We start from the raw sequence: 144179 nt of genomic DNA on the forward strand, positions 1-144179 counted from the left end.
ACGGTATTTTCCAGTTCCAACCATGTTGCTGCATAAAAGCAGTAATTCTAAAACCTAAAATATGTATTTTATTTATTTACTTTCCTTTTGAGGTTATATCCAGCGATGCTCAGGGGTAAATCCTAGCTCTCCGCTCAAGAACTATTTCTATTGGTGCTTGGGGGCCATATGGGATGCCTGGGATTGAAGCTGGGCTGGCTGTGTGCAATGCAAATACCTACCCCTGTACTATGGCACCAACCCCCCCAATTCTTTTTATTCTAGGGTAAATAATGTGACTTTACATTTGATACACATCAAGGACAAGTGTCATTGCTGAAATGAACTCGATGGTTCAGCACTAGTGCTTTTGCTTTAGGAAAGGCACTTGCTTGGCACCAGGAAGAAAACTTGGATTCCATCCCAGCACCCCACATGGCCCCCAGAGTCCCAACAGCAATAATCCCTGAGCAAAGGTGACCCTCTCCTCACCTAAGTAAATAGAACAAGATAACAGAAAACTCATTGATCCTGGAGAGGAATCTGCTTCAGGTGAGATGTTTTCAAAGGTCTGTCTCGGCTGTATGGGATCCATCATTGCCTTCGCATGTGTATCCCACTAAGCTATCCCACTAAGCTCCACACTGAGCTAGTTCCAAACCCAGTCTCAGGCCCCTTTTATTTTCACCCTAAACTGGTGCTTCAATTTTCTGCAGAGAGAGTTATTTCCACTTACTGTGTCTGTTCTTTGGAAAAAAAATTACACATATATGTGACCTGCCGTCGGTCTATTTTGCTTGTTAATCTTGCTGAAACGTCAGGTCGTTGCCTGGAAAATCCACCCACGTGTAAGAATTGCAACCGAGTAGGGTAAATGTTAGAAACCAACCTGCAGGTCTAGAATTTTTTGACGAAAAGACTATCAGGCACAGCACAGTAATTGGAATCCTTCTCTGCTTTTCTTCGGGTAGCAAGAGCCCAGGTGGAATTCTTCTGGTCATGCACAAAGTGACAAACTATCGAGTGAGCAGTTATGCCTTCAGTCCCATGATGATGCCAAGACATGTGGGATGTCTTCTGTGGGTTACCAGTAGGAAGTGAGCGCCCATACTGCAAAGAAGCGCTCTCCTGGGACAAGCTACTCAGAGGCTGTTCTTCTCAGTCCATGGACACAAACTGCCCCAGGGGAGAAGCCCCTGGACTGTGGGAAAGGAGCACTGTTTATAGTGAGTCCAGTTATGTACAAGTTATGTACTCCACAAGATATGAAGACTGGAATAGAACCCAGGTTACCCAAGTGAAAGAAAGCTCTCACACTCTGGCTCTCCATACAGCCCCATGATGAAATAAAGGGTGCTGGGAGGATCCTTCCAGGATGGGAGATGCATGCTGAAAGTTAACTATAGACCGAACATGATTGCCACTCAATGCCTCATTTGCAAACCACAGTCCCCAAAAGGAGAGAGAGAACAAAAGGGAATGCCCTGCCACATAGGCAGGGTGGGATGAGGGAGGATGGGAAGGGGAGGGATTAACTGGGATAAGTGGTGGTGGAGGGAAGTACTCGATAATTGTATAACTGAAACCCAAGCACAAATATTTGTAAGTCTATAAGTGTACCTCATGGTAATTCACCAATTTAAAAATAAATAAATAAATACAAACAGAAACAAATAAAAACAAAGAAACGATCCTGGAGAGGGACAGAAACGCCCACAGCGCCATCTCGTGGTCTATCAGCAGAACTGCCGCGGCCCACCTTTCCCACGCTTTAGATTTCCAGCCCATTTCTTTGCTTCAGTGTTAGGTATAGGGTCATTATCAAGGAAGCCACTTGGGTCGCTGCAGTGGGAGCAGAGCGGTTAGTACTCTTGGCTTGCAGTCACAGGCCCCGGTTCTTTCTCCGCTCTCCATGCAGCACCACCATCATGCCGGATTCCTGAATGCAACATCAGGAGAACCTCTGCCGTTGCTGGATATGTGTCCCCCAAACTATGAACAAACCAAATACAACCAAAACAGCCCCTGTCCCTTATTGGGGGATTCCCTCACCCCATCGTGGGGGTTTCTGAGCTGTATCTTGCTGTATCCATGCTGCCTCTTCCTTGTAGTAGAGGTTTGGGCTCCCTCAGAATGTGGGGTGCTGGGGTGTGGGTTGCTCATAACAGGAAATATTTCTCAATGGCTTGGTCACAGACATAGCAAAGTGGCTTCAGAAGGTTTCTAGCTCAGTGAAGAGAACAAAAATGAAAATAAATGACTTTGCCTTGCACTTTCCACGTCAGTTCAATCCTCTGCACCCCTCGTGGTCCAGAGACAAAGCGGGAGCAATCAACTCAATCCTCAAGAAGATTCTTTCTTTGGTTCTCCATACAACCCCAACATCATGTCGGAGTGATTCCTGAGTGCAGAGCCAGGAGTAACCCTGACCATTGCTCGTGTTGGGCCTCCAAACCATGAACAAACAAAGTCAAACCAAAACAGCCTCAGTCCCGTGATGGCAGATTCTGGCACCCTAACTTGGTGGGTTCTGAGCTGTATCTTGCTGTATCCCTGACCCCTTTTCTTTGTAGAAGAGGGTTGGGGCATCCTCAGAAAGTGGGGTGATGGCACGTGGGGTTGACTATAACTGGAGACCTTTCCAAAGAGCTGGGCCACAGACAGAGCAAAGAGTGCTCATAACTTTTCTTGTTCGAAGTGAACAGAACAATGACAAAATAATTTCTCCCTGCTTGTACCCAACCAGTTTCAATCCCAAGTACTCAATGTTTCCCAGAACCCTGTGGGCACGCACCAAAACAGTCCCCCCCCCCCCAAAAAAAAGCCTCGGAGCCAGAGCTACAGTGTAGCTGGTAGGATGTTTGCGTTGCATAAAGCCAACTTGTGTCCAATCTCGGGCATCCCATATTGCCGCAGACTGGCTTGGTCGAAGACCACCAGGCTGAAGGGAGACCAGGCGAAGGTGCACAGGAAAGCAGGAGATTCGGCACGTTGGACAGACAGACACCAACACAAGAGAGGCTGAGTGCTGCTGCGGTTTATTGCATCCAGAGTTGTTCTTTTTATACAGTTACAGAAACAACGTGGCAAAGCACACATTAAATCAGACCATGGGTCATGTTCCCAAAACATCAAGGGGCACGTACACGTTCCGCTTTAAGATTAGGGCAGAAGATCCGCTTGTCCCAATAAAATATCTGGGTGAAATATTATGTTCCTTATAATTCCTTTATTGTCTACTTTTACTGACATTTAAGTTTTTACTTCCCTAAAAACGCCTACCCATAAACTAAAAAAATATCAGGACTTTACAAAAGCTAATATTAACTCTACTTTACTAGTGAGCATATAAAAATCAGGACTTTACAAAAACTATATTAACTCTACTAGCAAGCATATTTCCAAGGCCAAAAGTTAAATCAAAATATCTTATTACAAACTATATTATTAATCATCAAAATTAACTAACAGGCAGGCTCCTATTCCCACAGAATAGCAAGTGAAGACTGCATGTCAGAGGCGCCTAAAAAACAGAAAAAGGGGGCTACCGGAAGCATAGACCTGTGGGCCGCAAACCTCCCATTCCCAGGGACCCAGGCCCTTGCATGAGCCCCCTTGCAGCATGTTGCTACGTGGGCGACGCCGTAGCCGGCGTGGCAATTCCTCCCTTTTTATTTTTTAGACGCATGGCATACATGTCAACCCGAACCTTCTGCATAGAACGAAGCACGTTTCGGAAAAAAACAGGGAAGAATAAAAATAACTACTCCTACTACTAAAGCCAATAGGGCAAAAACAATAATATAATGAATCCAATCAAATGGATTGAGGGCCTTGATGCCTTTAGTCAGACCGAGGCCAGATCACTTAATTCAGATGTCTTATCATAAGCCTGGCTCATAGCTGCAATATCCCTCTGTATGCTCTCCAGGTCATGAGTAATAGATTGATCCTGCCAGACTCCCAGCAGGTGATGTTTAACCTTATTCCAATCAGAAGAAGTGTTATAAGGCAAAGGAATGACACAGATGGCCCTGAATTGTTCATGACAACGAGTATGCATCACTCTTTTAAGATTTTCAAGATCCTGACCAAGAGCCAGGACCACTTCTTCCAAAACATTAACCTTTGCTTCTAATTTCTTATCAATAATTACTTGTTCAAATAAGGCAAATGTAACATTCTTATTCAATTCATTAACAAAATGAGCAGTATGAATTTCCTCAACTAAAGCAGCTGTGGCAATAGCAAAGATGGTAATGATAGATATTAAGGCCGTAATGCCAAGAATCAAAGCGGTCACAAACCGTTTGGGTCGAATTAAAGCATGTAATTCCTTGAGGACCTGGATAGCAGAATTATCATACCAGGTCATGTTGGGCAAATGTACGGGCAGCATGACAAAAGATGGCCTCTGGACAATCAACATAATATCTTTATTAGCAGCATGGTTAGGAGAAACACAATTGGTTAATTCACAATTTCGACAGGCCACATGATAAGAATTGGAGCCAAAAGGAATAATATACATATCATCATGATTTGCCAATAATAAAGCATATGGATAGTATACACAACTTCTCACTGCCAGTACAGTATAAGAGGCCTGTCCAGGGCGTTTCTGAAGAATCATGTTATAGGAGGCTGTAAGGCGGAACAGATCGCGATGGACTTTTTGCCCGGCAGGAGTCTTAGCCACCCAAACGGGCTCCACATAGCCAGGCGAAAACCAAAGAGATAAAGGCTCATTGGTTGGAGAGGAGAGTACAAAACCATGATACTTGTTAGGATTATTTTGTAATTGCTGCCTAATACATGATCTATTATTAGTGGAGGAGGAATAATCCCAAATAGTAACATTAGAAATAGCAGTGGGAGTATACTGTACGGTGGTTGAGTCAAAACCGCAATCCAACCATTTGGGAAAAGGAGAAATGTTACTGTCCCAGAATTGATCAATATCCCGATATTTCTCTGCACATTTTTCCAGAGGCATATTTGGATCTGAGACAAAAACATCCTTAAGAGATGGCACACCACCCAATGTTGACATTTTTGTTTCCCACACCCAACGCTTGCCCTTATCGGGGGTTTCACCTTTCACTCTGCGAGGGGAATCAGTCAAGAAGGTACGATAGCTGACAATCATACAACCCTGAGCACCATAATTCCCCAAGGCAAAGCAAATGGGAAGAGAATCTGAGTGACCAGAAAAATCAGTCAATCTAGACACATGTTTTCTATCAGAAGAATCCTGAAGGCCTCCCATGAGCTCAGAATGATTAGTAAGTACTTTAAGGGAGGTTTTGTCAAGCCATCCCACAGGGTGTTACAATGGGGAACTGGGCACATAGGCCCAATAAGCAGTTGATGATGAACCCGCAGGGGGAGAAAGCAAGGCCTGTCCAGCTGACAGTAAGGACAGGAATGCCAGGAAAACACACTCAGCTGTTGGTTTAGGCATCTTCTTCCTCGCTAGGGCTTTGGCATGCTGCATCAGTCTCCGGAATTGCGTCCAAGTTGGCAGGTCCTGTGGCTGGAGCGACAGCCTTTCCATCTGCTTGACCAGGGACGCTGCCGTCTGCTTTTTCTTCCTTTTTTTTCTTGCGCCTGCGGTGCCGGCCTGACAAGGCGGTCCGGGAACCAGATGGGAGACTCGGCATCCTGAGGAAAAACACAAGCATAGCCTCGGCCTGAAGCCAGTAAAGGATCGGGCCCTTTGCATTGGCCCATAAGGAGGTCTTTCCATCGCACGTTTGCTTGTGCCATGGGGGGCATCTGCCAGTGCCTTTGAGCAGGAGTCTGCCCATCAGAGTCAGCATTCAGGTGATTGATCACAAAGAGGCCATGGCTCAAAAGATGATGTGGCGAGTGATACTGCTGTGCGTCTTGTTGACGCTGCAGTTGTATTTTTAACACTTGATGAGCTCGCTCAATAATAGCCTGCCCTTGAGGATTGTAAGGAATGCCAGTGGTATGTAAGATACCCCATCGCTGGAGAAAAGAGGCAAAGGACCTAGAGGTATAAGCAGGTCCATTATCTGTTTTGATATGTAATGGCCTTCCCATGATCATAAAGCATTGTAAGAGGTGTTGAATCACATCCTTCAAGGCCTCTCCTGTTCTTGCAGAGGCAAACATAAAATGAGAATAAGTATCAATAGTTACATGAACATACTTCATCCTTCCCAAAGAGGGGACATGGGTTACATCCATTTGCTAGAGGCTCAGAGGTCGTAGGCCTCGGGGGTTTACCCCCATTTTTGGCCCCCCTGAAGGAGGGGGACAATGAGCACATTCTTTGACAATTTGCCGTGCCTGCTCTCTCGTGATTTTAAACATGTGTCTTAAAGCATTGGCGTTTTGATGATGTAGCTCGTGGCTCTCCTGAGCCTCTGTCACTGACAGTATGTGGCTCCTAGTTAATAAATCAGCCATGTGATTGCCCTGAGAAAAAGCCCCGGGCAGCTTAGTATGGCCTCTAATATGTCCCACATAGATCCGGTTAGTCCGGTTTTGCAAGATGGCCTGTAAATGTTTAAGTAAGGGGAGAATTGTTGAAGGTCCTGAGAGCAAAGCAATTTCAATGTGTGGGAATAAATTAGCAACATATTTGGAATCAGTATAAAGATTCAAAGTTTGAGGAAAATGGGTTAAGGCAAGGTTCACTGCTTTAATCTCTGCTTGCTGAGCAGAGGTCTGCTCTCCGTGTTCTACAATGGGGTCTTGACCTTCAATATACACAGCAGAGGTGTCATTGGAGGAGCCATCTGTAAACACAACTATACCTCCTGCTAGCGGGAACAGAGAACATATTTTTGGAAAAATTAAATCAACTGACTTTATAAATTCTAGTAGAGGATCCTGGGGATAATGATATAGAATTTGTCCTATATAACCCATTACAGCCAATACCCAATCATCTGATTCCTTATATAACATTTCAACTTGATCTTTATTAAAAGGAGTAACAATTATGTGGGGCTCCTGCCCAAACAATTCCCTAGATCTGACTCTACCTTTATAGATTATTTGAGACACCATAAAGGGCAAAGAGACTACTGTCTTTTTCTGATGGTGAGGCAAGTGCAGTCATTCCAGGATACCTTGCTGCCACAGGCAGGCAGTTGGAGAGTAAGGTGTGGTGAACACGAGCAAGTACCATGGTTGATTATAATCTAACTGTTTAACCTTAGCCTTTTCCAATGCCTGTTCCACCAGCTGAATGCCTTTCAAAGCAGCAGGTGTTAATTCCCTTTTTGGGTGACTGTCCCCCTTTAAGATGTCATACAGGGGATCCAAGTCTCCTGTGGTAATATGTAAATAATTTCTAATCCAGTAAATATTACCCAACAACTTCTGAAAATCATTTAGGGTTTTTAATTTATCAGTTTTTTTGGAGGCCATTTGAGGGACAATAAAGTCATTATGGAACCACTGTCCGAGATATCCTATGGGCTTGTCACATTGGACTTTATCAGGAGCAATGACTAGCCCTTGAGCCGTTAATTGTTCAGTGGTATCATGCAGAAGTTGCCGAGCCATATGCTCCTTTGGATGAGCTAGCAAAATATCATCCATATAATGGATGATATAGGCCTCAGGATATTGCTGTCGAATTGGAGAAAGAGCCATATCAACATATTTTTGACATAGGGAAGGGCTATTTTTCATTCCTTGCGGCAAAACCTTCCATTGATAACGTCTGTAAGGGCGCTTTTAATTGGTTGAGGGGATACTAAAAGCAAATCTTTGACAATCCTGGGGCTGTAACTTAATAGTAAAAAAGCAATCCTGCAAATTGATAACAATAATTTTCCAATTTTTAGGAACGGCAACCGGTGATGGCAACCCAGGTTGCAAAGCCCCCATATCCTCCATAGTTACATTAATGGCTCTTAAATCCTGCAACAGTCTCCATTTTCCTGATTTCTTCTTTATTACAAATACAGGGGTATTCCAAGGGCTATTAGATTCCTCTATATGTCCTTTATCTAATTGTTCCTGCACTAATATTTCTAAAGCCTGTAATTTTTCATCAGGTAGGGGCCACTGACTCACCCACACAGGCTGATCATTCTTCCAAATAATAGGATCTGCAAAGATGTTAACTTCAGTGGTCCCTATAAAAAAACTTTGTACTTGTTCTGACTCATGTTCTTTAGCAGTCAGGACACAGCCTAGTGCCTTTAGCAGATCTCGCCCCCACAACGTAAAGGGTAGAGAGGCAATAACATAAGGCTGGATAGTCCCTTCTTTCCCATCTGCCCTCCAGGTTAAAATGGAGGAACTTACTGTGGCTCCCATGACAGCTCCAACTCCCATAAGGGTGGCTCCGGTAGTGTGCACGGGCCATGAAGGAGGCCAGTCCCTACCGGCTATGCAGGTCTTATCAGCGCCAGTATCGAGCACTCCTCTAATCGGCTTTCCATTAATGTAAATAACTTTGAATGGTGCGAAATCCATCTCTTTAACCCAGGCAGCGACGTCGGCTGGAACCTCAGTCGCAACAGCTACGTCTGTGGACCCGAACTGTCCCGAGCCTCTGCTTCCTGTAAGAACAGGTGTCGGCAAGGGAATATAGGGCAGTACTAACAGCTGCACAATTCTCTGGCCTTTATGCAGCTGTACAGTTTCTTTCAAAGGTTTTACCATTACTTTTATGTCTGATTCAGTATCTGAATCAATCACCCCGGGCACAATTTCCAGATGTTTATTAATGTTGGAGCTTCTGCCAATGACAAGCCCCATGGTGCCGGGGGGCAGTTTGCCCTTGGTACCTGTTAGAATTACTGTAATGCCATCCCATTTAGATAATATAATATCAACAGGACAGGCCAAGTCCAGACCAGCACTCCCGGGTGTTCCTCTGGGTAGGGAGTGGATTGTAGGAGCATCTGTTTTTAACGGAGCCGCCTTTTCGGCCGCTCCGTTCCCCTCTTTTTGTGTTGGGCTAAGGGGACGCCCCTCATCTAGTTTTTTGACTGTTCCTTATTTTTATTCCCTGTCAGTAGCACTCCATCCTTGGTAAATTTAGACCTACATTCATTCTTCCAATGTCTGCCTTTCCTACATTTAGGACACAGACCGGGCGGGCTAGAGCCCCCGTCCTTCTTCTCTGTACATTCTCTCTGCATATGCCCCTGTTTTAGGGGAGCAGAGGGCCCCACTGGACCCTCATCTGGTGCTACTTCTGCATAAATAAGGGAAGAGGCTGTTTTCTCCTCTAGACCTTCTAAATCAGACGTTTGTGTTAGTAACTCCTTAATTTGTAACCATAATGGATAAGAACAAGGAGGCAGTTTCTCTTCTCCCTCCTCCTTGCCATACCTATACAGAGCTTTACCCACTTTCCGCCATTCAGACAGCGTTAGACTACCATCTCCTGGGAACCAAGGACAAAGATGCTTGACCACACGCAAAAATTCTGACAGAGCTGAATCAGTAACTTTTAAACCTTTTTCTAATAACATGTGCCGCACGACAGCTACAAAGAGATTGTCGTCTATTGACATCTGTACACCCATGATTACTTGATTACCTGATTACCTGCACTTAACCGGTGAGCCTTTACCAGCAGATCCGCGGAATCCTGGCAGGAGCCGATCCCTGCTTTGGGGAGAGAAAAGAAAGAAAGAGGGGGGATTACCTGTCCTTCCGGTCCCTGTTGGGGCGCCACCTGCCGCAGACTTGCTTAGTCGAAGACCACCAGACTGAGGGGAGACCAGGCGAAGGTGCACAGGAGAGCAGGAGATTCGGCTCGTTGGACAGACAGACACCAACACAAGAGAGGTTGAGTGCAGCTGCGGTTTATTGCATCCAGAGTTCTTCTTTTTATACAGTTACAGAAACAACGTGGCAAAGCACACATTACATCAGGCCATGGGTAATGTTTCCAAGACAACAGGGGGCACGTACACGTTCTGTTTTAAGATTAGGGCAAAAGATCCACTTGTTCCAATAAAATATGGGAGTGAAATATTATGTCCCTTATAATTCCTTTATTGTCTACTTTTACTGACATTAAGTTTTTATTTCCCTAAAAACGCCTACCCATAAACTAAAGAAAATATCAGGACTTTAGAGCTAATATTAACTCTACTTTACTAGCAGGCATGTAAAAATCAGAATTTTGCAAAAACTAATATTAACTCTACTAACAAGCATCTTTCCAAGGCCAAAAGTTAAATCAAGATATTTAACAAGCAGGCTCCTATTCCCACAGAATGGCAAGTGAAGACTGCATGTCAGAGGCGCCTAGAAAACAGTGAAAGGGGGCTGCCGGAGGCATAAACCCGTAGGTTACGAACCTTCCCTTCCCAGGGACCCAGGCCCTTGCCCGAGCCCCTTTGCAGCATGTTGCTACATGGGCGACGCCGTTACCAGCGTGGCACTGGAGAAAATCCTGTAGGTAAGGAATACAGGAAGGCCTTCCTGTTCCCTCAAACTTTAGTAAATATAAAAGTTATGCTGGATCAATCACTTCCATAATAAAAATGGCCGGCGTCAGAAAAGGGCCCTGAGATAAAACAATTTTAGTTTCAACAAGTGCGTGAGTTATGAATACAAAAGTACAGTAAGGAAAGAAGTAATCCTGTTATGTGTGAAAGCTTCCTGTGATACTAGTACCACAACTGAAAGGTACTTGCTGATTATCCCCTGCACCATGGTTATGACAATGTCCTGGCATGTGGACTTCTCAGTATGTTAACTGGTAAATAATGGTTCTTAGTGATAAAGCAAGGTGGAAGGATTTAAATAAGAAATAAATAGGTACAAACATTGCATTTTGCTGGGTACTATCAAGACTCACCATGGTTTCATTCTTTGCTGTGACTCTGACTTGGCTCAGAGGTCCTGGTTTTCAGAGGATAATGGCAGAGATCAAGCAGGATGCTGTGGTGAGCCCTTTTGAGGTTGGATAGACAGCCAAACCTCCATTCTTCAGGCCCTTCTGTGTTCTATTCTGGTCGTCACATCCCGCTGTGCTGTCCATAATTTGTGTCCAGGTCAGCCACATGCAAGGAAGCACATCACTCACTGTAGTATATCTGCACTCATTGTATTCAGCTTTCCATTGGATTTACACAAACATTGAGGGTAAATGTTTTGAGACTTACACTTTGGAAGCAGTAAAATCCTAACAATGTGTTATACACCAAAATGGGACCATATAGAATCCAGATGATTGAACCTGGGTGAGCCGCGTTCAAGGCGAACGCCCTATCCACCGTGCTTTCGCTCCAGCCAACCAGCATTTACCTGCTCTTTCCTAGTTGTTCTCTGCGGAGCTAGTGTCTGGCCCTTTAAGGCTGCTTGCAGAAGCGGAAGTGACGTCATAGCAGGGGATTTCCGTGTTTGCTGCAAGCTGCTGGATCTGGCAACCGTGTGTTACCCAGGTGAAGGGAGAAGAGGCTGAACGGCGTCAGAGGGGTCTGTTAAAGCCGGTTTCGTGGCAGGTCACTAGCGGCCTCCTGTGAGCGCCGGGCCCTGCGCCTCCAGGTGTCTGCACTGAGGGGCGGGGCTAAGCCAGCCCTAAGGACACTTTTAAGCTCCTTTTTCCAACCGATATCCAGGTGGTTCCTGAGCCTGCCAGGGTTTGGTGGCAGACGCGGAGCTTTGGTGAGTGCAGTGGGGGTTGTGCCGGGGCGCAGGGGTCGCAGGTTTGTGTGTGTGGTTCTTGGGATCCACTGCAGCTCCGCCGGTGCGCGGTGGTGGGTGGGTGCGGGGCTGAGCGCGGGGGCTGCAGAGCATCGGTGCTGGGCCGTCCCAGCACGGGACTGCTCTGGGCCCTGTCCTGGACGCTTTGGCCCGGACCTCCGTGCTGCAAAACCTGCAGATTCACTTAGACGACCTGAGAGATAGCACAGCGGTTACGGCGTTTGCTTTGCACCTGGCCCACACAAAATCGACCTCCGTGCTCGACCAGGACGGGTGCCTGAGCGCAGAGTCAATTTCCTCATCCATATAGCAGGTGCTGCCTCCAAAAGTATAAAAGGACTGTTCATTTTTCAGTGGGAGGGGGGCAGCGCCCTAATGGCAAATGACACTGTAGCCCTCCATTACTATTCATTAGTAGCCTTGATTTCCAGACCATCCCTTGGGCGAGGTTCTTGGGGTGGTTGCGGTTTGCAAATGAAAATTTACAACCTATTTTTGGTTGAATTTTGGGCAGATATGTGGAATTACTTTGGGAGCAGCACTCTGGAATTCGTTTTTTTTTTAAGTTCTATAGGGGTCATATGAGATGCTGAATATCAATCAGGATCAACATGGGAAGCGCCCATCCCAGGTTACTGTCTCTGACTCCACATTGTTGTTTTTTCTAACGGAGAATTTCTGTATCCTAAAATCAACTTGAAAATTGCACCCGACTCTTCCTCTCTCCCTGATCAGGCAAAACTCGGTATTACACTGAGTACTGAGAGTTGAGTTCAAATAATGTCTGGGCATGTGCTGCATGCATTTGGTCGCCATGATTGGTCTCCCCACCCTGGCCGGTGAAGGGTGACAGAGGATCGAAGAAGGAAACAGGGGCCAGGCTGTTGGTGATATGCTAGATATTAACCCAAAGTGTTTTAGGCTTCATCTGTGAATTGCCCCTTTTCCTCCTCCCAGAGAAGCTTATCATGTCCTTGCTACCACCCCTAATTTAGTTAAAGATTACCTTAAACATTTCCTTTGTATTTTCCCTTGTGTTGTCTCAGTTTCCCAGGTCAGTCTTGTTTATTTATAAACCATAACTTTCTGGTAATTCTTAAGTTTGTATTTGTACTGCTTTGTAGTTTATTTGTACCTGATTTTCTATTTTCCCAATAGATTATTTATAATTTTACTTACTATACAGAATGTTCTTTGGTTAAACAGAGTAAGACCATCAATGCTATGCTCCTAATATTTGGGAGTTGATTGACTCTGAAGTCTTCTACTCCAGGGCATAATAGCTTGGTGATCATTACTTGACTCGGGCTTCAGTTGCTGTAGTTCCTAACAGCCCAACAGGGACGTTCTGCCGTGGGACTTGGATGGACCTGGGGAAAGTGGCAAAACTACCCCAGCTTCAAAATGGAACATTCTAGAAAGCAAGTGCGCATGGTCTTGATGAAACTGTTACAACGTTAGAGACAGGATCCCCATGGGAAAATACAAGGTGAACTGGCCTGAAGACTTAGTCAGGGATTTACAGTAAAAGCCTTGCTTGCTCTCAGAGCCCAGAGAAGTAAGTGTTAAAAGCCTTATTTGCTCTGTGTTCTGGAGAGATAGCACAGCGGGTACGGTGTTTGCCTTGCACACGGCCAACCTGGGTTCGATTCCCAGCATCCCATATGGTCCCCTGAGCAACACCAGGAGTAACTCCTGAGTACAGAGCCAGGAGTAACCCATTGTATCACTGCGTGTGACCCCAAAAAGCAAAAAAAAACCCTTATTTTCTGTCAAAGCCCAGAGAACTAAGTGTTGGGATCTTTGCCTCTTACTGTGTTTATCCAAACAACTACAAGTGTTGATAACTTATACAACTAGAGGAAAAGATAAAAGCAATATAGATTTCCCTGGGAGACAGAGTGAATCTCTCCATGAGAATTTCCTCTTCCAAATGTTTATCTGCGTAAATGATCAGTCACTCCTATGTTATGGTGTTTAACTGTCCTTTTTGATGCCAGAGTATCTCACAGCTATCCTGGGTGCATCCAGTCTCTTGCTTTTAGGGTGCTAAGAACAAAGGGCAGCTGCGGCTTAATCTCATAAACATGAAATGCCCAAGAGTATATAGTATCTGCAGTCAATTAACTCTGAAGTTACAAAAGCATAATATTGCCTTCCTTTGTCTATACAAAGCTGAGGGATGGGGGTATGGCCATCCCAATCCTCCTAGCACAATCCTCCCAACCTGGGACTGCACTGGTCCTTGTTCAGGAGCAAAGAAAGGATATTTGTCTAAAGTAAACTGTAGAGGATATAAAGGAAAGAGAAAGTCAAAATTTCACTTCCAAATACAAAATCCAGAGATCTCTGAAGAATCTGACTTTACAATTCACATGTTGTGGTTATGGGAAATGGGTGATTGACGTATAGTGGAAGCAGAACACAGGGAAGTTAAAGATGAATACTAAGGAAATGGGAGTGATTGGGATGGGTGTTACTCAGTAAGCCTCAGCTCCTTGTAGCAGAGGAGAAATGATGAACCAATGTTAAAGCTACATTGTTTAGAACTAGAATCCAGCCAGGGTAAAGGAGTTTTTTTAAGCAAGAAAGTTCTGGTTATCAGGAGTCAGGACCTTTGCTCAGGAATCCCACTGGGTGTGCTAGGAGCACATTTACTTATCGGGCCAGAGCCATAGTACAGTGGGTAAGGACTTAACCATCCAAGCAATCAACCCAGGTTCTATCCCCTGCATCCCATCTGGTCTGTCCCAGATTGATTCCTGCGTGTAGAGATAGGAGTAAGCCCGGAATCTGCTGGTTGTGGCCACGAAACAAGAATCACACAAAGTCACACTTATATATACACATATACATGCATGAACAATGGTGAGAGAACAATAGGGATTCAGGAGAACGTGTGAGTTTCTATAGCAGGGATAGATCAAAAGTAGGGAATTTTTTTCTTTTTTTAGATCACACCTGGAAATGCACAGGGATTATTACTGGCTCTGCACCCAGAAGTCACTCCTGGCAATGCTCAGGGGACCATATGGGATGCTGGAAATCAAACCCGGTTGGCCGCGTGCAAGGCAAAAGCCCTACCCGCTGTGCTATCTCTCCAGCGCCAAGAATAGGGGATTTTTAAGGACCAGAAATTTGACTCTTTTAATGTTTCACTTTCAAATTTGTCTTTGTACATCATTTTTACCCCCTTCAGTAGAATTTGCCTTTTTTCTTGTTATATTATTCACCACAGTCTACAGTGCTCAGTGTTTACTCTTGTCTCTGAGCTCAGGGATCATTTGACAAGAGTCAGGGTAACATTCTGTGTTTAGATATCATTGGTTTGATGTTGGTTCGATGCAGGATCAGGGGACTTCTCCTTACCCCCAGGCCCACAGTGTGTGACCGACAAGTCCAGCATTTGCCTCTCCATTCCTTTATTCGAGTCCATCCCCCTTGCAGCACAGATTCACCTGGGTGGCAAAAAGGTTCTCCGTGCCTAGACTCTGGCTCTTTTAGGTACCTAATGGAAACGGAAGTGATGTCATAAGTGATGTCATAAATGTCACGGTTCATTTTCCGTCCCTGACTCAGACACTGGGGCTGTTGCTCACTTGGCAAAGGACAAGTAAATTTGCGCCCCATCCTGGAAGGGGGTCTCTGAAGAAGGATTTAGTTGCAGGACTCGATCAACCTCCTGTGAACACCCCGCGCCTTCCCGTTTCCACACTGAGCTGAGGGGCCGAGCGAACTTGGGGGGCAGTTTTGCGCTGGTTTTTTACTTGTTCGCCAACATCCAGGTGGATCCTGAGGAGTGATGGAGGTTTTAGGGGGACACAGAACTTTGGGGGTGCAGTGGGGGCTATCTCAGGGTTCAGGAGTGACAGTTGTGAGTTCTTGATTCTGGGGTGCCTCTTTCGCCACTATCGTCTCCAGCTCTGGGATGGGGCAACAGTGGTGAATGCGAGAATCATTCGAGGGCTTGGCTATTCCAACCGTCCCAGCAGTCCAATGTTTGAACCATCGGCCCTAAGCTCGCTTCTGTAGAATCTCCAGATTTGAGGGGCAGAGCTTCAGCCCCTCCACCTATTGGCAGGAGACCTATTGCTGGTCATCTTCATTGTCTGCCGTGATTGCCGCGATCATGCGGGGTATGTGGGGGGGGAGGGGGCCTGCAGGTGGCTGAGGTTTGCCAATGAAAATGTATTTGGGGGCTATTTTTGGTTCTTTATATTTTAGGGGGGATAGAGAACACATACATGGAGATGCTCATGACTTACTCGAGTCTCTAAGCTCAGGTATTATCCCTGACGCTACTGGGGGTCACATGGGATGCTAAGGATTGATCGGTTCATCTAGTCAAGCACCCAGTTCACATTATTGCCTTCTAACCACAATACCACTGTATCTTTTTCTGGTTCATGAATTTCAGCTCCCTCACATCAAGCTGCAAAGCACCCCCAACCCTTCATCTCACCCTGAGCAGATGACACCTGCCATTGTGGTAAATACTGAGGTCCCCAGGACAGAGTGCCCAGGTGCATGTCCTTGTCTACCCTGCAAGAGAGTGTCGAAGGTTCGTTCACTCTAAGTCACATGGTGGAGCCACATTCCAGGCTACGGTACCCATGGGGCAGCACTGCTGCCAGCCTGCAGGGGGGGCGCTAGTATTCGGGAGCTCCTGGCCTGAGTGTCGGCCCCTGGAAGGTCCTACAGGGACTCTCCTGTGGGAGCCAGAGAGGAATCCGGGGATCAGAGAAGGCTGTCTTTTTCTCCCCTGTAGCCTGGGCCCAGTCTCCTCTCCTGAAGTGCAGCACAGATGCCAACAAAATTTGCATCCACAGTGGAGACAGGAGCTTTTGCCATTGTCTCCCAGAGGTGGAATTCTGAGGCTATGCCCGAGGATGTGGCTGGTCTGAGCTCAGAAGTGGGAGGAGGTGCTGCTCTCAGGTGCTTACTGTTCTTACTTCTCCAGATCTTTGCTCGGAGCCTCCTGCTGATCCTTAGAACAACAGTGACAGGAGAAGATGGTGACACGGCTTCTGATAAACCATCCCAAGGTAGGAGTAGACGGATAGAATGACATGAGGAAGTACGAGGTGTGCCCAGGCTTCCTGGGCAACCTGTTTTGAGTTTCATTTGGACGGATTCCAAGATGAGACTTCCGATCGGACCGTGCCATTCTGCTGTTTGAAGCTGCTTTTGTGTATGTTTGTTTTGTTTTAATTGGCTTTGGGGCTCAGCCAGTGGTGCATGAGGAGTACTCAAAGCTCAGTGCTCAATGCTCATTCCTGACAGGTCTAGGTGACAAATGGAATGCTGAAGGTCCAGCATGCTGCAGGTCATCTTGGGTTTTCTGTTTTATTTGGGGTGGCAGAGAGAGGATCATTCCTTGTGCTGCACTCTGGCATTGCCCCTGGCAGTGCCTGTGGGACCATATGGGATATTGGGTATCGCCAGTCCTATGTGCTGTCCCCGGAACAGCTGTCCTGTTACGCCAACCTGCTGCTTCGGTTTCTTTTGCATTGTTTTTGTCATCAACTGTCCTCTTGACTTTGTGCTCTGGATTCACAACTGATGGACCTGAGAGCACCCTGGGGTGTGCTGGCCCCGTTTGCTCCCTGGCAACTACAGTGACTTGGGCCCCCAGACTTGCTTTTCTCCTGTTTTGTCCTTCCTACTTTGGGAACACTACCTGTTAGGTCATATAGTCTTACGTTCACATAATCTTGTGTGTGGATTTCTGGGCATGCACCGATCCCAAGGAGAAAGAGCCAAGGACCTATGAGGCCAGTAGAGCTGTTTGGGTAAAGAAGCTTCTACCTTCTTTGAGCGGGATTTGGGGCGGTCCTGAGCAGTGAGTTCCTACAGGCACACATGCCATGCACTGCTCTGAGTAGTTGTCTATACGGACTGTCGAGTTCTCAATCCTAGTGGTCATGTGCTGTGGGGGAGCAGCGGTGAGCGTGCAGTGGTTTTTGCTACAATCAGCGATAGTCTTTTGGATCACACAAGTCTGTGTTCAAGTGATCCTCTCTACAGTGCTCACTGGACCAGTGGTGCTCGAATTGGCCCTGGGGTTACCAGAAAAGGCAGATACATCCAAGAAACTTCTGTATAACGTCCTCCCACTTTAGCAGATCCAGCTGCCTTATGTGATTTCTGGGGCCCGTCAGTCATGCGTGTGCATGGAGGCTGGTTCATTCGGAGCGGAGAGGCCCAGCGACAATATAGGACCCTGAGTTCTGGCCTCACAGTAGTGGCAATGAGGCTAAGATAGACTTTGATCCCCACCCTCTCCGTGTGCTGACTCAGGATGCAGTGACCTTCCATGACGTGGCTGTGAACTTCACCCCGGAGGAATGGTCATATCTGGAGGCCTTTCAGCGGAAGCTCTACAGGGATGTGATGCTGGAGACCTACCAGCATCTGCAGGCTGTCGGTGAGAGCAGTGTGGAACCAACGGTGTCTGAACAGACCGTGTGGGCTCCCTGGGGTTGGGAGTCAACTGTGTGTCCAATAGTAGCTCTGTGATGGGCTGGGATGTTGGTTAGCTGTGCGGTATCTGTTCCCTCCCTTTTTTTTTTTAAGGGTTCACCTGTGGATACTCAGGGCTTACTCTCAGCTTTCTCCTCAGGAATTACTCTTGTGGGGTCGCCAGATCCTATGGGGTGATTCATATCAACCCGTTTCGACTGTGTCCATGGGAAGAGCCCTATCTGCCCAGTTATCGCTCAGGTCCCTTTAAATAGTTCCATCCATTGGTGCATCAATTTACTTTGTGTACTACACGAACTTTTGTGTGTTTAATTGGTTTTGCTGTTGCCTTTGTTTGGGGGCACAGTCCACAGTTCTCCTGGCTCTGTGCTAAAGGATGACTCCTAAGAGTGCTCAGGCGCCATGGGGTACCATGGACTGAAACCTCTTGGCAACTTAAAATGTTGGTGCCTCACGCCCAGTACTTTTGCACCAGTTACTAAAGTCAGACGGTTTTTGCACTTTCTTTTCTCCTTAGAGATTAGTGATTATTCCTGCCTGTGTATTCAGGATCCACACCTGGCCTTGCTCCAAGACCATTTGGGCTGCCTGGGATCAAACCCACATGTGTGTGCCGTGCTTCTGTCCTATGTGCTGTACTCTCTATCTTCCACTACAGGGGATTTGATATCTCATCTCTCAACTCATTTGACGCTGCCCTATATCAGTGCTTGGATTTACTTCTAATGGTTCTTGTGAGACTTCAGCAGGACTTAAGGTTTGCTCCTGGACTCTGCACTCAGAGATCTCTCCTGGCTGGCATGAGGGACCCTAGGTGATATCGGGTATCACAACTGGGTTGGCCGTGAGAAACTCCTGCTGCTCTTTCTGGATATATTTTTCAGCTTAAAAAATAAGGGTCTCTGGCCACCCTTGGCCATTTCCAGATTTATTATGCACGTAGTTTTACTGAAATCCGTGACAATTTTATGAGGGGCTCAGGAAACTCCATATGTTGCTGGGCCTAGAGAGATAGTACACGGAGGAAAGTGATTTTCTTGCAAGCAGTGCATGTGGGTTAAATACCCGGCATGCCATGTCATCTCTGAGCTCCACAGGCAGTGATTTCTGAATAGAGAGTCAGGAATCACCACGGAGCATTGCCAGGGGAGACCCCAAACAAGACAAAAACCAACAACATACTGTGCTCATCAAACCCCTGTCGGCCATATACATGGCCATGTCTAGAGTATTTGTGGTATTTTCTTGGGTCTTACCTCTTGAATAACTAGAAATATGTGGCATTTTGGAAATGGACATTCTGTTCATGCCTTTCAGATATTTGCCCAGTTATATCAGGAAAACATGGGGATTTACCTGTCACCTTTTCCATGTCATTTATCCATGCCTCTGTCTCTGTCGGGGCAGGGCACTCTGGGAGGAAGCCCGCGGTGATCTCCTGGCTGGAAGGAGGAGCCCTGAGGTCGGGGAGGAGAGGCGTGTGTGCAGGTGAGTGTTTGAGGACCCTTCCTCGCTCAGGCCCTGTGCAGTGTATGGGTGCCCTGAGCGTGTATGAAACACGCTGCTGAGACCGGGGCCTTGGTCTCCTGCATCGTTGTGTCTGTGCCGCACTCACGCTGCTCTTCATTCCCCTGGACTATCAGTCACAGAATGATCCTGTAATGTGCTTCCATGGCTTTCGAATAAGTAAGACCATAACAGAGCTAGTTTGGCTCTTAATGATAGTACAGCAGCGAGTGCCTTGCAGTGCCTGAAGATGACCTGTTCAATAATTTGTTCAATATCCTTTTTCCCCAAACATTACCAGGTCTGCTCAAAAACAAAAACAAACCCTAGTGTAGAATTGCCAAGATCCTCACAGTTTTCCACTATTCAAATCTTTTCTTTAGTGTGGGGTCTTTGTACTTTGAGAACCACAGAGATGTACTCTTAAATACATGGCATCAATTTGCTACATTTTTGGACAAGTGCTTGACTTATGTTTTGTTCAGTTTTAGAACTGAAACCGCGACTTCAGGATTTGGCATTAGAGCACTTTGATTTGGGAATGGGGTCAGCAAGTACGAGTGAGTTGGTAAGATTCGCTAATTGAGAATAAATATTATTATGCCAGCAGGAGTGGACCAAGTATGTGATTGATAAAGTGGAGGGCTAGGAATGGCAGTGAGGAATTCCAAAGCCTGATGCTTGGAGTAGAGGACCCTTAGCTTTATTAGGTGCTGAAATCAACCATGTAGAAAAATACTGTGAGTTTTGATTTGCTTGACAGTGGTAGTTGTTTAGAAAGCTAATTTGTATGCCCAAGAGATGGTGCAGTGAGAAATATACTTGCTTTGCACAGGGATAGATGGTCCTTACCCAGCATGCCTTATAGATACCATAGACCCACAGAGCTGATCCTAGACACTGCATTGTGTGCCCCTCCACCCATAAAACCCCCAATAAATAGAAACTACAAAACAGAAAGAACAAAGAATGTCATTGATCCTGAAAGGCATCACTGTGGTGAGAGCTTTGCAATGGCCACGTGGTCTGTCTCAGCTGTGTGACGATGCAGCGTTGTCTTCACCCCTGCATCACAGGTTCCACACTAAGCTTTAACAAAACCCAAATTAGGTTGTATTTCATTTTCTGTTGAAATGGATGCGTCCGTTTTCTATAGAAAGAATTGTTTCCAGTTGTATTACTTCATTAATTTAAAGGGGGGAAGTCACAACATTTACTGACTCTGCATCCATCAATTTTGTGCGTCCAACTTACAGTAACATGATGTTATTCTATAGTAAGACAATACATATGTCGGTAATTGCATTTGTGTGGTGCATATGTGTGAAACCACATCTGAAGGGCTCAGTTTTTTGACAGAAAGACTCAGTGAATAAGTCAATAATTAGAATCCTCTGTTGTTCTACAGGAAAGCTGCCACCCCGAGTGGAATGTCTCTGATCCTGCACTGTATGACAATGTCTCCAGTGAGCAATCCTGCCCTCAGCCCCATGAGGACTCCGAGACAGGCGGGATGTCTTCTGAGGGTGATCAGAATGGTGAGAGCTACCTCACTCAGAAGAAGCCCTCTCCTGGAAAAAGTTCCTTGCAGTGTGTTATTCTCAGTTCACAGGCACAAAATCCCCCAGTGCAGAAGCTGCTAGGGAGAGGAGCACTGTTTATAGTGAGTCCCTCACAGCAACATACCCTCAACCACAGTCACCGTGTGCAGAACCCATCTACGTGTAAGGAATGCAGGGGAGCCCCCCCATGTTGTCAGCACTGTGGTGTTCCCTTAGAAAACCACAGTCGACAGAATCCCCAGAAAAGTCAGTCCAAAGGACAAAGTGTGAGTCAAGGGTTACTCCATCATGACCATATGATTATAAATTCAGGAGCGAAACCTGTTGCATGTGAAGCATGTGGGAAGGCCTTCGATCACTCATCACATCTTATTATGCATAGGAGAATTCATACAGGAGAGAAAACTCATGAATGTCAGACATGTGGGAAGACCTTTATTCACATGTCTAGTCTTAAGAGACATATGAAAACTCATAGTGGAGAGAAGCCTTATATATGTCAGGAGTGTGGTAATGCCTTTACTCAATCCTCAGGCCTCAGTATACATAGGAGAATTCACACTGGAGAGAAACCGTATAAATGTAAGGAGTATGGAAAGACCTTTACTCATTCCTCAGGCCTCAGTATACATAGGAGAATTCACACTGGAGAGAAACCGCATATATGTAAGGAATGTGGGAAGGCCTTTGTTACAGCCTCAAAACTTACTGTACATAGGAGAAGTCACACTGGAGAGAAACCGCATATATGTAAGGAATGTGGGAAGGCCTTTGTTACAGCCTCAAAACTTACTGTACATAGAAGAATTCACACTGGAGAGAAACCATATATATGTAAGGAATGTGGGAAGGCCTTTATTGAAGCCTCAAGCCTTAGTGTACATAGTAGAATTCACACTGGAGAGAAACCGTATATATGTAAGGAATGTGGGAAGGCCTTTGCTACAGCCTCAAGACTTAGTAAACATAGGAACATTCACACGGGAGTGAAACCATATATATGTAAGGAATGTGGAAAGGCCTTTGTTGTAGCCTCAAGGCTTAGTGTATATAGGGGAATTCACACTCGAGAGAAACTGTATATATGTAAGGAATGTGGGAAGGCCTTTGCTACAACCTCAAGACTTAGTAAACATAGGAACATTCACACTGGAGAAGGACCATATATATGTAAGGAGTGTAGAAAGGCCTTTGCTTGGGCCTCAACATTTAGTGAACATAGGAAAATTCACACTGGAGAGAAACCATGTATATGTAAGGAATGTGGGAAGGCCTTTGCTGTAGCCTCAAGACTTAGTGTACATAGGAGAATTCACACTGGTGAGAAACCGCATATATGTAAGGAATGTGGGAAGGCCTTTGCTGTAGCCTCAACTCTTAGGGAACATAGGAAAATTCACACTGGGGAGAAACCATATATATGTAAGGAATGTGGGAAGGCCTTTGCTAGAGCCTCAAAACTTACTGTACATAGGAGAATTCACACTGGAGAGAAACCATATATATGTACAGAATGTGAGAAGACCTTTGCTGGAGCATCAAGACTTACTACACATATGAAAATTCATCTCAGAGAGAAACCTCCTCAGTGTCACACATGTGGGAAGGAATTCACACGGTTCTCTTCCCTTACTCTACACATGAGAATTCATACTGGAGAGAAGCCTTAGACATGTCTGGAGTGTGGAAAGACCTTTACTCCATCTTAACAATTGACTGTACATAGGAGAATTCGTATAGTGGAGAGAAACCATATATATGTAACGAATGTGGGAAAGCCTTTGCTACAGCCTCAAATATTAGTATACATAGGAAAATTCACACTGGAGAGAAACTGTATATGTAAGGAATGTGGAAAGGCCTATATATGGCCTCAATACTTAATGTACATAGGAGAATAAACACTGGAGAGGAACCATATACTTGTAATAAATGTGGAAAGGCCTTATGAGAAGCCTCAGATTTAGTGTACATAGGAGCATTCGTGCCAGAGAAAAACCTTATATATGCGAGGAATGTGGGAAGCCCTTCTGCCATTCTGAATCCTTTCTAAGTAGAGGAAAATTCACAGTTGCGGGAAACCTTATCAGTGTCAGACTTGTGGGAAGGCCTTCATTTGGTGCTATTCTCTAACTCTTTATGTGAGAATTCATTCTGGAGACAAACTGCATATATGTCGGTAATGTGGGAAGGGCTTCATGTAACCCTCACACCTTAATAAACATAAAAGTTCATACTGAATGATTTTATCCCTTAATAACAGTCTCTAAGGACAGAACAGAACAAGTCAGTCAAGCAAGTTTCCTTTGGACACTATGGTCAAGGGTGTTAAAAAAGTGCAGTTAAGAGGGAAGTAAGCCTGCCTGTTTGGAACAGGCTTCTCCTCATGTCATTGAAAGGTACCTGCTGATTTTCACCTGGGCTGCACCTATGCCAGTGTTCTAGTGCTTGGAATTGCTTGTGTGTTAACTTGTAAATAATGGGTCCTGGTGATGAAAATAAGGAGGAAGATGACTGAATAAACAGGTACAGAAAAATTTCCCAGCTCAGAGCTGTCATGGCTCACTACTCTGTTATAGTTTGCTATGCTTCTGGCTTGGCCCAGAGGGGCTGGTTAGCGGGAGTTATGGCAGAAATCAACCAAGATGTAGCATTAAATACTTTGAAAATGGAAAAAGAGGAAAACCTCCATTCTTCAGTCTTTCCTGTGTTAGGTTTTGGCATGCTTGAGCCCCCTGGAAATCCCTGTTTGGGAACTTGAATGGCAGGTCACGCCAGCTTGTAGGGCACTTTCACACTTTTTTTACTTGTTCCGGACATCCAGGCTTTAGGGGATGTGGAGCTTTTAAGGGGTGCATTGGTAGCTGTTCTGTGACTCAGGTGTCATGGGTGAGGGTGCGTTATCCTGAGGTCCCGTGCAGCCACGATTGCATCCAGGTTCAAGATGGCACTGGAGGGTGGGAACATGGATTTCAGGCCTTGGTGTGAGGAGATTGAAGAGAGTGGGGGTCTTGACCATCTCATTCCTCCCTATTCGAGACTCTGCAGGACCCTGTTTAGAGCCTTTGGACTAGACATAACACTTATCATAACTCCAGATATGTTCACGGGCAGCCCACAAAGGAAAGGGACACTTTTGCGGTCAGTCATTTTCATTGGCTTCTGTGCTTGGGTTTGGAAAAGTGAGAGGTATTTGCCTCTGAAAATTTACTCTTTGGATTACTTTTTTTTTTTTGCTTTTCGGGTCACACCCAGCATTGCACATGGGGTTGCTCCTGGCTTATGCACTCAGGAATTACTCCTGGTAAAGCTCAGGGGTCCATATTGTTACTGGAATTGGAACCTGGGTTGGTCACGTGCAAGTCAAACACCCTACCCGCTCTGCTATCACTTCAGCTCCTCTTTGGATTAATTTTAATAGCTTTTTTGTTCAGAGGATTTGGAAGCGATTCTTTGATGCTCAAGGTTACTTCTGGTTCTGTAGCTCAGGAATTATTCTGTGGTGTTTCTGGGTTCCTATGGGATGGGCAGGTTTGACCTGGATCAGCAAGGCAGGCTAGAGCAAATGGACGAACAACAGGAGGGCCTTTACCTTTACCTTTACCTTTACCTTTACCTTTACCTTTACCTTTACTAGCAAGGCAAGCATCCTACTTGCTTTATAGTCAGTCCAACCACACCATTGGTGTTTTTTTCCATATATAGTATTTCTACTCTCAGCCTGTTGCTACCACCAGCAGGTCAATCTATGCTGTAAGGCGAGTGCATCAGCTTCCTGATGGCACCATCAGACTTCCAGATACTCCGAAATTGATGCTGTGCCTTTGGCCAGACAACAAAAACTTTGCGCAAAGTCTTCCAAGAAAGTAAACAGACAAAAGTTAGGTATGTGCGTGACACACCAACAAACCATTTCCGGGTCAGCTATATAATTGGAGGCAAGGTCTCTGCTTCCTGATCAAACTGCTTAAAGGCTATGATCTCAGAGACTCAGAGACAAATCTCGGAACCCAGAAGCTTTTTGCAGAGATGCTCCCGGTTCCCGCAATGAGCTACCAGTGACAGACCACCACAAGGGGGAAAGGGTGTGTATCTCCACCTGATCCCACTTGGTGGCTCGGTGGCCACCATCTTCCAGAGGCCATTGGACAGACAGGTTTAGGCCTGCAGTGACAAGACATGCAGGGCCTCATGGGATTGGGGTGGACTCTGCCCTTTCCTCCCCACCTCAATGTGACAGACCCCGAGTTGCTGCCCATGTACAAACTCTCTGGCTCTTGATCTCTTGGCCATGATCCCAGAGTCTCAGTAACAAATCTCGGAACCCAACGGCTTGCAGCAGAAATGTGTCTGGTTCCCACAGGAGGTTACTGAGGCTGGGTATTTCAGGTGGCAATAGGTTTCGTGCCTTACGGCTCAGTGGCCGCCATCTCTTATGGCTTCTGGACGATTAGGTTTGGGACTGCTTTGAGTAGACTTGCAGGGACTAACTGCATGGTGGTGAAGCCGGCCCTTTTCTCCCCACCCCAACAAAACCCCGAGTTGTCTGGCACCTATGATTGACCTCTGTGGCTCATGATCAAGGTGCCTAATGGCTATTATCCCAGAGATTCAGAGAAAAATCTCAAAACCCAGCGCTTTTTAGCAGAAATGTGTCTGGACCCTGCAGTAGGTTACTGTCCCCGGTCCACCCCAGGGGGAATTGGTCCTATCCCAACAAATGCTCCCACTTGGCGACTCGGTGGCGTCTATCCTCCAAAGGCCTTTGGAAAGTCAGGTTTGGACCCACCCTCAGGAAGATACGTGGGGCATCTCAGGATGGGGTGGAGCCGGCCAGTTCCTCCCAACCCCAACATGGGCGTATGTCATTCCCACGAACCGCCTCTCTGGCTCATGGTAAAGCTGTTTAATGGCCATATTCCCAGAGACTCAGGAACAAATCTTGGAACCCAGCAGGTTTTGGCATAAATCCCTGCAGATTTAGTTATTAAAATTTCAGAATTCCAAAATCATATGTTATTTATAACCAGGAATCGAAAAAGAATTATCTGCTGTTGCGTTTTTGCCAGATCTGAGTGCTGGGGTAAAATCCCAAATAATAATGGTGGGTCTCGTGTCAAAATATTGAATGTAATCAAAGTAGAGAGAAGAATGTGGAAATTATCTGCCCCAAAGGTAGGGGTAGGCTGTGAAATGGCGGTATATTTGGGTTTTTAGTGGTGGGAAATGGGCACAGTTAAGGGACTGGTGTTTCATTGTATGACCGAGAATTAAATGTGGAAGCTTCGTAATTGCTCTCCCATTTTTTCCCCATTTTCTCCCATTTATTTAGAAATGGCCAGAGCGATATTAGGGCAAGTAGGATGCTTGCCTTGCACGTGGCCAACCCAGGAGTCCTCCAATCCACAACCTCTTTGAGTTGCTCATTGGACATTGAGTATCCCCTTCTCATCCCTAGAACATGTGATGTGGAGGTGTGGCATGGGGTAGCGGTGTCTTCTCCCCGGAGCTGTTCATTTCGGATAGATACTGTGCTTTGCTTTCTTCACGTTGTTGTCATTCTTCCTTATCTCTCAGGTATGTCAAGTAATCCTTGTGTTCCCGGCTGTATAACTAGCTTGACTGTACACCTAAAGGGTCGGGTGCCCTTTCTGGACTCCGCTCAGTCAATGTGACACCATGCATATCTTTGCCTTTGGATCATTGCCATGGTTTTTTGAATATGGGAAGAAATTTAGTTTTGTTTTGGGGCCTGGGGATGCTCAGAAGTTATTCCTGGTGGTTCTCGTAAGTTGATTTTGACAGTGTTCAAGGATCAACCCCTGTCAGCCTCATGCAAGGCAAATGCCTACCTGCTGTACGCTTGTACCCACCAAAAATTGTTTTATTGTGTGTATGTTAAATTGTGACTGTGAGCCCATAATGAAACTAATTAGGACCAGAACAGCAATGCATCACGGAGGGTGCTCGCCTTACAGATGCCGCCTACCTTCGATGTCCACCATCCCCTATGGTATCCCCAGCATCGCTGGATCTGATTAAAAACAAAACCCAAAAGGTTTTTGGGTGATTGCCGAGCTCCTCCCAGCAACACTTCCCGCAGATTTTCCCTTTCTGTAGGCTTGCTTGGACTGTGAGAACTATGGAGATGTCCTCCACCTGTTTGGTCATTCGACTGCATTCCATTTAACATTGGACTAATTCTCATTGTACATTTTGTTTGATTTCAGAACTCAAATCACAGGTTCAGATTGTGGCATTACAGCAATTTCTTTAGAGAACAGGGGTATTGCATACAAGTGTGCTGTAAGATTCTCTTGTTGAAACTATTATGCCATTGCAGTGCTCAGTGGACCGAGCATGCGACTTGAAAGGTGGGGTCCGGCTCCATCCACACAACCACATCTATGGTCTCAGCATGACAGGAAAAACATCAGAGCCTAATACTGGGACTAGAGAGTCTTTAACCTCAGTGGGTGCTGAAATCTGGAACTGTATTTTATTGTATTGTTTTTTAAAGTTTTCATTAAAGTGCCAGTATTTTCGAAGTTATTGATATTTGTTTTAGGCGTACAATAACCGAACACCAGTCCCTGTATCAGCTTCCCTCCACCCGTGTTCCCGTATTCCCTCCCCACCCCAGTCCCCACTCTACCCCCGCCTGTCATCTGGACAAACACATGACTAGGTTTCATGATTACAGCTTAGATCTCTTGTTTTCAGTTATGTTGCATCTGTGTTTTGGGTAAATGGCTACACCCCTCACTCATGTCACTGGCATAAATGAATCCCTGATCCCTGTAAACGTCTGGTTCTCTTCCACCCCAAATTCCTTTCCTTCTTTGTTCATTTTCTCTCTAAACACTGGAATCAGGGGTGATTGAAGCAGCCCCTTTACAGTACATTTCCTCATCCAGTGTTCGGTATTCCACAGATGAGTGAACATTATCCTGTTTTTGTTTCTTTTTCTGGCTAACTTCACTCAAGACGGTATCTTCAAGTTCTAACCATGTTGCAGCATAAAAGCAGTAATTCTAAAACCTAAAAAAAATATATTCCTTGATACCCCTTTATTCATCAATTTATTGGAGTGGGTGCCAGTAACATCTCCATGCATGCCTGCTGCGTGCTAGTGTAGCCCAATGGCATCTGTTCATTCTAGGAACATGCAGATCCTCAAACCGATTATTCAGGGTCTTGACGAAGAAGTCTGACCATCTTGTAGGTGGGTGTCCACGCGATCTTTTGACGTCCCGTGGAATCCAATCAGTAATGGGTCTAGGCCAGTGGTTGTCTGTAAACCCCATTACGTGTCCAGTCCATCTGATTTTTGATGCCTTGGCAGATGAGAGAGCGTCCCTGATTCTTGACCGTTGGCAGAGATCAGAACTCCGGATTCTATCTCTCATTTGAGTGATGTGTGATATTCCAAGCATAGCTCTTTTGATTCCTCTTTGAGAAACCCGAGTAGCATTCTCATCCTGTTTTTGTTCTGAGTCATATGTTAATGCAGGAAGAACAGTGGAATTGAATAAATGTGCTCATACCCGGAGGTTCTTTGTCCTCTTAGTTATTTCTTCAACGCTCTTGAAGGCATTCCAAGCCGCTTTCTTCCTCCTGCACAACTCAGGTGCCAGGAAAGTCATCATGTTGATTTCACGAACTCGGTATATATAACTGTTGCATTTGGAGATGGTGGTTCCATTGAAAGCGAATGGAGCATCAGGAACGAGGCCGTTTCTCATAAACATTGTCTTCGTAAGATTCAGCTGTAGTCTGACCTTTCTACTCTCACGGTCGAAGTAGGTCAGCATTTGTGTTTCTTGGCTGATGTTTGGTGTTATTAGAATGATGTCATCAGCAAAGTGGAGGTCGTGTAGTTGCTGACCATCTATCTTCCCTGCCATTCCTTCCCATCCATCAGGATGGCGGAGGGCAGTCATCTTGGTCTTGTAGTTGGTGAAGGACAGCCGGGCATTACGAATGCTTTTCCCGGCTTCTGCCACATCTACAATCATTGCTGTTCTCCTGTCTTTGAGGTCATCCTTGATGTCTTCTCTGCATTGCTTTGCCAGCTCGGACGTTCACTTGTGGTTGCCTGAAGCATGTACCAAGCCACGTTGGCGAATAATTGCAACATTGTTCAAAAAAACACTGTTTTTTTCGTAGTTATCTCTCTCAGCCCCAAGAGTTCCAGCAGCAGGAATCCCTGAGCAATGCTGGTGTGACCCTCTCCCCACCTAAGTAAATAGAACAAGATAACAGAAAACTTCATTGATCCTCGCGAGCAATTTGCTTCATGTGAGATATTTTCAAAGGTCTGTCTTGGCTATGTGGGGATGCGTCATTGCCTTCGCACGTGTATCCCACTAAACTATCCCACTAAGCTCCACTCTAAGGTAGTACAAAACCCAGTCTCATTCCCCTTTTATTTTCCCTCTAAACTGGTGCTTCAATTTTCTGCAGAGGGAGTTATTTCCACTTACTGTGTCTGTTCTTTGGGTTGGAAAACAATTACACAGCTGTGTGACCTGCTATTGGTCTATTTTGCTTGTCCATCTTCCTGAAACGTCAGGTCGTTGCCTGGAAAATCCATCCACGTGTCAGAATTGCAACCGAGTCGGGTAAATGTTAGAAACCAACCTGCAGGTCTAGAATTTTTTTGATGAGAAGACTATCAGGCACAGCACTGTAATTGGAATCCTTCTCTGCTTTTCTTCGGGGAGCAAGAGCCCAGGTGGAATTCTTCTGGTCATGCACACTGTGACAACATCTAGAGCGAGCAGTTATGCCTTCAGCCCCATGAGGATGCCAAGACAGGTGGGATGTCTTCTGTTGGGTACCAGTAGGAAGTGAGCGTCTATGCTGCAAAGGAGCGCTCCCCTGGGACAAGCTACTCAGAGACTGTTCTGCTCAGTCCATGGACATAAACTGCCCCAGAGGAGAAGCCTCTGAACTGTGGGCGAGGAGCACTGTTTATAGTGAGTCCAGTTATGTACCAGTTATGTACTCCACAAGTCATGAAGTTTGGAATAGAACCCAGGTTACCCAAGTGAAAGAAAGCTCTCACACTCTTTGGCTCTCCATACAGCCTACGATCATGCTTGAGTGCTTCCTGAGTGCAGAGCCAGGAGAACCTCTGCGCCTTGCTGGATTTGTGGCCCCCAAACCATGAACAAACCAAATAAAACCAAAACAGCCTCAGCCCCTTATTGAAGGATTAGCTCACCCCAACGTGGGTGTTTCTGAGCTGTATCTTGCTGTATCCATGCTGCGTATTCCTTGTAGAAGAGGGTTGAGTACCCTCAGAACGAAGGGTGATGAGGTGTGGGTTGCCCATAGCAGGAAATATTTCTAAATGGTTTCGTCACAGACATAACAAAGTGGCTTCAGATGTTTTTTAGCTCAGAGTGTCACAGTCATTGTTCATCGATTTGCTCAAGTGGGTCCAATAACATTGTGACACTTGTTACTGTGTTTGGCATATTGAATGCATCACGGGTAGTTTGTCAGGCTCTGCCATGTGGGCAAGATACTCTTGTTAACTTGCCAAGATGGTGGAGGAATTGAACGCAGGTGGACATGTTGGCCGCATGCAAGGCAAAAGCCCTACCCGCTGTGCTATGGCTCCAGCCTTGCAGGTTTGCCTTGCTCTGTCCACGTCAGGGTTAATCCTCTGCACCCCTCTTGGTCGAGAGGCAAAGATGGAGCAGCCCACTCAACCCCCCAGGTGATTCAGCCATGTATCCCACAAGATCTGAAGGCGAGAATAGAATGCTGGTCACCCACGTGAGAGACTCGCACGCTCAAGGCTCTACGACCACTGCCCCTTTGAAGCTCCATGCTTCATCTTTAATTACCCCATACTTAACACAGAAGCAAACCTAAGGTTGGAAAATTCTTAGAGAAATGGGCCTGGAGAGGGACGGAATCGCTCACAGATCCATCTCATGGCGTTTCAGCATAACTTCCGTGGTCCAAATTTTTCCACGTTTAAGATTTTCAGCCCTTCTCTTTGCTTAAATGTTAAGTATGGGGTCATTAAGGATCGAGAACGCACCTAGGGCCACTGCAACGGGAGCAGAGCAGATAGGGCTTTTGCCTTGCATCCATAGGACCCGCGTATAGTCATAGATTCCTCCTATGGTTCTTTAGTCATGTCCATAGTGATTACTGAGTGCAGAGGCAGGAGAAGGCCCTGAGTATATCCGGGTGTGTCCACAACCATAAAGGAACAAACAAGGAAGAAAAGTAAAACACAGAGCTTCAGTTCCTTGATGGTGAATTCCATCACCCCGACTTGAGGGTGTCAGAACTGTATATTCTTCCATTCCCCACAACGGTGTAGAAGACAGAGTACCCTCATAATGTGGGGTGATGGGATGTAGGTTGCCCATAACAGGAAACATTCAAAGGGCTCGGTCACAGGCATCACAAGGTGCATTCAGAACCTTTCTTGTACAGAGAGAAAAGGACAATTAATGTGAGAAAATAACCTTGCCTTGCTCATTAAAGGCTCAGTTCAATTCTCTGCACCCATCCAGGTTTAGAGACAAAGCTAGGGCTACCCACTCGACCCCCAAGGCGATTTAGCTATCCACCCCAAAAAGATCTGAAGGCTGGAATCAAGCCCAGACTACTCAAGTGAAAGACAAGCCACCACAGGCTTTCCTTCCTCCTGCTGCACCTGTGAAAGAGGCTTGCTTGATCCTTTATTACACCATACTGAACACTGAAGCAAAGCCAAGGGTGGAAAATTCTTAGAGAAACGAGCACGTTTTGTTACTTTATGTTCCCCAGACGAAAGCGATCTTTCTATGTCTGTCCCTTTCTTTCAGAGTAACACCCAAGAATAGCCGAAACAAGTGCCAGGAGGTTTACTCCATCGCATCGAGGCCAGCCGCACACGCTATGGAAAAAGGCAGCTCAGATAGAGAAGGGAGCACCAAATAAAGGGTGCTGGGAGGATCCTCCCAGGATGGGAGATGCATGCTGAAAGTTAACTATAGACCGAACATGATTGCCACTCAATTCCTCATTTGCAAACCACAGCCCCCAAAAGGAGAGAGAGAACAAAAAGTAATGCACTGCCACAGAGGCAGGGTGGGATGGGGGGTATGGAAGGAGAGGGACTAACTTGGATCAGTGGTGGTGGAGGGACGGGTACTCGATAATTGTATAGCTGAAACCCAAGCACAAAAATTTGTAAGTCTACAACTGTACCTCATGGTGATTCACTAATATAAAAATGAATAACAAAGAAACGACCCCAGAGAGGGACAGAAACGCCCACAGCGCCATCTCGTGGTTTATCGCCAGAACTGCTGCAGCCCATCTTTGCCATGCTTTAGATTTCCAGCCCATTTCTTTCCTTCAATGTTAGGTCATTAAGGATCAAGCAAGCTGCTTGGGTCGCTGCAGCGGGAGCAGAGCGGTTAGTGCTCTTGGCTTGCAGTCACAGGCCCCAGTACTTTCTCTGGCTCTCCATACAGCCCCACCGTCATGCCGGAGTGATTCCTGAATGCAACATCAGGAGAACCGCTGCCGTTGCTGAATTTGTGTCCCCCAAACCATGAACAAACCTAATACAACCAAAACAGCCCAAGTCCATTATTGGGGGATTCCCTCACCCCATCGTGGGAGTTTCTGAACTGTATCTTGCTGTATCCTTGCTGCCTCTTCCTTGTAGTAGAGGTTTGGGCTCCCTCAGAATGTGGGGTGCTGGGGTGTGGGTTGCCCATAACAGGAAATATTTCTCAATGGCTTGGTCACAGACATAGCAAAGTGGCTTCAGCAGGTTTCTAGCTCAGTGAAGAGAACAAAAATGAAAATAAATGATTTTGCCTTGCACTTTCCACGTCAGTTCAATCCTCTGCACCCCTCATGATGCAGAGACAAAGCGGGAGCAACCCACTCGACCCCCAAGAAGATTCTTTCTTTGGCTCTCCATATAGCTACCATCATGTCGAAGTGATTCCTGAGTGCAGGCCAGGAGTAACCGTGAGCATTGCTGGTGTTGGGCCCCAAACCATGAACAAACCAAATCAAACCAAAACAGCCTCAGTCCCGTGATGGCAGATTCCCCCACCCTAACTTGGTGGGTTTTGAACTGTATCTTGCTGTATCCCTAACCCCCTTTCTTTGTAGAAGAGGGTTGGGGCATCCTCAGAACATGGGGTGATGGCACGTGTGGTTGGTTATAACTGGAAACCTTTCCAAAGAGCTGGGCCACTGACAGAGCAAAGAGGGCTCATAACTTTTCTTGTTCAGAGTGAACAGAACAACGACAAAATAATCTCACCCTGCTTGTAACCGACCAGGTTCAATCCCAGGTACTCAATGTTTCCCAGAACCCTGTGGGCACACACCAAAACATTATCCCCCACCCCCACCCCCAAAAAACCCTCGGAGCCAGAGCTACAGTGTAGCTGGTAGGATGTTTGTGTTGCATACAGCCAACTGGTGTCCAATCTTCGGCATCCCATATTGTCCCCCAAGTACCACCAGGAGTAATTTCTGAGTGCAGAGCCTGGAGTAACCCATGAGCGTTGCCGGATGTTACCCAAAAAGAAAAAAAATATCCTTGGCAGAAGTGATGCATTTAGATTTTCCAGGGAAGGAGATTGCCCAGTCTTAGGCCCATTATTACTGTGTTAATTAAAATTGTTCTTAACACACCCTAGTTTCTCTGATGGCTGTTACCTTCCCCCCAGACATCTGGAGATGCTGGAGTTGAATCTGGCCTCTGCCACCCTCCTCCACGGAGAACAGAAGACAAGGGCCTTGTCATGTGTGTAGGAACCTCAAAACTCAGGACGGAAGATGGAACGCTCAGCAATGCGGGGTGCTGTGATATGTGGACGTGGGTTCTGGCGACCTTTAGAACTGAGTTGGTTGGACACATCGTACTGCGGGAAGGCAAGCCTCTCCTAGGTCACCCTCTTCTCTCTCGGGTAACTGCCTGTGGATCACTGCTCACTGGGTATCCTTCCACACATAGAGTGAGTGGGGCGAGCCCCAGGCAGCAGGCACACCCGGACACAGATCCCAAGTTTATTCTCTGACCCATGTCCCAGTCAGACGCGGGCAGGGCTGGAAGATGCTGGCCTCTCTCATCCCCTCCAGCCCATTGCGGCTGTATGAGAGTTGAATCCACCAGAGGAGACTCCTCTTGGCACATGAACTCCTCGAGAATGAAGCAGCACCATTGAGGTCTGGGGTCATCCCCCAACCCCCACCCCACCCCACCTGGTCCATACCTCCTGATCTGATTATATGATTTGGGGGAGGGGGTCGGAAGCTGTGGGGGGGGCACATCCTTCTGGAGTTCAACTGTGGTTCCCACATTCGGGGACCCCCCACTTGCCCTGCTCCCGCAAATGTCTGGGAAACCCAATGAGCAGTCTCCCTGGAACAGATGGGAATCCAATCTAGGCTTTTACCAAGGTCAAAGTCCCATTGCTAAGGAAGTTGCCTAGGCAGGTTGGGAGTGGTGATGATCTTCTTTGAAATTCATTTCCTAGCCTTTTGTTTCTGCAGGAGCTTCTCTGGGTCTGTTGCTGGCCATAGGTGAGGATGTGATCAGGCCTTAGTTCCTATTTTCTGCAAAGTTGGGCTTCACAACTTCAGAGCTATTCCCAGGAAATTTACTGCCTTTGCCTTGGGAGGGGGGTCCTTCCCTATCTGCCTGCATACCTACATCAATTCCGTCCAAACCATTAGGAGGTGCTGGACTTTAGGATGTTAGGAGCCCTCAACACTGGCCCCAGAGGAGTGACTCCTGAGTGCAAAGGCAGGAATAAATAAGCCCTGAGCACTGCTGACTGTGTCTCCCTCCCCAAAGATGCAAATCCTAAGGCTCCCAGTGCTGAACAGGTAGCTGATTACTCCCTGTGGTACCAGGGGACCATGTGATAGTGGAGGTTATCCCAGAAAAACCATCTACAGGCAGAGAAAGCCTTGATCACAGAGATCACTGAAATCGCTCACAACTGTCATTTATAAACCTGATTCCCCTGACATAGCACTTTCTGTTCAATACATGAAACAAGTACTTTTTTGTAGCGGTGGGGGTAAGGCACAACAAGAAATGCCCAGGAGTTACTTCTGGCTCCACAGGCAGGATCACTCCAGGTGGGCCTGGTAGGGAAACAGATCATATCCAGTCATCCCCTGCAAGACAAACGCCCCGCAGTCCCTAAAATCTGAATTTCAATTTACCTTGAATGCATCATTCAATCTCCCCCAGGCCTTGGGTGCGATACAGAATTCCTCCATTATCTCTGCGGTCCTCAGGGCTTGCCATTTGACCATTTTTTTCATTTTTTGTGTCCCACCTTAATTATGCTCAGGGGATTCTCCTGAATATGCACTCAGGAATTACTCTGGAAGTGTGGTACATGGGGGATCCCATGGTAAACACTCTGCTTCAACATTTTGATGTCTTAAATATACACTCCTAGTTCATTATTTATGTTACAGTTCTCAAGTTCAAATTAAACTGGTGACTTCAGTACTATGAGGGAAAGGGAATTGCTGATGATTGCAATTCAGGAAAACACAAAGATCTTCCCATTCTGTACACTCTTAAGAATTCTTGCCACTGTGTATTTTCATATGCCTACTAAGGCCTGAGTTCCTGGTGAACCTGAATTAACCTACTGAGTTACCTTATATAAGTAAAAGTAAAAGGCCCTCCCGTTGTTCATCGATTTGCTCGAGTGGGCCCAGTAACATCTCCATTGGAGATTTTGTTGTTACTGTGTTTGGCATATTGAATACATCATGGGTGGCTTGCCAGGCTCTGCCGTGCGGGCGAGATACTCTCGGTAGCTTGTTGGGCTCTCTGAGAGGGGTGGAGGAATCGAACTCGGGTCGGCCATGTTGGCTGCGTGCAAGGCAAACGCCCTACCGCTGTGCTATCATAGTAATAGTAATGATTACTACTTCCTATGACAGTGTCCAACACTTGGACTTGATGTGTATGTTAACCTGTAAATATTGGGTCCTTTTTTTCTCCTTTTTTTGGGGGGTGGTCACACCCGGAGATGATCAGGGGTTATTCATGGCTTTGCACTCAGGAATCACTCCTGGCTGTGCTCGGGGGACCATATGAGATGCTGTGAATTGAACCTGGGTCGGCCACATGCAAGGAATACACCCTACCGGCTGTGCTATTGCTCTTTTCCCTGTAAATAATGGATCTTGCTGATGGAATCCAGGTGAAAACAGATTAAATAGGAACTAAGTAAATAGGTACAAAAACCACCCCTCGATCACAGTGATCACTGTCGCTCTTTTTGTCTTCTTTTATTTTTTTTGGTCAAACCCAGAGATGCACAAGGGTTACTCCTGGCTCTGCATTCAGGGACTACTCCTGGCTGATCTTGGGGGACCCTATGGAATGCTGGAAATCTAACCTGGGCTGACTGTGAGCAACGCAGACGTCCTACACGCTGTGCTATCACTCCAGGCCAGTGTTTTATTTTTTCTTGGACTCTGGTTTGAGGCAGAGACCCCGGTTGGCGGGATTTATGATAGAGATCAACCAGGATGTTGCAGTGAATCCTTTGGAATTAAAAAAGAGGCAAACCTCCACACTTCAGGCCTTCCTCTGTTATGTTATGAGGAGTCACACCTGATTTGCTTAGGCCGTACTCTTGGGTCTGAGCTCATCCATACCTGAGAGGGAGGACATAGGTGTCCTTATGGGAAGCAGGACTTTGAATCCCAATCAGTCTTGTGCAATCAAGTGTGTTCCTGCTGTATCAGCTCTGCACTCTTTGTATTCAGATTTTTATTAGATTTCACTTAACATTGAGGATAAATATTTCTGAAAAGTTTAGGATAATGGCCCTGTCATTATTCTGTAATAGGGTGGATTAGAGATAGTTGAAATGGACTTGACTGTGCACAGAAAGATTTCTGATGGTTCTATGAAAGGATGGAACAGGCCCCTTGATCAAAATATTTTACAAATGGTGGGAATCTGGCAGAATGCCCAAACAACCATCTCAGCAGGCAATAACATCAGCTGTGATGACTAACTATAAAGGGTGGTCACATTCCTGGATTTTACTCTTCTCATTTCAGTTATATTAGGAAATAAGATGACAAAACTTTGTGTTTGCAAGTCTAAAATCTCAACCCTACTAGCCACCAGAATGATTAAAACTCTTTTTGGTTTGTTCAAAAGACCAAGTCTACAAAATGATCTAGTACACTTTGGTGCCCATTAGCTCCTATGTACCTCCGTTCTTAGGGTAGGTCCATACATGGATTTATTTGCTGAAACATGTTTTCTGTAATTCATGGCATACTTGGCAGTTCTTAGGAGTTTGTGTTGTTTTGGATGCCAGGAATGGAACTTGGAAAAACCATGTTTAACACAAGCATTAAGTCACAGTACTAACCTCTTTCCCCATACTCTTGGTTGAAAACGTGTTTCTAGAGCTGCATCCTGGGGTTTCCTTGTAGGTTCTTATATAGTGTGTTTTCAAGGGGTAGATTTTTCACTGTACAGTGTTCTCTGACGTTCTATACAGCCTTTGCTTCTGTCCAGTGTCTCTCCAGCTCTCTGGTTTGCTGCTAGGCCAGTTCCTCTGCATCTTCAGGGCTGGCTTCAGAAACACTGCACCCATCTTGATTAATGACTTCCCAGAGAAACTCATTGTCCCAGGAGCCATTCACAATCTACTTGTCTATTTTACATTGAATCAACCTTGCTTTTGTTTTGTTGATGGATGTTTTGGGGTGCATTGGTTCTATGTTTGACCAGTACAGCACCAAGGGACTCCACCTTAACTTGCTGCCCTGAGCTCTGTGACCAGCCCCTCCAGCACTTGCCTCTCCTCTTTTTGATTCAAGCTCATCCCCCTTCCACTGATTCACCTGGGCTGCCATAATGGTCTGTCTGGACTTGGAACCTGGCATGTTAACTCTCCTTGGTGAAATGGATGATGTCACAGACGGGAGTCTTCCATGTGCACCTTTATTCCTACTGATGTCCAGTGGATCAGGCCTCCTCCAGGCACACGTTTAAAGGACAAGTGATACTTCAGTCGAAGGGGGGCACTGAAGGCCAATTAGTGGCAGAACACGAGTACCTCTCACCTCCAGTGCCTATAATGTGACCAACGAGATTGTGCCAGCTCTTGGGGCACTTTTGTGGTTGTTTTTTTACTCCCCCCATCCATATCCAGTGGGTTCCTGGGATATGCCTTGCTCCAGAGGCTTTAGGAGGATATGAGGCTTTGCTGGTTGCACTGGGGGGATTTAGCATGGCACAGGGGTCTCGAGTGTGAGTTCATTATCCTTGGGGCATCTTCACCTCCAGCTCTGTGATGGAGCAACATGGCCTTGGGTGGAGATCAACATGGGGGGCTGTGGGTCTTGAGGATGCCGCACATGCTGATGGCAGAAGTCTTGACCATCCCAAACTTCTCAACCAGGGGTTGTGCCGGGCCCTGTCCTGCAGCTTTCTGTGTAGACATGTGTATGTAAAACTGCGAGATCACTTTCAGCAGCCACTCATCAGCCCCCAATGGTGAGGGACCCTGTTGAAGCCAGTCTTTTTCATAGGCACCTGCCAGGAGGAATCCTGGGGGCCTGGTCCTAGCATGTGGCTGAGGGTTGTAAATGAATAAATAAATGAACATCGGGACTCAGAGAGATGGTCTTGCGGCTGTTTGCAAAGTATTTTTGTGAATTTTATTTGCTTCTTAAATACAAAGACTCTCTGCTTGACATGTTATTTGTTCAGCTCATCACTCTCCCATCTGTCCCAAACCTGGCGACTCCCAGATGTCTGGATCACCTGATCCTATCCCGGAAACGAGGAAAAATGAACCTTCCTGAGCAGGCAAGTACCTGGTCAGGAATATTCGAAGCCTGGCCCTTTAAGGCTCTGGGTGAACGTGCGGGTGACGTCACAAAAGCCGCGACTTTTATCCACTGGCCTTGGCGGTCTGTGCGGAAGTGCCTGCGGGTCTCGTGGTTGAGGAAGGTGAGGAGCGGGTGAGGGGGCACCCAGGGGAGGCAGGGGGGTCCCGGGCGGTCGGTTTCACCGTTGCCAGTCCTGGTGGTCGCTCTGAGCGCCAGAACCTCCGCGGGCTCCGCCTTGTGGGCGGCGGGGTCGCTCCGTGGCAGTGGCCCGGGGTGGCGGCCCCTCACCCAGGACGCACCGAGCGCTCCCGCCAAGAGGTTTATGAATTGATTTCGGGGGAAACAGGGTCGTTGATACTAAGGAGAATTTATTTAGAAAGATGTGTAAGGGGGGAACGCGGCCGCCCGGGTTCGATCCCGGCCCCCCACAGCGTCCCATCACGGCCTGGAGTGAGCCCAGAGCCCGGAGTAACCCCTTGGCAAAGTCCCCCAGACCCCCCCAAAGGGTGCGTGGGTAGAGGAAGCACGTGGTCGAGGAGAAAAACGAATTGGAAGCGCGAAGGTCGTTCTGAAAGTTCCAGAAACAAGGATAATAACTGAACAAACAAAAGTGAAAATAAAATTTTTAATTTTTTCATGTGTTTAGACTTTTTCCCGGTGGCGCCCAGGACTCCCTCCCTGGGGATTAGAGGACCCTTCGGGGTGTCGGGATGCGAGGCCAGCGCCCTCCCTGCTGACCCATCCCTCGGGCCCCTCACAAAGCAGAAAGTGCCAGAGCTAGAGGGAGCCTCAGGCTCCCCCAGATCTGATGGGGCGTGCCAGGGCAGCTCAGCGTTATCTTAATTTCGGGGGTCGACCAGCACCTGGTCAGTCACAGGGTGGGTGGATCATCCCAAGCAGTGTCCCCAGGACATCCCGTTCCTTGTCCCCTGTCATTCCTTAGTCGGATTGTGGATTAGGGCTAAAGCATGGGATTCCCTCATCAAAGGGACCTGGGTGCACATTTTTTTTTCCTCCTGGGGGTTGTTGAGCCCCACCTGGCAGTGTTCAGGGGTCACTCATGGGGTTGCTCAGGGTACCCCATATCTGGGTCAGCAGCATGAAGGAAAAAAACACCCTCCCCTCTGTCCTGTCGTTCTTGGGGGGTGGCGGGGCTGAATGGGGGGAGGGGCACGGCATATTCTTCATATGCTTGAGGCTCAAAAGCATTTGGCAGAGCCTTTGATTTTCACTGGTTCTTGTGCATTCAGTGGGTTCTGGGAGTTCAGGGAGGTGGGGAGCTTCTCTTTCCTTTTTATTTATTTATTTTGCATTTGGAGTCACACCCAGTGAGGCATTATGGTTACTCCTGGCTCTAATTTCAGCAAGCACTCCTAGTGGTGCTCGGAACCATAAGGGATGCCCAGAATTAAACCCAGGTTGGCCACCTTCAAAAGAAATGCTCATTTCTCTATGCTGTCACTCAGGCCTCAAGGTGTGGAGCTTTAAGCCAACTCAGGTTGCGGTCTGGAGGGGTGCTACAGGGTGGAGCAACAGTGGGTCTTGCAACCAAATATGCCGTCTTAGCAGGAAGTACCTTGGACACTTCCAGAGTGTGCCCTAAATCCTCTAATAATGCAATTTAGGATCACTATTGGTCACCACACATTTATGTGTTTAAATGAAATAATGATTCAGTCTGTAGGAAGTACAACTGCAAGACTCAGTTACTTCTCCTGCCTTTGCATTCAGTGATCACTCCTGGCTGGGCTCAGGGCACCGTAGGGGATGCCAGGATTCAAACTTGGCTTGGCCGAGTGCAAGACAAGCACCTCACCTGCTATACTGTGTCTCCAATCTCTTTACACAGAAATTTCTTTTTTTTTTATTTTTATGGTCACAGCCAGCGATGCTCAGGGTTTACTCAGGCTTTGGATTCAGGAGTCACTCCTGGATGTGCTGGGGGACAATATGGATTTCGGGAATCGAACCCGGGTTGGCCGCATGGAAGGCAAACTCCCTACTGCTGTACCATCGTTCTGGTCCCAGAAATGTCTTCATTACTTAATTTATTGTACTTTTTTTGGCCACAGCAGCACTCAGTGCTCAGGGGTTACTCTTGGTTCTCAGTTCATGTATCATTTTTAGCAGTGCTGGAGTGGGTGAGCCTATGTCCTGTTGCATATTGACCCCGGCTTAGCTGCTTGAAAGAAAAGCACCCTATAAACTTACTATCTTTGCTAACCCTATGTGATTATATTTCATCAGAAAAAAGAATTTCTGCCTCACCTGTCCAGATTCCAAGCATCTCCACTGTCCATCTCTGCAAGACCAGGGGTGTGCCCTGCTGTTGAAGTGAGTACTTGCAGAAAGGGGTTTTCCACGGATCAGCTGCAATAGGTTCTAAATGTCTCACTCTTAGTGGTGGTGCAGTAGTACAGCCAGGAGGGCATTTGTCTTTCTTGCGGTGACCAGAGTTATAACTGCCACAACATCACTAGGTGATACTGTCCCCTGAGAATCACTAGGTATGACCCCATCCCTCCCTCTCCAGAATTTGTCTTGACACATGAGCATTCTTTGAGCATCTTTTTGGGGTTGGAGTGTTTCTCTTGTCTTTCCCTCTCTCCCCCGCCCCCGCTCCATTTGCTACAAACTTGGAGATAAACAGAGACTCTCCCCCTCTTGTGTCTGTGTGTCTGAGATGCAGGGGGAGCCATGCCATGTCCCCCAAAGGTAAATCAGGTGCTCAGCCCTCTGAGCTTCTCTCCTTGAGTGTATCTCACTACTTGGGGAGCAGAGGAGGTGGGATTTGGGGCCACACCTGGTAGTACTTGAGGTCCCTGCCCTGCTTGGTGCTCAGGGGACTAGTGGACACTGGATACCAGGGAAGGCCCTCTGGGCTTCCAGGTGGCTGGCATCTGCTTCAGTCTGGTGTGCTCTCTCCTGTTATACCTTCATTGAGGGCTCTTGCATGTGAAATTTCTTGAGCCCTTTCAACAGATGGCTGTGAAGGGAAAATGAAGGAGTTGGAGGCTCTGGGCAAAATTATGGACTTTAAAATCTCGTTTGGGCTAAATTTAATTTTTCTTTTCTTTTTTTTTTCTTTTTTCTTTTTGGGACACGGCGGTAATGCACAGGTGTTATTTCTGGCTTGGCACTCAGGAATCACGCCTGGGAGTCATTGGGGAACTGTATGTGATGCTGGGGACCGAACATATGCCCTGCCAACTGTACTATCACTCTGGCTCCAAGTATAATTTTTCATCCTCTTTTTCTTTTATTAAATCACGTACCCATAGTAATAAAATCATAGTCTGAAAACCTGGCCTGTAAGCTCTGAGCATTTCTGCATGTGGTCCCAAAACAAAACAACAAACCCAGAGGACTGACTATTCAGAATATATTACTAGATTTCACACCTCTTCTGTTGGCAATTAACACTTCATTGCCTTTTTTGGGTAGAAGGTGGATTGGCTATGCAGGATTTTGCCAAACCCAGCAGTGCTCCGTGATCACTCCTTGGCAATTCAGATTGTGAAGTTAAGTCTTTTGCATTCATGACAAGTGCCCTCCCACTCACTGTCAGCTCTTCCGGGCCGCTGCAAACCTTTGAAATTGCAGCCTGTACTTCTGGCTTAGGTTTGCACCAGGAGGCCCCTGGTGCCAGCAACCCTGCCCTGACCTCTATCTACCAGCTGGGCCTCATCCCTGCCCCCTGCTTGTATCTTTCTCACAAGGTTCACATTATTTATATAGAATTTGAATTCCTGCAGTCAGAGATAGGCCAGGAATGCAGGACGGGTCCTTGGAAGCAATCTGCCATGGTACAGTCTCCTGTAAAACGCAGTATTTCCCAAGCACCACTCAAGTAATCTCAAACTTCTGCCACCTGTAGCAAAATCCAAACCTGCATTCTATAAAACTGGTTGGTGGAGGTTAACTTGTGAACAAATTACATATATAGATATTATATATAGATATACACACATACACACATATATTTGTGTGTGTGTATATATATATGTATCTATCTATCTATATATATATATATGGTCATACCCTCTGGTTGCTGCCAAAAGGTACCAAACGGTACTCAGTGTGGTGCCGGTGTATACAGGTCAGCCGTGTACAAGGCCAGTACCTTACCAAACTATAGTTCTGGCACCTAAATTTATTGATTTATTTTTGGTTGGCTACACCCAATGGAGATTAGAGTTTACCCCGGCTCTGTTCTCATTGATAATGCTAGGTTTGGGGACCCTGTGAGGTGATAGGGATTGAACCCTGGTCAGCTATGTGCCAGACAAGGAACTAGTGCTCTGTGCTATCTCTGTAGCCATCATAAAAATGGTTTTATGCTAAGTCAAGAAAGTTGTGTTCTTTTTTCTGATTAACTACACAATTCACTTTTTTTTTTTTTTGCTTTTTGGGTCACCCCGGTGATGCACAGCATTTATTCTTGGCTCATGCATTCAGGAATTACTCCTGGCGGTGCTTGGGGGACCATTTGGGATGCTGGGAATAAAACCTGTGTTGGTCGTGTCCAAGGTAAACACCCTACCCGCTGTGCTATCGCTCCAGCCCCCCCCCCCCCCCCAGTTCACTTTTTTGTGTTTTTGTTTTCGGATCACAGCCAGAAGTGCTCTGGGCTTTCTCCTGACTCTTCATTCAGGAGTCACTCGAGGTGGGCTTGGGTCACCCTATGAGAAGTGGGGCTTTTAACAGGATTTACATGTTAACAGATGTTCCCGGTCTCTCCTGGCGGCTCTCTCTCACTGTCCACATTTGGTGCTCTCGAGCCACTTCTCCACTCTGGACAGCTGTTGCTTTGGGCCGATGAAAGTAGAATGAGGACCAGGCTGGTTGCTCATTGGTTGCAGTTTATTCAGTCTTTTGTCTCTCCCAGCTCTATCCAACCCTCTCTCTAACTCGCTTTCCAGTGCTCTCTGTGACTCCTCTCCAATCTCCCCAGCCACTCTTATTCTCAGCTCTCAGCCTTCTCTCTAAGTCGGAACCGTGTCCTCTAACTCTATGTCTCTTCTTTTCTCACTGTATCATTATCATCCTGTTGTTCATCGATTGACTCAAGCAGGCCCCAGTAATGTCTCCTTTTTCCTATCCCTGAGATTTTAAGAAGTGCCACATTTGAGACTCTTTCAGGGTCAGGAGAAAGAGAACCGTGATTGTTACTGGTTTTTGGCATATTGAATACACCATGGGGAGTTTTCCAGACTCTGCGGTGTGGGCAGGATACTTCTGGTAGCCTGCCAGTTTTTCCAGAGTAAGAGTAGATAGTAAGATTTCGTGTGTCTGCGCACTTCCCAGAGCACGGTTTTATAGTCTTTGGGTCTTGGCCATTGATGGGATTACACGGCACCGGGGACAGTTGGTGGGTGTAACGCCTACATACTGGAAGATGGGAGATCTGGGTGGAGGATGCCCAGTCCCAGTACGAGCAGCTTGGAGATCTAAGCCCCAGGTCCTGCACACCTGGGTTCCTCTGCCGGTTCCTTCATGAGTGAGGCTCGTCCGAACTTTTGGAGAGTGGTCTTAAGCATAGCTGTGGCTCGAACCAGAGGTCTTCAGCTGCTAGGTCTCTGCTCGGGATGGGAAGGGAAACTGAACACACCTAGTAAGACAACCAGACGCAGAGTCAGGAGACTGGGCTGTTCTCTTCCAGGAGCAGGGTTTTATAGTCTCTGGGTCTTGGCCATTGATGGGATTACATGGCAACGGGGACAGTTGGTGTGTGTAGCACGTACATACGGGAAGATAGGGGATCAGGGTGGTAGAGGATCAATTCTTTTTTCAGTCTCCTTCATTCCCCCTGTCTCCCTGAAGCTGCTCTTTTTCTTCTCTCACCACGACCCCAATCCACGCCTCCCCACGGGAAGCACAATTAAAAATGGTTTTCCAGACTTCCCCATCACCTGCAGCCCACAAAGGAAAAGCAGCCCTTAAGGTGTGTTACTCCTCTCCTTAGAACAGCAACTTAATTGACATATTTCTTATTACTTCCTAATGAATACTATTCTGTGTGGACACAGTAATAGACACTTTTAGGCTTGTTGGTGACTCTCCTGGGGATTTCTCACCACAGATTATACTACAGTGCTCAGGCCAGAACAATCACTCCTAATTCCAGCAGCGTCCAAGTCTAGTTATTACTTTTTGATTCATGAAAGATTTTGTCCATGACCAGGCTCTTATAGATAAGCATTATGGTACTTTGGCCAGGACAATTTCGATGCCAGGGTAGCTAGCTCACCACTTGCCCTGGGTCCATCTAGTCTCTTATCGGACCCTTCTTTTGGGGATCGAGGAAGTAAGGGCAACTGAGGCTTCAGTCAAAAGAGCAGATGTCCAGGAGTTAATATTATCTGGAGACCATCAAATCTCAAGCTCAGGCTTGTCTTTGTAACTGTCTTCCTGTATCCATATAAAAAGCAGTTGCTCTGAAATAGCTACCCATGCAAAAGACATTAAGGAGAAGAGAAAGACAATCTTTCCAAGTCAAAGTCTTATCAGGAGACAAAGGTAATTGAAAGGTTATGGGCAATCAACAAACATAAGTTCTCACCTGCCAGGGAGCAAGGACAGACCACTATTATCCTACAATACCTGGTGATCCTCAGTGGTTTCTCCTGGCTCTGCACTCAGGTATTATATCTGATGGTGCTCCGGGAGACTCTACAGGATCCTGGGGATTGAACCTAGGTTGGCCATGTGAAAGCAATTCCCTACCCAGATCTACAGTTGCTCTGATCTCAATTGGAGAGTTTATATGCAGGTAACTGTGCACAGAATGTCGTTTGAAAGGATGGAAGGGGAGCCTTGATGAAATCTTTTATGAGTGGGATTATAGGTCAGGTCCCCAGCTCTCCACATCCCAGCAGACCTTTTCGTTTACCTGTGATTACTCACAAGGCTGCTCACATTCCTGGGTCCTACCCATTTCACTTTACTAACATAAGAGGTAAAAAAAGGAAACATTTATGATTGGATAGAGCAAAATTCCATCCATCTATTAGTCAGATGGTCCTCAGGGGACCCTTTGGAATTCTGGACATTGTACCAGATTGACTGCATGCAACACACTGTACTAGCCTGATACTCTCAGTTTGAAGTCATGTTTCTGAAACTGCCTCCTGGAGTTTTCTTTGTAGCTGAGAGTCCACTGCTTGCGTGTTGTCAAGCAGTAGAGCTTTGGCCGGACCTTGCTCTCTGATGTTCTTATCAGCCTTTGCTCCTGTTCCATGTCTCCAACTCTCTGGGTTTCTAATAGGCCAGTTCCTCTCTGAATCCCCAGGGTTCGCTTCGGAGTCACTGCTTTCATCCCCATCTCGATTTATTACTTCCCCAAGAAACTCATTGTCCCATACCGTACCAGCTACGTACCGGCAGAGCTTGATTTCTTTTGACATGAAAATTCTCATGGCATAGATCAATGATTGGAATCCTTGTCTGTTCTTCTACATGGGATCAGCCAGCCCTGGTGGAATGTCTCTTCCTGCACACTGTGATAAAGGCTCAAGTGAGCAATTTGGCCCTCGTCCCCACAGGGATGCCAAGATAGTTGGCGTGTCTTCTGAGGGTGATCAGAAGATCACTCTTCCCATGTCCTCAGCACCGTCACTTTCCCATAGAAGCCCATAATGGACAGAACCCCAAGAAATGTAAGCACTGAGGACAAACTTTTGAGTCCAGCATCACCCCGGTGGGACTATGTGAACATCCACACAGGAGAGAAACCGTTTAAGTATAAGGACTGGGGAAAGGCCTTCAATGGATCCTTATACATTATAAACAGGAGATTTCATACTGCAGAGTCCGTATGCATGTAAGGAATGTACTGTGGCCTTTCTCGGACTCATATTTCTTAGTATTCACAGAAAAAGTCACACTGGAAAGAAACCATTTGCATATATGGAGTGGAAAGTCTTTGCTTATTCCACAAGCCTTAGTACACAGAAAAACTCACACTTGAGAGATAACTAATACTTGTGAGCAGTGTAGGAAGGCCTTTGCTTCTTCCTGAAGTCTTAGTTTTCATGATTTCTGTTTCGTAGAAAACCCTTATATGTGAGGTAGGTGGAAAGACCTTTCATTTCTTCTCAGGTCTTTCTGAGCATAGGAAATTTCATATAGGATTGAAACACTATTTGTGTCACTACTGTGGGAGGATCTTTACCTACTATTCAAACTTTTGTGTCCATAAGAAAATGCACATTGCAGTGAATATATATATGCACACACACAAACACATATATATATATGTAAGGAGTGTGGCAAGGCCTTTGCTTATTTCACAATCCTTTTGTGACACTGAAATTTTCATACTGGGACAAACCTTATCTTTGTAAAGACTTTGGCAAAGCCTTCACTTCCCCCTAACTTTAAACATAGGAAAATTCATACTCGAAGAAAACATATGCAGTGGTGTGGGAAGATTTTTACTCAATCCTCAAGCTTTGCCGTACGAGAAAAATTTATCCTGGATTGAGGCCTTAAATATGAAAGGACTGCAAGAAGATTTTGATGCAATTGGAATAGCTTTATGAGCCTTGAAAATTCACTGTGGAGAGAGAACTCATAAGTGTAAGGAATGTGGAAAGGTGTTCAGTTTGTCTTCAGCCCTTACTGCGCATGTGAAAAGTTATTTTGTAGTGAAACCTTTCATCTGTCAGGAGTGTGGGAAGGACTATCCTGAATCCTAGGGCCTTATGCATAGGAGAATTCACACAGGAGAGAAGCTATAGATAAATATACATATGTATATATGTAAGAATATACATATATATATATATGTGTGTGTGTGTGTATGTGTGTGTGTAAGAACGTGGAAAGAGCATTATTCGCACCTGCGGCTTTAAAGAGAATCCTGGAGAAAATCCTGTAGGTAGGGAATATAGGAAGGCCTTCATGTTCCCTCAAGCTTTAGTAAATATGAAAGTTATGCTGGATCAATCACTTCCATAATAACAATGTCTGGCATCAGAACAGGGCCCTGAGGTAAAACAATTTTAGTTTCAACAAGTGGGTGGGAGATTGATACAAAAGCACAGTAAGGAAGGAAATAATCCTGTTATGTGTGAAAGCTTCCTGTGATAGTAGTACCACAACTGAAAGGTACTTGCTGATTATCCCCTGCATCATGGTTATGACAATGTCCTGGCATGTGGACTTCCCAGTATGTTAACTGGTAAATAATGGTTCTTAGTGATAAAGCAAGGTGGAAGGAATTAAATAAGAAGTAAATAGGTACTAACATTGCATTTTTCTGGGTACTGTCAAGACTCACCATGGTTTCATTCTTTGCTGTGACTCTGACTTGGCTTAGAGGCCCTGGTTTGCAGAGGATCATGGCAGAGATCAACCAGGATGCTGTGGTGAGCCCTTTTGACGTTGAATAGACAGCCAATCCTCCATTCTTCAGGCTCTTCTGTGTTATGTTCTGGGAGTCACATCCCGCTGTGCTGCCCATAATTTGTGTCCAGGTCAGGCACATTCAAGGAAGCACTTCACTCCCTGTAGCATATCTGCACTCATTGTATTCAGTTTTCCATTGGATTTACACAAATATTGAGGGTAAATGTGTTGAGACTCACACTTTGGAAGCAGTAAAATCCTAACAATCTATTATACACCAAAAAGGGACCACATAGAATCCAGATGATTGAACCTGGGTCAGCTGCGTAGCAGGCAAACACCCTGTCCACTGTGCTTTTGCTCCAGCCAAGGAGCCTTACAGATTTACTTGCAATTTCCTAGTTGTTCTCAGCGAAGCTCGTGTCTGGCCCTTTAATGCTGCTTGCACAAGCAGAAGTAACTTAACAGCAGGGCATTTATGTGTTTGCATGCCAGCCGCTGGATCCGGTGTCCATTTGTTACGCAGGTGAAGGGAGAAGAGGCTTTTCCACGTGGAAGGGGTCTGTGAAGGCCGGTTTCGTGGCAGGACACTAGTGGCCTCCTGTGAGCGCCCTGCCCCGCGCCTCCAGGTCTCTGCACTGAGGGGCGGGGCCAAGCCAGCTCTAAGGACACTTTTAAGCTCCATTTTCAACCAATAATCGGTGGTTCCTGCGGCGCGGCAGGGTTTGGTGGGGGACGTGGAGCTTTGGTGAGTGCAGTGGGGGCTGTGCCGGGGCACAGGGGTCGGGGGTGTGAGTGCATGGTTCTGGAGATCCCCTGCAGCTCCCCCGTGGGGCGGTGGAGGTTGGGCGCGGGGGCTGCAGAGTGAATGGGGCTGGGCCGGCCTGATCCTCCCAGCACGGGACTGCGCTGGGCCCTGTCTTGGATGCTTTGGCCGGGACCTCCCTGCTGCAAAACCTGCCGATTCTCTTAGAGGACCGGAGAGATAGCACAGAGGTTAGGGCGTTTGCTTTGCATCTGGCCCACCCAAGTTTAATCTCGGAGCTCCACCAGGAGGGGTGCCTGATCGCAGAGTCAAGTTTCTCATCCATATCGCCGGTGGTGCCTCCAAAACTATAAAAGAACTGTTCATTTTTGAGGGGCAGGGGGGCAGCTCCCTAATGGCAAATGACACTGTAGCCCTCGGTCCCTATTCATTAGTAGCTTTGATTTCCAGACCATCCCTTGGGCGTGGTTCTAGGGGTGGTTATGGTTTGCAAATGAAAATTTACTTTGGGGCTATTTTTGCTTGTATTTTGGGCACATATGTGGAATCTCAGGGCTTACTTCAGGAGGAGCACTCTGGAATTTTTTTAAGTTTTTTTTTTGGGGGGGTCATGTGAGATGCCGAATATCAATCGGGGTCAGCATGGGAAGCGCCCCTCCCAGCTTACTATCTCTGACACCACATTGTTTTTTTGTTTTTTTTTTGTAACGCAGAATGTCTGTATCCTAAAATAACTTGAAAATTGCACCTGACTATTCCTCTCTCCTTGATGAGGCAAACCTCGGTATTGCACTGAGTACTGAGAGTTGTGTTCAAATAATGTCTGGACATGCACTGCGTGCCTTTGGTGACTATGATTGTTCTCCCCACCCTGGCCAGTGAAGGGTGACAGAGAATCAAAGAAGGAAACAGGGGCCAGGCTCTTGGTGATCTGCTGGATATTAACCCAAAGTGTTTTAGGCTTTATCTCTGAATTGACCCTTTTCCTCCTCCCAGAGAAGCTTATCATGCCCTTGCTAACATCCCTAATTTAGTTCAAGTTTATCTTAAACATTTCCTTTGTATTTTCCCTCGTGTTTTCTCAGTTCCCCAGGTCAGTCTTGATTACTTATATACCGTAACTTTCTGGTAATTCTCAACTTTATATTTGTACTGCTTTGTAGTTGAAGTGCTATGTATTTGTACCTGCTTTCCTGTTTCCCCTATAGCTTTTTTACGTTTTTACTCTACAGCACTGTTCTTTGGTTAAACATAGAAAGACCATCAATGCTTATACTCCTAATATTTGGGAGTTGATTGACTCTCAAGTCATCTTCTCCAGGGCATAATTGCTTGGTAATTATTACTTGACCCGGGCTTCAGTTGCTGTACTTCCTAACACTCCAAAAGGGAGGTTCTGCCGTGGGACTTGGATGGACCCGGGGCAAGTGGGAAAACTACCCTGGCTTCAAAATGGAACTTTCTAGAAAGCACTATGCATGGCTTTGATGCAAACTGTTACAACATTAGAGACAGGACCCCCATGGGGAAGGACAAGCTGAAATGGCCTGAACACTTAGTCTGGGATTTACAGTAAAAGCCTTGTTTCTCTTAGAGCCCAGAGAAGTAAGTTTTATAAGCTTTATTTGCTCTGGGGGCTGGAGAGATAGCACAGTGGTTAGGGTGTTTGCCTTGCACGCGGCCAACCTGGGTTTGATTCCCAGCATCCCATATGGTCCCCTGAGCAACAACAGGAGTAACTCCTGAGTACAGAGACAGGAGTAACCCCTTGAATCACCGGGTGTGACCCAAAAAAGCCAAAAAAAAGCCTTATTTACTGTCAAAGCCCAGAGAACTAAGTGTTGGAATCTTTCTCTCTTACTGTGTTTATCCAAGCTAGAAGTGTTGATAACTTATACAACTAGAGGAAAAGATAAAAGCAATGTAGATGTCCCTGGGAGACAGAGTGTCTCCTTGGGTGAATGAGAATATCCTCTGCCAAATATCTGCGTAAATGATCAGTCACTCCTATGTTATTGTGCTTCCCTGTCCCTTTTCAATACCAGGGTAGCTCACAGCTCTCCTGGGTCCATCCACTCTCTTGCTTTTGGGGTGCTAAGAAGAAAAGGCAGTTGAGGCTTAAGTCTCATGAACATGACAAACCCAAAGACTATATACTATCTGCAGTCAATTAACTCTGAAGTTACAAAAGCATAATATTGCCTTCCTTTGTCTATACAAAGCTGAGGGCTGGGGACATGGCCATCCCAATCCTCCCAGCACAATCCTCACAACCTGGGACTGCACTAGTCCTTGTCCAGGAGTAAAAAGGGATATTTGTCTAAAGTAAACTGCAGAGGATATAAAGGAAAGAGAAAGTCAACATTTCACTTCCAAATACAAAATCCAGAGATCTGTGAAGAATCTCACTTTACAATTCACAGGTTGTGGTTCTGGGAAATGGGTGATTAACGCATAGGAGAAGCAGAGCTCAGGGAAGTTAAAGATGAATACTAAGGAAATGGGAGTGATTGGGATGGGTGTTACTCAGTAAGCCTAAGCTCCTTGTAACAGAGGAGAAATGATGAACCAATGTTAAACCTACATTGTTTAGAACTAGAATCCAACCAAGGTAAAGGGTTTTGTTTTTTTAAGCAAGAAAGTTCTGGTTTTCCAGGAGTCAGGACATTTGCTCAGGAATCCCACTGGGTGTGCTAGGAGCACATTTACTTAGGGCCGGAGCCATAGTACAGTGAGTAAGGACGTAACCATCCAAGCAGTCGAACCAGGTTCTATCCCCTGCATCCCATATGGTCTGTACCATAGTGATTCCTGCGTGTAGAGCTAGGAGTAAGACCTGAGTCTGCCGGTTGTGGCCCCGAAACAAAAATCACACAAAGTCACACTTATATATACACATATACATGCATGAACAATGGTGAAAGAACAATAGGGATTCAGGAGAAACTGTGAGTTTTTGTAGCAGGGATAGATAAAAAATAGGGGATTTTTTTTCTTTTTTGGATCATATCTGGCAATGAACAGGGATTACTCCTGGCTTTGCACTCAGGAGTTACTACTGGCAATGCTCAGGGGACCATATGGGATGCTGGGAATCAAACCTGGGTTGGTCGCATGCAAGGCAAACACACTACCCGCTGTGCTGTCTCTCCAGCCACAATAATAGGGGATTTTTAAGGACCAGAAATTTGACTCTTTTAGTGTTTCAATCTCGAATTTGTCTTTGTACATCATTTCCCCCCCCCCCCCCCGCGGTAGAATTTGCCTTTTTTCTTGTTATATTTTTCACCACAGCCTACAGTGCTCAGGGTTTACTCTTGTCTCTGAGCTCAGGGATCATTTGACAAGAGTTAGGGTAACATTTTGTGTTTAGATATCATTGGTTCGATGTTCGTTGACAATGCAGGATCAGGGGACTTCTCCTTACCCCCAGGCCCCCAGTGTGTGACCGACCTGTCCAGCATTTGCCTCTCCACTCCTTTATTCGAGTCCATCCCCCTTGCAGCACAGATTCACCTGGGTGGCAAAAAGGTTCTCAGTGCCTAGACTCTGGCTCTTTAAGGTACCTAATGGAAACGGAAGTGATGTCAGAAGTGATGTCATAAATGTCACGGTTCATTTTCCATCCCTGAGTCAGACACTGGGGCTGTTGCTCACTTGGCAAAGGACAAGTAAATTTGCGCCCCATCCTGGAAGGGGGTCTCTGAAGAAGGATTTAGTTGCAGGACTTGAGCAACCTCCTGTGTACACTCCGCGTCTTCCCGTTTCCACACTCTGAGCCGAGGGGCCGAGCCAACTTGGGGGCAATTTTGCGCTGGTTTTTCCCTTGTTCGCCAACATCCAGGTGGATCGTGAGGTGTGGTGGAGGTTTTGGGGGGAGGCAGAGCTTTGTGGGTGCAGTAGGGGCTGTCTCAGGGTTCAGGAGTGACAGTTGTGAGTTCGTGATTCTGGGGGGCCTCTTTGGCCATGATCCTCCGCAGCTCAGGATGGGGCAACAGTGGGTGAATGTGGGACTCAGCCAGGGGCTTGGCCGTCCCAACCCTCCCAGCACTCCTATGTTTGAACCATCAGCCCTACGCTCGCTTCTGTAGAATCTCCAGATTCGTTGGTCAGAGCTTCAGCCCCTCCACCTAATGGCAGGAGACCTGTTACTGGTCATTTTCATTGTTTGTCGTGAGAGCCCGGGTCAGGCTTGGGTTCGGGAACGGTACTTGCTGGTGGCTGCGATTGGCCAATGAAAATGTATTTGGGGGGCTATTTTTGGTTCTTTAGATTTGGGGGGGAGGACACATACACAGAGATGCTCATGACTTACTCGAGTCTCTAAGCTCAGGTATTATACCTGGCGCTACTGGGGTCCACATGGGATGTCAAGGATTGATCGGTTCATCTAGTCAACCACCGAACTCACATTATTGCGTTCTAACCACAATACTGGTATATCTTTTTGGTTCATGAATTTCAGCTCCCTAACATCAAGCTGCAAAGCACCCTGACTCCTCATTATCTCCCTGAGCAGACAATACCTGCATTTGTGGATAATACTGAGGTCCCCCGGACAGAGTGCCCAGGTGCATATCCTTGTCCACCTTGCAAGAGAGTGTCGAAGATTTGTCCACTCTAAGTCACATGGTGGAGCCACATTTCAGGCTACGGTTCCCACGGGGCAACCCTGCTGCCGGCCTATTTGGGCGCTCCTGGGCTTAGTGTCGGTCCCTGGCAGGGCCTATAGGGACTTTCCTGTGGAAGCCATAGAGGAATCCGGGGATCAGAGAAGGCTGTCTTTTCCTACCCTGTAACCTGGGCCCAGGCTCCTCTCCTGAAGTGCAGCACAGATGCCAACAAAGTTTGCATCCCCAGTGGAGACAGGAGCTTAGGCCATTGTCTCCCAGAGGTGGAATTGTGAGGATTTGCGGGAGAGTGTGGCTGGTCTGAGCTCAGGAGTGGGAGGAGGTGCTCCTCTCTGGTGCTCACTGTTCTGACTTTCCAGGTCTTTGCACGGAGCCTCCTGCTGATCTTTAGAACAACAGTTACAGGAGAAGATGGTGACGTGGCTTCTGATAAACCGTCCTCAGGTAGGAGTAGACAGATAGAATAACATGAGGTAGTACCAGGAGTGCCCAGGCTTCCTGGGCCACCTGTTTTGAGTTTCTTTTGGACGGATTCCAAGATGAGACTTCCGATCGGACCGTCCCGTTCTGCTGTTTGAAGCTGCTTTTGTGTATGTTTTTTTTTTTTTTGCTTTATTTGGCTTTGGGGCTGACCCAGTGGTGCATGAGGAGTACTCAAAGCTCAATGCTCAATGCTGATTCCTGACAGGTCTAGTTGACCAGTGGGTTGCTGGAGGTCCAAAGGTTTCATCTTGGGTTTTCTGTTTTATTTGGGGTGACAGAGCAAGAATTCTCGCTATCACTCCTTGCGCTGCACTCTGGCATTGCCCCTGGCAGTGCTTGTGGGAACATATGGGATGTTGGGGATCGCCAGTCCTACATGCTGTCCCGGGAACAGCTGTCATGTTACGCCAACCTGCTGCTTCGGTTTCTTTTGCATTGTTCTTGTCATGAGCTGTCCTCTTGACTCTGGGCTCTGTATTCAAAACTTACTGGCCTCAGAGCACCCTGGGGTGTGCTGGCCCCGTTTTCTCCCTGGCAACTACTGTGACTTGGGCCACGAGACTTGCTTTTCTCCTGTTTTGTCCTTACTACGTTGGAGAGACTACCTGCTCGGTCATATAGTCTTACGTTCACATAATCTTGTGTGTGGATTTCTGAGCATGCGCCAATCCCAAGGAGAAAGAGCCAAGGATCTCTGAGGCAAGTAGAGATGTTGGGGTCCAGAAACTTCTCTACCTTCTTTGAGCGGGATTTGGGGTGGTCCTGGGCAGTGAGTTCCTATGGGCACATATGCGATGCACTGCTCTGAGTAGTTGTCTATATGGACTGCCAAGTTCTCAACCCTACTGGTCATGAGCTCTGGGGGTGCAGCGTTGAGCGTGCAGTGATTTTTGCTACACTCAGAGATAGTCTTTTGGATCGTACAAGTCTGTGTTCAAGTGATCCTCTCTACAGTGCTCACTGCACCAGTGGTGCTCGAATTGCCCCTGGGGTTACCAGGAAAGTCAGACATATCCAAGAACCTTCTGTATAACGTCCTCCAACTTTAGCAGATCCAGGTGCTTTATGTGATTTCTGGGGACCGTCAACAATGCGTGTGCATGGAGGCTGGTTCATTCGGAGCAGAGAGGCCAGCGACAATATAGGACCCTGGGTCTTGGCATCACAGTAGTGGGAATGAGGCTAAGATAGACTCTGACTCCCACCCTCTCCGTGTGCTGACTCAGGGCGTCGTGACCTTCCAGGATGTGGATGTGAACTTCACCCCGGAGGAATGGTCATGCCTGGAGGCCTCTCGGCGGAAGCTCTACAGGGATGTGATGCTGGAGACCTACCAGAATCTGCAGGCTGTCGGTGAGAGCAATGTGGAGCCAACGGTGTCTGAACAGACCCGCGTGGTCTCCCTGGGTTTGGGAGGCAGCTGTGTTTACAACAGTATCTCTGTGACGGGCTGGGATGTTGGAAAGCCATGAGGTAATTGTTCCCTCCCTCGTTTTTTTTAGGGTTCACCTGTGGATACTCAGGCCTTACTCTCAGCCTTGTCCTCAGGAATTACTCTTGTGGGGTCACCAGATCCTATGGGGTGATTCATATCAACCCGTTCCGACTGTGTCCATGGGAAAATCCCTCTCTGCCCAGTTATCACCAGGTCCCTTTAAATAGTTCCATCCATTAGTGCATGAATTGATTTTGTGTACTACATGAACTTTTGTGTGTTTAATTGGTTATGCTGTTCCCTTTGTTTGGGGGCACATTCCAAAGTTCTCCTGGCTCTGTGCTAAAGGATGACTCCTAAGAGTGCTCTTGGGCCTTGGGTTACCATGGACTGAAACCTCTTGGCAACTTAAAATGTTGGTGCCTCACCCCCAGTACTTTTGCACCAGTCACTCAAGTCAGACGGTTTTTGCTTTTTCTTTTTTCCTTAGGGATTAGGGATTATTCCTGCCTGTGTATTCAGGATCCACACCTGGCCTTGCTCCAAGTCCATATGGGCTGCCTGGGATCAAACCCACATGTGTGTCCAGCGCTTCTGTCCTATGTACTGTACTCTCTCTCTCCCACCACTGGGGATTTGATATCTCGTCTCTCAACTCATTAGACGCTGCCGTATTTCAGTGCTTGGATTTACTTCTAATGGTTATTTTGAGATTTAAGCATGACTTAGGGTTTGCTCCTGGACTCTGCACTCAGGGATCACTCCTGGCTGGCATGAGGGACCCTAGGTGATATCGGGTATCGCACCTGGATTGGCCATGAGAAACTCCTGCTGTGCTCTCTTTCTGGATACATTTTTCAGCTTACAAAAATAAGGGTCTCTTGCCACCCTTGGCCATTTCCAGATTTATTATGCACTTAGTTTTACTGAAATTTATGACGATTTCATGAGGGGCTCAGGAAACTTCATATGCTGCTGGGCCTAGAGAGACAGTACAGGGAGGAAAGTGATTTTCTTGCAAGCGGCGCACGTGGGTTAAATCACCGGCATCCAGTGTCATCCCCGAGCTCCACCAGCGGTGATTTCTAAATAGAGAGTCAGGAGTCACCCCGGAGCATTGCCAGGGGAGACCCCAAACAAGACAAAAACCAACAACATACTGTGCTCATCAAACCCCTGTCGGCCATCCAGAAGGCCCAGTCTAGAGTATTTGTGGAATTTTCGTGGGTCTTACCTCTTGAATAACTAGAAATATGTGGGATTTTGGAAATGGACATTCTGTTCATGCCTTTCAGATATTTGCCCAGTTATATCAGGAAAACATGGGGATTTACCTGTCACCTTTTCCATGTCATTTATCCATGCCTCTGTCTCTGTCGAGGCAGGGCATTCTGGGAGGAAGCCTGCGGTGATCTCCTGGCTGGAAGAAGGAGCCCTGAGTTCGGGGAGGAGAGGCGTGTGTGTGGGTGAGTGTATGAGGACCCTTCCTGGCTCAGGCCCGGTGCAGTGTATGGGTGCCCTGAGCATGTATGAAACACTCTGCTGAGACCACGGCCTTGATCTCCTGGATCCTTGGGTCTGTGCCGCACTCACGCTGCTCTTCATTCCCCTGGACTGTCCGTCAAAGAATTATCCTGTAATTTGCTTCCACGGCTTTCGAATAAGAAAGACCATAACAGAACTAGTTTGTATCTGAACGATAGTACAGCAGGGAGTGCCTTGCAGTGCCCGAAAGTGACCTGTTCAATTATGTGTTCAGTAACCTGGTTTCCCGAACATTACCAGGTCTGAACAAAAGCAAAACCTAGTGTAGAATTGCCAAAATCCTCACAGTTTTCCACTATCCAAATCTTTTCTTTAGTGTGGGACTCTTTGGACTTTGAGAACCACAGAGATGTACTCTTAACTAAATGGCATCATTTTGCTACATTTTTTGACAAGTGCTTGAATTGCATGTTTTGTTCAGTTTCAGAACTGAAACCACAACTTCAGGATTTGGCATTACAGAACTTTGATTTGGGAATGGGGTCAGCAAGTACGAGTGAGTTGGTAAGGTTCGCTATTTGAGAATAAATATTATTATGCCAGCAGAAATGGACCAAGTATGTCATTGTTGAGGTGGAAGCCTGAGAATGCCAGGGAGGAATTCCAAAGCCTGATGCTTGGAGTAGAGGACCCTTAGATTTATTAGGTACTGAAATCAACCATGTATAAAAATACTGTGAGTTTTGATTTGCTTGACAGTGGTAGTTGTTTAGAAAGCTAATTTGTGCGCCCTAGAGATGGTGTAGAGAGAAATATACTTGCTTTGCACAGGAATGGATGGTCCTTACCCAGCACGCCTTATAGACACCATAGACCCACAGAACTGATCCTAGACAATCCATGGTGTGCCCCTCCACCCACCCAACCCCCAATAAATAAAAACTACAAAACAGAACAAAGAACGTCATTGATCCTGAAAGGCATCACTTGTGGTGAGAGCTTTGCAATGGCCACGTGGTCTGTCTCAGCTGCGTGATGATGCAGCATTGTCTTCACCCCTGCATCACAGGTTCCACACTAAGCTTTAACAAAACCCACATGAGGTTGTATTTCATTTTCTCTTGAAATGGATGCGTCCTTTTTCTATAGAAGGAATTGTTTCCAGTTGTATTCCTTCATTAATTTAAAGGGGGGGAAGTCACAGCATTTACTGACTCTACATCCATCAATTTTGTGCGTCCAACTTACAGTAACATGAAGTTATTCTATAGTAAGTCAATTCATATGTCAAAATTGCATTTGTGTGGTGCATATGTGTGAAACCACATCTGAAGGGCTCAGTTTTTTGACAGGAAGACTCAGTGAATAACTCAATAATTAGAATCCTCTGTTGTTCTACAGGAAAGCTGCCACCCCAATTTGAATGTATCTGATCCTGCACTGTATGACAATGTCTCGAGTGAGCAATCCTGCCCTCAGCCCCATGAGGACTCCGAGACAGGCGGGATGTCTTCTGAGGGTGATCAGAATGCTGAGAGCTACCTCACTCAGAAGAAGCCCTCTCCTGGAAAATGTTCCTTGGCGTGTGTTATTCTCAGTTCACAGGCACAAAATCCCCCAGTGCAGAAGCTGCTAGGGAGAGGAGCACTGTTTATAGTGAGTCCCTCACAGCAACATACCCTCAACGACAGTCACCATGAGCAGAACCCATCTACGTGTAAGGAATGTGCGGGAGCCTCCACATGTTCTCAGCACTGTGATGTTCCCTTAGAAAACCACAGTCGACAGAATCTCCAGAAACGTCAGCCCGAAAAACAAAGTGTGAGTCAAGGGTTACTCCATCATGACCATATGATTATAAATTCAGGAGCGAAACCTTTTGCATGTGAAGCATGTGGGAAGACCTTCGATCAATCATCACATCTTATTATGCATAGGAGAATTCATATAGGAGAGAAACCTCATGAATATCAGACATGTGGGATGGCCTTTATTCACACTTCTAGTCTTAATAGACATATGAAAACTCATAGTGGAGAGAAGTCTTATATATGTCAGGAGTGTGGTAATGCCTTTACTCAATCCTCAGGCCTCAGTATACATAGGAGAATTCACACTGGAGAGAAACTATATAAATGTAAGGAGTGTGGAAAGGCCTTTACTCAATACTCAGGCCTCAGTATACATAGAAGTATTCACACTAGAGAGAAACCATATATATGCATGGAATGTGGAAAGGCCTTTACTCAATCCTCAGGCCTCAGTATACATAGAATTCACACTGGAGAGAAACCGTATATATGTACGGAATGTGGGAAGACCTTTGCTGTATCCTCAAGTCTTAGTGTACATAGGAGAATTCACACTGAAGAGAATCTGTATATGTGTAAGGAATGTGGCAAGGCCTTTGCTACAGCCTCAAAACTTACTGTACACAGGAGAATTCACACTGGAGAGAAACCGTATATGTGTAAGGATTGTGGAAAGGCCTTTGCTGTAGCCTCAAGACTTAGTGAACATAGGAAAATTCACACTGGAGAGAAACCGTATGTATGTAAGGAATGTGGCAAGGCCTTTGCTGTAGCCTCAAACTTTAGTGTACATAGGAGAATTCACACTGGAGAGAAACCGTTTATATGTAAGGAATGTGGAAAGGCCTTTGCTGGAGCCTCAAGACTTACTGCACATAGGAAAATTCATCTCAGAGGGAAACCTCATCAGTGTCAGACATGTGGGAAGGCATTCACACGGTTCTCTTCCCTTACTCTACACATAGAATTCATAATGGAGAGAAGTCTTAAATATGTCTGGAGTGCGGAAAGGCCTTTACTTCATCCTCACAATTGACTGTACATAGGAGAATTCGCAGTGGAGAGAAACCGTATCTATGTAAGGAATGCGGGAAGTCCTTTGCTGAAGCCTCAAGCCTTAGTGTACATAGGATAATTCACTGGAGAGAAACTGTATATGTAAGGAGTGTGGGAAGGCCGCTGTATGTCCTCAATACTTAATGTACATAGGAGAATACACACTGGAGAGAAACTGTATACTTGTAAGAAATGTGGAAAGGCATTTTGAGAAGTCTCAGATTTAGTGTGCATAGGAGCATTTACACCAGAGAAAAACCTTTTATATGTGAGGAATGTGGGAAGGCCTTCTGCCATTCTGAATCCTTGCTAAGTACAGGAATATTCACAGTGGAAGGAAACTTTATCATTGTCAGTCTTTTGGGAAGGCCTTCATTTGGTGCTGTTCTCTTACTCAGTATGTGAGAGTTCATACTGGAGACAAACGGCATATATGCCAGGATGTGTGAAGGGCTTCATGTACCCCTCACACCTTAATAAACATATAAAAGTTCATACTGGATGACTTGATCACTTAATAACAGTCTCTAAGGACAGAACAGTACAAGTAAGTCAAGCAAGTTTCCTTTGGACATGATGGTCAAGGGTGTTATAAAAAAAAAGTGCAGTTAAGAGGGAAGTAAGCCTGCCTGCTTGGGACAGGCTTCCCCTCATGTCATTGAAAGGTACCTGCTGATTTTCACCCTGGCTGCACCTATGTCAATATTCTAGCGCTTGGAATTGCTTGTGTGTTAACTTGTAAATAATGGGTCCTGGTGATGAAAATAAGGAGGAAGTTTACTGAATAATCAGGTACATAAATACCCCCCTGCTCATACCTGTCACGGCTCACTACTCTGTTATTGTTTGCTATGCTTCTGGCTTGTCCCAGAGGGTCTGATTAAAAACAAAACCCAAAAGGCTTTTTTGGGGATTGCTGAGCTCCTCCTAACAACAGTTCCCGCAGATTTTCCCTTTCTGTAGGCTTGCTTGGACTATGAGAACTATGGAGATGTCCTCCACCTGCTTGGTCATTCAACTGCATTCCATTCAACATTGGACTAATTCTCATTGTGCATTTTGTTTGATTTCAGAACTCAAATCACAGTTTCAGTATTTGGCATTACAGCAATTTCTTTAGGGAAAGGGGGTATTGCATACAAATGTTCTGTAAGATTCTCTTGTTGAAACTAACAATTATGCCATTGGAGTGCTCATTGGACTGAGCATGCAACTTGAAATTTGGGGTCCAGCTCCATCCCCGCAACCATATCTAAGGTCTCAGCATCACAGGAAAAATATCGGAGCCTAATGCTGGGACTAGAGGGTCTTTAACCTCACTGGGTGCCGAAATCTGGAAATTTATTTTATTGTATTGTTTTTTAAAGTTTTCATTAAAGTGCCAGGATTTTCAAAATTATTGACAGTTGTGTTTAGGCGTACAATAATTGAACACAGATCCCTGCATCAGATTCACTCCACCCGTGTTCCCGTATTTCCTCCCTACCCCAGTCCCCACTCTACCCCCAAATGTCATCTGGACAAGCACATGACTAGGTTTCAGTGGTTACAGCTTAGATCTCTTGTTTTCAGTTCTGTTGCATCTGTGTTTTGGGTAAATGGCTACACCCCTCACTCATGTCACTGGCATAAATGAATCCCTGATCCCTGTAAACTTCTGGTTCTCTTCTGTCCCAGATTTCTTTCCTTCTTTGTTCAGCTTCTCTCTAACCACTGGAAACAGGGATGATTGAAGCAGCCGCTTTACAGTACATTTCCACATCCACTGTTCGGTATTCCACAGATGAGTGAACATCATCCTGTTTTTGTTTCTTTTTCTGGCTAACTTCACTCAAGACGGTATCTTACAGTTCCAACCGTGTTGCTGCATAAAAGCAGTAATTCTAAAACCTAAAAAAATATATCACTTGATCCTCCTTTATTCATTGATTTATTCGAGTGGGTGCCAGTAATATCTCCATGCATGCCTGCTGCGTGCTAGTGTAGCCCAATGGCATCTGTTCATTCTAGGAACATGCAGAGCCTCAAACTGATTATTCAAGGTCTTGACGAAGAAGTCTGACCATCTTGTAGGTGGGCGTCCACGCGATCTTTTGATGTCCCGTGGAATCCAGTCAGTAATGGTCTAGGCCAGTGGTTGTCTGTAAACCTCATTACGTGTCCAACCCATCTGATTTTTGATGCCTTTGCAGATGAGACAGTGTCCCTTATTCTTGAGCGTTGAGGGAGATCAAAACTCCGGATTCTATCTCTCATTTGAGTGATGTGTGATATTCCAAGCATAGCTCTTTGGATTCCTCTTTGAGAGACCCGAGTAGCGTTCTCATCCTGTTGTTGTAGGGCCCAGGTCTCTGCTTGATATGTTAATGCAGGAAGAACAGTGGAATTGAAGAGATGTGCTCGTAGCTGAGGTTCTTTGTCCTCTTAGTTATTTCTTCAACACTCTTGAAGGCACTCCAAGCCGCTCTCTTCCTCCTGTGCAACTCAGGTGCCAGGACAGTCATCATTTTGATTTCTCGAATGAGGTATATATAACTGTTGCATTCGGAGATGTTGGTTCCATTGAGAGTGAATGGAGCGTCAGGAACGAGGCTGTTTCTCATAAACATTGTCTTCGATAGATTCAGCTGTAGTTCGACCTTTCCACACTCATGGTCGAAGTAGGTCAGCATTTGTGTCGCTTGGCTGATATTTAGTGTTATTAGAATGATGTCATCAGCAAAGTGGAGGTGGTGTAGTTGCCGAACATCTATCATCACTCCCATTCCTTCCGATTCCAGTTGTCACATGATGTTCTCGAGGGTGACACTGAAGAGTTTTGGTGAAATGGTATCACCCTGCCGAACCCCTCTCTTGACATGGTTGATTATTTCTTTGTAGAATGGTGAGATCCTGGTAGTGAATCCATAATAGAGCTCATGGAGGATCCTGATGTATTGAGTTTGTACACCCTGATTGGCTTGGGCTTCTATGACCTCTTCCATCTCAACAGAATTAAAGGCCTTCTTTAAATCAATGAACGTTAGACAGAGCAGCATCTTGAACTCCTGAGAAACCTCAATGAGATTAGTAGTTGTGTGGATATGATAGATGGTACTGAACCCGGCTTGTTCGTATGGTTGTTCTTCATCTAGTGTTCTGCTAATCCTATTCAGGATGATTCGAATGAACAGCTTGTAGATGACAGACAATAAGCAGATTGGGTGATACTTGCCAATGTCATGGATGTCTCCCTTCTTGTATAATAGTACAGTCTTGCTGCTTTTCCATTGGGATGGAAACTTGCATTCAGTAGGTAGCGTGTGAAGAGTCGAGCCAGTGTATTGATGAGTATTGATGGTAAGTTCTTCAGGTGTTCAGGTCTGTTCTTGTCTGGACCAGGTGCTCTTTGTTTCTTTACCGAAGAGATGGCGTGTTGAATTTTGGAAGGGAGAACATTGGACACGATATGTCAATCATGCAGAATGTGTTATGTGGGCAAAAGGACATAGCTATTAAAGAGATCTGAGTAAAAGTCATGAATAATCTTCTCCATTGCCCTTCTGGAAGATGTGATAGATCCACCAGGATGTCGGAGGGCAGTCATCTTGGTATTGTAGTTGGTGAAGGACAGGCAGGCATTACAAATGCTTTTTCCGGCTTCTGCCACATCTATCAGCATCACTGTTCTCCTGTTTTTTAGGTGATCCTTGATGACTTCTCTGCATTGCTTTGCAGTTCGGTCATTCGCTTGCGGTTGCCTGAGGCATGTACCAAGCCACGTTGGCGAATAAGTTCAACAGTGTTCGAAAAAAGGCTGTTTTATTTGTGGTTATCTCTCTCAGCCCCGAGAGTCCCAGCATCAGGAATACCTGAGCAATGCTGGTGTGACCTTCTCCCCACCTAAGTAAATGAACAAGATAACAGAAAACTCATTGATTCTCGCGAGGAATCTGATTCATGTGAGATATTTTCAAAGGTCTGTCTCGGCTATGTGGGGATGCATCATTGCCTTCGCACGTGTATTCCACTAAGCTATCCCACTAAACTCCACACTAGGCTAGTACCAAACCCAGTCTCTTTCCCCTCTTATTTTCCCTCTAAACTGGTGCTTCAATTTTCTGCAGAGGGAGTTATTTCCAATTACTGTGTTTGTTCTTTGAGTTGGCAAAAAATACACAGCTATGTGACCTGCCGTCGGTCTATTTTGCTTGTCCATCTTCCTGAAACGTCAGGTCGTTGCCTGGAAAATTCATCCATGTGTCAGAATTGCAACCGAGTCGGGTAAATGTTAGAAACCAACCTCCAGGTCTATTATTTTTTTGACCAGAAGCCTATCAGGTACAGCACAGTAAATGGAATCCTTCTCTGCTTTTCTTCGGGGAGCAACAGACCAGGAGGAATTCTTCTGGTCATGCACACTGTGACAACATCTCGGGTGAGCAGTTATGCCTTCAGCCCCATAAGGATGCCAAGACAAGTGGGATGTATTCTGTGGGTTACCAGTAGGAAGTGAGTGCCCACACTGCAAAGAAGCGCTCTCCTGGGACAAGCTACTCAGAGACTCTTCTGCTCAGTCCATGGACACAAACTGCCCCAGGGGAGAAGCCCCTGGACTGTGGGCAAGGAGCATTGTTTATAGTGAGTCAAGTTATGTACCTTTTATGTACTCCACAAGATATGAAGACTGGAATAGAACCCAGGTTACCCAAGTGAAAGAAAGCACTGACAATCTTTGGCTCTCCATACAGCCCACGATCATGCTTGAGTGCTTCCTGAGTGCAGAGCCAGGAGAACCTCTGCACTTTGCTGGATTTGTGGCCCCCAAACCATGAACAAACCAAATAATACCAAAATAGCCTCAGTCCCTTATTGAAGGATTAGCTAACCCCAACGTGGGTGTTTCTGAGCATATCTTGCTGTATCCATGCTGTGTCTTCCTTGTAGAAGAGGGTTAGGTACCCTAAGAACGTAGGGTGATGAGGTGTGAGTTGCTCATAGCAGGAAATATTTCTAAATAGTTTCGTCACAGACATAACAAAGTGACTTCAAATGTTTTTTAGCTCAGCTTGTCACAGTCAGTGTCCTCCCATTGTTCATCGATTTCCTGAGGGGGGCCCAGTAACATTGTGAGACTTGTTACTGTGTTTGGCATATCGAATACATCACAGGTAGCTTGCCAGGCTCTGCTGTGTGGGCAAGATACTCTTGATAGCTTGCCAAGAGGGTGGATAAATTGAACACAGGTGGCCATGTCGGCCGCATGCAAGGCAAACACCCTACCCGCTCTGCTATGGCTCCAGCCTTACAGCTTTGCCTTGCTCTGTTCACGTCAAGTTCAATACTCTGTACCCCTCTTGGTCTAGAGGCAAAGATGGAGCAACCCACTCAACCCCCGAGGTGGTTCAGCCATGTATCCCACAATATCTGAAGGCGGGAATCGAATGCTGGTCACCCATGTGAGAGACTCGCACCCTCAAGGCTCTCCGACCACTGCCCCTTTGATGCTCCGTGCTTGATCTTTAATTACCCCATAGTTAACATAGAAGCAAACCTAAGGTTGCAAAATTCTTAGAGAAATGGGCCTGGAGAGGGACAGAATCGCTCACAGCTCCATCTCATGGAATTTCAGCATAACTTCCGTGGTCTAAATTTTCCCTTGTTTAAGATTTTCAGCCCTTCTCTTTGCTTAAATGTTAAGTATGGGGTCATTAAGGATCCAGCACGCAGCTTGGGCCGCTGCAACGGGAGCAGAGCAGATAGGGCTTTTGCCTTGCATCCATAGGACCCGGGTATAGTCATAGATTTCCCCTACGGTTCTTCAGTCATGTCCATAGTGATTACTGAGTGCAGAGGTAGGAGAAGGACCTGAGTATATCGGGGTGTGGCCACAACCATAAAGGATCAAACAAGAAAGAAAAGTAAAACACAGAGCTTCAGTTCCTTGATGGCGAATTCCATCAGCCCAACTTGAGGGTGTCAGAACTGTATATTCTTCCATTCCCCACGTCGGTGTAGAAGACGGTTAGAGTACCCTCATAATGTGGGGCGATGGGATGTAGGTTTTCAATAACAGGAAACATTCAAAGGGCTCGGTCACAGGCATCACAAGGTGCATTCAGAACCTTTATTGTACAGAGAGAAAAGAACAATTAATGTGAGAAAATAACCTTGCCTTGCTCGTTAAAGGTTCATTTCAATCCACTGCACCCATCCAGGTTTAGAGACAAAGCTAGGGCAACCCACTCGACCCGCAAGGCAATTCAGATATCCTCCCCACAAAGATCTGAAGGCTGGAATCGAGCCCATATTACTCAAGTGAAAGACAAGCAACCGCAGGCTTTCCTTTCTCCTGCTGCACCTGTGGAAGAGGCTTGCTTGATCCTTTATTACCCGATACTCAACACTGAAGCAAGCCCAAGGGTGGAAAATTCTTAGAGAAACGAGCACGTTTTGTTACTTTATGTTACCCAGACTAAAGCGATCTTTCTATGTCTGTCCCTTTCTTTCAGACTAACACGCAAGAATAGCTGAGGCAAGTGCCAGGAGATTTACTCCATCGCATGGAGGCCAGCCGCACATGCTAGGAAAAAAGGCAGCTCAGATAGAGAAGGGAGCACCAAATAAAGGGTGCTGGGAGGATCCTCCCAGGATGGGAGATGCATGCTGAAAGTTAACTATAGACTGAACATGATTGCCACTCAATGCCTCATTTGCAAACCATAGCCCCCCAAAGTAGAGAGAGAACAAAAAGGAATGCACTGCCACCGAGGCAGGGTGGGATGGGGAGGATGGGAAGGGGAGGGACTAACTGGGATCAGTGGTGGTGGAGAATGGGCACTGGTGGAGGGATGGGTACTCGATAATTGTATAACTGAAACCCAAGCACAAAAAATTGTAAGTCTACAACTGTACCTCATGGTGATTCACTAATAAAAAATAAAATAAATAAATATATAAATTAAAAAAAAAGGAAACGATCCCAGAGAGGGACGGAAACGCCCACAGCGCCATCCCGTGGTGTATCGCCAGAACTGCCGCGGCCCACCTTTCCCACACTTTAGATTTCCAGCCCATTTCTTTGCTTCAATGTTAGGAATATGGTCATTAAGGATCAAGCAAGCCACTTGGGTCGCTGCAGCGGGAGAAGAGCAGTTAGTGCTCTTGGCTTGCAGTCACCGGCCCTGGTTCTTTCTCTGGCTCTCCATACAACCCCACCATCATGCCGGATTCCTGAATGCAACCTCAGGAGAACCTCTGCTGTTGCTGCATTTGTGTCCCCCAAACCGTGAACAAACCTAATACAACCAGAACAGACCCAGTCCCTTATTGGGGGATTCCCTCACCCAATCGTGGGGGTTTCTGAGCTGTATCTTGCTGTATCCATGCTGTCTCTTCCTTGTAATAGAGGTTTGGGCTCCCTCAGAATGTGAGGTGCTGGGGTGTGGGTTGCACATAACAGGAAATATTTCTCAATGGCTTGGTCAAAGACATAGCAAAGTGGCTTCAGAAGGTTTCTACCTCAGTGAAGAGAACAAAAATGAAAATAAATGACTTTGCCTTGCACTTCTACGTCAGTTCAATCATCTGCACCCCTCGTGGTTCAGAGACAGAGCGGGAGCAACCCACTCGACCCCCAAGAAGATTCTTTCTTTAGCTCTCCATACAGCCCCACCATCATGCCGGAGTGATTCCTGAGTGCAGAGCCAGGAGAACCTCTGAGCATTGCTGGTGTTGGGCCCCCAAACCATGAACAAACCCAATCAAACCAAAAAACCTCAGTCCCGTGATGGCAGATTTCCCCACCCTAACTTGGTGGGTTTTGAGCTGTATCTTGCTGTATCCTTGATCCCTTTTCTTTGTAGAAGAGGGTTGGGGCATCCTCAGAAAGTGGGTTAATGGCACGTGTGGTTGACTATAAGTGGAGACCTTTCCAAAGAGCTGGACCACTGACAGAGCGAAGAGGGCTCATAACTTTTCTTGTTCAAAGTGAACAGAACAACAACAAAATAATATCACCCTGCTTGTAACCGACCAGGTTCAATACCAGGTACTCAATTTTTCCCAGAACCCTGTTGGCACACACCAAAACAGTCCCCCCCCCCCAAAAAAAACCCTCGTAGCCAGAGCTACAGTGTTGCTTGTAGGATGTTTGCGTTGCATACAGCCAACCCGTGTCCAATTTCGGGCATCCCATATGGTCCCCCAAGTACCACCAGGAGTGATTTCTGAGTGCAGATCCTGGAGTAACGCATGTCCATTGCTGGGTATTACCCAAAAAGCAAAAAAAAAATCCTTGGAAGAAGTGATGTATTTAGAATTTCCAGGGAAGGAGATTGCCCAGTCTTAAGCTCATTATTCCTGTGTAATTAAATTTTTTTTCTTAACACACCCTGGGGCTGGAGCGATAGCACAGCAGGTAGGGCGTTCGCCTTACAAGCGGCCAACATGGCCGACCCGAGTTCGATTCCTCCGCCCCTCTCGGAGAGCCCGGCAAGCTACCTAGAGTATTCGATATGCCAGACACAGTAACAACCAAGTCTCCAATGGAGACGTTACTGGGCCCGCTCGAGCAAATCGACGATCAACGGGAGGGCCTTTACCTTTTACCTTAACACACCCTAGCTCCTCTAATGACTGTTACCTTCACCCCAGATTTCTGGAGATGCTGGAGTTGAATCTGGCCTCTGCCACCCTCCTCCACGGAGAACAGAAGGCATGGGAATTCTCATGTGTGTAGGAACCTCAAAACTCAGGACGGAATATGGCACCCTCAGCAATGCGGGGTGCTGTGATATGTGGACGTGGGGTCTGGAGAACTTTAGAACTGAGTTGGTTCGACATGTCGTACTGCGGGAAGGCAAGCCTCTCCTGTGTCACCCTATTCACTCTCGGGTAGCTGGCTCTGGACCACTGCCCACTGGGTGTGCCTCCACATATAGAGTGAGTGGGCCGAGCCCCAGGAAGCAGGAACACCCGGACACAGATCCCCATTTATTCTCTGACCCAAGGCCCTGTCAGACGCGGGCAGGGCCTGAAGATGCTGGACTCTCTCTTCCCCTCCAGCCCTTTGCGGTTGTAAGAGAGTCGAATCCACCAGAGGCGACCTTCTCTTGGCACACGGACCCCTTGAGAATGAAGCAGCAACATTGGGTTGCTACCCCATTGATGTCTTGGGTCATCCTCCAACCCCCACCCCACCCCACCTTGTCCACACCTCCTGATCTGACTATATAATTTGGGGGAGGGGTTCGGAAGCAGTGCTAGGGGGCCCTACATCCTTCTGGAGTCCGACTTTGGTTCCCACATTCGGGGACCGCCCCCCACTTGCCCTGCTCCCGCAAATGTCTGGGAAAGCCAATGAGTGGTCTCCCTCCAACAGAAGGGAATCCAATCTAGGCTTTGACCTAGGTCAAAGTCCCGTTACTAAGGAGGTTGCCTAGGCAAGTTGTGAGTGGTGATGATCTTTGAAATTCCTTTCCTGGCCTTTTGTTTCTGCAGGAGCTTCTCTGGTTCTGTTGCTGGCCATTTGTGAGGTCGTGATCAGGCCTTAATTCCTGTTGTTTGCAATGTTGACCTTCACAACTTCAAAGCTATTCCCAGGAAATTTACTGCCTTTGCCTTGGGAGTGTGTACCTTCTCTATCTGACTGCATGCCTACATCAATTCACTCCAAACCATTAGGAGGTGCTGGACGTTAGGATGTTAGGAGCCCTCAACCCTGGCCCCAGAGGAGTGACTCCTGAGTGCAAAGGCTGGAATAAATAAGCCCTGAGCACTGACGACTGTGTTTCCCTCCCCAAAGATGCAAATCCTAAGGCTCCCAGTCCTGCCCAGGTAGTTAATTACTCCCGGTAGTACCAGGGGACCATGTAATACTGGAGGTGAGCCCAGAAAAACCACCTACAGTCACAGAAAGCCTTGATGACAGGGATCACTGAAATCGCTCATATCTGTCATTCATAAACCTGATCCCCCTGACATAGCGCTTTCTGTTCAATACACAAAACACGTACCTTTTTGTAGGGGCGGGGTAAGGCACAACCAGAAATGCCCAGGAGTTACATCTGGCTCCACAAGCAGGATCACTCCAGGTAGGCCTGGGAGGGAAAGGGATCATATCCCGTCATCCCCTGCAGGACAAACGCCCAGCCGTCCCTAAAATCTGAATTTCAATTTACCTTGAATGCATCATTCAATCACCCCCAGGCCTTGGGTGGGATACACAAGGCCTCCATTATCTCCAGGTTCCTCATGGCTTGCCCTTTGACCTTTTTTTTTCATTTTTGTGTCCCACCTGGGTGATGCTCAGGGGTTTCTCCTGAATATGCACTCAGGAATTACTCTGGGAGAGTCGTGCTTGGGGGATCCTACGGCAAACACTCGGCTTCAACCTTTTGATGTCTGAAATATACACTCCTATTTCATTCTTTATGTTACAGTTCTCACGTTCAATTTAAACTGATAAATTAAGTACTATGAGGGAAAGGGAATTGCTGATGATTGCAATTCTGGAAAACACAAAGATCTTCCCATTCTGTACACCCTTAAGAGTTCTTGCCACTGTGTATTTTCATACGCCTACTAAGGCCTGAGTTCCTTATGAACCTGAATTAACCTCCTAAGTTACCTTATATAGCAAACCATAATAATAATAGTAATGATTAATATTTCCTATGCCAGTGTCCCAACACTTGAACTTGATGTGTATGTTAACCTGTAAATAATGGGTTCTATTTTTCCTATTTTTTTTCTTTTTCGGTCACACCTGGAGATGCACAGGGGTTAATCTTGGCTTTGCACTCAGGAATCACTCCTGGCTGTACTTGGTGTGTTAGGGTCCTAGCACAGGACTGACTCACCTGTCAAGGAAAACACTGAGAGACCAAATCCATGAAAAAGCAAGAGGTTTATTCGAGCATGCTCTGGCTCACAGCATGACTGCAAACCATCAGTGACTGAGAGCCCTGAGCCTCTTCAAAGGGGGCTTTTTATAGGGCATCTTCCAGCACATTTCAGAAAGCCCATGTACAAATCACCCAATACATTTGAATTATCACATTAGATGCTGCATGCAGGCAGCCAATCATTTTGCAACAAGCCATCAGCACCAGCCTCTCTCTTGTGTACCTGTTACCAGACCCTCCCAACGGGCAGTCAATTAGGCCTTTTCATTAGGCCTTCTCCGACCTTGTGGCCTTATCTGGTGAATTCCAGGTGCAAGGCGGAGATGGGGGTACTTGGTGCTGGGCCTTGTTAGGCAGATTCCAGGACAAGGAGATGCCTCATTAGGACTTTTCCGGCCTTGTGGCCTTCTCTGACGAATTCCAGGTGCAGGGAGGAGATGGGGGTACTTGATGTTGGGCCTTGTTAGGCAGATTCCAGGACAAGGAGATGCCTCATTAGGCCTTCTCCGGCCTTGTGGCCTTATCTGGTGAATTCCAGGTGCAGGGAGGAGATGGGGGTACTTGGTGTTGGGCCTTGTTAGGCGGATTCCAGGCCAAGGAGATGTCTCATTAGGCCTTTGCCGGCCTTGTGCCCTTATCTGGCGAATTCCAGGTGCAGGGAGGAGATGGGGGTACTTGGTCTTGCTAGCCTGCCGCAGCTGCAGGACGGGATATGGGCTGGGACTTGCTTTGCTAGGGCCCAATTGTCATGGGACTATCTTTCAGGTGGACCATATGGGATGCTGGGAATCGAACCTGGGTCGGCCGCATGCAAGGAAAATTCCCTACCCGCTGTTCTATTGCTCTAGCCCCTGTAAATAATGGGTCTTGATGATGGAATACAGGTGAAAACATTAAATAGGAACTAAGGAAATGGTTACAAAAACCACCCCTTGATAAAAATCATCAGTGTCACTCTTTTGGTTTTCTTGTGTTTTTTGGTCAAACCCAGAGATGCACAGGGGTTACTCCTGGCTCTGCACTCAGGGATTACTCCTGGCTGATCTTGGGGGACCCTGTGGAATGCTGGAAATTGAACCCGGGTTGGCTGAATGCAATGCAAACGCCTTACCCGCTGTGCTATCACTCCAGCCCAGTGTCTCATTTTTGCTTGGACTCTGGTTTGAGGCAGAGACCACGGTTGGCGGGTTTATGATAGAGATCAACCAGGATGTTGCAGTGAATCCTTTGGAATGGAAAAAGAGGCAAACCTCCACACTTCAGGCCTTCCTCTGTTATGTTTTGAGGAGTCACAACTGCTTTGCTCAGGCCATACACTTTGCTCTGAGCTTATCCATTACTGAGAGGGAGGACATAGATATCCTTATGCGGATCTGGACTTTGAATCCCAATCAGTCTTGTGCAATCAAGTACCTTCCCACTGTATCAGCTCTACACTCCTTGTATTCAGATTTTCATTAGATTTCCCTAAGCATTGAGGATAAATATTTCTGAAAAGTTTAGGATAATGGCCCTGTCATTATTCTGTAATAGAGTGGATTAGAGATAGTGGAAATGGACTTGACTGTGCACAGAAAGATTTCTGATGGTTCTATGAAAGGATGGAACAGGCCCCTTGATCAAAATATTTTACTAATGGTGGGAACCTGACAGAATGCCCAAGCTGCCATCTCAGCAGGCAATAACATCACCTGTGATGACTAACTATAAAGGGTGGTCACATTCCTGGATTTTACTCTTTTCATTTCAGTTATATTAGGAGAAAAGACGACAAAATGTTGCGTTTGCAAGTGGTAAAATCTCAACCCTACTAGCCACCAGAATGATTCTGACCGTTTTTGGTCTGTCCAAAAGACGAAGTCTACAAAATGATCTAGTATACTTTGGTGCCCATTAGTTCCTGTGTGCCTCCGTTCTTAGAGTAGGTCCATACATGGATTTATTTATTGAAATATGTTTTATGTAATTCATGCCATACTTGGAAGTTCTTAGGAGTCTGTGTTGTTTTGGATGCCAGGAATGGAACTCAGAAAAACCATTTTTAACATAAGCATTAAGCCACAGTACTAACCTCTTTCCCCATATTCTTGGTTGAAAATGTGTTTCTAGAGCTGCGTCCTGGGGTTTCCTTGTATATTCTTATATAGCGTGTGTTCAAGGGGTAGAGTGTTCACTGTATAGTGCCCTCTGATGTTCTTCAGAGCCTTTGCTCCTGTCCAGTGCCACTCCAGATCTCTGGGTTGCTGCTAGGCCAGTTCCTCTGCATCTTCAGGGCTGGCTTCAGAGTCACTTCACCCATCTTGATTAATGACTTCCCAGAGAAAGTCACTGTCCCATGACGCATTCACAACTTACTTGAGTATTTTACTTTGAGTCAATCTGCCTTTGTTTTTATGATGGACATGTGTGTGGGAGCATTGGTTCCATGATTAACAAGTACAGGACCAAGGGACGCTGCCTTAATTCACTGTCCTTAACTTTATGAGCTGCCCCTCCAGCACTTACCTTTCCTCTCCTTTATCTGAGCTCATTTCTCTTGCACTGAATCGCCTGGTCTGGCACTTGTCTGTCTGCACTTGGAACCTGGCACTTTAAGGCTCCTTGGTGAAATGGATGATGTCACAGATGGGAGTCTTCCATGTGCGTCTTTGCTTCCTAATGATGTCCAGTGCATCAGGCCTCCTCCGGGCACACGTTTAAAGGACAAAGTGATACTTCAGTCGAAGGATGGCACTGAAGGCCAATTAGTGGCACGACATGTGTATCTCTCACCTCCAGTGCCTGTAATGTGACCAACGGGACCATGCCAGCTTTTGGGGCACTTTTCTGGTTGTCCACATCCATATCCAGTGGGGTCCTGGGGTCTGCCTTGCTTCAGAGGCTTTTGGAGGATATAGTGCTTTGCTAGGTGATCTGAGGGATTTTAGCACGGCACAGGGGTCTCGGGTGTGAGTGCATTATCCTTGGGGGCATCTTTACTTACAGCTCTGCGATGGGGCAGCATGGCCAGGATGCAGAGCTGAGCATGGGGGCTGTGGTTCTTGAGGATGCTGGGCCTGCCGATGGCAGCAGTCTTGACCATCTCAACCTTCTCAACCAGGGCTTGTACCAGGCCCTGTCCCGCAACTTTCAGTGTAAACATGTGTATGTAAAATTGCCAGATCACTTTGAGGGGCAGCTCCTCAGTCCCCAATGGTGAGAGACCTTGTTGAAGCCCGTCTTTTTCATTTGCACCTGCCAGAAAGAATCCTGGGGACCTATTTCTAGCATGTGGCTGAGGGTTGTAAATGAATAAATAAATGAACGTCGGGACTCAGAGAGATGGTCTTGGCGGCTGTTTGCAAAGTATTTTTGTGAATTTTATTTCCTTCGTAAATACGAAGGCTCTCTGCTCGACATGTTATTTGTTCAGCTCATCTCTCTCCCATCTATCCCAAACCTGGCGACCCCCTGATGTCTGGATCACCTGATCCTATCCCGGAAACGAGGAAAAATGAACCTTCCTGACCAGGCAAGTACCTGGTCAGGAATATTTGAAACCTGGCCCTTTAAGACTCTGGGCAAACATGCAGGTGACGTCACAAAATCCCGACCTTTATCCGCCGGCCTTGTTGTTCAGGGCGGAAGTGCCGGCGGTTCTGTGGCTGTGGAAGGTGAGGAGCGGGTGAGGGGGCCCCCAGAGGAGGCAGGGTTGTCTGGGAACGTCTGTTTCCCCACTGGCCGCCGGAGTGGTGAGTCTGAGCGCCCTGAACGTCCGCGGTCTCCGCCTTGTGTGCGGCGGGGTCGCTCCGTGGCGGTGGCCCGTGGTGGCAGCCCCTCACCCGGGACGCACCGCGCGCTCCTGCGGAAAGCTTTATCTTGTTTATAAACCGATTTTGAGGGAAACAATGTCGTTTTTACTGAGTAGAGCTTATTTAGGAAGATGCATGAGGGGGGAACGCGGCCGCCCGGGTTCGATCCCGGCCCCCCACAGCGTCCGATCAGGGCCTGGAGTGAGCCCAGAGCCCGGAGTAACCCCTGAGCAAAGCCCCCCAGTCCCCCAAAAAGTGGTGGGCAGAGGAAGCACATGGTCAGGGAGAAAAACAAATTTGAAGCGCTAAGGTCGTTCCGAAAGTTCCAGAAACAAGGACAATAACCAAAGAACAAGAGAAAAATATTTTTTTAATTTCTTATGTGTTTTAGACCCTTACCCGGTGGCGCTCAGGACTCCCTCCCTGGGGATCCGAGGACCCTTCGGGGTGTCGGGATGCGGGGCCAGCGCCCTCCCTGCTGACCCATGGCTCGGGCCCCTCACAAAGCAGGAAGAGTCAGAGCTAGAGGGAGCCTCAGTCTCCCCCAGATCTGATGGGGCATGTGAGGGCAGCTCAGCGTTATCTTAGTTTTGGGGTGACGACCAGCACCTGGTCAGTCACAGGGGTGGTGGATGATTCCAGCAGTGTCCCCAGGATATCCCGTTACTGGCCCCCTGTCATTCCTTAGGCTGATTGTGGAGTAGAGCTAAAGCATGGGATTCCCTAATCAAAGGGATCTGGGGGCGCATTCTTTTTCCTCGTGGGGGTGTTGAGCCCCACCCGGAAGTGTTCAGAGGTCACTCCTGGGGTTGCTCAGGTACCTCATATATGGGTCAGCAGCATGAAGGAAAAACACCCTCCCCTCTGTCCTGTCGTTCTTGGGGGGTGTCGGGGCTGGATGGGGGTTGGGGCTGGGCACAGTCTTCATATGCTTGGGGGTCAAAAGCATTTGGCAGAGCCGTTGATTTTCACTGGTTCTTGTGCATTCAGTGGGTTCTGGGAGTTCAGGGAGGTGGGGAGCTTCTCTTTCCTTTTGATTTATTTATTTTGCATTTGGGGTTACACCCAGCGAGGCATTATGGTTACTCCTGGCTCTAAATCCAGCAAGCACTCCTAGTGGTGCTCGGAACCATAAGGGATGCCCAGAATTAAACCCAGGTTGGCCACCTTCAAAAGAAATGCTCATTTATCTATGCTGTCACTCAGGCCCCAAGGTGTGGAGCTTTAAGCCAATCAGGTTGTGGACTGGAGGGGTGGTGCTACAGTGGGCCTTGCAACCAGATACACAATCTTAGCAGGTATTAGCTTGGGCACTTCCAGAGTGTGCCCTAAACCCTATAATAATGCAATTGAGGATCACTATTGGCCACCACACATTTATTAATTTAAATGAATTAATTATTCAGTCTGTAGGAAGTACAACTGCGAGACTCAGTTACTTCTCCTGCCTTTGCTCTCAGGGATCACTCCTGACTGAGCTCAGGGCACCGTATGGGATGCCAGGATTCAAACTTGGTTTGGCCGAGTGCAAGACAAGCACCTCACCTGCTATACAGTGTCTCCAATCTCTTTAGACAGAAATTTCTTTTTTCTTGGCTTTTTAGGGTCACATCCAGCGATGCTCAGGGTTTACTCAGGCTTGGCATTCAGGAATCACTCCTTGCAGTGCTGGGGCACCATATCGAATTTCAGGAATCGAACCCGGTTGGCCTCATGGAAGGCAAACTTCCTACCTGCTGTACCATCGTCCCGGCCCCAGAAATGTCTTCATTACTTAATTTATTTTGCCTTTTTTGGCCACAGCAGCACTCAGTGCTCAGGGGTTACTCTTGGTTCTGAGTTCATGTATTTTTAGAAATGCTGGAGTGGGTGAGCCTATGTCCTGTCGCATATTGACCCTGGCTTAACTGCTTGAAAGAAAAGCACCCTATCAACTTATTAGCTTTTCTAACCCTATATGATTATATTTTCTCAGAAAAAAAGAATTTCTGCCTCACCTGTCCCGATTCCAAGCATCTCCACTGTCCATCTCTCCAAGACCAGGGGTGTGCCCTGCTTTTGAAGTGAGTACTTGCAGAAAGGGGTGTTCCAGGGACCAGCTGCAATAGATTCTAAATGCCTCACTCTTAGGGGCTGGTGCAGTAGTGCAGCCAGGGGGGTGTTTGCCTTTCTTGCGGTGACCAGAGTTATCCATGCCACAACATCACTAGGTGATATTGTCCCCTGAGCATCACTAGGTATGACTCCAACCCTCCCACTTCAGATTTTGTCTTGACACCTGAGCATTCTTTGAGCATCTTTTTTGGGGTTGGAGTTTTTCTCCTGTCTTTCCGTCCCCCCCAATACATTTGCTACAAGCTGGGAGATAGTCAGAGACTCTCCCCCTCTTGTGTCTGTGTGTCTGAGATGCAGTGGGAGCCATGCCATGTCCCCCAACGTTAAATCAGGTGCTCAACCCTCTGAGCTCCTCTCCTTGTGTGTATCTCAGTATTTGGGGAGCAGAGGAGGTGAGATTTGGGGCCACACCTGGTAGTACCTGATGTCTGTGCTCTGCTCTGTGCTCAGGGGACTAGTGGACAGTGGATACCAGGGAAGGCCCTGTGGGCTTCCAGGTGGCTGGCATCTGCTTCAGTCTGGTGTTCTCCCTCCTGTTTATACCTTCATTGAAAGCTCTTGCATGTGAAATTTTTTGAGCCCTTTCAACAGCTGTTAGGGGAAAATGATGGAATTGGAGGCTCTGAGCAAAAATATGGACTTTAAAATCTCGTTTGGGCTAAATTTAATTTTTCTTTTCTTTTTTTTCTTTTTTGTTTTTTGGAGAGGGCGGTAATGCTCAGGTGTTCTTTCTGGCTTGGCACTCAGGAATCACTCCTGGCAGTGCCTGGCGGACTATATGTGATGCCAGGGACCAAACATATGCCCTGACAACTGTACTATTACTCTGGCTCTAAGTATAATTTTTCATCCTCTTTTTCTTTTATAAAATCACGTACCCATAGGAGTAAAATCATTGTCTGAAAACCTGGCCTGTAAGCTCTGAGCACTTCTGGATGTGGTCCCAAAACAAAACAACAAACCCAGAGGTCTGACAATTCAGAATACATTACTAGATTTCACACCTCTTTTGTTGGCAGTTAACTCCTCATTGCCTTTATTTGGGCAGGAAGGGGTTTGGCTATGCGGGATTTTGCCAAACCCAGCAGTGCTCCGGGATCACTCCTTGGAAATTCAGGTTGTGAAGTCCTTTGCATTCATGACAAGTGCCCTCCCACTCACTGTCAGCTCATATGGTCATACCTGTGGTTGCTGCCAAAAGGTACCAAACGGTACTCAATATGGTGCGGCGTATACAGGTCAGCCGTGTACAAGGTCAGTACCCTACCAGACTATAGTTCTGGCACCTAAATTTTTGGATTTATTTTTGGTTGGCTTCACCCAATGGAGATTAGAGTTTACCCCGGCTCTGTTCTCATTGATAATGCTAGGTTTGGAGACCCTGTGAAGTGATAGGGATTGAACCCTGGTCAGCTACCTGCCAGACAAGCAACTCTTGGTCTGTGCTGTCTCTGTAGCCATCATAAAAATGCTTCTGTGCTAAGTCGAGAAAGTTGTGTTCTTTTTTTCTGATTAACTACACAATTCACTTTTTTTTTTTTGCTTTTTGGGTCACCCCGAGTGATGCACACGGGTTATTCTTGGCTCATGCATTCAGGAATTACTCCTGGCGGTTCTTGGGAGACCATTTGGGATGCTGGGAATAAAACCTGTGTTGGTCGTGTCCAAGGTAAACACCCTACCCGCTGTGCTATCACTCCAGCCCCCCAAAGTTCACTTTTTGTGTTTTTGTGTTCGGATCACAGCCAGAAGTGTTCTGGACTTACTCCTGACTCTGCACTCAGGAGTCAATCCAGGGGGGCTTGGGGCACCCTATGAGAAGTGGGGGTTTGATCCAGATTTACACGTTAACAGATGTTCCTGGTGTCTCCTGGCGACTCTCTCCCACTGTCCACATTTGGTGCTCTCTAGTCACTTCTCCACCCTCGACAGCTGTTGCTTTGGACAGATGAAAGTAGAATGAGACTGGTTGCTGATTAGTTGCCCTTTATTCAATCTCTTGTCTCTCCCAGCTCTATACAACCCTCTCTCTAACTCGCTTTCCAATGCTCTCTGTGACTCCTCTCCAATCTCCCCAGCCATTCTTACTCTCACCTCTCAGCTCTCAGCCTTCTCTCTAAGTCGCAGCCGTGTCCTCTAACTCTGTGTCTCTTCTTCTCGCACTGTATAATTGTCATCCTGTTGTTCATCGATTGACTCAAGTAGGCCCCAGTAATGTCTCTTTCGTCCTGTCCCTGAGATTTTATGAAGTGCCACATTTGAGGCTCTTTCAGGTTCAGGAGAATGAAAATCATCATTTTTACTGGTTTTTGGCATAATGAATACACCATGGGGAGTTTGCCAGACTCTGTGGTGTAGGCAGGATTTCGTGTGGCTGCGCACTCCCCAGAGCACGGTGTTATAGTGTTTGGGTCTTCGCCATTGATGGGATTACACGGCACCAGGGACAGTTGGTGGGTGTAACGCCTACATACTGGAAGATGGGAGATCTGGGTGGAGGAGGCCCAGTCCTAATATGAGTAGCTTGGAGATCTTAGGCCCAGGTCCTGCACACCTGGGTTTCTCTGCCGGTTCCTTCATGCGTGAGGCTCGTGCAAACTTGTGGGGCTGTGGCTCAAACCAGAGGTCTTCAGCTACCGGGGCTCTACTCGGGGTGGGGAGGGAAACTCAACACACCCTCCTCCAAAGCGCCCCAGTAAGACAGCCAGACGCGGAGGCAGGAGACTGCGTGTTTTTCTTTCAGGAGCAGTGTTTTATAGTCTCTGGGTCTTGGCCATTGACGGGATTACACAGCACCGGGGGCAGCTGTTGGGTGTAATGCCTACATATTAGAAGATAGGGGATCTGGGTGGAGGAGGACCATGTCTTTTCTCAGTGACCTTCATTCGCCATGTCTCCCTGAAGCTGCTCTTTTTCTTCTTTCACCATGACCCCAATCCACACCTTCCCTCGGGAAGCACAATGAAGAATGGTTTTCCAGACTTCCCAATCACCTGCAGCCCACGAAGGAAAAACAACCCTTAAGGTGTGTTACTCCTCTCCTTAGACCAGTAACTTAATTGACATGTTTAGTTTTATTTCTTAATGATTGCCATTCTGTATGGACACAGTAATAGACACTTTTAGGCTTGCTGGTGACTCTCCTGGGGATTTCCCACCACATATTAGACTACAGTGCTCAGGCCGGATCAATCACTCCTAATCCCAGGAACGTCCAAGTCTATTTATTTTTGACTCATGACAGAATTTGTCCATAACCAGGCTCTTATAGATAAGCATTATGGTACTTTGTCCAGGCCCATTTCGATGCCAGGGTAGCTATCTCACCACATGCCATGGGTCCATCTAGTCCCTCATCGGACTCTTCTTTTGGGGATCGAGGAAGTAAGGGCAACTGAAGCTTCAGTCAAGAGAGCAGATGTCCAGGAGGTATTATTATCTGGAGACCATCAACTCTCAAGCTCAGGCTTGTCTTTGTAACTGTCCTCCTGTATCCATACAAAAAGCAATTGCTCTGAAATAGCTAACCATGCAAAAGACATTAAGGAGAATAGAAAGACAATATTTACAAGTCAAAGTCTGATCAGGAGACAAAGGTAATTGAAAGGTTATGGGCAATCAACAAACATAAGCTCGCACTGGCCAGGGAACAAGGGCAGACGATAATTATCCTACAATACCTGGTGATCCTCAGTGGATTCTCCTGGCTCTGCACTCAGGTATTATTTCTGATGGTGATCCGGGAGACTCTACAGGAACCTGTGGATCGAACCTAGGTTGGCCATGTGCAAGCAACACCCTACCCAGATCTACAGTTGCTCTAGTCTCAATTGGAGAGTTTACATGTAGATAACTTTGCACAGAATGTCGTTTGAAAGGATGGAAGGGGCGCCTTGATGAAATCTTTTATAAGTGGGAATATGGGTCAGGTCCCAAGTTCCCCACATCCCAGCAGACCATTCCGTTTACCTGCGATTACTCACAAGGTTGGTCACATTCCTGGATCCCACCCATGTCACTTTACTAATATTAGAGGTAAAAAAGGAAACATTTATGATTGGATAGACCAAAATTCAATATATCTATTAGTCAGACGGTGCTCAGGAACCATTTGTAATTCTGGACATTGTACCTAGATTGACTGCATACAACATACTGTACTAGCCTGATACTCTCAGTTTGAAATCATGTTTCTGAAACTGCCTCCTGGGGTTTTCTTTGTATCTGAGAGTCCACTGCTCGCCTGTTGTCAAGGGGTAGAGCAGTGGCCGGACCTTGTTCTCTGGAGTTCTTACCAGTCATTACTCCTGTCCCATGTCTCCAGCTCTCTGGGTTTGTACTAGGCCAGTTCCTCTCTTAATCCCCAGGGTTGGCCTCAGAGTCATTGCTTTCATCCCCATCTGGATTTATTACTTCCCCAAGAAACTCATTGTCCCATACCCTACCAGCTACCTACCTGCAGAGCTTGATTTCTTTTGACATGGTAACTCTTGTGGCATAGACTAATAATTGGAATCCTCTATTCTACATGGATGTAGCCAGCCCTGGTGGAATGTCTCTTCCTGCACACTTTGATAAAGGCTCAAGTGAGCAATTTGGCCCTCATCCCCCCAGGCATGCCGAGACAGGTGGGATATCTTCTGAGGGTCATCAGAGGATCACTCTTCCCAGGTCCTCAGCACCATCACTTTCCCATAGAAGCCCATATTGGACAGAATCCCCAGAAATGTAAGAACTGAGAACAAACTTTTGAGTCCAGCATCACCCCGGTGGGACTATCTGAACATCCACACAGGAGAGAAACCGTTTAAGTGTAAGGACTGGGGGAAGGGCTTCAATGGATCCTCATACCTTATAAACAGGAGATTTCATACTGGACAGTATTTATGCATGTAAGCAATGTGTCGAAGCCTTTCTCTGACTCATACATCTTAGCAACAAAGTAAAAGTAAAGGCCCTCCCGTTGAACATCGATTTGCTCGAGCGGGCCCAGTAACGTCTCCATTGGAGACTTTGTTGTTACTGTGTTTGGCATATCGAATACGTCATGGAGAACTTGCCAGGCTCTGCCGTGCAGGCGAGATACTCTCGGTAGCTTGCTCGCTCTCCAAGGGGGTCGGAGGAATCGAACTCGGGTCGGAGGAATCGAACTCGGGTCGGAGGAATCGATCTCGGGTCGGCCATGTTGGCTGTGTGCAAGGCAAACGCCCTACTGCTGTGCTATCGCTCAGCACATCTTAGTATGCACAGAAAAAGTCACACTGGAAAGAAACCACATGTGTATACGGAGTGGAAAGTCTTTGCTTATTCCACAAGCCTTAGTACACAGAAAAACTCACACTGGAGAGATAACTTGTGAGCAATGTAGGAAGGCCTTTGCTTATTCCTGAAGTCTTAGTTTCATAATTTCTGTTTCGTAGAAAACCCTTATATATGTGAGGTAGGTGAAAAGGCCTTTCATTTCCTCTCAGGACATTCTGAGCATGGGAAAGTTCATACAGGGGAATGAAACACTGTTCTTGTCACTACTGTGGGAGGGTCTTCACTTACTATTCCAACTTTTCTGTCCATAAGAAAACGTACATTGCAGTGAATCTCTCTCTCTCTCTAAATATATATATATATATATATATATATATATATGTGTGTGTGTGTGTGTGTGTAAACTCACACAAGAGGGGGCACGGCACCCACAGCGGCGGTGGCTCTATCTCTCCCGCCGCCCGCGTTCGGTAGTCTCACCCTTCACCCACCCCGGAGAGGTCGATGGCGCTGGTCAGGCGGAGGAAGGAACGAGGGCCAGGCTGGTAGGTATTAGTCGTAGTTTATTCTGATCCTGTCCTCATCTCTCCTTCTGTCTCTGCCCCCATTCTTCCTCCCCCAGCTACTTCATTCTCCTCCATTCCCCTTCATCCTCCTTCTCTGGAGTCTGGGTTCTGATCCTCTCTGAACTCTCTTCTTCCTTCTGCCCCTCGCCCCACTCCTACAGTACAGTTAAATCCTCTCTCCATGAGGAATTGGGGGAACAAATACACATAGGTGCGGTCACAATCAATAGGGGTGGAGATCAACAGGGGTAGAAATCTTAGCCTCAGGGAAGACCGCTCCTAGGACAGATCCTTCCTCAGCAGGAGGACCCACCCTAGAGCATAATCCCATGGGCGTGCCTCTCCTCTCCTTGTCCGACAAGCATACAAGAATATAAATCATTTTGTTTGGATACAGTAAGAAATATCTTAAACTTATAGAATTGCTCTCCTAGGGCCATCTCAATCTCAGACTACGGTGCTCAGGCCAGATTGTCTTTCCCACCCCTAGCAGGATCCTAGTCTTGTCGTTACCTTGGATCATGACAGCATTTGTCCATGATCAAACTCTTAGTTAAGAATCGTGGCACTTTGGCCTGGACCATTTCGCTGCCAGGGTAGCTCATCGCTTGCCCTGGGTCCATTCAGTCCCTTGTCGGGACCCTGCTTTGGGGTGTTAGGAACTAAGGGCAACTGAGGCTAAGTCGAGAAAGCAGATGCCCGGGAGTGAATAATATTCAAGGCCAATCAAATCCTAAGTTACAAAGCATAATGTTAACGGTCTTCCTGTATCTATACAAAAAGGATATTACCTTAAGGTAAACTATTCATAAGGCATAAGGAGAGGAGAAAGGCAATATTTCACTCATACATATAAAATCATAGATTTCTGGGAAACTGATCTTAAAAATTAACAAAGTCTGATTAAGGAGAAAGCTGATTAACTGGGTGGGAAGGGGAGAGCATAGGGAAGACTGTTTACATGATTACATGTAAACACAATGGAAGTGGAAGTGCCTCTGGAGCACTGTGGTGGGTGTAACCAGATAGATGGGTGTAACCAGATGAATGGGTGTAACCAGATAAAACCTAAGCTTCTTGAAGGACAGAGCAATGTTACCCAACATAAATATATATATATATATATATATATATATATATATATATATATATGTTGGCAGTGTGGCAAGGCATTTGCGTATTTTGCAATCATTTTGAGGCACTGAAGTTTTCATACTGGAGACAAACCTTATGTTTGTAAAGACTTTGGCAAAGCCTTCACTTTCTCCTAACTCCTTATTAAACATAGGAAAATTCATACTTGAAGAAAACATATGTAGTGGTGTGGGAAGATTTTTACTCAATCCTCAAGCTTTTCTGTGTGAGAGAAATTTATCCTGGATTGAGGCTTTATATATGAAAGGACTGCAGGAAAATTTTGATGCAATTGGCATAGCTTTCTAAACAGGAAAATTCACAATGGAGAGAAACCTCATAAGTGTAAGGAATGTGGAAAGTTGTTCAGTTTGTCTTCAGCCCTTACTGCACATGTGAAGAGTCATTTTGCAGTGAAATATTATATCTGTCAGGAGTGTGGGAAGGACTTTCCTGGATCCTTGGGCCTTATGCATAGGAGAATTAACAATGGAGAGAAGCTATATATAAATATACATTTTATATATATGTAAGAATATAATTACTTATGTCAGAACATGGAAAGCACATTATTCGCACCTGCGACTTTAAAGAGAATCCTGGAGAAAATCCTGTCAGTAAGGAATATAGGAAGGCCTTCATGTTCCCTCAAGCTTTAGTAAATATAAAAGTTATGCTGGATCAATCACTTCCATAATAACAACGGCCGGCGTCAGAACAGGGCCCTGAGGTAAAACAATTTTAGTTTCAACAAGTGGGTGGGGGATTGATACAAAAGGACAGTAAGGAAGGAGATAATCCTGTTATGTGTGAAAGCTTCCTGTGATACTAGTACCATAAGTGAAAGGTACTTGCTGATTATCCCCTGCACCATGGTTATGACAATGTCCTGGCATGTGGACTTCCCAAGATGTTAAATGGTAAATAATGGTTCTTAGTGATAAAGCAAGGTGGAAGGAATTAAATAATAAGTAAATAGGTACTAACATTTCATTTTGCTGGGTATTGTCAAGATTCACCATGGTTTCATTCTTTGCTGTGACTCTGACTTGGCTCAGAAGCCCTGCTTTGCAGAGGATCATGTCAGAGATCAACCAGGATGCTGTGGTGAGCCCTTTTGACATTGTATAGACAGCCAAAGCTCCATTCATCAGGCCCTTCTGTGTTCTGTTCTGGGAGTCACATCCCGCTGTGCTGTCCATAATTTGTGTCCAGGTCAGCCACATTCCAGGAAGCACTTCACTCGCTGTAGCATATCTGCACTCATTGTATTCAGTTTTCCATTTGATTTACACAAACATTGAGGGTAAATGTTTTGAGACTTACACTTTGGAAGCCAGACACAGTAACAACAAAGTCTCCAATGGAGACGTTACTGGGCCCGCTCGAGCAAATCGACGAGGGCCTTACTTACTTACTTACTTACTTTGGAAGCAGTAGAATCCTAACAATCTAGTATACACCAAAATGGGACCATATAGATCCAGATGATTGAACCTCCGTCAGCTGCGTACAAGGCAAGCACCCTATCCACTGTGCTTTCGCTCCAGCCAACCATCCTTACACATGCCAAGGATCCTTACATATTTACGTGCATTTTCCTAGTTGTTCTCTGCGCAGCTGGTGTCTGGCCCTTTAAGGATGCTTGCAGACATGGAAGTGATGTCACAGCAGGGCATTTAGGTGTTTGTGTGCAAGAGTCTGGATCAGGCCTTCATTTGTTACTCAGGTGAAGGGAGAAGAGGCTGTCCTGCGTGGAATGGTTCTGTGAAGGCCATTTTCGTGGCAGGACACTAGCGGCCTTCAGTGAACGCCCGGCCCCGCGCCTCCCAGTCTCATCACTGTGAGGGGCGGGGCCAAGCCAGCTCTAAGGACACTTTTTAAGCTCCTTTTCCTGAGGCGCCCCAGGGTTTTTTGGGGACGCAGTGCAGTGGGGGCTGTACCATGGCGCAGGGGTCGCTGTGTGAGTGCGTGTTTCTGGGGATCCCCTACTGCGACAGTCGCCCTCAGCTCCACCATGGTGCAGTGGCGGTTGTGTGCAGGGTGAGCACAGGGGCTGCAGAGCGTCGGGGCTGGGCCGTTCTGACCCCCCCAGCATGGGACTGCTCTGGGCCTTGTCCTGGACGCTTTGGCCCGGACCTCACAGCTGTAGAACCTGCAGATTCTCTTAGAGCACCGGAGAGATAGCTCAGCGGTTAGGGCGTTTGCTTTGCACCTGGCCCACCCAAGATCGACCTCCAAGCTCGACCAGGGCGGGTGCGTGAGCGCAGAGTCAGAAGTTTCTCGTCCATATCGCCGGTGGTGCCTCCAAAACTATAAAAGGACTGTTCATTTTTTAGGGGCAGGGGGGAAACTCCCCAATGGCTAATGACACTGTACCCCTCGCTCACTATTCATTAGTAGCCCTGATGTCCAGGGCCATCCCTTGGGCGTGGTTCTTGGGGTGGTTGCGGTTTGCAAATGAAAATTTACTTTGGGGCTATTTTTGGTTGTATTTTGGGCACATATGTGGAATCTCAGGGCTTATTTCAGGAACAGCACTCTGGAATTTTTTTTAAGTTCTTTCTGGGTCATGTGAGATGCCGAATATCGATCTGGATCAGCATGGGAAGCGCCCCTCTGAGGTTATTATCTCTGACTCCACATTGTTGTTTTGTCTAACGTAGAATCTCTTTATCCTAAAATCAACTTGAAAATTGCACCCTGACTCTTCATCTCTCCCTGATCAGTCAAAACCCGGCTATTACACTGAGTACTGAGAGTTGTGTTCAAATAATGTCTGGGCATGCGCTGCGTGCCTTTGGTGGCCATGATTGGTCTTCCCACCCTGGCCGGTGAAGGGTGACAGAGGATTGAAGAAGGAAACAGAGGCCAGGCTGTTGGTGACCTAAAGTGTTTTAGGCTTCATCTGTGAATTGCCCCTTTTTCTCCTCCCAGAGAAGCTTATCATGTCCTTGCTAACATTCCTCATTTAAAGTTTATCTTTAACCTTTCCTTTATGTTTTACCTCGCATTGTCTCAGTTCCCCAGGTCAGTCTTAATTACTTATAAACCATGACTTTCTGGTAATTCTCAACTTTGTATTTGTACTGGTTTGCATTTGAAGGGCTGTGTATTTGTACCTGCTTTTCTATTTCCCCTATAGTTTATTTATATTTTTACTATACAGAATGTTTTTTGGTTAAACAGAGTAAGACCATCAATGCTATGCTCCTAATATTTGGTAGTTGAATGAATCTGAAGTCATCTACTCAAGGGCATAATTGATTGGTGATTATTACTTTGCTCGGGCTTCATTTGCTGTAGTTTCTAACACCCAGGGCTGGAGTGATAGCACAGCAGGTAGGGCGTTCGCCTTACAAGTGGCCAACATGCCCGACCCGAGTTTGATTCCTCCGCCCCTCTCGGAGAGCCTGGCAAGCTACCGAGAGTATTCGATATGCCAGACACAGTAACAACAAAGTCTCCAATGGAGACGTTACTGGGCCCGCTCGAGCATATTGACGATCAACAGGAGGGCCTTTACCTTTACCTTTACCTAACACACCAACAGGGAGGTTCTGCCGTGGAACTTGTATGGACCCGGAGCAAATGGCAAAACTACCACAGCTTCGAAATGGCACATTCTAGAAAGCACGTGTTCATGGTCTTGATGCAAACTGTTACAACTCTAGAGACAGATCCCCATGGGGAAGGACAAGGTGAACTGGCCTGAAGACTTATTCTGGGTTTTACAGTAAAAGCCTTGCTTGGTCTCAGAACCCAGAGTAGTAAGTGTTAAAAGCCTTATTTGCTCTGGGGGCTGGGGAGATAGCACAGTGGGTAGGGTGTTTGCCTTGCAGGCGGGTTCGATTCCCAGCATCCCATATGGTACCCTGAACAACGCCAGATGTAACTCCTGAGTACAGAGCCAGGAGTAACCCCTTGTGTCACCGGGTGTGACCCAAAAAAGCAAAAAAAAAACACCTTATTTGCTGTCAAAGCCCAGAGAACTAAGTTTTGGAATCTTTGTCTCTTACTGTATTTATCCAAACTACAAGTTTTGATAACTTTTACAACTAGAGGAAAAGATAAAAGCAACGTAGAGTGTATCCCTGTGTGAATCTCCCCATGAGAATTTCCTCTCACAAATGTTTATCTGCGTAAATGATCAGTCACTCCTATGTTATGGTGCTCACCTGTCCCTTTTTGATGCGAGAGTATCTCACAGCTATCCTGGGTCCATCCAATCTCTTGCTTTTAGACTGCTAAGAACAAAGGACAGCTGAGGCTTAAGTCTCAAAAACATTACAATGCCCAGGAGTATATAGTATCTGCTGTCAATTAACTCTGAAGTTACAAAAGCATAATATTGCCTTCCTTTGTCTATACAAAGCTGAGGGCTGGGGGTATGGACATCCCAATCCTCACAGCACAATCCTCCCAACATGGGACTGCACTGGTCCTTGTCCAGGAGCAAAAAAGGATATTTGTCTAAAGTAAACTGTACAGGATATAAAGGAAAGAGAAAGTCAAAATTTGACTTCCAAATACAAAATCCAGAGATCTCTGAAGAATCTGACTTTACAATTCACAGGTTGTTTTTCTGGGAAATGATTAACTTATAGTGGAAGCAGAGTACAGGGAAGTTAAAGATGAATACTAAGGAAATGGGAGTGATTGGGATGGGTGTTACTCAGTAAGTCTAAGCTCCTTGTAGCAGAGGAGAAATGATGAACCAATGTTAAACCTAAATTGTTTAGAACTAGAATCCAACCAAGCTAAAGGGTTTTGTTTTTTTAAGCAAGAAAGTTTTGGTTTTCCAGGTGTCAGGACATTTGCTCAGGAATCCCACTGGGTGTGCTACAAGCACATTTACTTACGGCCGGAGACATAGTACAGTAAGGACGTAACCCTCCAAACAATCGACCCAGGTTCTATCCCCTGCATCCCATATGGTCTGTACCAGAGTGATTCCTGCGTGTAGAGCTAGGAGTAAGCCCTGAATCTGCCGGTTGTGGCCCCAAAACAAAAATCACACAAAGCCACACTTATATATACACATATATATGCACAAACAATGCTGAAAAAACAATAGGGATTCAGGAGAAACTGTGAGTTTCTGTAGCAGGGATAGAGCAAAAATCACGATCACGATCACGACCATCCTGTTGTTCATCGATTGCTTCGAGCAGGCCCCAGTAACATCTTCTTCGTCCTAGCCCTGAGATTTATTAAAAAGTGCCATATTAAAAGCTCTTCCAGTGTTAGGAGACTGAGACTCATCATTGTTACTGGTATTTGGCATATTGGGTACGCCACGGGAAGTTTGCCAAACTCTGCCATGTGGGCAGGTTACATTCGGTAGCCTACCATTTTGTCCAAAGTAAGAATGAGATAATGAGGTGTTGCATGACCGCAAATGCTGCCACGCACTTCCGGGAGCTGGATTTTATAGTAATAAATCATTGCGAACAAACTTAAAAAATAATATTTTTAAGAAGTCCAGCATGGGGCCAGAGTGATAGTTCAGCAGGGAGGGTGTTTGCCTTGCATACAGCCGATCCGGGTTTGATCTCTGGGATCCCATAGGGTTCCCCGAGCACCGCCAGGAGTGATTCCTGAGTGCAGACCCAGGAGTAAGTCCTGGGAACCGTCGGGTGTGACTAAAAAACAAAATAAATAGTTGAATCTAAAAGATGGGGAGGGATGAACAGGGGAAGTTTGTTCGATTTTAGAGAACAGATTGCAGGGCAACTAGCGAATGGGAAAGTAAGCATCCCCAAGTCAGGAGAAGCTCTGGGACTTAACTGTAAGCATTAGGAGAGAGTCATCACTTATCTCTGGAATGTGACTGAAGGGTTGAAATTTCCTATCAGCCTGGGAGATTATGAAAACAAACAGCTAAAAACAAATAGGGGCCAGAGAGATAGTACAGTGGTTAAGGCGCTTGTCCTGCATGCGACCAACTGAGGTTTGATCCCCCAACATCCCAGGAGGTCCCTGAGCACACCCAGGAGTGACTACTTAGCGCAGAGTTAGGAGTCAGCCCTGAGCACTTCTGGATGTAGCCAAAACAAACAAACCCACAAAAAAAAAAGATGGAAGACCAGAAAAGGAATTAATTCACTTTGGGTTGCCCAAAGTCAGTGAACTCCAAGGAAAGATGGCACAACACAGGCTTCTCTTGGGGCTCAAGACCAGGCCACAGTCCAATGAGACCAGAAATGAAAACATCACAGTTAATCAACGAGAGGGTTATTCTTCATGCAAACACACAGTGAAGCTAGGGGCCAGAGCGATAGTCCAGCGGGTAAGGGGTTTTCCCTGCACGCGGCCGACCCGGATTCAATCCCTGGCATCCCATAGGGTCTCTGACCACCGCAGGAGTAATTCCTGAGTGCAGAGCCAGGAGTCAGCCTTGAGCATCGCTGGGTGTGACCAAAAAAAAAAAAAAAGAAACACAACTACAACAAAAATACAGTGAAACTATTTCAAGTCGAGGAGGGTGCGGGGGCTCAGCCAGCATCAGTAAAGCCACTGTCTCTCTGGGTGACACCATTTGCTTCTGATTCATCCCGGAGTAAAGATCATTAAGTCCAATTACACGTTAGTAATTGGTACCTGAAAGGCACCTGGGCACCTCCTTTGTCAAGAAAAAAATACCATTATCCACTTCAGCAAAAGGAGCTGAGAGGCCCCCATCTACCTCGATTTGCTGCCACACCTTTAAAAATGAAACAGTGGGGCTGGAGCGATAGCACAGCGGGTGGGGCATTTGCCTTGCACGCGGCCAACCCGGGTTCGATTCCCAGCATCCCATAGGGTCCCCTGAGCGCCGCCAGGAGTAACTCCTGAGTGCAGAGCCAGGAGGAACCCCTGAGCATCGCTGGGTGTGACCCAAAAAGCAAAATTAATAAAACAAAAAAATAAAAACGAAACAGTCCTGCCATTCGGAAGGCGGCCCAGGAAAGAATGTGGAAGCAGAGATCGTGGTGCTGGAGCGATAGCACAGTGGGGAGGGCGTTTGCCCTACACGCAGCCCAGGCCCTACCAGGAGTGATCCCTGAGTGCAGAGTCAGGAATAAATCCTGAACACAGCCAGGTGGGGCTCCCTTTCCCAGGTTTTGTTTGGCCTTTTCTTGGTCACATCCGGTGATGCTCAGGGGTTCCTCCTGGCTCTGTACTCAGGAATTACTCTTGGCCTTGCTCAGGGGTCCGTATGGGATGCTCGGGGTCGAACTTGGGTTGACGGTGTGCAAGGCAAATGCCCTCCCTGCGCAGTTTGGCGGCCCCTGACTGCTGAGGTCAGTGCGATCTCTCTCTCTCTCTCTCTCTCTCTCTCTCTCTCTCTCTCTCTCTCTCTCTCTCTTTGCTTTTTAGGTCACACCCACGATGCACAGGGGTTACTCCTGGCGCTGCACTCAGGAATCACTCCTGGTAGGGCTTGGGGGACCCTATGGGATGCTCGGGATTGGACTCGGGTCGGCCGCGTGCAAGGCAAACACCCTCCCTGCTGTGCTATCACTCTAGCCCTCTCTTTGGTTTGTTTTTGAGCGATACCCAGCGATGCTCAGGGGTTACTTCTGGCTCTGCACTCAGAAATCACTCCTGACGGTGCTCAGGGGAACGTATGGGATGCTGGGAAATGAACCCAAGATCAAAAATAGGGGATTTTTTTTCTTTTTTGGATCACAGCTGGCGATGCACAGGGATCACTCCTGGCTTTGCACGCAGGAGTTACTCCTGGCAATGCTCAGGGGACCATATGGGATGCTGGGAATCGAACCCGGGTTCGTGGCGTGCAAGGCAAAAGCCCTACCCGCTGTACTATCTCTCCAGCCCCAAGAATAGGGGATTTTTAAGGACCAGAAATTTGACTCTTTTATTGTTTCACTCTCGAATTCGTCTTTGTACATCATTCCCCCCCACCTTACGTAGACTTTGATTTTTTTCTTGTTATATTTTTCACCACAGCCTACAGTGCTCAGTGTTTACTCTTGTCTCTGAGCTCAGGGATCATTTGAAAAGAGTCAGGGTAACATGTGTTTAGGTATAATTGGTTCAATTGGTGATAATGCAGGATCAGGATCAGGTTTGATGTTAGTTGACAATGCAGGATCTTCTCCTTACCCCCAGGCCCCCAGTGCGTGATGGACCAGTCCAGCATTTGCCTCTCCACTCCTTTATTCGAGTCCATCCCCCTTGAAGCACAGATTCACCTACGTGGCAAAAAGGTTCTCAGTGCCTAGACTCTGGCTCTTTAAGGCACCTTATGGAAACCAAAGTGATGTCATAAGTGTGTCGTGGTTCTTTTTCCATCCCTGACACAGACACTGGGGCTTTTGCTCACATAGCAAAGGACAAGTAAATTTGTATCCCATCCTGTAAAGGGGACTCTGAAGGCGTATTTTGTGGCAGGATACGAGTAGCCTCCTGTGAGCACCCCACTCCTTCCCCTCTCCACACTGTTAGCGGAGGAGCTGAGCCAGATGGGGGGCATTTTTGTGCTGTTTTTTCAGTTGTTCCCTGACATCCAGGTGAATTCTGAGGTGCGGTGGAGGCTGTGAAGGAATTCAGAGCTTTGGAGGTGCAGTGGGGGCTGTATCAGGGTGCAGAGGTCACAATTGTGAGTGTGTGATCCTGGGGAGCCTCTTTGGCCACAATCGTCTCCAGCTCAGGATGAGGCAACAGTGGGTGAATGTGGGACTCAGCCAGGGGCTTGGCCATCCCAACCCTCTCTACAGTCCCATGTTTGAACCATCAGCTCTAACCTCGCTTCTGTAGAATCTCCAGATTTGAGGGGCAGAGCTTCAGCCCCTCCACCTAATGGCAGGAGACCTGTTGCTGGTCATTTTCATTGTCTGCCGTGAGAGCCCGGGTCAGGCGGGGGTGGGGGAAGGGGACTTGCTGTTGGCTGCAATTTGCCAATGAAAATGTATTTGGGGGGCTATTTTTGATTCTTTAGATTTTTTGGGGGGAGAGGGCACATAAACAGAGATGCTAATGACTTACTCGAGTCTCTAAGCTCAGGTATTATTCCTGGCTCTGCTGGGGGCCATATGGGATGCAGAGGATTGATGGGTTCATCTAGTCAAGCACCCAACTCACATTATTGCCTTCTAACCACAATACCAGCGTATCTTTTTCTGGTTCATGAATTTCAGCTCCCTAACATCAAGCTGCAAAGCACCCCTGACTCTTCATCTCTCCCTGAGCAGACGACACCTGCATTTGTGGAGAATACTGAGGTCCCCAGGACAGAGTGCCCAGGGGCATATCCTTGTTCACCCTGCAAGAGAGTGTTGAAGGTTTGTTTACTCTAAATAACATGGTGGAGCCACATTCCAGGCTATGGTTCGCAGGGGGCAGCACTGCTGCCAGCCTATTTGGGAGATCCTGGGCTGAGAGTCGACCCCTGGCAGGGCCTATAGGGACTTTCCTGTGGGAGCCACGAAGGAATCCAGGGATTGGAGAAGGCTGTCTTTTCCTCCCCTGTAGCCTGGGCCCAGGTTCCTCTCCTGAAGTGCAGCACAGATGCCAACAAAATTTGCATCCCCAGTGGAAACAGGAGCTTCTGCCATTGTCTCCCAGAGGTGGAATTGTAAGGCTGTGCGGGAGGGTGTGACTGGTCTGAGCTTAGGAGTGGGAGGAGGTGCTCCTCTCTGGTGCTCACTGTTCTGACTTTCCAGGTCTTTGCACGGAGCCTCCTGCTGATCCTCAGAACAACAGTGACAGGAGAAGATGGTGATTCGGCTTCTGATAAACCGTCCCCAGGTAGGAGTAGAAGAATAGAATGACATGAGGTAGTTCCAAGAATGCCCAGGCTTCCTGGGCCACCTGTTTTGAGTTTCTTTTGGACGGATTCCAAGATGAGACTTCCGATCGGACCGTCCCATTCTGCTGTTTGAAGCTGCTTTTGTGTATGTTTGTTTTGTTTTATTTGGCTTTGGGGCTGACCCAGTGGTGCATGAGGAGTACTCAAAGCTCAGTGCTCAATGTTCATTCCTGACAGGTCTAGGTGTCCAATGTGATGCTGGAGGTCCAAAGGTTTCATCTTGGGTTTTCTGTTTTATTTGGGGTGGCAGAGCAAGGATTCTTACAATCATTCCTTGCGCTGCACTCTGGCATTGTCCCTGGCAGTGTTTGTGGGACCATATGGGATGTAGGGGATCGCCAGTCCTACATGCTGTCCCGGGAACAGCTATCCTGTTATGCCAACCTGCTGCTTCGGTTTCTTTTGCATTGTTTTTGTCATGAGCTGTCCTCTTGACTCTGGGCTCTGGATTCAAAACTTACTGGCCTCAGAGCACCCTGGGGTGTGCTGGCCCCGTTTGCGCCCTGGCAACTACAGTGACTTGGGCCCCCAGACTTGCTTTTCTCCTGTTTTTTTCCTTCCTGCATTGGAGAGACTACCTGCTCAGTTATATAGTCTTACGTTCACATAATCTTGTGTTTGGATTTCTGGGCATGTGCCAATCCCAAGGAGAAAGAGCCAAGGATCTCTGAGGCCAGTGGCGATTTTGGGGTCCAGAAACTTCTCTACCTTCTTTGAGCGGGATTTGTGGTGGTCCTGAGCAGTGAGTTCCTACAGGCACATATGTCATGCACTGCTCTGAATAGTTGTCTATATGGACTGCCAAGTTCTCAATCCTACTGGTCATGAGTTCTGGGGGTGCAGCAGTGAGCGTACAGTGATTTTTGTGACACCCAGCGTTAGACTTTTGGACCGTACAAGTCTGTGTTCAGGTGATCCTCTCTACAGTGCTCACTGTACCAGTGGTGCTCGAATTAGCCCTGGGGTTACCAGGAAAGTCAGATACATCCAAGAACCTTCTGTATAACGTCCTCCCACTTTAGCAGATTCAGCTGTTTTATGTCATTTCTGGTGTCCGTCAGTCATGTGTGTGCATGGAGGCTGGTTCATTCGGAGCGGAGAGGCCCAGCGACAATATAGGACCCTGGGTCCTGGCTTCACAGTAGTGGGAATGAGGCTAAGATAGACTCTGACTCCCAACCTCTCCGTGTGCTGACTCAGGACACAGTGACCTTCCATGACGTGGCTGTGAACTTCACCCCGGAGGAATGGTCATGCCTGGAGGCCTCTCAGCGGAAGCTCTACAGGGACGTGATGCTGGAGACCTACCAGCATCTGCAGGCTGTTGGTGAGAGCAGTGTGGAACCAACCGTGTCTGAACAGACCCTTGTGGGCTCCCTTGGGATGGGGGCAGCTGTGTTTCCAACAGTATCTCTGTGACGGGCTGTGATGTTGGACAGCCGTGCAGTAGCTGTTCCCTCCCTCTTTTTTTTTTTTTTTTTAGGGTTCACCTGTGGATACTCAGGGCTTACATTCAGCCTTGTCCTCAGGAATTACATTTGTGGGGTCGACAGATCCTATGGGGTGATTCATATCAACCCGTTTCAACTATGTCCATGGGAAGATCCCTATCTGCCCAGTTATCGCTCAGTTCCCTTTAAATAGTTCCATCCATTTATGCATCAATTTACTTTGTGTACTACACGAACTTTTGTGTATTTAATTGGTTTTGCTGTTGCCTGTGTTTGGGGGCACAGTCCACAGTTCTCCTGTCTCTGTGCTAAAGAATGACTCCTAAGAGTCTCAGGGGCCATGGGGTACCATGGACTGAAACCTCTTGGCAACTTAAAATGTTGGTGCCTCACCCCCAATACTTTTACACCAGTCACTCAAGTCAGATTGTTTTTGCATTTTCTTTTTTCCTTAGGGATTAGGTATTATTCCTGCCTGTGCATTCAGGATCCACATCTGGTCTTGCTCCAAGATCATATGGGCTGCCTGGGATCAAACTCATATGTGTGTGCAGTGCTTCTGTCCTATGTGCTGTACTATCTCTCCCACCACAGGGGATTTGATATCTCGTCTCTCAACTCATTAGACGCTGCCCTATTTCAGTCCTTGGATTTACTTCTAATGGTTCTTTTGAGACTTCAGCAGGACTTGGGATTTGCTCCTGGACTCTGCACTCAGGGAACAATCCTGGCTGCCATGAGGGACCCTAGATGATATCGGGTATCACAACTGGATTGGCCGTGAGAAACTCCTGCTGTGCTCTGTTTCTGATACATTTTTCAGCTTAAAAAAATAAGGGTCTCTTGCCACCCTTGGCCATTTCCAGATTTATTATGCACTTAGTTTAACTGAAATCCGTGACGAGTTCATGAGGGTCTCAGGAAACTCCATATGCTGCTGTTCCTAGAGAGACAGTACAAGGAGGAAAGTGATTTTCTTGCAAGCAGCGCACGTGGGTTAAATCCCCGGCTTCCCATGTCATTCCCGAGCTCCACCAGCGGTGATTTCTGAATAGAGAGTCAGGAGTCACCCCGGAGAATTGCCAAGGGAGACCCCAAAAAGACAAAAACCAACAACATAATGTGCTGATCAACCCAGTGTCGGCCATCCAGAAGGCCCGGTCTAGAGTATTAGTGGAATTTTCTTGCGTCTTACCTCTCGAATAACTAGAAATATATGGCATTTTGGAAATGGACATTCTGTTCATGCCTTTCAGACATTTGCCCAGTTATATCAGGAAAACATGGAGATTTACCTGTCACCTTTTCCATGTCATTTATCCAAGCCTCTGTCTCTATCGGGGCAGGGTACTCTGGGAGGAAGCCTGCGGTTATCTCCTGGATGGAAGGAGGAGCCCTGAGGTCGGGGAAGAGAGGCGTGTGTGCGGGTGAGTATCTGAGGACCCTTCCTGGCTCAGGCCCTGTGCAGTGTATGGGTGCCCTGAGCATGTATGAAACACGCAGCTGAGAACGGGACCTTGGTCTCCTGGATCCTTGGGTCTGTGCCGCACTCACACTGCTCTTATTCCCCTGGACTGTCAGTCACAGAATGATCCTGTAATTTGCTTCCATGGCTTTCGAATAAGTATACCATAATAGAGCTAGTTTGGATCTGAATGATAGTACAGCAGGGACTGCCTTGCCCGAAAGTGACCTGTTCAATAATTTGTTCAATAACCTGGTTCCCCGAATATTACCAGGTCTGCTCAAAAACAAAACCTAGTGTAGAATTGCCAAAATCCTCACAGTTTTCTACTATCCAAATCTTTTCTTTAGTGTGGGACTCTTTGGGCTTTGAGAACCACAGAGATGTACTCTTAACTATATGGCATCATTTTGCTACATTTTTGACAAGTGCTTGAATTGTATGTTTTGTTCAGTTTCAGAACTGAAACCACAACTTCAGGATTTGGCATTACAGAACTTTGATTTCGGAATGGGGTCAGCAAGTACGAGTGAGTTGGTAAGATTCGCTAATTGAGAATAAATATTATTATGCCAGGAGGAGTGGACCAAGTATATGATTGTTAAGGTGGTAGGCTGAGAATGGCAGGGAGGAATTCCAAAGCCTGATGCTTGGAGTAGAGGACCCTTAGGTTTATTTGGTGCTGAAATAAACCATGCAGAAAAATACTGTGAGTTTTGATTAGCTTGACAGTAGTAGTTGTTTAGAAAGCTAATTTGTTCGTCCTAGAGATGGTGTAGAGAGAAATATACTTGCTTTGCACAGGAATGGATGGTCCTTACCCAGCACGCCTTATAGACACCATAGACCCACAGAACTCATCCTAGTCACTGCATGGTGTGCCCCTCCACCCACACAACCCCCAATAAATAGAAATTACAAAAGATAAAGAACAAAAAATGTCATTGATCCTGAAAGGCATCACTTGTGGTGAGAGCTTTGCAATGGCCACGTGGTCTGTCTCAGCTGTGTGACGATGCAGCGTTGTCTTCACCCCTGCATCACAGGTTCCACATTAAGCCTTAACAAAACCCACATGAGGTTGTATTTCATTTTCTCTTGAAATGGATGCGTCCGTTTTCTATAGAAGGAATTGTTTCCAGTTGTATTCCTTCATTAATTTAAAGGGGGGGAAGTCACAGCATTTACTGACTCTGCATCCATCAATTTTGTGAGTCCAACTTACAGTAACATGAAGTTATTCTATAGTAAGACAATTCATATGTCGATAATTGCATTTGTGTGGTGCATATGTGTGAAAACACATCTGAAGGGCTCAGTTTTTTGACAGGAAGTCTCAGTGAATAAGTCAATAATTAGAATCCTCTGTTGTTCTACAGGAAAGCTGCCACCCAGAGTGGAATGTCTCTGATCCTGCACTGTATGACAATGTTTCGAGTGAGCAATGCTGCCCTCAGCCCAATGAGGACTCCGAGACAGGCGGGATGTCTTCTGAGCGTGATCAGAATGGCGAGAGCTACCTCTATCAGAAGAAGTCCTCTCCTGTAAAAAGTTCCATGGAGTGTGTTATTCTCAGTTCACAGGCACAAACTCCCCCAGTGCGGCAGCTGCTAGGGAGAGGAGCACTGTTTATAGTGAGTTCCTCACAGCAACATACCCTCAACCACAGTCCCGGTGAGCAGAACCCATCTACGTGCAAGGAATGTGGGGGAGCCTCCCCATGTTCTCAGCACTGTGGTGTTCGCTTAGAAAACCACAGTGGACAGAATCCCCAGAAAAGTCAGTCCCGAGAACAAAGTATGAGTCAAGGGTTACTCCATAATGACCATGTGATTATAAATTCAGGAGCGAAACCTTTTGCATGTGAAGCATGTGGGAAGGCCTTCGATCAAGCATCACATCTTATTATGCATAGGAGGATTCATACAGGAGAGAAACCTCATCAATGTCAGACATGTGGGAAGGCCTTTATTCACATGTCCAGTCTTAATAGACATATGAAAACTCATAGTGGAGAGAAGCCTTATATATGTCAGGAGTGTGGTAGTGCCTTTACTTAATCCTCAGGCCTCAGTATACATAGGAGAATTCACACTGGAGAGAAACCATATAAATGTAAGGAGTGTGGAAAGGCCTTTACTCAATCCTCAGGCCTCAGTACACATAGGAGAATTCACACTGGAGAGAAACCACATATATGTAAGGAATGTGGGAAGGCCTTTGTTGAACCCTCAAAACTTCTTGTACATAGGAGAATTCACACTGGAGAGAAACCACATGTATGTAAGGAATGTGGAAAGGCCTTTGCTGTAGCCTCAAGGCTTAGTGTACATAGGAAAATTCACACAGGAGTGAAATCATACATATGTAAGGAGTGTGGAAAGGCCTTTGCTAGAGCCTCAAAACTTACTATACATAGTAGAATTCACACTGGAGAGAAACCGTATATATGTCAGGAATGTGGGAAGGCCTTTGCTACATCTTCAAGACTTAGTAAACATAGGAATATTCACACTGGAGACAGACCATATGTATGTAAGGAGTGCGGCAAGGCCTTTGCTGTAGTCTCAAATCTTAGTGAACATAGGAAAATTCACACTGGGGAGAAACCATATATATGTCAGGAATGTGGGAAGGCCTTTGCTAGAGCCTCAAATCTTACTGTACATAGGAGAATTCACACTGGAGAGAAACCGTATTTATGTAAGGAATGTGGGAAGGCCTTTGCTGTAGCCTCAACACTTCGTGTACATAGGAGAATTCACACTGGAGAGAAACCATATATATGTAAGGAATGTGGGAAGGCCTTTGCTGGAGCCTCAACACTTAGTGCACATAGGAAAATTCATCTCAGAGAGAAACCTCATCAGTGTCAGACATGTGGGAAGGAATTCCCACGGTTCTCTTCCCTTACTCTACACATGAGAATTCACACTGTAGAGAAGCCTTAGACATATCTGGAGTGTGGAATGGCCTTTACTTCATCTTAACAATTGACTGTACATAGAAGATTGGTATAGTGGAGAGAAACCATATATATGTAAGGAATGTGGGAAGGCCTTTGCTACAGCCTCAAATATTAGTATACATAGGCAAATTCACACTTGAGAGAAACTGTATATGTAAGGAATGTGGAAAGGCCTATGTAAGTCCAAGGCTTGCTTGGACTGTGAGAACTATGGAGATGTCCTCCACCTGTTTGGTCATTCAACTGCATTCCATTCAACATTGGACTAATTCTCATTGTGCATTTTGTTTGATTTCAGAACTCAAATCACAGGTTCAGGATGTGGCATTACAGCAATTCCTTTAGGGAACAGGGGTATTCCATACAAGTGTACTGTAAGATTCTGTTGTTGAAACTAAATATTATGCCATTGGAGTGCCCAGTGTATCAAGCATGGGACTTGAAAGGTGGGGTGCGGCTCCATCCCCACAACCACATCTATGGTCTCAGCATCACAGGAAAAATATCGGAGCCTAATGCCTTGACTAGAGGGTCTTTAACCTCAGTGGGTGCTGAAATCTGAACATTTATTGTATTGTTTTTTAAAGTTTTCATTAAAGTGCCAGTATTTTCAAAGTTATTGATATTTGTGTATAGGTGTACAATAATTGAACACCGATCCCGGCATCAGCTTCCCTCCACCCCAGTTCCCATATTCCCTCCCCACCCCAGTCCCCACTCTACCCCCGCCGGTCATCTGGACAAGTACATGACTAGGTTTCAATGGTTACAGCTTGGATCTCTTGTTTTCAGTTCTGTTGCATCTGTGTTTTGGGCAAATGGCTACACCCCTCACTCATGTCACTGGCATAAATGATTCCCTGATCCCTGTATACTTCTGGCTCTCTTCCGCCCCAAATTTCTTTCCTTCTTTGTTAAGCTTTTCTCTAAACACTGGAATCAGGGATGATTGAAACAGCCCCTTTACAGTACATTTCCAAATTCAGTGTTCAGTATTCCACAGATGAGTGAACATCATCCTGTTTTTGTTATTTTTCTGGCTAACTTCACTCAAGACGGTATCTTCCAGTTCCAACCGTGTTGCTGCATAAAAGCAGTAATTCTAAAACCTAAAAAAATATCACTTGATCCCCCTTTATTCATCGATTTATTCGAGTGGGTGCCAGTAACATCTCCATGCATGCCTGCTGCGTGCTACTGTAGCCCAATGACATCTGCTCGTTCTAGGAACATGCAGAGCCTCAAAACGATTATTCAGGGTCTTGAAGAAGAAGTCTGACTATCTTGTAGGTGGGCGTCCACGCGATCTTTTAACATCCCGTGGAATCCAATCAGTAATGCTCTAGGCCAGTGGTTGTCTGTAAACCTCATTACGTGTACAGCCCATCTGATTTTTGATGCCTTGGCAGATGAGACAGCGTCCCTGATTCTTGACTGTTGATGGAGATCAGAACTCCGGATTCTATCTCTCATTTGAGTGTTGCGTGATATTCCAAGCATAGCTCTTTTGATTCCTCTTTGAGAGACCCGAGTAGCGTTCTCATCCTGTTTTTGTAGGGCCCAGGTCTCTGCTTGATATGTTAATGCAGGAAGAACAGTGGAATTGAAGAGATGTGCTCGTAGCTGGAAGTTCTTTTTCCTCTTAGTTATTTATCCAATGCTCTTGAAGGCATTCCAAGCCGCTCTCTTCCTCCTGCGCAACTCAGGTGCCAGGACAGTCATCATGTTGATTTCTCGAATGAGGTATATATAACTGTTGCATTCGGAGATGTTGGTTCCATTGAGAGCGAATGGAGCGTCAGGAACGATGCTGTTTCTCATAAACATTGTCTTTGATAGATTCAGCTGTAGTTCGACCTTTCCACACTCACGGTCGAAGTAGGTCAGCATTTGTGTCGCTTGGCTGATGTCTGGTGTTATTAGAATGATGTCATCAGCAAAGCGGAGGTGGTGTAGTTGCCAACCATCTATCTTCACTCCCATTCCTTCCCATTCCAGTTGTCGCATGATGTTCTCGAGGGTGACACTGAAGAGTTTTGGTGAAATGGTATCACCGTGCCAAACCCCTCTCTTGACATGGATGATTATTTCTTTGTAGAATGGTGAGATCCTGGTAGTGAATCCGTAATAGAGCTCACGGAGGATCCTGATGTATTGAGTTTGTACATCCTGATTGGATTCGGCTTCTATGAACTCTTCTGTCTCAACAGAATCAAAGGCCTTCTTTAAATCAATGAACGTTAGACAGAGTGGCATCTTGAACTCCTGAGAATCCTCAGTGAGCTTAGTAATCGTGTGGATATGGTAGATGGTACTGCATTTTTTTCGGAACCCGGCTTGTTCATATGGTTGTTCTTCATCTTCACTTAATCACTTAATCACTTAACTTCCCGTTAGTTGTCGATTTGCTTGAGCAGGCGCCAGTAACGTCTCCATTTGTCCCTGTCACGTGCTAGTGTAGCCCAATGGAATCTGTCCGCTCTGGGAACATGAAGAGCCTCAAACCGATCGTTCATTATCTTGACGAAGAGTCTGACCATCTGGTAGGTGGGCAGCTACGCGGTCTTTTGACATCCTGTGGAATCCAGTCTGTAACAGCTCTAGTCCAGCGGTCGTCTTTAAATCTCATTACGTGACCAGCCAATCTGATTTTTGACACCTTGGCAAATGAGACAGCGTCCCCGATTCTTGATTGTCGATGGATGTCTGAACTCCGGATTTTTTCTCTCATTTGATTGAATCGTGATATTCCAAGCATAGCTCTTTCTATTCTTCTTTGGGAGACCTGAATAGCGTTCTCATCCTGTTTGCGTATGGCCCAGGTCTCTGAGGCATATGTTAATGCAGGAAGAACAGTGGAATCAAAGAGATGTGCCCGGAGCCGGAGGTTCTTCATCCTCTTAGCTATTTCTTCAACGTTCTTGAAGGCGTTCAGAGCTGCTCTCTTCCTCCTGCGAAGCTCGGGTGCCAGGTCATTTGTCATGTTGACTTCTCGACCTAAGTACACATAGCTGTTCCATTCAGAGATGGTCATACTTTTGATTGCGAATGGGGCATCAGTAATGAGGCTGTTTCTCATAAACATTGTCTTCGTAAGATTCAGCTGTAGTCCTACCTTTCCACACTCACGGTCAAAGTCGGCCAGCATTTGTGCCGCTTGGCTGATGTTTGGTGTTATTAAAACAATGTCATCGGCAAAGCAGAGGTGGTGCAATTACCGACCATTTATCTTGACTCCCATTCCTTCCCATTCCAGTCGTTGCATGATGTTCTTGAGGGTGGCACTGAAGAGTTTCAGTGAAATGGTATCACCCTGCTGAACCCCTCTCTTGACATCAACGGTCACTTCTTTGTAGAATGGTGAGATCCTGGTAGTGAATCCGCAATACAGCTCACGGAGGATCTTGATGTATTGGCCTTGAATGCCCTGATTGGCTAGGGCTTCAATGACCGCTTCTTTCTCAACAGAATCAAAGGCCTTCTTTAAATCAATGAACGTTAAACAGAGCGGCATATTGAACTCCCGAGAAACCTCAATGAGTTTGGTTATTGTGTGGATATGTTTGATGGTGCTGAATCCTTTGTGGAACCCGGCTTGCTCGCATGGTTTCCCTTCATCTAGTGTTCTGCCAATCCTATTTAGGATGACTCGAGTGAACAACTTGTAGATGACAAACAATAGGCAGATCGGGCGATAGTTGCCAATGTCATGGATGTCTCCCTTCTTGAACAGTAGTACGGTCCTGCTGGTTTTCCATTGGGACGGAACCTTGCATTCAGACATTAGTGAGTGAAGAGCCGAGCCAGTGTATTGATGAGTACTGATGGCAGGTTCTTCAGGTGTTCAGGTCTGAGCTTTTCTGGGCCGGGTGCTGTTTGTTTCTTTACCGACGAAATGGCATGTCGGATTTCAGAAGGGAGAACGTTGGGAACGACATATCCATCCTGTGGAATTTGGTATGTCAGCAAGTGGACATGGCTATCGTAGAGATTTGAGTAGAAGTCATGGATAATCTTCTCCATTGCCATTCTGGAGGATGTGATGGATCCATCAGGACGTTGGAGTGCAGTCATGTTGGTCTTGTAGTTGGCGAAGGACAGGCACTGTAACGAATACTTTTCCCAGCTTCTGCCGAATCTATGAGTACTTCTGCTCTTCTCTCTTTGAGGTCTTCCTTGATTGCATCTCTGCACTGCTTTGCGAGCTCGGACGTTAGCTTGTGATTGCCTGAGGCGCGTGCCAAACCACGCTGGCAAATTAGCTCAAGAATTTTCGAAGACAGGCGTTTTTTGTAGTTATCTCTCTCTTGGCGTTCCTCGCACATTCATGGAGGTGCTGAACCAGTCGATCGTATTCCTTGTCAATATTGTCAACAATGGCATCTTCCCATGTTGCCGCAATAGAGCCAAAGAGTTCCTAGTTGTTGGTCGTTCTGGGAGTTCTCTTTTTGAACTTTGTAGCCCTTTCTCCCTGCTCTTTGAAGTAGAATTTTGCACGAAGGAGACGGTGGTCCGATCCAGTTAGAAATTTTGGGACTACAGCGACATCAGTCAGGCAAAACTGTCGGTTGAATATGACGTGGTATATTTCGTTGTGGAATCCTCCACTGGGAGACTCCTATGTCCAACATTTACATTCTGCTTTCTGGAACTGTGAGTTACCATGACGTCAGAGGGCAGTCATCTTGCTCTTGTACTTGGTAAAGGACAGCGGGTATTACGAATGCTTTTCCCGGCTTCTGCCACATCTACCAGCATCACTGTTCTCCTGTCTTTGAGGTGATCCTAGATGACTTCTCTGCATTGCTTTGCAGCTCGGTCATTCGCTTGCAGTTGCCTGAGGCATGTACAAAGCCACGTTGGTGAATAAGTTCAACAGTGTTCGAAGAAAGACTGTTTTTTTTCGTGGTTATCTCTCTTGGCCCCGAGAGTCCAGGCAGCAGGAATCCCTGAGCAATGCTGGTGTGACCCTCTCCTCATCTTAGTAAATAGAGCAAGATAACAGAAAACTCAGTGATCCTCGCGAGGAATCTGTTTCATGTGAGATATTTTCAAAGGTCTGTCTCGGCTATGTGGGAATGCATCATTGCCTTCGCATGTGTATCCCACTAAGCTATCCCACTTAGCTCCACACTGAGCTAGTACCAAACCCAGTCTCGTTCCCCTTTTATTTTCCCTCTAAACTGGTGCTTCAATTTTCTGCAGAGGGAGTTATTTCCACGTATTTTGTATGTTCTTTGAGTTGGAAAAAATTACACAGCAATGTGGCCTTCCGTCAGTCTATTTTGCTTGTCCATCTTCCTGAAACGTCAGGTCGTTGCCTGGAAAATCCATCCACGTGTCAGAATTGCAACCGAGTTGGGTAAATGTTATAAACCAACCTCCAGGTCTAGAATTTTTTTTGACGAGAAGACTATCAGGCACAGCACAGTAATTGGAATCCTTCTCTGCTTTTCCTCGGGGAGCAACAGACCAGGAGGAATTCTTCTGGTCATGCACACTGTGACAACATCTCGAGTGTGCAGTTATGCCTTCAGCCCCATGAGGATGCCAAGACAGGTGGGATGTCTTCTGTGGGTTACCAGTAGGAAGTGAGCACCCATGCTGCAAAGAAGCACTCCCCTGGGACAAGCTACTCAGAGACTGTTCTGCTCAGTCCATGGACACAAACTGCGCCAGGGGAGAAGCCCTGGACTGTGGGAAAGGAGCACTGTTTATAATGAGTCCAGTTATGCACCATTTATGTACTCCACAGATATGAAGACTGGAATAGACCCCAGGTGAAAGAAAGCTCTCACACTCATTGTCTCTCCATACAGCCCACGATCATGCTTGAGTGCTTCCTGAGTGCAGAGCCAGGAGAACCTCTGCAAGTTGCTGGATTTGTGGCCCCCAATCCATGAACAAACCAAATAAAACAAAAACAGCCTAAGTCCCTTATTGAAGGATTTAGCTCACCCCAACGTGGGTGTTTCTGAGCTGTATCTTGCTGTATCCATGCTGTGTCTTCCTTGTAGAAGAGGGTTGGGTACCCTCAGAACATAGGGTGATGAGGTGTGGGTTGCCCATAGTAGGAAATATATCTAAATGGTTTCATCACAGACATAACAAAGTGGCTGAAGATGTTTTTTAGCTCAGAGTCTCACAGTGTCCTCCCATTGTTCATCGATTTGCTCAAGGGGGCCCAGTAACATAGTGAGACTTGTTACTGTGTTTGGCATATCGAATACATCACGGGTAGCTTGCCATGCTCTGCCGTTTGGGCAAGATACTCTTGTTAGCTTGCCAAGAGGGTGGAGGAATTGAACCCAGGTGACCATGTCGGCTGCATGCAAGGCAAACGCCCTACCCGCTGTCCTATGACTCCATCCTTGCAGCTTTCCCTTGCTCTGTCCATGTAAGGGTCAATCCTCTACACCCCTCTTGGTCTAGAGGCAAATATGGAGCAGCACACTCAACCCCCGAGGTGGTTCAGCCATGTATCCCACAAGATCTGAAGGGGGGAATCGAATGCTGGTCACCCATGTGAAAGACTTGCACCCTCAAGGCTCTCCAACCACTGCCGCTTTGATGCTCTGTGCTTGTTCTTTAATTACCCCATACTTAACACAGAAGCAAACCTAAGGGTGGAAAATTCTTAGAGAAATGGGCCTGGAGAGGGACGGAATCATTCACAGCTCCATCTCATGGCGTTTCATCTTAACTTCCGCGGTCCAAATTTTCCCATGTTTAATATTTTCAGCCCTTCTCTTTCCTTAAATGTTAAATATAGGGTCATTAAGGATCAAGCACGCAGGTTGGGCCGCTGCAACGGGAGTAGAGCAGATAGGCCTTTTACCTTGCATCCATAGGACCCGGGTATAGTCATAGATTTCCCCTACAGTTCTTCAATCATGTCCATAGTGATTCCTGAGTGCAGAGGCAGGAGAAGGACCTGAGCATATCCAGGTGTGGCCACAACCATAAAGGAACAAACGACAAAGAAAAGTAAAACACAGAGCTTCAGTTCCTTGATGGTGAATTCCATCAGCCCAACTTGAGGGTGTCAGAACTGTATATTCTTCCATTCCCCACGTCGGTGTAGAAGACAGTTAGAGTACCATCCTAATGTGGGGTGATGGGATGTAGGTTGCCCATAACAGTAAACATTCAAAGGGCTCGGTCACAGGCATCACAAGGTGCATTCAGAACCTTTCTTGTGCAGAGAGAAAAGAACAATTAATGTGAGAAAGTAACCTTGCCTTGCTCATTAAAGGTTCAGTTCAATCCTCTGCACAACTCCAGGTTTAGAGACAAAGCTAGGGCAACCCACTCGACCCCCAAGGCGATTCAGATATCCTCCCCACAAAGACCTGAAGGCTGGAATCGAGCCCATATTACTCAAGTGAAAGACAAGCAACCGCAGGCTTTCCTTCCTACTGCTGCACCTGTGGAAGAGGCTTGCTTGATCCTTTATTACCCCACACTGAACACTGAAGCAAACCCAAGGGTGGACAATTCTTAGAGAAACGAGCACATTTTGTTACTTTATGTTCCCCAGATGAAAGCGCTCTTTCTATGTCTGTCCCTTTCTTTCAGACTAACACCCAAGAATAGCTGAGACAAGTGCCAGGAGGTTTACTCCATCGCATGGAGGCCATCCGCACATGCTAGGGAAAAAGGCAGCTCAGATAGAGGAGGGAGCACCAAATAAAGGGTGCTGGGAGGATCCTCCCAGGATGGGAGATGTATGCTGAAAGTTAACTATAGACCGAACATGGTTGCCACTCAATGCCTCATTTGCAAACCAGAGCCCCCCAAAGGAGAGAGAGAACAAAAGGGAATTCCCTGCCACAGAGGCAGGGTGGGATGAGGGGGATGGAAGGAGAGGGACTAACTGGGATCAGTGGTGGTGGAGGGACGGGTACTCGATAATTGTATAACTGAAACCCAAGCACAAAAATTTGTAAGTCTACAACTGTACCTCATGGTGATTCACTAATAATAAATAAATAAATAACAAAGAAACTATCCCAGAGAAGGACAGAAACACCCACATCACCATCTCGTGGTGTATCACAGGAATTGCTGCGGCCCATGCTTTAGATTTTCTGTCCATTTCTTTTTTTTTCCCTTTATTTTATTTTATTTTTTTTAAAGTTGTAGATTTACAATTTTTTGTGCTTTGGTTTCAATTATACAATGATCAGATACCCATCCCTCCACCAGTGCCCATTTTCCACCACCATGGATAATATCCCTCCCACCCCCATCCCCCCTTCCCCCCTGTCTCTGTGGCAGGGCAATCCCCTGTGTTCTCTCTCTCCTTTTGGGTGTTGTGGTCTGCAAAAGAGGCATTGAGTGGCAAACATGTTCAGTCCATAGTCTACTTTCGACATGCATCTCCCCTCCTGGGAGGATCCTCCAAACATCCTTTATTTGGTGCTCCCTTCTCTATCTGAACTGCCCTTTCCTCTAGGATACCCGGCTGGCCTCTAAGTTATGGAGTAATCCTCCTGGTGCTGATCTCAGCTATTCTTGGGTATTAATCTCATACTTTGTTACTTTATATCCCCCAGATGAATGCAATCTTTCTATGTCTATCCCTCTCTTTCTGACTCATTTCGCTTAGCATGATACTTTCCATATTGTACCACTTGTATGTAAATTTCATGACTTCATCTTTTCTAACAGCTACATAGTACTCCATTGTGTAGATGTACCAAAGTTTCTTTAACCAGTCCTGCCCATTTCTTTGCTTTAATGTTAGGAATAGGGTCATTAAGCCGCTTGGGTCGCTGCAGTGGGAGCAGAGCGGTTAGTGCACTTGGCTTGCGGTCACAGGCCCTGGTTCTTTCTCTGGCTCTCCATACAGCCCCACCATCATGCCGGATTCCTGAATGCAACCTCAGGAGAACCTCTGCTGTTGCTGCATTTGTGTCCCCCAAACCATTAACAAACCTAATACAACCAAAATAGCCCCAGTCCCTTATTGGGGGATTCCCTCACCCCATCGTGGGGGTTTCTGAGCTGTATCTTGCTGTATCCATGCTGTCTCTTCCTTGTAGTAGAGGTTTGGGCTCCCTCAGAATGTGGGGTGCTGGGGTGTGGGTTGCCCATAACAGGAAATATTTCTCAATCGCTTGGTCACAGACATAACAAAGTGGCTTCAGAAGGTTTCTAGCTCAGTGAAGAGAACAAAAATGAAAATAAATGACATTGCCTTGGACTTTCCACATCAGTTCAATACTCTGCACCCTTCATGGTCCAGAGACAAAGCGGGAGCAACCCACTCGACCCCCAAGAAAATTCTTTCTTTGGCTCTCCATACAGCCCCACCATCATGTCGAAGTGATTCCTGAGTGCAGAGCCAGGAGTAACCCTGAGCATTGCTGGTGTTGGGGCCCCAAACCATGAACAAACCAAATTAAACCAAAACAGCCTCAGTCCCATGTTGGCATATTCCCCCACCTTAACTTGGTGGGTTCTGAGCTGTATCTTGCTGTATCCCTGACTCCTTTTCTTTGTAGAAGAGGGTTGTTGCATCCTCAGAACGTGGGATGATGGCACGTGGGGTTGACTATAACTGGAAACCTTTCCAAAGAGCTGGGCCACTGACAGAGCAAAGAAGGCTCATATTTTTTCTTGTTCAGAGTGAACAGAACAATGACAAAATAATCTCACCCTGCTTGTAACCGACCAGGTTCAATCCCAGGTACTCAATATTTCCCAGAACCCTGTGGGCACACACCAAAACAGCCACCCCCCAAAAAAAACCCCTCGGAGCCAGAGGTACAGTATAGCTGGTAGGATGTTTGTGTTGCATACAGCCATCTTGTGTCCAATCTCCAGCATCCCATATGGTCCCCCAAGTACCACTGATGTAGGCAGGTAGATAGGGAAAGGCTCTCTGCAATGAAACAAAGTCTCATAGAAGAAGAATTCTAGGACCAACCCACCCTGTGGAGACAGAGAATAAGGACTTGATAAGACGATCCCCAGACCCTGAAGATATGGGCCTCCTCCCCATGAAATTCCTCCTTTCCGAGAACTCCCCTTTCAATCCGGTTGACTCCAGCGACCCAGCCCCAAGGTGATTCCAGGACATTCCAAGTCAGATGATTCTCGAACCCCTTTCAATCCGGTTGACTCCAGGGATTCAGCCCCAAGGAGATTCCAGAACATTCTGAGTCAGAAGGATCTATAAGAACCAGCTCGAGAGCCCACTTGGCGCTCTCTCCACCCTCGGAGAAGCCCGCGTTCCCTCCGGACGCGTTACTCTCTCTCTCTCTCCCCCGCTTATCTGCTTATCCCTTTCTCTCCCTCTCCAAAAGCCTCCAAATAAAATCTGTTACTTCACTACTCATCTACTCCTGAAATTCTTTTCTGCGAGCGGGACAAGAACCCCAGAAACCTTGGGTAAGGCTTTGGACTGGTCTCTCTTTTCCTGCAAAGAGCAGATTCTCGCCCCAGCTTGAGTCCATGGCTCCCCGAGCAATCGGGTGGCGGGGATTAACTCCCGTGCCGAGAAGATCAAGCGGACTTCAGGTGTGGCTTGACGGCCACCTTGTGGGGCTGGCGGGGCTTAGGCCCGTGCCGAGCAGGTACTCGCTGCAGACTTTACCAGTCCTAGCCTACCCAGGGTCCCGGGTGGCAGAGGCGAGTGGGGAGAAAGTGACCGTTTTTCTCCTCCCCACTTCGCATAAGTCACCCGTGGGGCCCACCGACATCAAATGGCAACCACGAAGGGATAGATGCAGTGAAGAAATCCACGAGGAAGGAGGTAATCTGTGGAAAATCTGCTGTGGAGGTATGCTCCCTTGGAAATCTCTAGGGGGGGGGAAGGGGGAGGAATGTAATAACCTCTGTGTGAATGTGTGTGTGCATGAGCACCTGATGGTCTCTGCAAAGAGGCACCCCTCCTTTGTTTGCCTTGGGTCATCGTCCACTATGGGAGGAATGGGAGGAAAGCCCAATAGTGTGAAGATTCTGGGAAACTAAAGCAGATCAATTTCCAGACAGAAAATCTCCCCAGTCTAACTAGAAAATCCTTTTCCCCAGCCTAACTAGAAAATCAGCTAGAGGCCATTTGAAATGCTAATGAAGGCAGTTCAGATGTAAGGCAGAAAGAAAAAAAAAAGGGTAAAAGGCAGGTAAGAAGCCTGAGAAAAGCAGCGAACTAGCAAGAAGCAGGGAAGATGTAACAAGCTAAAAAAAGGCAGAAGTTTTTCAAGGAGCAGAGTTTTAAGACCACAGCACTAGGTTAGGCTCGGGCACACAGCTGTGGGTCTGCCTGATGCCAGGCCCGCCCAGGGACGCCTGCGGTGGAAGCAGAGGCCATTGGTGGAGATGGTCCAAATCCAATGAGCCTCTGAGTGAAGGCCTATCCACGAGGGGTTAGAGTCCCCTTGGGAGAAACCAAAGTGAAGGCCTATCCACGAGGGATTAGAGTCCCCTTGGGAGAAGCCAAAGGCCTATCCATGAGGGGTTAGAGTCCCCTTGGGAGAAGCCAAAGGCCTATCCATGAGGGGTTAGAGTCCCCTTGGGAGAAGCCAAAGTGGAGGTCTATCCACGAGGGGTTAGAGTCCCCTTGGGAGAAGCCAAAGTGGAGGTCTATCCACGAGGGGTTAGAGTCCCCTTGGGAGAAGCCAAGGGCCTATCCACGAGGGTTTAGAGTCCCCTTGGGAGAAGCCGAAGGCCAATTTACGGGAGGTTAGAGTCCCCTCGGGAGAGGCCAGAGTAAAGGGGTTCGAGTCCCCTTGGATAGACCTGAAGAAAAGTTTTGCCAAGGAACCATCTTTTTCATAGATTATTGCTTGCAATTAGGAAATATGGGAAATTCTACATCAGTACCTAAATATTCTCCTTTGGATTGCTCCTTAAAACACCGGAAGAGCTTCCAAGTAGGTAGTTTAAATAAGGAATATCTTGTTGACCTCTGTAACACCACGTGGCCTGAGTATAAGTTAGAATATTGGGAAGGATATACAGTAAATGGCAGTTTGCATTACCAGATCATTTTGCAGTCAGATCTTTGCAGGTAACAAAAAAGTAGGATTATCAAAGCAGAGGAGGCAGGAAAAATGCAAGATCATGATACTAGCTCCCTGCCTCAGAACTAGCCTTGGCTAAAATATGGTAACAATTTTGTCATAGTTTATTTTGCCGACTTATATCAACAAAAGCACTTTCTTGACCCATTTTTAACAAACAGGAGACTGGCTGGTCAGGCTGGGAAACGGGGAGCAGTGTACCCAATCGGCTGACAGGGCATCTTTGCCCTGGGGACTGCTTCTTCCTTTCTCAGTCCATCAGTTTTCTCCCTGCCATTTTTGAAGGGTCAGATCGGTCAACTGCAGATGTGTGCACATGTATGTGTGGTGGTCTTTAGTCAGTTCATTGTCTGTCTGTCTGTCTGTCTGGAACACTCGAGTGCTGGAACCAGGTTGAAATCAGAAGTAGAAATTCTAGAAAAGTCAGTGATATGCAACTCAGTGATTTAAGGAATGCAGTTGTTTTTGGAACTTGCTAGACAAGGTTTAAACGAAGATTTCTTATCTAAAGGTTGAGCCTACAGAGAAAGCAGAATTCTAAATCTAGATTTCTTATTAGAAGAACATTAATGGTTAACAGTTGCAATTCTTTTAAGAATCTGTACTATCTAGAAGAGAGAGCTGTGGAACTAGAGTCTGAAACTAAAGTGAAATAAATTTCAGAGAATTCAAGGTTTTATCTTACAAGCCTCAGCCAATTGTAATGAGGAATTTAGCTGTTTTACAAACAACAGAGGTACATAAGCCACTAAAATAAAGTTTCCTCATATTAATAAATAGTTTTCTTATGTTACCATAAACATTGACAGTCCAAGTGCTTTTTCTATGCTAATATCAGAGTTTGGTAAAAACTAAAAGGCTTTTTTTCTGTGTCTGAAAGTATGTTTGTATTCTTGTGGAATTGGTAAAAGTATCTAGTATAGAAAGCTTATGATTTAAATAACTAAGGGACATGAACTATTGAAATTAAGTCAAAGAGGGTTTTATCATGTTTTATATTAATTGGTGGTTCAAAGGTTTTATGCTGTTATATCAATGTACATATTTGTATCTGCATTGGATTGGAATATTTGACCTAGAAAATCTTGTGAGTTGAAATAATGTGGTACATAAAACAGGTTCATGTTTATTTTAAAATATGAGTTTCTAGAGTTATGAAGTTGGTTGCAAAACTTATCCTACCAGTGGTTTTTATTTGATCTCTGAGACTTTTGGTAACTAAAATTTCTAAAGGTACCTAGCAAAGAATTATGAGTGATCTCAGATGTCATCTTGATAGTCTGAAGCCATAGCATTGCACCTTGGTGAAAGTATGAGATAACTGTATTGTTAATCAGCCTGTCTAGTATGTGAAAATGCCAAGCCTTGTCACCAGGTATCAACATAGACCTTCAGAGAAATGTGTGAAATCCTTTCTGTTCTATGATAATCTGAGTGTTTAATCTTTTTGCATTTGTGTTTTCCTAGAAATCAGAATTCTAAAATGTCTCTTGGTTAATTTCTAATGTAAAGTGAACTTTTGCCCAATGAATATATGTTGTAAGAACTTTAGTTGTGAGCATCTTTAAAGCCTTTTAAATATCTATAGAACTGATGTAATGCTTTTGAAAAGGTACTGCAGAGTATTTTTGTCATGTTAAATGAGATGATTGGTAACTAGTGTCCAAACTTGGGAGAGCATGTTGTGCTAAATTCAGTAAAATAAGAGTTTAAACTTGTGGGATGACTCTTGGGAATATATATACGTGTGTCTTAAGTCAGAAAGATGATGGATGGATTATCTGGACTCCTGTTACAGTGCTCTTAGGATCATTGAATTTTTCAAAAGTTGCAGGAAATCAAGGGTTTTGACATGGGATTGAAAACACATGTTAAACGGTATGCTTTATCTTTACAGATTTTAGCTTCTCTGACTAGGACCCACAGCAAACAGGTGTATTACATCTCTGTGAGTAAGTTGAAATGCTTGCTTTTCTCTTCTTTTGTACCTTCAGTATGTTTTTTGATGTTTCATGGCACTATGTTGGTTTGCATAAATCCAGATAAGTATTTCCTCTCTGTAATAGGGTCTACCCCTCATGCAGACAGGAAAAAACCAACTATGGGACCCCAAAGCCCTCTTCCAGGGAACAGTCAGGGGATCTGTCTAAATGACAGGAGCAGGGATTTAACAGGTACTGTTTTCAAGTACCCTACAAACCTCAGGGCGACCCTAGAGGCAGGCCAGCTCTAGGAAAGAGTGGAAATCATCACTTCTATGGAGAATGAGGAATCCAGGACTCTGCAATGACTAACTCAGTCTGGGCCTACTCTCAGCGTCAAGGAAAAACCTGGAAACCAGGATTTCTCCCAGCCCTGAAGAAGGGATGGGATGGACTCCTTTCTGCCAGGACATCTATGTGGAAAATGAGGCCCGAAGGCTCGAGGCCATCCATCCAGTTCATCGTGGGACATCTTCTGGCCAGGCCTGGGTAACCCTGACGTGCCAGATAAGATTAATGCCACTTTTGGTTTGTCTCCTGTCTTTAGTCGATCCCCAGGACTCAGTAAATAATGGGGTATCCCAAATGGAGAGTTCTCTAATCTTACTGTGTTTATGCAAAAGAACAAGCCAGGTTTGTTAAACTATCTTGCAAAGTTTTAAAATGAAGGTGGAGAGAAAACCATGTTTCTGCAACTCGTTTTTTGTAAGAACCAGAATCTAATTCTACAGAGATGATTGAATAAATGTATTTAATCTTGATCTAAAAGGTACCCCTCTTTGGGAAATTTAGATAAAACCTGGTTCCTCTCTGTAGGAAAACAGCCTAATCTATAAAGGAACTCAATGTTATACATGCTGTCACTAGTCTGATCAGAGCATTGGAAGCCAGAGCTTTACTATGGTGAAGCTCATCTCACAGTGCAGAATTGCTTTCCCCCAGTTTGTGAATTGGCCAAAGTGTCAAGAAAAGGACATCTAAACTGTTTAAGTTAGAATGGATTAATAGCTCGTTCTAAAATACTGTGAAATTTCTTTCTATACTTTTTGTATTGCATCTCATTTTCTGTGAACAGTCGTTTGGAGAGAACAAGGATGTTAACAGCTCTTAATTTTTGTTGCATCATGGGATTAACACCAGAGAGTATTTCCTCTAAGCCAGAATGTTCTGCAGAAGAAGAACAGTGGACATAGTGGACATTGGAGGTTTCCAAAAGAAAGTTGGTGGATGATTTACCCAACAAGGAAAGTTGCTAACTCCTGGACCAATGCAGTGGAATATTATTAAAGGGTTATGTTTTAACACTAATGAGAACCATCTTCCATGAGAAGGAACTGAACAGGAAGTAAGGTGGATGTAACTCAGAACTGTGCTTTCTGTGCCATTAATGAACCTAGTAGAAATCTTGAGCCTCCTCTCCTGACACATGTTCAGCATCAAGAAACTTAGAGGACGATCAGCATCTTGACCTTATGCAAATGATCAAATGCTCATATGTTCAAGGTATAAATATCTGTTGGTTCTTATTGATAGCTTCAGTGTATGGGCAGAAGCTTTTCCAATCTGCACTGAGAAAGCCAGAGAATGGCTTGGTGTTTCTGTGTCCAGTAGAAAAATCTGGACACAGGAAGTCATTTTTCTATCAGCAAAACCTGTGGGTAGAGTTATTCCTTTCCATTATTTTAATGATAAATATGGGTATGGCATTATGTTGCTTTGGTTTCTGTTGCTTTAACTCTTGTTTTTTAAGAAAGCAAACAACTCTGTGCTTACTGGGTCAGAAAGGACCTTCTACTCCTCCCAGGGTCTAACCATTTCAAAGTGATATTCCTCAGTCTAATCAAACTGATCTTTTCTTTCAGATAACTTCAGGAACCCAACCAATTCATTGCTGAGGGCCACTAAAAAGCTGAGGTAGCATGAGATTTCACCCCTGGTGTAGACAGGGCCAGCGTCCCATTGTCAGCATGAAGCAGCTCCAGAAGATGGACCTTCTGCCATTTTCCCTTAAAGATTTAAGGTGGTGAAATCTCTAGGGGGGATTTGATGTAGGCAGGTAGATAGGGAAAGGCTCTCTGCAATGAAACAAAGTCTCACAGAAGAAGAATTCTAGGACCGACCCACCCTGTGAAGACAGAGAATAAGGACTTGATAAGACAATCCCCAGACCCTGAAGATATGGGCCTCCTCCTCATGATATTCCTCCTTTCCGAGAACCCCCCTTTCAATCCGGTTGACTCCAGCGACCCAGCCCCAAGGTGATTCCAGGACATTCCAAGTCAGATGATTCTCGAACCCCTTTCAATCCGGTTGACTCCAGGGATTCAGCCCCAAGGAGATTCCAGAACATTCTGAGTCAGAAGGATCTATAAGAACCAGCTCGAGAGCCCACTTGGCGCTCTCTCCACCCTCGGAGAAGCCCGCGTTCCCTCCGGACGCGTTACTCTCTCTCTCTCTCCCCCGCTTATCTGCTTATCCCTTTCTCTCCCTCTCCAAAAGCCTCCAAATAAAATCTGTTACTTCACTACTCGTCTACTCCTGAAATTCTTTTCTGCGAGCGGGACAAGAACCCCAGAAACCTTGGGTAAGGCTTTGGACTGGTCTCTCCTTTCCTGCAAAGAGCAGATTCTCGCCCCAGCTTGAGTCCATGGCTCCCCGAGCAATCGGGTGGCGGGGATTAACTCCCGTGCCGAGAAGATCAAGCGGACTTCAGGTGTGGCTTGACGGCCACCTTGTGGGGCTGGCGGGGCTTAGGCCCGTGCCGAGCAGGTGCTCGCTACAGACTTTACCGGTCCTAGCCTACCCAGGGTCCCGGGTGGCAGAGACGGGTGGGGAGAAAGTGACCGTCTTTCTCCTCCCCACTTCACATAAGTCACCCACGGGGCCCACCGACATCACCACCAGGAGTAATTTCTGAGTGCAGAGCCTGGAGTAACACATGAGCATTTCTGGGTATTACCCAAAAAGCAAAAAAAAAACATTCCTTTGAAGAAATGATGTATTTAGATTTTCCAGGGAAGGAGATTGCCCAGTCTTAAGCTCATTATTCCTGTGTAATTAAATTTTTTCTTAACACACCCTAGCTCCTTTGATGACTGTTACCTTCACCCCAGATATCTGGAGATGCTGGAGTTGAATTTGGCTTCTGCCACCCTCCACCACGGAGAACAGAAGCCATGGGAATTCTCATGTGTGTAGGAACCTCAAAACTCAGGATGAAAGATGGCACCCTCAACAACGCGGGGTGCTGTGATATGTGGATGTGGGGTCTGGAGACGTTTAGAACTGAGTTGGTTGGACACGTCGTACTGCGGGAAGGCAAGCCTCTCCTGTGTCACCCTATTTGCTTTTGGGTAGCTGGCTCTGGAGCACTGCCCACTGGGTGTGCCTCCACACATAGAGTGATTGGGGTGAGCCCCAGGCAGCAGGGACACCCAGACACAGATCCCCATTTATTCTCTGACTCAAGGCCCAGTCGGACACAGGCAGGGCCGGAAGATGCTGGACTATCTCATCCCCTCCAGCCCTTTGCGGTTGTAAGAGAGTTGAATCCATGAGAGGCGACCTCCTCTTGGCACACGGACCTCTTGAGAATGAAGCAGCACCATTGGGGTGCTCCCCATTGAGGTCTGGGGTCATCCCTCAACCCCCACCCCACCCCATCTGGTCCACACCTCCTGATCTGACTGTATAAATTGGGGAAGGGTTTCGGAAGCAGTGGTAGGGGTCCCCACATCCTTATGGAGTCCGACTTTGGTTCCCCCATTCGGGGACCCACCACTTGCCCTTCTTTCGCAAATGTCTGGGAAAGCCAATGAGCAGTCTCCCTCGAACAGAAGGGAATCCAATCTAGGATTTTACCTAGGTCAAAGTCGCGTTGCTAAGGAGGTTGCCTAGGCAGGTTGGGAGGGGTGATGATCTTCTTTGAAATTCCTTTCCTGGCCTTTTGTTTCTGCAAGAGCTTCTATGGGTCTGTTGCTGGCCATAGGTGAGGGTGTGATCAGGACTTAGTTCCTGTTTTCTGCAAGGTTGCCTTCACAACTTCAGAGCTATTCCCAGCAAATTTACTGCCTTTGCCTTGGGAGGGGAAACCTTCCTTATCTGCCTGAATGCCTACAGCAATTCCCTCCAAACCATTAGGAGGTGCTGGACGTTAGGACGTTAGGAGACCTCAACCCTGGCCCCAGAGGAATAACTCCTGAATGCAAAGGCAGTAATAAATAAGCCCTGAGCACTGCTGACTGTGTCTCCCTCCCCAAAGATGCATATTCTAAGGCTTCCAGTGCTGCCCAGGTTGTAACAACTCCCAGTGGTACCGGGGAACATGTGGTACTGGAGGTGAGCCCAGAAAAACCATCTACAGGCAGAGAAAGCCTTGATCACAGGGATCACTGAAATCGTTCACATCTGTCATTCATAAACCTGTTCCCCCTAACATAGCGCTTTCTGTTCAATACACAAAACAAGTACTATTTTGTAGGGGTGGGGACAAGGCACAATCGGAAATTCCCAGGAGTTACTTCTGGCTCCTCAGGCAGGATCACTGCAGGTGGGACTGGGAGGGGAAGGGATCATATCCAGGTCATCCCCTGCAAGGCAAATGCCCAGCAGTCCCTAAAATCTGAATTTCAATTTACCTTGAATGCATCATTCAATTGTCCCCAGCCCTTGTGGGATACACAAGGCCTCCATTATCTCTGGGTTCCTCACGGCTTGCCCTTTGACCATGTTTTTTGTGTCCCACCTGGGTGATGTTCAGGGGTTTCTCCTGAATATGTACTCAGGAATTACTCTGGGAGTGTGGTGCTTGGGGGATCCTATGGCAAACACTCTGCTTCAGCTTTTTGAAGTCTGAAATATACACTCCTAGTTCATTCTTTATGTTACTGTTCTCATGTTCAAATTAAAATGGTAAATTCAATACTATGAGGGAAAGGGAATTGCTGATGATTGCAATTCAGGGAAACACAAAGATCTTCTCATTCTGTGCACTCTTAGGAGTTCTTGCCACTGTGTATTTTAATACGCCTACTAAGGCCTAAATTTCTGTTGAAGCTGAATTAACCTCCTTAGTTATCTTATACAGCAAACCATAATAGTAATAGTAATGATTACTACTTCCTATGCCAGTGTCCAGGCACTTGGACTTGATGTGTATGTTAACCTGTAAATAATGGGTCCTTTTATTCTTCTTTTTTTGGGGGTCACACCCGGAGATGCTCAGTGGTTATTCCTGGCTTTGCACTCAGGAATCACTCCTGGCTGTGCTTGGGGGACCATATGGGATGCTGGGTATTGAACCTGGGTCGGCCGCATGCAAGGAAAACGCCCTACCTGCTGTGCTATTGCTCTCTCACCTGTAAATAATGTGTCTTGCTGATGGAATCCAGGTGAAACCTGATTAAATAGGAACTAAGTAAATGGGTACAAACACCACCCATCGATCACAATGATCAGTGTCACTCTTATTGTTTTCTTTTGTTTTTGTGGTCAAACCCAGTGATGCACAGGGGTACTCCTAGCTCTGGACTCAGGGACTACTCCTGTCTGTTCTTGGGGGACCCTATGGAATGCTGGAAATTGAACCCGGGTTGACTGCATGCAATGAGACCGCCCTACCCGCTGTGCTATCACTCCAGCCCAGTGTCTCAGTTTTGATTGGACTCTGGTTTGATGCAGAGACCCCGGTTGGCGGGGTTTATGATAGAGATCAACCAGGATGTTGCAGTGAATCCTTTTGAATGGAAAAAGATGCAAACCTCCACACTTCAGGCCTTCCTCTGTTATATTTTGAGGATTCACACCTATTTTTCTCAAGCCATACTCTTGGGTCTGAGCTCATCCATACCTGCGAGGGAGGACATAGATATCCTTATTGGGATCTGGACTTAGAATCCGGATCAGTCTTGTGCAATCAAGTACCTTCCCACTGTATCAGCTCTGCACTGTACTGTTGTATTCAGATTTTTATTACATTTCCCTTAACATTGAGGATAAATATTTCTGAAAAGTTTAGGATAATTTCCCTGTCATTATTCTGTAAAGGGGTGGATTAGATACTTGAAATGAACTTACACGGTGAACAGAAAGTTTTCTGATGGTTCCATGAAAGGGTGGAAAAGGCCCCTTGATCAAAATATTTTACAAATTGTGGGGACCTGGCAGATGCCCAAACTCCCATCACAGCAGGCAATAACATCAGATGTGATGACTAACTATAAAGGGTGGTCACATTTCTGGATTTTACTCTTCTCATTTCAGTTATATTAGAAGAAAAGAGGACAAAACGTTGCGTTTGTAAGTGGTAAAATCTCAACCCTAGTAGCCACCAGAATGATTAAAACGGTTTTGTCCTGTTCAAAAGATGTAGTGTACAAAATGATCTAGTAAACTTTGGTGCCCATTAGCTCTTATGTGCCTCCGTTTTTAGGGTAGGTCCATACAAGAATTTATTTATTGAAATATGTTTTATGTAATTCATGCCATACTTGGCAGTTCTTAGGAGTCTGTATTGTTTTGGATGCCAGGAATGGAACTCAGGAAAACCATACTTAACACAAGCATTAAGCCACAGTACTAACTTCTTTCCCCATACTCTTGTTTGAAAACGTGTTTCTAGAGCTTCCTCTGGGGTTTCCTTGTAGGTTCTTAGATAGCGTTTTTTCAAGGGGTAGAGTGTTCACTGTACAGTGCTCTCTGATGTTCTTCTCAGCCTTTGTTCCTGCCCAGTGTCTCTCCAGCTCTCTGGGTTGCTGCTAGGCCAGTTCCTCTGCATCTTCAGGGCTGGCTTCAGAGACACTGCACCCATCTTGATTAATGACTTCCCAGAGAAACTCATTGTCCCAGGAGCCATTCACAACCTATTTGTCTGTTTTACTTTGAATCAATCTCCTTTTTTTATGATGGAAGTGTTGGGGAGCATTGGTTCTATGTTTGACCAGTACAGGGCCAAGGGACTCCCCCTTAACTCGCTGCCCTGAACTCTGTGACGTGACACTCCAGCACTTGCCTCTCCTCTTTTTGATTCGAGTTCATCCCCCTTGCACTGACTCACCTGGGCTGCCATAATGGTCTGTCTGCACTTGGAACCTGGCACGTTAAGGCTCCTTGGTGAAATGGGTGATGTCACAGACGGGATTCTTCCATGTGCACCTTTGCTTCCTAATGATGTCAAGTGGATCAGGCCTCCTCCAGGCATGCGTTTAAAGGACAAAGTGATACTTCAGTCGAAGGGGGGCACTGAAGGCCAAATAGTGGCAGGACATGAGGACCTCTCACCTCCAGTGACTGTAATGTGACCAACGGGATCGTGCCAGCTTTTGGGACACTGTTCTGTTTGTTTTTCACTCCCCCGCATCAATATCCAGTGGGTTCCTTGGGTCTGCCTTGCTCCAGAAGCTTTAGGAGGATATGGAGCTTTGCTGGTTGCACTGGGGGCATTTAGTACAGCACAGTGTTCTCGGGTGTGAGTGCATTATCCTTGGGGCATCTTCACCTCCAGATCTGCAGTGGGGCAACATGGCCAGGGTGTGGAGCTGAAGATGGGGGGCTGTGGGTCTTGAGGATGCTGCACCTGCTGACGTTCTAAGTCTTGACCATCCCAACCTTCTCAACCAGGGGTTGTGCCGGGCCCTGTCCTGCAACTTTCTGTGTAGACATGTGTATGTAAAACTGCCAGATCACTTTAAGCGGCCGCTCCTCTGCCCTCAGTGGTTAGGGACGCTTTTAAAGCCAGTCTTTTTCATTGGCAATTGCCAGGAGGAATCCTGGGGGCCTGGTCCTAGCACGTGGCTGAGGGTTGTAAATGAATAAATAAATGAACGTTGGGACTCAGAGAGATGATCTTCGCGGCTTTTTGCAAAGTATTTTTGTGAATTTTATTTCCTTCGTAAATACAAAGACTCTTTGCTCAAAATGTTATCTCTTCAGCTCATCCCTCTCTATCTATCCCAGACCTGGCAACCCCCAGCTGTCTGGATCACTTGATCCTATCCCAGAAATGAGCAAAAATGAACCTTTCTGACAAGGGAATTACCTGGTCAGGAATATTTGAAGCCTGGCCCTTTAAGGCTCTGGGTGAAAGTGGAGGTGACGTCACAAAATCCGCGACCTTTATCCGCCGGGCTTGGCGTTCCGTGCGGATGTGCCAGTGGGTCGAGTGGTTGCAGAAGGTGAGGAGCGGGTGAGAGGGCACCCAGGGGAGGCCGGTGGGGGGTCCCGGAAGGTCGGTTTCACCGTTGCCCGTCTGGGTGGTCGCTGTGAGCGCCTGGACGTCCACGGTCTCTGCCTTGTGGGCGGCGGGGTCGCTCTGTGGCGGTGGCTTGGGGGGGGGCGGCCCCTCACCCGGGACGCACCTGAGAGCTGCTGTGGAAAACTTTATCTTGTTTATAAACTGATTTTGAGGGAAACACGAACGTTTTTATTGAGGAAAACTTACTTAGAAAGATGCGTAAGGGGGGAACGCGGCCGCCCGGGTTTGATCCAGGCCCCCCACAGCGTCCCGGGACCAGACTGGAGTGAGCCCAGAGCTAGGAGTAACCCCTGAGCAAAGCCCCCCCCCCAAATAAAAGGTGGGTGGGTAAACAAAGCACGTGGTCGAGGAGAAAATCAAATTGGAAGCGCGAAGGTCGTTCTGAACGTTCCAGAAACAAGGACAATAAACGAATGAACAAGAGAAAAAAATGTTTTTAATTTTATTTTATGTGCTTTAGACCCTTACCCGGTGGCGCCCAGGACTCCCTCCCTCGGGATCCGAAGACCCTTTGGGGCGTCGAGATGCGGGGCCAGCACCCTCCCTGCGGACCCATCGCTCAGGCCCCTCCCAAAGCAGAAAGTGTCAGAGCTAGAATGAGCTTCAGTCTCCCCCAGATCGGGTGGGGCGTGTGAGGGCAGCTCAGCGTTATCTTAGTTTCCGGGCAACTCCCGGCACCTGGTCAGTCACAGGGGTGCGTGGATCATCCCAGCAGTGTCCCCAGGACATCCCGTTCCTCGCCCCGTTTTGTTCCTTAGGTTGCTTGTGGAGTAGGGCTAAAGCATGGGATTCCCCCATCAAAGGGACCTGGGGGCGCATTCCTTTTCCTCGTGGGGGGTGTTGAGCCCCACCTGGCAGTGTTCAGGGGTCAATCCTGGCGTTGCTCAGGGTACGCCATATCTGGGTCAGTAGCATGAAGGAAAAAACACCCTCCCCTCTGTCCTGTCATTCTTGGGGGGTGGCCTGGCTGGATGGGGGGAGGGGCGGGGCATATTCTTCATGTGCTTGGGGCTCAAAGGCATTTGGCAAAGGCTTTGATTTTCACTGGTTCTTGTGCATTCAGTGGGTTCTGGGAGTTCAGGGAGTTGGGGAGCTTATCTTTCCTTTTTATTTATTTATTTTGCATTTTGGGTCACACCCAGCGAGGCATTGTGGTTACTCCTGGCTCTAAATCCAGCAAGCACTCCTAGTGGTGCTAGGAACCATGAGGGATGCCCAGAATTAAACCCGGTTGGCCACCTTCAAAAGAAATGCTCATTTGTCTATGCTGTCACTCAGGCACCAAGGTGTGCAGCTTTAAGCCAACTCAGTTTGCGGTCTGGAGGGGTGCAATAGGGTGGTGCTACAGTGGGTCTTGCAACCAAATATGCAATCTTAGCAGGAAGTAGCTGGATCACTTCCAGAGTGTGCCCTAACCCCTCTAATAATGCCAGGATTCAAACTTGGTTTGGCTGAGTGCAAGACAAGCACCTCACCTGCTGTACTGTGTCTCCAATCTCTTTACACAGAAATTTCTTTTTCTTGGATTTTTAGGGTCACACCCAGTGATGCTCAGGGTTTACTCAGGCTTTTCATTTAAGAATCACTCCTGGCAGTGCTCGGGGACCATATGGGATTTCGGGAATCGAATCTGGGTTAGCCGCATGGAAAGCAAACTCATACCTGCTGTACCATCTTTCCAGCCCCAGAAATGTGTTCATTACTTAATTTATTGTACTTTTATTGACCACAGAGCACTCAGTGCTCATGGGTTACTCTTGGTTCTGAGTTCATGTATCATTTTTAGCAGTGCTGGAGTGGGTTAGCCTATGTTCTATTGCATATTGACCCCGGCTTAGCTGCTTGAAAGAAAACCACCCTATCAACTTATTAGCTTTGGTAACCCTATGTGATTATATTTCCTCAGAAAAAAGAATTTCTGCCTCACCTGTCCAGATTCCAGGAATCCCCACTGTCCATCTCTCCAAGACCAGGGGTGTGCCCTGCTGTTGAAGTGAGTACTTGCAGAAAGGGGTTTTCCAGGGATCAGCTGCAATAGGTTCTAAATGCCTCACTCTTAGGGGCTGGTGCAGTAGTCCAGCCAGGAGGGCGTTTGTCTTTCTTGCAGTGACCAAAGTTATCCTTGCCACAACATCACTAGGGGATATTGTCCCCTGAGCATAACTAGGTATGACTCCAACCCTCCCACTTCAGAATTTGTCTTAACACATGAGCATTCTTTGAGCATCTTTTTGGGGTTGGAGTGTTTCTCAGGTCTTTCCCTCACCCCGCTCCATTTGCTACAAACTTGGAGGTATTCAGAGACTCTCCCCCTCAGGTATCTGTGTGTCTGAGATGCAGGGGGAGCCATGCCATGTCCCCCAAAGGTAAATCAGGTGCTCTACCCAATGAGCTCCTCTCCTTGGGTGTATCTCACTACTTGCGGAGCAGAGGAGGTGAGATTTGGGCCCACACCTGGTAGTACTTGAGGTCTGTGCCCTGCTCTGTGCTCAGGGGACTATTGGACAGTGGATACCAGAGAAGGCCCTCTGGGCTTCCAGGTGGCTAGCATCTGCTTCAGTCTGGTGTGCTCTCTCCTGTTTATGCCTTCATGGAAAGTTCTTACATGTGAAATTTCTAAAGCCCTTTCAACAGATGGCTGTTAGGGGAAAATGAAGGAGTTGGAGGCTCTGAGCAAAATTTTGGAATTTAAAATCTCGTTTGGGCTAAATTTAATTTTTTGTTTCTTTTTTGGACACAGCGGTAATGCTCAGGTGTTATTTCTGGCTTGGCACTCAGGAAACACTCCTGGCAGTGCTTGGGGGACTATATGTGATGCCAGGGACCAAACATATGCCCTGCCAACTGTACTATTACTCTGGCTCTAAGTGTAATTTTTCATCCTCTTTTTCTTTTATAAAATCACATACCCATAGGAGTAAATTCATAGTCTGAAAACCTGGCTTGTAAGCTCTGAGCACTTCTGGATGTGGTCCCAAAACAAAACAACAAACCCAGACTACTGACCTTTCAGAATATATTACTAGATTTCACACCTCTTCTGTTTGCAGATAAATCCTCATTGCCTTTATTTGAGCAGGAGGGGGATTGGCTATGTGGAATTTTGCCGAACCCATCAGTGCTCCGGATCACTCCTTGGCAATTCAGGTTGTGAAGTTAAGTCCTTTGCGTTCATGACAAGTGCCCTCCCACTCACTGTCAGCTCATATGGTCATACCCTGTGGTTGCTGCCAAAACGGTACTCAGTTTGGTGCCGGGGTATACAGGTGAGCCGTGTACAAGGCCAGTACCCTAACAAACTATAGTTCTAGCACCTAAATTTATTGATTTATTTTTGGTTGGCTCCACCCAATGGAGATTAGAGTTTACGCCGGCTCGGTTCTCATTGATAATTCTAGGTTTGGGGACTCTGTGAAGTGATAGGGATTGAACCCTGGTCAGCTATGTGCCAGACAAGCAACTCGTGGTCTGTGCTATCTCTGTAGCCATCATAAAAATGCTTCTTTGCTAAGTTGAGAAAGTTGTTTTTTTTTTTTCTGATTAACTACACAGTTCACTTTTTTTTTTTTTGCTTTTTGGGTCACCCCCAGTGATGCATAGGGGTTATTCTTGGCTCATGCATTCATGAATTACTCCTGCCGGTTCTTGGGGGACCATTTCGGATGCTGGGAATAAAACCTGTGTTGGTCGTGTCCAAGGTAAACACCCTACCCGCTGTGCTATCGCTCCAGCCCCCCAAAGTTCACTTTTTGTGTTTTTGTGTTTGGATCACAGCCAGAAGTGCTCTGGACTTACTCCTGACTCTGCACTCAGGAGTCAATCCAGGGGGGCTTGGGGCACCCTATGAGAAGTGGGGGTTTGAACCAGATTTACACGTTAACAGATGTTCCTGGTCTCTCCTGGCGGCTCTCTCTCACTGTCCACATTTGGTGCTCTCAAGCCACTTCTCCACCCTGGACAGCTGTTGCTTTGGACCGATGAAAGTAGAATGAGGACCGGGCTGGTTGCTGATTATTCAGTCTCTTGTCTCTCCCAGCTCTATACAACCCTCTCTCTAACTCGCTCTCCAACGCTTTCTGTGACTCCTCTCCAATCTCCCCAGCCACTCTTACTCTCAGCTCTCAGCTCTCAGCCTTCTCTCTAAGTCGCACCTGTGTCCTCTAACTCTGTGTCTCTTCTTCTCGCACTGTATCATTGTCATCCTGTTGTTCATCGATTGACTCAAGCAGGCCCCAGCAATGTCTCCTTTGTCCTACCCCTGAGATTTTAAGAAGTGCCACATTTGAGGCTCGCTCAGGTTCAGGAGAATGAGAACCACCATTTTACTGGTTTTTGGAATATTGAATACACCATGGGGAGTTTGCCAGACTCTGCGGTGTGGGCAGGATATTTCTGGTAGCCTGCCAGTTTTTCCACAGTAAGTCTAGATAATAAGATTTCATGTGGCCGTACACTTCCCAGAGCACGGTGTTATAGACTTTGGGTCATGGCCATTGATGGGATTACACGGCACCAGGGACAGTTGGTGGGTGTAACACCTACATACTGGAAGATGGGAGATCTGGGTGGAGGAGGCCCAGTCCCAATACGAGCAGCTTGGAGATCTAAGCCCCAGGTCCTGCACACCTGGGTTTCTCTGCCGGTTCCTTCAAATGTGTGGCTCGTAGGGACTTGTGGGACTGTGGCTCAAACCAGAGGTCTACAGCTCTAGGGGCTGTGCTCGGGATTGGGAGGGAAACTCAACACACCCTCCTCCAAAGCACCCCAATAAAACAGCCAGACACGGAGATAGGAGACTGCGTGTTTTCTTTCAGTAACAAGGTTTTATAGTCTCTGTGTCTTGGACATTGATGGGATTACACCGCGCCAGGAGCAGTTGGTGGGTGTGACGCCTACATACTGGAAGATAGGGAATCTGGGTGGAGGAGGACCATCCCTTTTCTCAGTGTCCTTCATTCCCCCTGTGTCCCTGAAGCTGCTCTTTTCCTTCTCTTACCACGACCCCGATCCCCGCCTCCCCACGGGAAGCGCAATGAAAAATGGTTTTCCAGACTTCCACATCACCTGCAGCCCACGAAGGAAAAGCAGCCTTCAAGGTGTGTTACTCCTCTTCTTAGACCAGCAACTTAATAGACATATTTAGTTTTACTTCCTAATGATTATCATTCTGTATAGACACAGTAATATATACTTTTAGGGTTGTGGGTGACACTCCTGGGGACTTCTCACCACAGATTCAGACTACAATGCTTAGGCCGATCAATCACTCCTAATCCCAGCATCGTCCAAGTCCAGTTATTACTTTTTGATTCATGACAGAATTTGTCCATAACCAGGCTCTTATAGATAAGCATTATGTTACTTTGGCCAGGCCCATTTCGATGCCAGGGTAGCTAGCTCACCACTTTCCCTGGGTCCATCTAGTCCCTCATCGGACCCTTCTTTTGGGGATCGAGAAGGTAAGGGCAACTTAGGCTTCAGTCAAGAGAGCAGTTGTGCAGGAGGTAATATTATCTGGAGACCATCAACTGTCAAGCTCAGGCTTGTCTTTGTAACTGTCCTCCTGTATCCATACAAAAAGCAATTGCTCTGAAATAGCTAACCATGCAAAAGACATTAAGGAGAAGAGAAAGACAATATTTACAAGTCAAAGTCTGATCAGGAGACAAAAGTAATTGAAAGGTTATGGGCAATCAACAAACATAAGCTCACACTGGCCAGGGAGCAAGGGCAGACGACAATTATCCTACAATACCTGGTGATCCTCAGTGGTTTCTCGTGGCTCTGCACTCAGGTATTATTTCTGATGGTGCTCCGGGAGACTCTACAGTTTCCTGGGGATTGAACCTAGGTTGACCATATGCAAGCAACAACCTACCCAGATCTACAGTTGCTCTGGTCTCAGTTGGAGAGTTTAGATGCATGTAATTGTGCACAGAATGTCGTTTGAAAGGATGGAAGGGGCGCCTTGATGAAATCTTTTATAAGTGGGAATATGGGTCAGCTCCCAAGCTCCCCACATCCCAGAAGACCATTCCGTTTACCTGTGATTACTCACAAGGTTGGTCACAATCCTGGATCCCACCCATGTCACTTTTCTTATATTAGAGGTAAAAAAGGAAACATTTATGATTGGATAGAGCAAAATTCCATCCATCTATGAATCATATGGTGCTCAGGGAACCATTTGGAATTCGGGACATTGTACCTAGATTGACTGCATACAACTTACTGTACTAGCCTGATACTCTCAGTTTGAAATCATGTTTCTGAAACTGCCTTCTGGGGTTTTCTTTGTAGCTGAGAGTCCACTGCTCGCGTGTTGTCAAGGGGTAGAGCTTTGGCCGGACCTTGTTCTTTGATGTTCTTACCAGCCTTTGCTCCTGTTCCATGTCTCCAGCTCTCTGGGTTTCTACTAGGCCAGTTCCTCTCTGAATCCCCAGGGCTGGCTTTATAGTCACCGCTTTCAACCCCATCTGGATTTATTACTTCCCCAAGAATCTCATTGTCCCGTACCTTACCAGCTACCTACCTGCAGATCTTGATTTCTTTTGACATGATAACTCTCATGGCATAGACTAATAATTGGAATCCTCTGTTCTACATGGATGCAGCCAGCCCTGGTGGAATGTCTCTTCCTGCATACTTTGATAAAGGTTCAAGTGAGCAATTTGGCTCTCATCCCCCCATGGATGCCAAGACAGGTGGGATGTCTTCTGAGGGTGATCAGAAGATCACTCTTCCAATGTCCTCAGCACCATCACTTTCCCATAGAAGCCAATAATGGACAGAATCCTCAGAAATTTAAGCACTGAGGACAAACTTTTGAGTCCAGCATCATCCCGGTGGGACTATGTGAACATCCACACAGGAGAGAAACCGTTTAAGTGTAAGGACTGAGGGAAGGCCTTCAATGGATCTTCATACCTTATACACAGGAGATTTCATACTGGAGAGTCTGTATGCATGTAAAGAATGTGTCAAAGCCTTTCTCTGACTCATGCATCTTAGTAAAAAAGTAAAAGTAAAGGCCCTCCCGTTGATCATCATTTGCTCGAGCGGGCCCAGTAACGTCTCCATTGGAGACTTTGTTGTTACTGTGTTTGTCATATCGAATACGTCACGGGGAGCTTGCCAGGCTCTGCCGTACGTGCGAGATACTCTCGGTAGCTTTCCGGGCTCTCTAAGAGGGGCGGAGAATCGAACTTAGATCGGTCATGTTGGCTGCGTAGAAGGCAAACGCCCTACCACTGTGCGATCGCTCAACACATCTTAGTATGCACAGAAAAATTCACACTGGAAAGAAACCACATTCATATACGGAGTGGAAAGTCTTTGTTTATTCCACAAGCCTTAGTACACAGAAAAACTCACACTGGAGAGACAACTTGTGAGCAATGTAGGAAGGCCTTTGCTTATTCCTGAAGTCTTAGTTTCATAATTTCTGTTTTTTAGAAAACCCTTATATATGTGAGGTAGTTGGAAAGGCCTTTCATTTCCTCTCAGGTCTTTCTGAGCATGGGAAAGTTCATACAGGGGAATGAAACACTATTCGTGTCACTACTGTGGGAGGGTTTTCACTTACTATTCAAACTTTTCTGTCCATAAGAAAATGCACATTGCATATTGCAGTGAATCTCTCTCTCTCTCTCTCTCTCTCTCTCTCTATATATATATATATATATATATATATATATATATGGAGTGTGGCAAGGCATTTGCGTATTTTGCAATCCTTTTGAGGCACTGAAATTTTCATCATTTCACTTAATCACTTAATCCCCATTATTCATCGATTTATTCGAGTGGGTGCCAGTAACGTCTCCATTCATCCCGGTTGCGTGCTAGCGTAGCCCAATGGTATCTGTTCGTTCTAGGAACATGCAGAGCCTCAAACTGATCATTTAGGGTCTTGACGAAGAAGCCTGACCATCTTATAGGTGGGCGTCCACGTGATCTTTTGATGTCCCGTGGAATCCAATCAGTAATGGCTGTAGTCCAGCGGTTGTCTGCAAACCTCATTACGTGTCCAGCCCATCTGATTTTTGAAGTCTTGGCAAATGAGACAGCGTCCCTGATTCTTGAGCGTTGACGAAGATCAGAACTCTGGATTCTATCTCTCATTTGAGTGAATCGTGATATTCCAAGCATAGTTCTTTCGATTCCTCTTTGAGAGACCCGAACAGCGTTCTCATCCCGTTTTCGTAGGGTCCAGGTCTCTGAGGCATATTTTAATGCGGGAAGAACAGTGGAATCAAAGAGATGTGCTCGTAGCTGGAGGTTCTTTGTCCTTTTAGTTATTTCTTCAATGTTCTTGAAGGCATTCCAAGCCGCTCTCTTCCTCCTGCGCAACTCAGGTGCCAGGTCATTCATCATGTTGATTTCTCGACCTAGGTATATATAACTGTTGCATTCGGAGATAGTGGTTCCGTTGAGAGCGAATGGAGCGTCAGGAACAAGGCTGTTTCTCATAAACATTGTCTTCGTAAGATTCAGCTGTAGTCCGACCTTTCCACATTCACGGTCAAAGTCGTTCAGCATTTGTACCGCTTGGCTGATGTTTGGTGTTATTAGAACGATGTCATCAGCAAAGCGGAGGTGGTGTAGTTGCCGACCATCTATCTTCACTCCCATGCTTTCCCATTCCAGTCGTCGCATGATGTTCTCGAGGGTGGCACTGAAGAGTTTTGGTGAAATGGTATCACCCTGCCGAACCCCTCTCTTGATATGGATGATTACTTCTTTGTAGAATGGTGAGATCTTGGTAGTGAATCCGCAATAGAGCTCATGAAGGATCCTGATGTATTGAGTTTGTACGCCCTGATTGGCTAGGGCTTCCATGACTGCTTCCATCTCAACAGAATAAAAGGTCTTCTTTAAATCAATGAACGTTAGACAGAGCGGCATCTTGAACTCCCAAGATACCTCAATGAGCTTAGTAATTGTGTGGATATGGTCGATGGTACTGCATCCTTTTCGGAATCCAGCTTGTTCACATGGTTGTCCTTCATCTAGTGTTTTGCTAATCCTATTCAGGATGACTCGAGTGAATAGTTTGTAGATGACAGACAATAGGCAGATTGGGCGATAGTTGCCATTGTCGTGGATGTCTCCTTTCTTGTATAGTAGTACAGTCCTGCTGGTTTTCCATTGGGATGGAACCTTGCATTCAGACAGGTAGCGTGTGAAGAGCCGAGCCAATGTATTGATGAGTACTGATGGTAAGTTCTTCAGGTGTTCGGGTCTGATCTTGTCTGGGCCAGGTGCACTTTGTTTCTTTACCGACGAGATGGCATGTTGGATTTCGGAAGGGAGAACATTGGGAACGACATATGCATCATGTGGTATGTGGTATGTGGGCAAGTGGACGTGGCTATTAAAGAGATCTGAGTAGAAGTCATGAATAGTCTTCTCTATTGCCCTTCTGGAAGATGTGATAGATCCATCATGATGTCGGAGGGCAGTCATCTTGGTTTTGTAGTTGGTGAAGGACAGGCGGATATTATGAATGCTTTTCCCAGCTTCTGCCGCATCTACCAGTACTGCTGCTCTCCTGTTTTTCAGGTCATCCTTGATGGCTTCTCTGCACTGTTTTGCCAATTCGGATGTTCACTTGTGGTTGCCTGAGGCATGTGCCAAGCCACGTTGGCGAATAAGTTCAAGAATGTTCGAAGAAAGGCGGTTTTTTTTGTGGTTATCTCTCTCTTGGCATTCCTCGCACAATCATGGAGGTGCTGAATCATTCGATCATATTCCTCATCAATGTTGTCAATGACGGCATCTTCCCATGTTGCCGCAACAGAGCCAAAGAGCTCCCAGTTGGTGGTTGTTCTGGGAGTCCTCTTCTTAAACCTTGCATTCTTTTCTCCTCGTTCTGTGAGGTGGAATTTTGCACGAAGAAGACGGTGGTCTGATCCCGTTTGGAATTTTGGGACAACAGCAACATCGGTTAGGCAAAACCGCCGATTGAATATGATGTGGTCTGTTTCATTGTGGAACCGTCCATAGGGAGACGCCTATGTCCAACGTTTAGATTCAGCCTTTTGGAACTGTGATTTACCATGGAAGGTTTTGGTTGACATGAACTCAGACAGTCTGTCACCCTGTTCGTTCCATTCCAGGCCATGGGTCCCGATGTGGAGTTCATCGACTGATCTTCTTGGTCCTATCTTGATACTAAAATCACCGACAATGATCTTGTAGAAGGTGTGATCTTCTTTATAGAACTTCTCCAGCTCCATGTAGAATTTCTCAGTTTCTCTTTCACCATAACTGGATGTTGGTGCATAGACAACAAAGATAGAAACTGCCCGGTAGTGAGCCACATTTATTCAAATGTAATCATCCGATTCGGGTTGTTAGGCATTTGAATGAATCAGTGCTCGTGACTAAGTTTGTGTTGACAAGGATACCGACACCACCGACGCTTCTTTTATCACATGTTCCAAGGAACAGTTCTTCTCCAGTGTCGAAAACGGCATGATGGGATTGATGTCTTCTCGTTTCGGTCAGACCAATGATGTCGTACTTGATCTTTTGCGCTTGTGCCATAAGGTCTTCAATGGATGCAGCAGATGCCAGCGTACGAGCATTAAAAGTACAGACAATCATTTTTGTTTTTCTGCGTTTTGGCAGCCTATTTCTGCCTTGGTATTTTATCACAACAAGCTCCCAGGAGAGCACAAGGCAGAGTCTCCTACCCTGTGCCTGACTATCCTTGCCAGGGCCCAACAGCTAAAGACCTCGAGGCCCCAGCCAAGGCCTTACTGGGGCCACTCTCCACACACTTGGATAAGCCTCAGGCATAACAGAACTGGCAGAGGAACCCAGGCGTGTGGGACCCGGGGCTGAGATCTCCAAGCCTGCACGGTTTGGAACTGGACCTGTCAGTAGCTAGACAGTTACACCCTCCAACTGCCGTGTAACCCCAACAACGGCCAGGATCCAGAGATTATCACAGCAAGCTCCCGGGAGCGCACGGCCGCATTTATTTACTTTTCTCTAAGTTTTCAGGGTACCTTAAATATCCAACCAGCACGGCAGAGCCTGGCAAGCTATCCGTGGTCTATGCCAAATAGACCAAATTGATATGCCAAATCCAGTAATAAATGGATCTCATTTCCCTAACCCTGAATATGCAGAGTCGAGAAGGATATGGAAGGAGAGGCTGAAATTTTCATACTGGAGAGAAACCTTATGTTTGTAAAGACTTTGGCAAAGCCTTCACTTCCTCCTAACTCCTTATTAAACATAGGAAAATTCATACTCAAACAAAACATATGTAGTGGTGTGGGAAGATTTTTACTCAATCCTCAAATTTTGCTGTGTGAGAGAAATTTATCCTGGATTGAGGCCTTATATATGAAAGCACTGCAGGAAAATTTTGATGCAATTGGCATAGCTTTCTGAACAGGAAAATTCACAGTGGAGAGAAACCTCTTAAGTTTCAGGAATGTGGAAAGGTCTTCACTTTGTCTTCAGCCCTTACTGGGCATGTGAAAAGTTATTTTGCAGTGAAACCTTATATCTGTCAGGAGTGTGGGAAGGAATTTCTTGGATCCTCGGGCCTTATGCATAGGAGAATTCACACTGGAGAGAAGCTATATATAAATACACATATTTATATATATATGTAAGAATATATATATATATTTATATAAGAACGTGGAAAGCGCATTATTCGCACCTGCAACTTTAAAGAGAATCCTGAAGAAAATCCTGTAGGTAAGGAATATGAAGGCCTTCATGTTCCCAAAAGCTTTAGTAAATATAAAAGTTGTGCTGGATCAATTACTTCCATAATAACAATGGCCGGCGTCAGAACAGGGCCCTTAGGTAAAACAATTTTAGTTTCAACAAGTGGGTGGGGGATTGATAAAAAAGGACAGTAAGGAAGGAAATAATCCTGTTACGTGTGAAAGCTTCCTGTGATACTAGTACCACAACTGAAAGGTACTTGCTGATTATCACCTGCACCATGGTTATCACAATGTCCTGGCATGTGGACTTCCCAGTATGTTAACTGGTAAATAATGGTTCTTAGTGATAAAACAAGGTGGAAGGAATTAAATTAGAAGTAAATAGGTACAAACATTGCATTTTGCTGGGTATTGTCAAGACTCACCATGGTTTCATTCTTTGCTGTGACTCTGACTTGGCTCAGAGGCCCTGGTTTGCAGAGGATCATGGCAGAGATCAACCAGGATGCTGTGGTGAGCCCTTTTGACATTGTATAGACAGGCAAACCTCCATTCTTCAGGCCCTTCTGTGTTATGTTCTGGGCGTCACATCCCGCTGTGCTGCCCATAATTTGTGTCCAGGTCAGCCACATGCAAGGAAGCACATCACTCCCTGTAGCGTATCTGCACTCATTGTATTCAGCTTTCCATTTGATTTACACAAACATTGAGGGTAAATGTTTTGAGACTTACACTTTGGAAGCAGTAAAATCCTAACAATGTGTTATACACCAAAATGGGACCATATAGAATCCAGATGATTGAACCTGGGTCAGCTGCATACAAGGCAAACACCCTATCCACTGTGCTTTCGCTCCAGCCAACCAGCCTTACACATTTACCTACATTTTCCTAGTTGTTCTCTGTGCAGCTGGTGTCTGGCCCTTTAAGGCTGCTTGCAGAAGCGGAAGTGAGTCACAGCAGGGCATTTACCTGTTTGCCTGCAAGACACTGGATCAGGAGTCCATTTGTTATGCAGGTGAAGGGAGAAGAGGCTGTCCCAGGTGGAAGGGATCTGTGAAGGCTGGTTTCATGGCAGGACAATAGCGGCCTCCTGTGAGCACCCGCACCTCCTGGTCTTTGCATTGAGGTTCAGGGCCAAGCCAGCTCTAAGGACACTTTTAAGCTTCTTTTTCAACCGATATCCCGGTGGTTTCTGAGCCTGCCAGGGTTTGGTGGTAGTCGCGGAACTTTGGTGAGTGCAGTGGGAGCTGTACCGGGGCTCAAGTTTCGCAGGTGTGAGTGCCTGGTTCTGGGTATCCCCTGCAGCTCAGTCGTGGGGCGGTGGCGGGTGGCCGGGGCCGAGTGCGAGGGCTGCAGGACGTCGGGGCTGGGCCGTCCTGACCCTCCCAGCACAGGACTGCGCTGGGCCCTGTCCTGGACGCTTTGACCCAGACCTCCCTGTTGTAGAACCTGCAGATTCTCTTAGAGGACCGGAGAGATAGCACAGCGGTTAGGGCATCTGGCCCACCAAAGATCGACCAACAAACTGGACCAGGACGGGTGCCTCAGCGCAGAGTCAAGTTCCTCGTCCATATCGCAGGTGTTGCCTCCAAAACTATAAAACGACTGTTCATTTTTGAGGGGCATGGGGGCAGCTCCTTAATGGCAAATGACACTTTAGCCCTCCGTCACTATTCATTAGTAGCCTTGATTTCCAGACCGACCCTTGGGTGTGGTTCTAGGGGTAGTTGTGGTTTGCAAATGAAAATTTACTGTGGGGCTATTTTTTGTTGTATGTTGGGCATATATGTGGAATTACTTTGGGAGCAGCACACTGGAATTCTTCTTTTCTTTTTTAAGTTCTTTCTGGGTCATGTGAGATGCCGAATATCGATCGGGGTCAGCATGGGAAGCGGCCCTCCCAGCTTACTATCTCTGAATCCATATTGTTGTTTTTTGTAACGCAGAATTTCTGTATCCTAAAAATCAACTTGAAAATTGCACCCCGACTCTTCATCTCTCCCTGATCAGGCAAAACTCAGCTATTACAATGATTACTGAGAGTTGTGTTCAAATAATGTGTGGACATGTGCTACGTGCCTTTGGTGGCTATAATTGGTCTCCCCACCCTGGCCGGTGAAGGGTGACAGAGGATCGAAGAAGGAAACAGGGGCCAGGCTGTTGGATATTATCTGCTGGATATTATCCCAAAGTGCTTTAGGCTTCATCTATGAATTGCTCCTCTTTCTCCTCCCAGAGAAGCTTATCATGTCCTTGCTAACATCCCTAGTTTAAAGTTTATCTTTAACCTTTCCTTTATGTTTTACCTCGCGTTGTCTCAGTTTCCCAGGTCAGTCTTAATTACTTATAAAGCATGACTTTCTGGTAATTCTCAACTTTGTATTTGTACTGGTTTGCAGTTGAAGGGCTATGTATTTGTACCTGCTTTTCTATTTCCCCTATAGATTATTTATATTTTTAGTATACAGAATGTTTTTGGTTAAACAGAGTAAGACCATCAATGCTATGCTCCTAATATTTGGGAGTTGATTGAATCTGAAGTCATCTACTCCAGGGCATAATTGCTTGGTGATCATTGCTTGACTCGGGCTTCAGTTGCTGTAGTTCCTACCACCCCAAAAGGGAGGTTCTGCCGTGGGACTTGGATGGACCTGGGGCAAGTGGCAAAACTACCCCAGCTTCGAAATGGAACATTCTAGAAAGCACGTGTGTATGGTCTTGATGCAAACTGTTACAACGTTAGAGACAGGATCCCCATGGGGAAGGACAAGGTGAACTGGCCTGAAGACTTAGTTTGGGATTTACAGTAAAAGCCTTGCTTGGTCTCAGAGCCCAGAGAAGTAAGTGTTAAAAACTTTATTTGCTCTGGGTGCTGGAGAGATAGCACAGCGGGTTGGGTGTTTGCCTTGCACGCGGCCGACCTGGGTTCGATTCCCAGCATCCCATATGGTCCCCTGAGCAACAACAGGAGTAACTCCTGAGTACAGAGACAGGAGTAACCCCTTGAATCACCGGGTGTGACCCAAAAAAGCCAAAAAAAAGCCTTATTTGCTGTCAAAACCCAGAGAACTAAGTGTTGGAATCTTTGTCTCTTACTGTGTTTATCCAAACTACAAGTGTTGATAACTTATACAACTAGAGGAAAAGATAAAACTAACGTAGATGTCCCTGGGAGACTGAGTGTCTCCTTGGGTGAATGACAATTTTCTCTGCCAAATATCTGTGTAAATGATCAGTCACTCCTATGTTATGGTGCTTCCCTGTCCTTTTTCAATGCCAGGGTAGCTCACAGCTCTCCTGGGTCCATCCAGTCTCTTGCCTTTGGGGTGCTAAGAACAAAGGGCAGCTGAGGCTTAAGTCTCAGAAACATGACTATGCCCAAGAGTATGTAGTATCTGCAGTCAATTAACTCTGAAGTTACAAAAGCCTAGTATTGCCTTACTTTGTCTATACAAAGCTGAGGGCTGGGGGCATGGCCATCCCAATCCTCCCAGCACAATCTTCCCAACTGTGACTGCACTGGTCCTTGTCCAGGAGCAAAAAGGATATTTGTCTAAAGTAAACTGCAGAGGATATAAAGGAAAGAGAAAGTCAAAATTTGACTTACATATACAAAATCCAGAGATCTCTGAAAAATCTGACTTTACAATTCACAGTTTCTGGTTAGGGGAAGTGGGTGATTAGGACATAGGATAAGCAGAGCACCTGGAAGTTAAAGATGAATACTAAGGAAATTGGAGTGATTCAGGAGCATTGTGATGGGTGTTATTCAGTAAGCCTAAGCTCCTTGTAGCAGAGGAGAAATGATGGAACAATGTTAAACCTAAATTTTTAGAACTCTAATCCAACAAGGGTAAAGGGTTGTGTTTTTTTTAAGCATCTTGCTATCTTAGATTTGGTTTTTCACGAATAAGGACATTTGCTCAGGGATCACCATGGGTGTGTTAGAGCACATTTACTTAGGGCCAGAGACATTGTACAGTGAGTAAGGACTTAACCATCCAAGCAATCGACCCAGGTTCCATCCCCTACATCCATATTTTCTGTACCAGCGTGATTCCTGAGTGTAATGCTAAGGGTAAGCCCGGAATCTGCCGTTTGTGGCCCCCAAACAAAAATCACACAAAGACACACTTGTATATACACATATATGCACATACAATTAAAAAGATGCAAAGTGGGGACAGAACAATAGGAATTCAGGAGAAACTGTGAGTTTCTGTAGCAGGGAAAGATCACGAATAGGAAAGTTTTAAGGACCAGAAATTTGACTCTTTAAATGTTTCACTCTAGAATTTCTCTTTGCACATCATTTTCCCTGCCTTCGGTAGAATTTGCCTTTTTCGTTCTTATGTTTTTCGCCATAGCATGCAGTACTCAGTGTTTACCCTTGTCTCTGAGCTCAGGGATCATTTGGCAAGATCAGGGTAACATTGTATGTCTAGATATCTTTGGTTCAATGTTTGGTGACAACTGCAGAATCGGAGGACTTCTCCTTACCCCCAGGCCCCTTAGTGTGTGACCGACCACTCTAGCATTTGCCTCTCCACTCCTTTATTCGGGTCCACGCCCCTTGCAACACAGATTCACCTGGGTGGCAGAAAAAGGTTCTCAGTGCCTAGACTCTGGCTCTTTAAGGCACCCTATGGAAACGGAAGTGATGTCATAAGCGATGTCATAAATGTCATGGTTCATTTTCCATTCCTGACACAGACATTGTGGCTGTTGCTCACTTGGTAAAGGACAAATAAATTGGCTCCCCATCCTGGAAGGGCGACTCTGAACAAGGATTTAGTTTCAGGACTCGAGCAACCTCCTGTGAGCACCCCGTGCCTTCCCATTTCCACACTCTGAGCCGAGGGGCCGAGCCAGCTTGGGGAGCACTTTTGTGCTGTTTTTTCACTTGTTAGCCATCATCCATGTGGATCCTGAGGTGTGGTAGAGGTTTTAGGGGGCGCAGAGCTTAGGGGGTACAGTGGAGGCTGTCTCAGGGTTCAGGGGTGATAGTTTTGAGTGCGTGATTCTGGGGTGCCTCTTTGGCCACGATCGTCTCCAGCTCCAGGATGGGGCAGTAGTGGGTGAATGCGGGAATCAGCCAGGAGCTTGGCAGTCCCAACCCTCCCAGCAGTCCCATGTTTGAATCATCGTCCCTAATCTCGCTTCTGTAGAATCTCCAGATTTGAGGGGCAGAGCTTCAGCCCCTCCACCTAATGGCAGGAGACCTGTTGCTGGTCATCTTCATTGTCTGCCGTGAGAGCCGGGATCATGTGGGATATGTGGGTGTGGGGGGGGAATAGGGCCTGCAGGTGGCTGAGGTTTTCCAATGAAAATGTATTTGGGGGGCTATTTTTGATTTTTTTGATTTTTGGGGGGAGACGGGGCACATGCCTGGAGATGCTCATGACTTACTCTAGCCTCTAAGCTTGGGAATTAACCCTGGCGCTGCTGGGGGCCATATGGGATGCAGAGGATTGATGGGTTCATCTAGTTCAACGCCCAACTCACATTACTGCCTGTCCAACTACAATAATGGTGTATCTTCAATGGAGTACTATGTAGCTCTTAGAAAAGATGAAGTCATGAAATTTACATACAAGTGGTACAATATGGAAAGTATGCTAAGCGAAATGAGTCAGAAAGAGAGGGATAGACATAGAAAGATTGCATTCATCTGGGGGATATAAAGTAACAAAGTATGAGATTAATACCCAAGAATAGCTGAGATCAGCACCCGGAGGATTACTCCATAACTTGGAGGCCAGCCGGGTATCCTGGGGGAAAGAGCAGTTCAGATAGAGAAGGGAGCACCAAATAAAGGATGTTTGGAGGATCCTCCCAGGAGGGGAGATGCATGTCGAAAGTAGACTATGGACTGAACATGTTTGCCACTCAATGCCTCTTTTGCAGACCACAACACCCAAAAGGAGAGAGAGAACACAGGGGATTGCCCTGCCACAGAGACAGGGGGGAAGGGGGGATGGGGGTGGGAGGGATATTATCCATGGTGGTGGAAGATGGGCACTGGTGGAGGGATGGGTATCTGATCATTGTATGATTGAAACCAAAGCACAAAAAATTGTAAATCTACAACTTTAAAAAAAATAAAATAAAGGCAAAAAAATGGTGTATCTTTTTTTCCGGATCATGAATTTCACCTCCCTCACATCAACTTGTAAAGCAGCCCTGACCCTTCATCTGTCCCTGAGCAGACAACCACTGTAATTGGGGTAAATACTGAGGGAAAAAGGGGATTTTAATGTTTATTTTTTGAAAGAAGATTTTTGTGTGGGGGGGAGGGAGAGCTGTGTTCATGACTCACTCCTGGTATTTTTGGAAAAATTTACATAGGAAGGGGCGGAGCAAAAGCACAGCAAGTAGGGTGATTGCCTTGCACACAGCCAACCCAAGTTCTGTGTCTTGAATCCGACTGGTCCCCACACCTGCTGGGAGTGAAATCTGAGTGCAGAGCTAGGAATACTCCCTGAGCAATGCTGGTTCTGACTCAAAGACGAAAAACACGCACCCCCCCCCCACACACACACATGTACACAGCAAACTTATGATCACAGACAAAGAGTAATAAGAATTCATGGAAAATCATTCAGAAAAACAAAGTTCTAAGGACCTTATATTTGACTATTTAAATGTTCTTCCCTCTTATTTTGCACATGAATTCTGTTTGTTACTTGTGTGTCGAATTTGCCCTTTTTTGCAGTGTGTTGTCATAATCTACAGTGCTCAGGTCTTAACTCCTGACAGTTCATATTATGGTCCTTAGTAAATGCCCTGGTGATTTGAATTATTTTTCTATACAACCAAGTGTTTGTGCGGTTTTCTAATATATTCTTGCACGGCAGGAGCAAGTGTTGGATTAGGCTCACGCAGATGTGCCATTTCAGGGTTAGAGTAAAGCAGGACCCATAAGGGTTCAGGTCCAGTGAGAGAGAGCAGGGCTGTGCCTCTGACCCAACTGTACCCACAAGTGATCTCGGACCCCGGGACAGAGTGCCCAGGCGCATGTACTTGTCCTGCCTGCAAGAGAGTGGCTGAAGCTTTGTCCACTCTAAGTCCCTGTGACTTTCCCCATGGCAGAGCCTCATCCAGGCTTTAGTTCCCAGGGGGCAGCACTGCTGCCAGCTGCAGGGGCGCTAGTACTTGGGACCATCAGGACTCAGAGTCAGCCCCTGACTGGGCCTGTAGGGATTTTCCTGTGCAATCCAGGGAGGAATCCGAGGATCAGAGAAGGCTGTTGTTTTCTCCCCTATAGCCTGGGCCTGAGCTCCTATCCTGAAGTGCAGAACGGATGCCAACAAAATTTGCATCCCCAGCAGAGACAGGAGCTTCTGCCATTGTCTCCCTGAGGTGGGATTGTGAGTGTGTGTCTGGTCTGAGCTCAGGGGTGGGAGGAGGTTCTGCTGTCTAGTGCTCACTGTTCTGACTTCTCCAGGTCTTTGCACGGAGCCTCCTGCTGATCCTCAGAACAGCAGTGGTGGGAGAAGATGGTGACGTGGCTTCTGATAAACCGTCCAAAGGTAGGAGTAGAGGGACAGAACGGCATGAGGTAGTGCAGGAGAGCCCGGGCTTCCTTGGCCATCTGTTTTGAGTTTCTTTTGGACGGATTCCAAGAAGAGACTTCCGACCGGACTGCCCCATATTTGGCTTTGGGACTGAACCAGCGGTGTGAGGAGTACTCAAAGCTCAGTGCTCAATGATTATTCCTGAGAGGTCTAGGCGACCAATGGGATGCTGGAGGTCCAAAGATCTTGTCTTGGGTTTTCTGTTTTATTTGGGGTGGCAGAGTAAAGGATTCTCGCAATCATTCCTTGTGCTGCACTCTGGCATTGGCCCTGGCAGTAATTGTTGGATCATATGGGTTGGCGGGGATCACCAGTCCTAGACGCTGTCCCCGAACAGCTGTCCTGTTATGCCAAATTGCTGCTTCATTTTCTTTTGCATTGTTTTTGTACTCAGCCATCCTCTTGACTCTGTGCTCTGGATTCACAACTGATGGGCATCAGAACACCCTGGCGTGTGCTGGCCCCGTTTGCACACTGGCAACTACAGTGTCTTGGGCCCCAGGACTTGCTATTCCCCTGTCTTGTCCTTCCTGCTCTGGAGAGCCTCTCCTTCTCAGTGATACAGTCTTACGTTCACATAATCTTACGTGTGGATTTCTGGGCATGCACCGATCCCAAGGAGAAAGAGCCAAAGATCTCTGAGACCAGTAGAGATGTTGGGGACAAGAAACTTCTACCTTCTTTGAGAGGGATTTGGGGCGGTCCTGAGCAGTGAGTTCCTACAGGCACACATGCCAAGCACCACTCTGAGTAGTTGTCTATATGGACTGTCGAGTTCTCAGTCTTAGCGGTCATGAGCTGTGGGGTGCAGCAGTGAGCGTGCGGTGGTTTTTGCTGCACCCAGTGATGGTCTTTTGGATCGTACAAGTCTGCGTTCAGGTGATCCTCTCTACAGTGCTCACTGGACCAGTGGTGCTCTAATTGGACCTGGGGTTACCAGGAAAGGCAGATACATCCAAGAACCTTCTGTATAACATCCTCCCACTTTAGCAGATCCAGCTGCCTTATGTGATTTCTGGGGCCCGTCAGCATGCATGTGCATGGAGGCTGGTTCATTTGAAGGGCAGAGGCCTAGCGACAATATAAGACCCTGGATCCTGGCCTCACAGCAGTGGGAATGAGACTAAGATAGACTCTAACTGCCACCGTCCCTGTGTGCTGACTCAGGATGCAGTGACCTTCCATGACGTGGCTGTGAACTTCACCCCGGAGGAATGGTCATGCCTGGCGGCCTCTCAGAAGAAGCTCTACAGGGACGTGATGCTGCAGACGTACCAGCATCTGCAGGCTGTCGGTGAGAGCAGTGTGGAGCCAACCGTTTCTGGACAGACCCGCTTGGGCTCCCTGGGATTAGGCCGCAGCTGTGTGTCCAACAGTAGCTGTGACTGTGACGGGCTGGGATGTTGGAAAGCCATGAGGTAATTGTTCCCTCCCAGGTTTTTTTTATAGGGTTGACCTGTGGATACTCAGGGCTTACTCTCAGCTCTGTCCTTAGGAATAATTCGTGTGGAGTAGCAGGACCCTGTGGGGTGATTCAGATCAACCCGTTTTGACTGTGTCCATGGGAAGATCGCTATCTGCCCAGTTATCGCTCAGCTCCCTTTAAATAGTTCCATTCATTGGTGAATTAATTTACTTTCTCTACTACACAAACTTCTTTTTTTATTTTTAAATTTATTTATTTATTGAATTGCTGTGGGAAAAGTTACAAAGCTTTCAGGTTTAGGTCTCGGTCATGCAAATATCAATCACATTTCCCTTTACCAATACTTATTTTTCACCACGAAGAACCCCAATAAACCCTCACCCACCCAATGCCTGTGAGACAGATGAATTCTACTTAACACTATATCTACTTTGACTAGCTTCATTGTTTCAATAAATGTTGCACCATTATTATTTAGAGTTTACCCCCACCCCCAAATGAGCCAGCTGATAAAGCATTGTGAAAAGATTTGCTTTCTACAGCTGGGTTCAAGAGTTAAATGATGTTTTGGATTTCTGCTATTTTACTTATTAACTCTAAAAGTAATTCTACTGAGAGTCAGATAATTAAGAGATTGGTTTCTGTGCTCTGGAGTCATTGCCGTGCCAGAGAGCCACTCGTGGAGCCACTCTACTGGTGACCTCGGTAGGGCGTGAAGGACGGGCCGGAACGCCCCCCTTCCCATGAGGTTTTACTTGCTCCCTCACCCTCGGCTCATACCTGCTGTCCACAAGGCTCCTATGCGGCCGCAATCTTTCTTTTCAGAGAGGAGAGGGCGGAAGGGAGCAACACCCTTTCTCCTCCGGGCAGACATGATGGCATGGATTAACGCATAGTCCGTTAACTTTTCTGCTCCAAGCTGCTGGTTTCTGCATTAAGTCCTTGTGCTTCTTGGGCCGTGGTCGTGCCAGAGAGCCACTCGTGCGGGGCAACTGGTGACCTCGGTATGGTGTGAAGGACGGGCCGGAACACCCCAAGTCCCATGAGGTTTCAGTCGCGCCCCCACCTCCCGCTGATACCTGCTCTCCACAAGGCTCCCATCTACACGAACTTCTGTGTGTTTAATTGGCTTTGCTGTTGCCTTTGTTTAGGGAGCACAGTCCACAGTTCTCCTGACTTTGTCCTAAACGATGACTCCTAAGAGTGCTCAGAAACCGGGATACCACGTACTGAAAGGTCTTGGCAATTTAAAATGTTGGTGCCTGAACCCCAGTACTTTTGCACCAGGCACTCAAATCATATGGTTTCTGCTTTTTCTTTTTTCCTTAGGCATTAGGGATTAGGGATTATTCCTTCCTGTGTATTCAGGATCCACACCTGGCCTTGCTCCAAGACCATATGGGCTGCCTGGGGTCAAACCGATATGTGTGTGCAGCGCTTCTGTCCTATGTGCTGTACTATCTCTCTCCCACCACAGGGGATTTGATATCTCGTCTCTCAACTCATTAGACGCTGCCATATTTCAGTGCTTGGATTTACTTCTAATGATTCTTGTGAGACTTCAGGAGGACTTAGGGTTTGCTCCTGGTCTCTGCACTCAGGGATCACCGCTGGCTTGAGCACCCTGCTTGAGCAACCTGCAGCTCCTAGTTTGGGAACTTG

The 144179-nt window shown here is 46.5% G+C and overlaps 1 protein-coding gene and 2 pseudogenes across 1 annotated transcript; all 3 read left to right on the forward strand.

Annotated features, from left to right (window-relative positions):
• Nucleotides 1–3758, forward strand: part of LOC130022194 (zinc finger protein 239-like) — a 6351-nt pseudogene extending 2593 nt beyond the window's left edge.
• An 18236-nt stretch (nt 3759–21994) lies between these two features.
• Nucleotides 21995–92395, forward strand: LOC130022195 (zinc finger protein 345-like; the record flags this gene model as incomplete). Its single annotated transcript, XM_056112954.1, has 2 exons — nt 21995–22706; nt 92301–92395. Coding segments are annotated over 2 exons (807 nt in total), but the record flags the coding sequence as incomplete, so codon positions are not given.
• A 6061-nt stretch (nt 92396–98456) lies between these two features.
• Nucleotides 98457–99530, forward strand: LOC130022196 (zinc finger protein 571-like; annotated as a pseudogene).
• The last annotated feature ends 44649 nt before the right edge of the window (nt 99531–144179 follow it).

Source organism: Sorex fumeus, unplaced genomic scaffold (genome assembly GCF_029834395.1).
Source record: "Sorex fumeus unplaced genomic scaffold, SorFum_2.1 ptg000019l, whole genome shotgun sequence".
NCBI lineage: Eukaryota > Metazoa > Chordata > Mammalia > Eulipotyphla > Soricidae > Sorex > Sorex fumeus.